A 144,179-nucleotide genomic window follows, 5' to 3' on the forward strand; every position below is an offset into this window, starting at 1 on the left:
AGAAGGCAGTTTATTCTCTCTCTCTCTCTCTCTCTCTCTCTCTCTCTCTCTCTACCTCCCTCCACCTCCCTCTCTCTTTACCTATCTATCTCTCTCCCCCCTTTAAACATAATCGAAACGAAACACAATTTGTTCGAAACCGTGAACAGCTTACTGTGGCTTTTCTAACAGTAAATGTGATTAATCCCGATCAGTATCAATTAGTTACTAACTAATCATCAAAAGGCAAGTGAAAAATGGCTCTGAGCACTATGGGACTCAACTGCTGTGGTCATCAGTCCCCTAGAACTTAGAACTACTTAAACCTAACCAACCTAAGGACATCACACACATCCATGCCCGAGGCAGGATTCGAACCTGCGACCGTAGCAGTCGCACGGTTCCGGACTGCGTGCCTAGAACCGCGAGACCACCGCGGCCGGCGGCAAGTGCAGGACCTGAAGTTCTTAGTTTAGTTGGATTAGTCAAAACGGGTTCATTCATGCACAGCTGCTTCCAGCCCTTTTACAAGTATGGAACAGTTGCGAGCCACAGAAATCAGCATAGACATTCCGGGAATAATTAAGTAAAATGCTTGGATAATCACCATTAAAGGGTATACACCATAAAATGATCTCGTGGTATAACAATGTGGCCTGCATCCGATGGTTTAAAGTTTAATGAAGTGTTTATTCAGAGTACCATACAAATATATTCAAATGGTAGCCTCACACCGATTTTTAATACATTAATTCAAGATACTGATTCTTAGTGGAAGCAGAGAATTCGTAGCTAGTACCATTCATGGACGAAATGCTTGGAGCCAAGCAAAAGAAATCACTAAAACCCGCAATGAAATCTCAAATTTCAACAGAAATTGGCTCTGTGGCGGCGTTATACCCTCAAGACACCTTACCAATCCCACTGCACCGACAAAAGATGTGTGATTTGCGCGCCTGTTTAAAACCTTTGTCACGTGAGCACTACGTTAGTCAGCATAGTGTCTTTCGACCTGACCACCATTAGTGAAATCAGACGTATCATAACGTTGACACAGATTTAATAACACGTATTTTTTTTTTATTTAGTCGTATGGCTAGGGCCCCCCGTCGGGCAGACTGTTCGCCGAGTGCCGGTCTTTCAATTTGACGCCACGTCTGCGACCTGCAGTCGATGAGGATGATAGGACGATGATGAGGACAGCACAACACCCAGTCCCTGGGCGGAGAAAATTCCCCGACCCAGCCGGGAATCGAACCCCGGCCCAGAGGATTGACAATCCGTCACGCTGACCATTCAACTCCCGGGGTCGGACATAATACGTATTAGGTATTCCTTATTTCCTTATCTCTCTATACTTTCAATTAAAAATTTATTTTTTTCACCGTATTCGGAGCTGCAGTTACAGCCACTCAGTGTAATATCTTTACACTCTGCTGCTCTACTTTAGTGAAATGATAATATTACACAAGTAAATTTATCGAGAAACCACTTTAAATACATGTGGATTGACGGGTTAGCAGGAGGGGTCGACATGCTGGTGATAGCCAGCTGTGTGCGTCTGGAGAACTTTTGGTTTAGGCACCCTGTTTCATGTGATTCAATAAACAATTTAGAGTTTTATTCTAATTTGTTTAAGAATAATTGAGACTTGGTATATATGCATATATCGTGTGTGTGCATCAGTAGTAAAAGATTTTATAAACAATTTTTGTTTCAAATGCTAATTACTTTGTTAATATCATTTTTATAAACATGCAAATAATATTAATGAGCTTGTCTCAGTATCGTCAATCAGAGGCGGTCTTAAGATTTTACATAGTATGTGAGAAAGGATGCTGCGTGACGAAATTTCGCTCAAATGTGCCTACAACTTTTCTCTGAAATGGTGCAAAAGTGTGGCGCCGTGCTACGCCACCCTCGGACTGTGTGCCGCTTCAAACAACAAGTTGTCGACATTTACGAAAAGAAGCCAGAGTTGAGAATTTCATGTGAGATGTAAGGCGAGTTAATGATATCACATTGGCACCAAATGGTTCAAGAAACGATGGAAAAGCCCTCTTACCCACAACTTCTTTTAACAGCTCTGCGACGGAAGTCAGAACCGTGAAGTCCAGCGTTGAAATACCGCAGTTTTCTTATAGGTGTGCAAGGGAAACATTGCACACGCACCGCCTCTCACACCCGACACAAAAAGGGCTCAGGGGGTGGCATACAAGGCGTCAGTGACACTACCCATTCTCCAGGGGCGTTCATTTACTCCCATTTCGCGTTCGAAAAAAGCAGTTTTCAGTGCGATGTGCTGCAGAACGACGTTTTTAACAATTTTTGACACTGCTGACGCCCCCGCTCAGTCTCTCGCCATAGGGTTTAAGCGACTTGCTTAAGAAATGCCTTACGATTCCGTCCAGAGATAACTTGAACCAGCAGTCGGCTACATGATTAAGGATCTTTGAGGCGTCCATGTCTTTACTGATATAGGTACATGGCATGAAAGGTGTCAGCAGACGACTTTCAACGGGAATAAATAATGACCAGTGTAAATGCGCAAGATCGATAACATATGTCAGCGTATATTTTCTCAATTGGCGTGTTTACTGCCCGCAGTCTAGGGCGGCAGCCGGCGCAACGTCCACCTTAGCGGATCGGTCGAGGTGACCGGGGCAGTGGCGAGCTGCAGTGAGTTGCGACATTGTCACCCGTGCTGCGCTACGCGTGATATATTGCCATATTACTTGTAGCCGAGTGAGATCATCTAAATCTTATTGTCAGTGAGCACAGTTTATCGATGTTTGCTACGGCTTATTTTCCTCTGGATCGGCTTCTAACCCTCTCTAACGTTTTTAACTTACTACTTCAATTAGCGATCTTTGATAACCATTTCTCTTTCCTTAAGTTACTATGACAGTGCATGGAGTGTCAAAGGAGGATATAGTTTCAGCGGCACGTAACCACAACTACATATTCTGCTGTAATCTTTAAATGTCTTCAGGGTGTATGTGAAATATTAATGGCACTGGTGTTACTTGACACCTGTTTGTTTAACCTTTAAATCCAAAGGGGGTAGAAGGGCTAACACAATAAAGTCAACATTTCAGTACCAATGGTTTTATTAGCTACCCAAAACAATCACATAAAATTTCATTTCAGTTCCAATGGTTTTATTAGCTACTCAAAACAATCACATAAAATTTCACAGGAGCCACTCGGCAGGATTATTTAAGAGACTTACAATACATAAAAGCATAAGCAAGTTAATAAATCATTAGCCAAACATTGAGAACCGCCACTCAGGCAAAATACACTGTTCGACATGGCTTCTATTTCTGATATTGAAGTATGTGCTTCTAGACCATTTTACCGTGGGAATTTCAAATATGTAAACAAAATATCGTTGTCAGGGATACTTTTCATGTAATATGTATATATATGTATATTCACAATTCATGGTTAACGCAGAGACATTATAGAGAAATACGGGTATGTTGCCGCATCCAGTAGTGATAGAACGTGATAATTTCTTGTGCAACAGCAGGTGGGAAGAATCAGACATCATTAAGTTATCCCCCGCCACACCTATGTCATTAAGACCACCTGAAACATCTCGTTAACTCGAACGGCGACAGCCGGTCGCTGCCACGGCAGTAAAGCTTCACGCCTCCTAGGGGCAGGTGCATCGAGTTTACAACAGTGGTGTTAGCCGCAATTTGTGTCAGTCTTAACGAGTGGGTGTTTTAGCTGACAAGTAACTGTCTGTCATATTTCCGAGCACGGTTGAATTTTTTAGTTCCTGTGTGTAAACTGATAGAGCCTGGTGCTGAAGGTAAAACGACTGCTTGTTTTTACACATCAGCGTTCCTCTAGTTCCCTACTATTAATTTAATACAGGTGTATTACCAAAGTGGTATTTTTAAATTTGCAGAAACGCCACGTCGTCGTGGATGTCGATATAAGCCGGACAACTTCTGCTACATCTGTGGGAAGTTCACTTTTGCCAGAAATAGGAAGAAAATTTCTTCAGTCATAAAGAAAGGATACAAACGTTACTTTGGAGTAGAGGTAGGAGACCAAGATAAAGAATAGGCACCACATTTCTGTTGTGCTACGTGTTACTGCAAACTAATTCAGTGGTGGAAAGGTAAAGAGAATGTGGCGTTGTTTGCTGTTCCCATGGTGTGGAGGGAGCCTAAGGACCATGTTACTGATTGTTATTTCTGTCTAACAAAAATTCAGGGTTTTACAAGCAAAAAGGCGAAGAGGCACATTGTTTACCCAGATCTGCCTTTAGCGAGAATGCCAGTTCAGCATCCCGACAACCTTCCAGTACCTTCAAGAGCTCGAGGTCAAATTCCGAGTGACAGTGAAATAAGTAGTACTGAAGAAATCACAGATGATGATTCTTTATATCACTGCACAAGTGAGTCATCGCCACATTTGTTAACACGGGCAGATTTAAATGATTTAGTACGTCATCTAGGACTAAGTAAACAAAAGGCGCAGCTGCTTGGTTCAAGATTACAAGAGTATAATCTACTGCACCAAAGTACTAAAATCAGTGTGTTCAGGCACAGAGAACATGCCTGTATTTCTTATTTTTCAACTGACCAAGCACTGACATTTTGCAATGACGTTGCTGGCCTGATGAAAGTGTTGAACTTCACTTATATTTCACAGGAGTGGAGACATTTCATAGATGCATCGAAAACAAGTCTGAAGGGTGTTTTGCTCCATAACGGAAATAAAATACCCTCTGTTCCAGTAGCTTACGCTAGTTTGACAAAAGAGAATTACGAATTCGTACAAAGGATGCTAAATTCATTAAAATACAATGAACGCAAATGGAAAATATGTGCAGATTTCAAGGTAATTGCTATGGTACTGGGAATGCAACAAGGCTACACAAGGTATGCCTGTTTTCTTTGCGAGTGGGTTAGTGGAGACCGAAATTCTCACTACGTGAAAAAGAAATGGCCTAGGCGAAGATGGAAAGTTGGCGAAAAGAATGTACAACGTGAAAGTCTGGTAGCTCCTGAATATATACTACTTCCACCGCTTCACATCAAACTTGGCCTGATGAAACAATTCGTGAAGGCCATGGATCCAACAGGCTGCGGGTTTGCATATCTAGCTACCAAATTCCCCCGTCTTTCAGCTGCAAAAATAAAGGAAGGTGTATTTGTGGGCCCACAAATCAGGGAGCTGCAGAAAGATGCAAATTTTGAAGCATGTTTAACTGATAAAGAAAAAACCGCATGGGACTGTTTCAAGATGGTGTCGGAAAACTTCCTCGAAAGAAGAAGAGCTACTAACTACAAAGCAATGGTGAAGGATATGATCAAAGCATATCAGGATTTTGTGTGCAATATGTCTTTGAAGGTACATATGATGGACTCTCATCTGGACTACTTCACAGAGAGTTGTAGTGACGTATCGGATGAACATGGGGAAAGATTCCATAAAGACATTTCTACCATAGAAAGACGTTATGAAGGGAAGTGGGTACCTTTGCTGGAATATCATTCGAGAGCAGAAAGATTCACAATACAAGAGAAAAAAGTGATGTGCATTACAAGGCAGTGGCTCATTGTTTGTCAATTTTCTGTAATTTCTCATGTCAAATAAATGCTTCAAAGTGTATACACAAAGGTTACTGTGTTATATGTTAGATCCCACCCTCCATTAATGTGATGAACTTATACCATCATAAAGATGTGCATTTGTTTGTCGAATTTCACCTCACGTTTGCTGCACTATATCAGAAACTGTATAGAGAAATAAAATTGCGATTACTCATAAACTATCCCTGACAGAAAAAAACCAAAAACAGTTTTCAATTCAGCACTCAAAATACAACTAGGATCACAATATTTTTTATCAGAAATAGAAAAAAAGGTTTTTTTTGTAGAACAGTGATATTTACGAAATTTTCATTACATAAAATCATAAGTTAATAAATCATTAGCTAGACATTAAGAAAAGACACTTAGGCAGAATATGACCATAACTTTAACAAAGCAACTCTAGTTAAGATACAACAGAAAATGTGTGCCAACCGAAGCAAGGCTCAAGCTTGTAAGGCCGAAATTTAACCACGAACGGTGGAACCGACTGAGAGAAATAATACTTAACTTCGAACCAAGACGTGGCTCCGTTTGCAACCTCACGTCGAGTAGGCCACCAAAATGTGAACCAAGCAAACGCTACCGAAGAGGAACACACGAGCTCAGGCGAAGTCCACCGCCCGTAAGCCAAACTTGTAATCCAGAGGGAAGCTCTACGCTTCGGTTGACCGGTGCCTCAGCTCACTGAAACACATACCACACTCGACAACAGGAGGCAGGAAACTTTTCTTAACTTTAACGGCCGGCCGGAGTGGCCGAGCGGTTCTAGGCGCTACAGTCTGGAACCGCGCGACCGCTGCGGTCGCAGGTTCGAATCCTGCCTCGGGCATGGATGTGTGTGATGTCCTTAGGTTAGTTAGGTTTAAGTAGTTCTAAGTTCTAGGGGACTGATGACCTCAGAAGTTAAGTCCCATAGTGCTCAGAGTCATCATTTAACTTTAACGTCTAAGATAGACCAGTAAATTAACTCTATAAAATCAAGGCTAAACAACAACTAATTTCACTCGCAAGTACTTAAAGTGAAACAGTACTTGATAAACAAATGCTAAGAGTGGGAAATGAACTGGCTCACGAGAACCGACACTGACTAGAACTTAAGGACACACATCTGCAAATACGTCTATATTATGCGCAAGCAGAGCACACGCTTAGTAAGAGGCCTCAAATGCAATCAAACGAACATAATATCACGCGTCTTGCAACGTCTTACTGTACCGAGAGCGATCACAATGACAGTTAACTAAGCGCTCTTAGTAAATAGCGTACTTAAAAAAATTGCTCTGAGCACTACGGGACTTAACATCTGAGGTCATCAGTCCCCTAGAACTTAGAACTGCTGAAACCTAACTAACCTAAGGATATCACACACATCCATGCCCGAAGCAGGATTCGAACCTGCGACCGTAGCGGTTCGCGGTTCCGGACTGAAGCGCCTAGAACCGCTCGGCCACACCGGCCGGCAATAGCGTACTTAACTTGGTGGCTTGATGGTGGGGCGATTTTGCGAAGATGTCAAACCATCGTCTCATATGACCATAACAGCGTGTCCCTCCACGGAAGCGGGCACATCCTCGGTTCACGAGGTTGCCGGAGAATGCACAGCGCCGGCCAACTCCGTCCGACTCCAATACAACCACGTGACAACCGCCGCCCGGCCTCAGGCACGCCGTCTTGCGCCAGTCCCGCCACGGCTCAAGTTATTTGTAGTTTAACCACGTATAAGTGGCATCTCTCCGGTTTTCACAACCAATTTTCTCTCTCTCTCTATTATAGCTCTGGATAATTTTTTTTCCTGACTAATGTCAGGATCGCTCTTAACATTCCGAGGCTTCAGTTGGAGTCTTAATAAGCAATGTATTATCATGCTGCCTGGTTCAGTGCTTATGTCAATGCCTGTGAACCTAATTATTTCAGAGATACATCTATTTTATTCAAGTGTTAACGGAATTATATTTCTTTAATTGTGCTCATGAGATAATTATTTAAATAATTCAATTAGTCATTCGGAACCATACAATGCTTATTAATTTCGCAAATAATGTCCAACGAATGAACTTAGCAAATGTGCCATTCATTTAGTAAATGCCGCGATTTGCTATCAAGGAAAACTTTGTTTCAACAAATTTTGTACAGGGTCTTGCAGTAATAATCAAAACGTCATGGATGCCGCTTCGAACCTAGCCACTGCTTGAATTTCATTGCTAATGGTCGTTGAATACTTCCAGCAAAAGTAGTCACCCTAGTTTTGCCAACAGTCTGTCAAAGAGGTTGGAGGAGCGGACAGCATTTCAGGGCCACCTCTTGCTCTTGGGGTGGCAAACTGCCCCTATGAGGCAGATGAATCAGCAATGATCAACGGGATGAGGAGGCAAAAGGCAATGGAAACCATTGCATGAAAGGTAAACAATCTCTGGCCTGTAACTGAAAAAGTGTCATGATGATCTCTCCATTGGCTAATGATTCCGGACAAGTCTCCCATTCGGAGCTTCGAATGGGAACTGCCAAAGGAAAGGTAGTTATGAGAAAAAGTTTGATTAACCGACGAAATAATAACGTTCTATTAGTCGGGGCGTCGAATATAAGGCGTCTGATCGTGGTAGTGGAATTAGAAAACCTGAAAACGGAAATGCTAATGCCCAATCTAGACATAGTGGGGTCAGTAAGGGTAAATGAAGAAAAGACAAGAATTTCTGATTCGACTAGTATAGGGTAATATCAACAACAGTAGAAAATACTATAACGGGAGTATGATTCGTTATGAATAGTACGGTAGGGAAGACAGTAAGTTACTGTGGACAGTTCAATGGCAGGGTTGTTCCCATCACAATCGACAGCAAACCAACTTCGACAACAATAGTTCAAAAAAATGTGTGTGAAATCTTATGGGACTTAACTGCTAAGGTCATCACTCCCTAAGCTTACACACTACTTAACCTAAATTATCCTAAGGAAAAACATACACCCATGCCCGAGGGAGGACTCGAACCTCCGCCGGGACCAGCGGCACAGTCCATGACTGCAGGCTTTAGACCGCTTATTTTTTTTTTAATTCATTTTGTTCGATATAGTTCGTTGCGTTTGGTCTGGGCGGACGTCACAAGACATCCGTTCAAACTGATCGTTGGTTCCTTGACTCAGTTTTTTTATTACAGAGAGCACGCAGCCCTATGACCGAACACGCTGAGCTACCGTGCCGGCTAATTAAAGTTTTCACTCTACGGTAGACTTGAACCTAGGACCTTTCGTTCCGCAGCTGCTCACGTTACCACGAGACCACGGCGCTCCTGCATCCGCTCGGCTAATCCCGCGTGGCGACAACAATAATTCACGTACACATGTTGACGTTGCAAACTGAAGATGAAAGGGTAAAGAAAGTATATGAGGATACTGAACTGGTAATTTATTACGTAAAGGGAATGAAACGTCATGGGGGACTGGAATATGGTTGCAGGGGAAGGCGTAGAACAAAGGGTTATGGGAGAATATAGGCTTGGTAGTAGCCTTGGAAAAGAGTGGGAGATACGGGAAGATTCCAGTTACATCATGGTCAGGCAGAGATTCGGGAATCAAATACCGGATTGTAAAGCGTACCGAGGACCAGATATAGATCCAGATCACAATTCATTAATGATGAAGAGTAAGCTGAAGTTTAAGTACTAGTTAGAAAGAATCAATGCCAACGAAGTGTGATGCTAAAGTACTAAAGAATTAAGAGATTTGTTTCAAGTTCTCTGAGGCTGTAGAGACTGCGATAACGAATAGCGCAGAAGGTAGTTCAGTTGAAGAGCAATGAACATCTCCAGTAAGAGCAGTTACAGAATTTGGAAAGAAAACCACAAATATAGGGAAGGTAACTGCAAAGAAACCATGGGTAGCAGAAGAAATGCGTCAGTTGATCAATGAAAGAATGAAGTAGAAAAATGTACAAGCAAATTCAGTAACACAGTAAAACAAGTCACTTAGGAATAAAATAAGCAGGAAGTACAGGGAAGCTAAGGCGAAGTGGTTGTACGAAAAATGTGAAGAAATAGAAAATGATTGTCGGGAGGATTGACTGATCTCACAGACAAATCAAAACAACTTCCGGTGAAATTAAAACCAAGGGGCAGAAACATTAAAAGTGGAGTGGGAATTCCACTGTTAAATGGAGAGGAGACAGCGGATAGCTTGAAACAGTACACTGAAGGACACTGTGCTGGGGAGGACTCGTCTGATGACGTAACAGCGATATACCTTCAAACTTTCACAAAAGCATCATCGACACAATTCCGAAGATGGCAAGAATCGACAAGTAGAAGAATATCTCGCAATAATTTCAACAGCACATTCATCCCAGTTAGTGAAAGAATAATATACAGAAGAATGAAAAAGAAAATAGACGACCTGTTAGATGACGATCAGTTTGAATTTAGAAAAGGTAATGGGACCAGAGAACCAGTTCTGACGTTGTGGGTGACAGTGGAAGCAAGACTGAAGAAAATCAGGGCACGTTCATAGAATTTGTGGGCCTGGAAAAAGTGTTCGATAATGTAAAATGGTGCAACATTTTCGAAATTTTGAGAAAACTAAGGGTAAGCTATCGGGAAAGACTGGTAATATTGATACACAACGTGTACAAGAATCAACAGGGAACATTAAGACTGGAAGACCAAGAACGAAGTGTTCGGATTAAAAAAGATGTGAGACAGGAATTTAGTATCTCGCTGTTACTGTTCAATCTAAACATTGAAGAAGAAACGACGGAAATAAAAGACAGGTTTAAGAGTGGCGTTAAAATTCAGGTTGACAGGTTATCGATGATAAGACTCACTTATAACATTGGTAACCTCAGTCAAAAACAGACCTTGAAGACCTAATGGTACCGACCGGCCGCCGTGTCATCCTGACTCTTTGGATTCATTAGATGCGTATGCGGACGTGCATGTGGTCAGCACACCGCTCTCTTGGCCGTTGTCAGTTTCCGTGACCAGTGTTGCTACTTCTCAGTCTGCTTTTTATTTTTCCAGTCTTCGATCACAATATAAATTCTTTAGACGATGACCGGAATCAGTCCGTAATGACCATCCTCAGATCTTTTTTACACCTTGTCCTAAAGTGATAAGGCCATAATGGCATCGTCATGGCCTTATCACTTTAGGACAAAGTGTAAAAAAGATCTGAGGATGGTCATTAAGGACTGAAACCGGTCATCGTCTAAAGAATTGATACTGTGATCAAAGACTGGAAAAATGAAAAACATTTGGCAGTATTGGATCACTGTTTGTATACGCGGCCATATCGCAGTTGGTGAAAGGAGCTCCTCAATTGGCCTCACAAGGGCTGAGTGCACCCAGCTTGCCAACAGCACTCGACAGACCCGGTCGGTAAACCATCCAGCCTGACAGCGCTTAACTTCAGTGACCTGACGGGAGCCGGTGGTATGCCTACTCCGAGGCTGTTCGCATATACTCAAAGTGTTGAAGAATTACAGGACCTCTTGAATGGAATGAACAGTCTAATGAATACAGAATATGGATTGAGAATAAATCGAAAAAAGAAGAAAGTAATGAGAAGTAGCAGAAATGAGAACAGCAGGAAAATATCATAACTGGTGATCACAAAGTAGATTAGGTTAAGGAGCTCTGTTATTTAGGCAGCAAAATAACCCATGTGGACAGAGCAAGAATGTAAAATGCAAAATAGCACTGGCGAAAAGGCCATTCCTGGCCAGGAGAAGTCCACTAGTACGAAACATAGGCCTTAATTTGAGGGAGTCTGACCCCAGTAGCTGAGTGGTCAGTGTGAAAGACTGTCAGTGCTAAGGGCCCGGGTTCGATTCCCGGCTGGGTCGGAGATTTTCTCCGCTCAGGGACTCGGTGTTATGTTGTCCTAATCATCATCATTTCATTCCCATCGACGCGCAAGTCGCCGAAGTGGCATCAAATCGAAAGACTTGCACCCGGCTAACGGTCTACCCGACGCGAGGCCCTAGTCACACGACATTTGAGGGAGACATTTGTGAGAATCTACGTTTGGAGCTTAGCTTTGTATTGTAGTGAAACAAGGTCTGTAGGAAAATTTGAGCAGAAGAGAATCAAAGTATATGAGATGTGGTGCTACAGAAGACTGTTGGAAATTAGGTGGAGTGATGAGGTAAGAAATGAGGAGGTGCTGCAGAGAACCGGAGAAGAAGGAATATATGGAAAACATTGACAAGAAGAAGGGTTTGTAGGTAAGACATCAGAGAATATCTTCCAGGTTACTAGATGGAGCTGTAGAGGGAGTAAGCTTTAGAGCAAAACAGAGATTGTAATACATCGAGCAAATAATTGAGGACATAGGTTGCAAGTGCTACACAGAGATGAATTCATGGCACAGTAGATGAGTTGATGGCAATCTGCTAGAAGACTAATGACCCAAAAAAAAAGTAAATAAACAGGTTAAGAATTGCGCTTATGCATGGTCTGTCACCTCACCATTCGTAAGTAATTGCCTGCACCGCTTCAATAGAATATTGGAAACAAAACTGACATACGACTGCCACAAATAAACTATTCTACTTTTCCTCAGTGTGGTTATCTTGCTGTAGTGGATGGACAGGCGCCTTGCAGACGCTGATGGGAGTGGTCTGTGCCCCAGTTCTTCGCCTGCTTCCGTTTTATCGACGCGACGCGCAGCCGACGAATACACTGGCCGCTGCCGTTGTATTTCTGCACTGCGACAGGACTCGTACACTGCGACGCCTCCCGTGCAGCGCTACCTCTGCCAGCCGCCCACACAGTCAAATGGTTCAAATGGCTCTGAGCACTATGGGACTTAACAGCTGAGGTCATCAGTCCCCTAGAACTTAGAACTACTTAAACCTAACTAACCTAAGGACATCACACACATCCATGCCCGAGGCAGGATTCGAACCTACGACAGTAGCGGGCGCGTAGTTCCAGACTTTAGTGCCTAGAACCGCTCAGTCACTCCGGCCGGCCCAATACAGTCACTTACGCTACATAGTCGAAGCTTTAGGTATTCGGCCGACCGCCTTCAGTCGCGTGAAGCCCCAGAGATGTGGGTTAACGGCATTCGATACTAGACTACAAGCAAAACAAAGGAAAGTTCTGCATTCACTGGTCCTTATGGGCCAATCTTGGCCGGCCAACTACCATCTCATCCTCTGTCGACGACGTCACCAGACGCTTTATGCAGGGGCGCAGGGCCAGCACTCCGCTCTCCCGACCGCTAACGGCCGGGGTGGCCGAGCGGTTCTAGGCGCCACAGTCTGGAACCGCGCGACCGCTACGGTCGCAGGTTCGAATCCTGCCTCAGGCATGGATGTGTGTGATGTCCTTAGGTTAGTTAGGTTTAATTAGTTCTAAGTTCTAGGGGACTGATGACCTTAGAAGTTAAGTCCCATAGTGCTCAGAGCCATTTGAACCCGACCGCTGACGGCTTCATTGACCTGGAAAACGCCACTTCGCATTCAAGTTCAGGGTGATCCGTTTGAGATGGCTCAAAAGTAAAACACTCTATGCAAGAAACTAAGCAAATTTATTGCTCGTAACGGTACATACATGTGTAGGAGAGTCTGGAATTTGTGTCTTAAATTTGTGTCGCAGGATATTACCGCTCAACATGTCAGCCATTGCGAATGCGAAAGATATCATATCTCGCATACATGTTCCGCGACCTGGCGCGCACCACATTTCTGGACCAATCTGGCGAAAAGCCGCTGTAAGCTACGTCCGTGAGTCGACCAGGTTCTGTGGGCTCTGTGCGTGCACTTTTCACTTGACGCAGCCGTACGCAAAAAAAAAGTCCTGTAAGAGTTAGGTCTGCCTGTTAGAAATCTATGGGATAGATCCACCACGGTCACACCAGCGACCGTTGAATATCTGGTTTAATTGTTCCCGCACTGAGGTCACGTGGTGGAGCGCCGTCCTATTTATTTATTTATTTAACCTCGCAAGATTAGGGCCATCAGGCCCTCTCTTACATCTAACCAGGCATTCTACTTATTTTACATTCATATGTTTTAGTGAGCATGTTAAACTACATCTAGTACAAAAAGTGAAATAAACAATTAGAAAGGTACACCTGGAAAAATACATACATATAGAGTTTATATTCGTAGATCATAAGTACTGTTATAATTAGACATTATTGAAGAGACAGATTTTAGATAGGAGTGCTGGCAGCAGGGAGTATGAGGGAGACTCATAGTGAAGGGAGGAGAAGAATAGAGAGACATGATGAAACATAATTAAGGAAATATAAAGGAAAAGAAGATTGCGTGGCTAATAGAGATAGATGAAAAGGAAGGCATCTCAGGAGCAAAATGAGAGACGCTAGCTTTGCTATTTGACAGATGAGAGGATTGGGCTTGTACATTAATTTTGTGGAGAACTTTATGAGGATGATAGTAGGAAATGCTTCAACTTCTTCTTAAAAGCAGCAGGAGATTGAATTTTGCGCAAGGTCAGGGGCAGTTTGTTCCAGAGGCGGACAGCGGCAACTGAGAAGGAGTTTGCAAAAGCTTTTGTTTTGTGAGTGGGCACAGTTAGGATACCAAATAAGAGTGACCTCGTGTTTCGATTATGATGGTATGACAGGTTTTTAATCTCTGAAGCAAGGTACTGGGGTGCTTGCGCGACGAGGATTCGGTGAAGTAGACATAGAGTGTGGTAGTCACGCAATTTGTCCGGCCGCAGCCACCCTAGCGCGGAGTATGAAGCACTAACATGATCATATCGGCGAATGTTGCAGGTGTAACGCACACAGGCATTCATGGTTAGCTCTAGCCGTCTTTTGTTTTCACTACTCATGCCTTGTTGAATCACATCACAATAGTGGGGGTTCGGTAGAACGAGTGCTTGCACGAGCTGGCGTTTCAAGTCCTGTGGAAATATGTTCCGAAACTTTTTGAGAGCATAGAGACAAGCAGACGTCTTTCGGCACACTGCGACTGTATTCTCCGCCCAGTTGAGATGCTCATCCAAAGTTACACCCAAGTTCTTCACTGTTTTCTGATATGGTATTGGAGTACCGTCGAGCAGAATAGGAGGTAGCCGTTCGCGGAAATCTGAACTTATTAATTTCTGATGGGCAATTAAGATTACTTGCGTCTTTTTTGCATTTAGTTTAAGCCCCAGGTTTTTCGCCCATGTCACTACTGAAGACAGATCATCATTCATCTGAGCGATTGCAGTGTTTACATCTTCAGGTCTGACGCTTAGGTAGACCTGGAGGTCGTCGGCATAGAAATGATATTTACAGGACAGAACCGACGAAATATCGTTGACATATAAAGAAAACAAAAGTGGTCCTAAGACTGATCCTTGTGGCACTCCCGAGGAAACATGTTTCCAGGAAGATTTTTCATTTACGCAGACAAGACATTGCTGTCTGTCTTTTAAGTAGCTTTCAAACCATCTCATTGCACTATCAGAGAAATTAAGCTGTTGCATTTTTCTGAGCAATATGTCAAAGTTAACAGTGTCAAAAGCTTTGCTGAAGTCCAGTAGCGTCAATATTGTTGCCTTGCGATTGTCGATGGCATATTTCAGGTCATCAGTTACTTTAATTAGAGCAGTGTTTGTGCTGTGATGTTTGCGGAAACCGTACCTATTGGTACACTACTGGCCATTAAAATTGCTACAATACGAAGATGACGTGCTGCAGACGCGAAATTTAACAGACAGGAAGAAGATGCTGTGATATGCAAATGTTTCGCTTTTTAGAGCATTCACACAAGGTTGGCGAGGGTGGCGACACCTACAACGTGCTTACATGAGTTCCCGCGCCCGGGTTCCCGGGTTCGATTCCCGGCGGGGTCAGGGATTTTCTCTGCCTCGTAATGGCTGGGTGTTGTGTGATGTCCTTAGGTTTGTTAGGTTTAAGTAGTTCTAAGTTCTAGGGGACTGATGACCATAGATGTTAAGTCCCATAGTGCTCAGAGCCATTTGAACCATTTGTGCTTACATGAGGAAAGTTTCAAACCGATTTCTCATACACAAACAGCAGTTGACCGGCGTTGCCTGTTGGAACGTTGTTGTGATGCCTCGTGTAAGGTGGAGAAATGCGTACCATCACGTCTCCGACTTTGATAAACGTCGGATTGTAGCCCATCGCGATTGCGGTCTATCATGTTGCGAAGTTGCTGCTCGCGTTGGTCGAGATCCAATGACTGTTAGCAGAATATGTAATCGGTGGGTTCAGGACGGTAATACGGAACGCCGTGCTGGATCCCAACGGTCTCGTATCACTAGTAGTCGAGATGACAGGCATCTTATCCGCATGGCTGTAACGGATCGTGCGGCCACGTCTCGATCCCTGAGTCAACAGATGGGGACCATGGCTGCAGCTACCCTTGACGCTGCGTCACAGACAGGAGCGCCTGCGGTGGTGTACTCAATGACGAACCAGGGTGCACGAATGGCAAAACATCATTTTTTTAATGAATCCAGGTTCTGTTTACAGCATCATGATGGTCGCGTCCTTGTTTGGCGACGTCGCGGTGAACGCACATTGGAAGCGTGTACTTGCGTATCACCCGGCGTGGTGATATGGGGTGCCACTGGTTACGCCTCTCGGTCACCTCTCGTTCGCACTGACGGCACTCTGAACGGTGTACGTTACATTTCAGATGTGTTACGACCCGTGGCTCCACCCTTCATTCGATCCCTGCGAAACCCTACATTTCAGCAGGATAATGCACGACCGCATGTTGCAGGTCCTGTACGGGACTTTCTGGATACAGAAAAGGTTCGACTGCTGCCCTGGCCAGCACATTCTCCAGATCTCTCACCAATTGAAAACGTCTGGTCAATGTTGGCCGAGCAACTGGCTCGTCACAATACGCCGGTCACTACTCTTGATGAACTGTGGTATCGTGTTGGAGCTGCATGGGTAGCTGTACCTACACACGCCATCCAAGCTCTATTTGACTCAATGCCCAGGCGTATCAAGGCCGTTATTATGGTCAGAGGTGGTTGTTCTGGGCACTGATTTCTCAGGATCTATGCACCCAAATTGCGTGAAAATGTAATCACTTGTCAGTTCTAGTGTAATATATTTGTCTAATGAATACCCGTGTATCATCTGCATTTCTTCTTGGTGTAGCAATTTTAATGGCCAGTAGTGTAGTTGGTCCCAACTTACTGCTTTCCAGGGACCGCATAGTGCTCGATCATTTCAAGGTAACTGACAGCACTAACAGACTGCTCTACAAAAATTAAGAGCCGAAGACTTTCTATGGGGCACTCCGCACCACACATTCACTTCAGGAGTGGCTGTTTCCAGTTCGTAAGAGACCCCTGGATTCTCTGTTCGCCAAGTGACGCAGTTACGCGTTTAACAATCCACTGACATGTTGTGTACGGTGTATTCAGTTCTGCTGCTAAGTGGTAGTGTGACTTCCGTGGACTCTGAGCTACAGCTGGTCAGAGTACCTACCTCGTTGTTTCTATGACGCTGCCTTCCACCTACGTGAAGCATCCAGGGACATGTTGTACTATGTAACAATGGCTTGATGTGGCGGGACGTATCTAACGTTGCATTGACGTCTGCAAGTTAGCTGTATCTCTATGACACTCGAAAATTTTGCATGCCATACGACACACTGAGCGTGTTGTTGTGGCGTAAAGGCCACTTTCACTTCACAATCGAGACACAGTAAGCGTGCTAACTTGGGTCACCTGCGTACAGTATGTTTCTGACATCTGCTGTTTGCGCTGTGAACTATGCGCTGCTGGCTTGCCTTTCGGAACATGGTCACCTATTGTTAATTCCCGTAGTTTTCACGTACATCACAGAAGGTTTTTTTTTTTTTTAGTTCTCAGAGTAGCAACTATATCTATGTCCTCAATTGTTTGCTGGCTGTATTCCAGTCTGTGTCTTCCTATACAGTTATTACCCTCTACATCTTTGTCTGGTACCATGGAAGATATCCCTTGGTGCTGTAACAGATGTCCTACCATCTTGTCCCTTCATCTTGTCAGTGTTTTCCATATATCCCTTTCCTCGCCGATTCTGCAAAGAACCTCCTCATTCCCTTCCCTATTAGTCCACCGAATTTTCAACATTCTTCTGTAGCACCACATATCAAAGGCTTCGATTCCTTTCTGTTCAGATTTTCACAAAGTCTTTGTCTCACTACCATGCAATAGTGTGCTACATTCTCAGACATTTATATCTCAAGTGAAGGCCTATTTTGATACTAGTAGACTTCTCTTCGACAGGAATGCATTTTGCGAGCGGCAGTCTGCTTTTGTACGTCCCCCTTCCTCCGTCCGTCATGGGTTAGTTTGCTGGCTACGTAGCAGAATTCGTTAACTTCGCTTACTACATCATCCCCGATCGTAATGTAAAATTTCCCGCTGCCCTCACTTGTGCTACTTCTCGCTACTTTGGCCTTTCTTCGATTTCATCTTAATCTATATTCCTTACTAATTAGACTGTTGATTCCATTCAACAGATTCTGCAAGACTTATTCACACTGAATGTAGCAATGTCATCAGCGAATCTTATCGTTGATATCCTTTCACCCTGAACTTTAATCCCACTCTTGAACCTTCCTTTTACATACATCATCGCTTCTTCAAATGGTTCAAATGGCTCTGAGAACTATGGGACTAAACTTCTGAGGTCCTCAGTCCCCTAGAACTTAGAACTACTTAAACCTAACTAACTTAAAGACATCACACACATCCATGCCCGAGGCAGGATTCGAACCTGCGACCGTAGCGGTCGCGCGGTTCCAGACTGTAGCGCCTAGAACCGCTCGGCCACCCCGGCCGGCCATCGCTTCTTCGATGTACAGACTGAACAGTGGGGGCGAAAGACTATGTCCCTGTCTTACACACTTTTTAATTTTGGTCTTCCATTCTTATGATCCCTTTTTGGTTGTTGTACAATTGCATGGTATCCACCCTTCCCTATAGCTTACCCCCAATTGCCCAGAATTTTGAACGTCTTCCATCATTGCCGGCCGCTGGTGGCCGAGCGGTTCTGGCGCTACAGTCTGGAACCGCGCGACCGCTACGGTCGCAGGTTCGAATCCTGCCTCGGGCATGGATGTGTGTGTTGTCCTTAGGTTAGTTAGGTTTAAGTAGTTCTAAGTTCTAGGGGACTTATGACCTCAGCAGTTGAGTCCCATAGTGCTCAGAGCCATTTGAACCATTTTTTTCTTCCATCATTTTACCTTGTCGAACGCTTTTTCCAGGTCGACAAATACTAAGAGCGTGTCTCTAGTTTTCTTCAGTATTGTTGCATTATCAACCGCAATGTCAGAACTGCCTCTCTGGCGCCATTACCTAGCGTAAAGCCACACTGATGGTCATCTAACACTCGACTCGATAAATGAATCTTGTACTTTTCTGACATCTCAAACGGAAAGTTCTGTAGCTCTTCAGTTGGCTTCACGAGGCTGAGTGCACCCCGGTCCAGTTCTTCAAAAACCGAAAAATCCCTGAGAGCATCGGCAATGGAACGGCCGACCTTCTAACAGCAGGCATATGCGCTGACCACAGAGCTCCGGAGACGGATTTGGATTACAACGCCATTCTAAAAGTAGAGGAAGTTTTGACATGACGAGTCGCGTGACTGGCCAAATAACCTCTTGTGCCTTCCTAATTATTGGCGCTAGCATGACGCTGATAGCGAGCAAGAACATTCGTTTACTGTTCATTTGTACTATTTCAAACTATGTCACAAAACTAACGATGTCGCCAAGTGTAATACGGTGTTTAGATTTTTTTAAAAAAGAAAACCGAGTCCGCCCCAAGAAAATTTATAGACAGATAACCAAAATCTGTGAAAGTGTGATGAATGAAGCTTCAGTTCGAAAATGGCACATCATGCGACTCAAGCTTCTCCCGGAGAATGCAATGCTCAAATAACTTACTGGGATGCGCCTGTATGACTTCGTCGACAGCCGCCGAGATTTCTACAGGACTTTTTAAGTTCCCTTGCCCAGCGCTTACTTACTGCGGTTTTGCGTTGAATATGGCAGGGTGTGCTCATCTCGCAAAATTGGGTGTTGTCGAGGACGTCTCCTGGCTACATTCCCTTAAGTTATTTGTTTCATCGCAGACGATCGAATGTTCATGATGAAGAACAGTCACTCCATTTTCAGTTGTGACTGACGAATTCAAATCCAGGAATGACGAAAAATTCGGCAGGAGAGGCGGTTCACTATTGACCAACTTCTCATGGTTGGTGTTCACTGTCATATAGTGTTTAGAAAGACAAACAGTTTTGTCAGTGACACCAGAAATTACTTATTTTGAGAATTGCAGTTACGGCCTTGAGGCCATTATCAAGCGCCTTCCTGCCAAAGACTGCATTTCGGCATATGTCAAACTTTAAAAACCCTCCTACATGTACACACGCCATCCTTATATCTGAGCCGTTTTAACTGTTAGTATACAGCACCAATACACGAGCGCGATTTTGCGTACATTCGAAACTGATATAAATTACATAAATAAATATCAATATTGACATTCTTAACACAAGTACCGAAAAACCATAAATCTTGTACGCCGTTTACATATGAAATGAGGCACTTCACATGTATTTCTTACAGATTCCTTGGTCCAGAAAGTGTTTTAAGTTATCTAATTACGTGAGAACTGCCTACAATTTCAGTGTAGACAACACGACTGTTGAAGACAGTTTATTACTTTCAAAGGAGACTTCCAGTCACAGAAATAAATTATTGGAAGTTTTTATGATTTGTAACGTACATGAAAAGCAACAGACAAAATCTGTTCTCATACATTTCTTTTGTGCTTTAAGCGAACTACGTTTTGAAGTATAACGGTTGCTGCACGGAGTCATTTCTCAAACTCAGCAGTAGGTTTCATCATGTTTAAATGTTTATCAAGCATATTTTGAAAGAATTTTTCGCATTCTCTTTTTTTCTGGACGTTTATCATGTTGATGTCGCCGTTGAGTTGAACTGAATATCCTGATTTAACGACTACAAAGTAGAATTTACCGAAATCCACTTATTTAAAAAAGCTAATTAAAGGTTCCTTCAGTGGCATACGCCAAGTGGATCTGAATGTGACACATCTGTCAGCTACAGAAACGATTAATTTCGCTTGTGACTTATGAAAAGAGTAATCACCCGTGCTAGAAAAAGCCGAGCTTCGGAGTTCAAAATTGGGGACACGGTGAGTACGTTAATTCCAGCGAGTGAGACAGGTGTCGTCAAAGTGAATCGAATTGATTACTCAGTTTCAACATATCAGCGTGTGGGCTTCGCTCACCGATTGCCGTCGTCTATAATACCTATGTTTCCATCGGCATACTGTTCACTGCGTAGCGGTGGGTGTATTACGCATTAAATACATTAAGCCCACGTTATTTTGTCACTGTGGTCAATACGCGAGAGCATATATATATGTTGTTGTTGTGGTCTTCAGTCCTGAGACTGGTTTGATGCAGCTCTCCATGCTACTCTATCCTGTGCAAGCTTCTTCATCTCCCAGTACCTACTGCAACCTACATCCTTCTGAATCTGCTTAGTGTATTGATCTCTTGGTCTCCCTCTACGATTTTTACCCTCCACGCTGCCCTCCAATGCTAAATTTGTGATCCCTTGATGCCTCAAAACATGTCCTACCAACCGATCCCTTCTTCTAGTCAAGTTGTGCCACAAACTTCTCTTCTCCCCAATCCTATTCAGTACCTCCTCATTAGTTACGTGATCTACCCACCTTATCTTCAGCATTCTTCTGTAGCACCACATTTCGAAAGCTTCTATTCTCTTCTTGTCCAAACTGGTTATCGTCCATGTTTCACTTCCATACATGGCTACACTCCATACAAATACTTTCAGAAACGACTTCCTGACACTTAAATCTATACTCGATGTTAACAAATTTCTCTTCTTCAGAAACGATTTCCTTGCCATTGCCAGTCTACATTTTATATCCTCTCTACTTCGACCATCATCAATTATTTTACTCCCTAAATAGCAAAACTCCTTTACTACTTTAAGTGTCTCATTTCCTAATCTAATCCCCTCTGCATCACCCGATTTAATTTGAATACATTCCATTATCCTCGTTTTGCTTTTGTTGATGTTCATCTCATATCCTCCTTTCAAGACACTGTCCATTCCGTTCAACTGCTCTTCCAAGTCCTTTGCTGTCTCTGACAGAATTACAATGTCATCGGCGAACCTCAAAGTTTTTACTTCTTCTCCATGAATTTTAATACCTACTCCGAATTTTTCTTTTGTTTCCTTTACTGCTTGCTCAATATACAGATTGAATAACATCGGGGAGAGGCTACAACCCTGTCTCACTCCTTTCCCAACCACTGCTTCCCTTTCATGCCCCTCGACTCTTATAACTGCCATCTGGTTTCTGTACAAATTGTAAATAGCCTTTCGCTCCCTGTATTTTACCCCTGCCACCTTCAGAATTTGAAAGAGAGTATTCCAGTTAAAGTTGTCAAAAGCTTTCTCTAAGTCTACAAATGCTAGAAACGTAGGTTTGCCTTTTCTTAATCTTTCTTCTAAGATAAGTCGTAAGGTTAGCATTGCCTCACGTGTTCCAACATTTCTACGGAATCCAAACTGATCTTCCCCGAGGTCCGCTTCTACCAGTTTTTCCATTCGTCTGTAAAGAATTCGCGTTAGTATTTTGCAGCTATGACTTATTAAACTGATAGTTCGGTAATTTTCACATCTGTCAACACCTGCTTTCTTTGGTATTGGAATTATTATATTCTTCTTGAAGTCTGTGGGTATTTCACCTGTCTCATACATCTTGCTCACCAGATGGTAGAGTTTTGTCATGACTGGCTCTCCCAAGGCCATCAGTAGTTCTAATGGAATGTTGTCTACTCCCGGGGCCTTGTTTCGACTCAGGTCTTTCAGTGCTCTGTCAAACTCTTCACGCAGTATCTTATCTCCCATTTCATCTTCATCTACATCCTCTTCCATTTCCATAATACTGTCCTCAAGTACATCGCCCTTGTATAAACCCTCTATATACTCCTTCCACCTTTCTGCCTTCCCTTCTTTGCTTAGAACTGGGTTGCCATCAGAGCTCTTGATATTCATACAAGTGGTTCTCTTCTCTCCAAAGGTCTCTTTAATTTTCCTGTAGGCAGTATCTATCTTACCCCTAGTGAGACAAGCCTCTACATCCTTACATTTGTCCTCTAGCCATCCCTGCTTAGCCATTTTGCACTTCCTGTCGATCTCATTTTTGAGACGTTTGTATTCCCTTTTGCCTGCTTCATTTACTGCATTTTTATATTTTCTCCTTTCATCAATTAAATTCAATATTTCTTTTGTTACCCAAGGATTTCTGCTAGTCCTCGTCTTTTTACCTACTTGATCCTCTGCTGCCTTCACTACTTCATCCCTCAGAGCTACCCACTCTTCTTCTACTGTATTTCTTTCCCCCATTCCTGTCAATTGTTCCCTTATGCTCTCCCTGAAACATTCTACAACCTCTGGTTCTTTCAGTTTATCCAGGTCCCATTTCCTTAAATTCCCACCTTTTTGCAGTTTCTTCAGTTTCAATCTGCAGTTCATAACCAATAGATTGTGGTCAGAATCCACATCTGCCCCTGGAAATGTCTTACAATTTAAAACCTGGTTCCTAAATCTCTGTCTTACCATTATATAATCTAGCTGATACCTATTAGTATCTCCAGGATTCTTCCAGGTATACAACCTTCTTTTATGATTCTTGAACCAAGTGTTAGCTATGATTAAGTTATGCTCTGTGCAAAATTCTACAAGGCGGCTTCTTCTTTCATTTCTTCCCCCCAATCCATATTCACCTACTATGTTTCCTTCTCTCCCTTTTCCTACTGACGAATTCCAGTCACCCATGACTATTAAATTTTCGTTTCCCTTCACTACCCGAATAATTTCTTTTATCTCGTCATACATTTCATCAATTTCTTCATCATCTGCAGAGCTAGTTGGCATATAAACTTGTACTACTGTAGTAGGGATGGGCTTTGTGTCTGTCTTGGCCACAATAATGCGTTCACTATGCTGTTTGTAGTAGCTAACCCGCACTCCTATTTTTTTATTCATTATTAAACCTACTCCTGCATTACCCCTATTTGATTTTGTATTTATAACCCTGTAATCGTGTGACCAAAAGTCTTGTTCCTCCTGCCACCGAACTTCACTAATTCCCACTATATCTAACTTTAACCTATCCATTTCCCTTTTTAAATTTTCTAACCTACCTGCCCGATTAAGGGATCTGACATTCCACGCTCCGATCCGTAGAATGCCAGTTTTCTTTCTCCTGATAACGACGTCCTCTTGAGTAGTCCCCGCCCGGAGATCCGAATGGGGGACTATTTTACCTCCGGAATATTTTACCCAAGAGGACGCCATCATCATTTAATCATACAGTAAAGCTGCATGTCCTCGGGAAAAATTACGGCTGTAGTTTCCCCTTGCTTTCAGCCGTTCGCAGTACCAGCACAGCAAGGCCGTTTTGGTTAATGTTACAAGGCCAGATCAGTCAATCATCCAGACCGTTGCCCCTGCAACTACTGAAGAGGCTGCTGCCCCTCTTCAGGAACCACATGTTTGTCTGGCCTCTCAACAGATACCCCTCCGTTGTGGTTGCACCTACGGTACGGCCATCTGTATCGCTGAGGCACGCAAGCCTCCCCACCAACGGCAAGGTCCATGGTTCATGTGTATGTGTGTGTGTGTGTGTGTGTGTGTGTGTGTGTGTGTAACATATTCCTGAATTCATCTTGGATTATCCGCTTACGTAATTTTAGGAATAACATCCCGTGATCCTCAAGACTAATCTTGTAGCGCATTTCTGGGACACTCCTGCGGTATCTACTCGAACACCTGACTATACATCTCCTTCATTTCCAGTTAATAAGTGGCTCAGGCTCATAAGCAACACTCAAGAATAGATTTTCTTTGGCGATGGAAGTCAAATAAGTCTGATGATGGCCTTGTAAACCGAAAAAGGTTAATTCAAAAAATTAATCCCGTACAATTTAAGCAATATAGTGCTTTTTATTTATTGTAATGTTGTTCTGCCAATAACCCACGGAAGGATCAGTTAACATTACTGCACAAGGATTAAATCACGAAATAAGATATAAACTAATGTAGTGTCATTTCTTAATATACGCTTTACAAACTATGACACAACTTTTGCGTTTGTCTTTCTTGAAGATCGAGCTGAAGCATTTTGTGAACAGAATTTCTATTGACGTCAATTGTACAGGAAGTTTTCGCTCATAACCTTACTCTTGTTACTTACAACCAAAGACGGTTTGTTGCTGAGACTTTCACATTAACAGAGTCACAGCGTAGCGTTCCTGTCATTTTACTTCTATAAACATACACTCCTGGAAATTGAAATAAGAACACCGTGAATTCATTGTCCCAGGAAGGGGAAACTTTATTGACACATTCCTGGGGTCAGATACATCACATGATCACACTGACAGAACCACAGGCACATAGACACAGGCAACAGAGCATGCACAATGTCGGCACTAGTACAGTGTATATCCACCTTTCGCAGCAATGCAGGCTGCTATTCTCCCATGGAGACGATCGTAGAGATGCTGGATGTAGTCCTGTGGAACGGCTTGCCATGCCATTTCCACCTGGCGCCTCAGTTGGACCAGCGTTCGTGCTGGACGTGCAGACCGCGTGAGACGACGCTTCATCCAGTCCCAAACATGCTCAATGGGGGACAGATCCGGAGATCTTGCTGGCCAGGGTAGTTGACTTACACCTTCTTGAGCACGTTGGGTGGCACGGGATACATGCGGACGTGCATTGTCCTGTTGGAACAGCAAGTTCCCTTGCCGGTCTAGGAATGGTAGAATGATGGGTTCGATGACGGTTTGGATGTACCGTGCACTATTCAGTGTCCCCTCGACGATCACCAGTGGTGTACGGCCAGTGTAGGAGATCGCTCCCCACACCATGATGCCGGGTGTTGGCCCTGTGTGCCTCGGTCGTATGCAGTCCTGATTGTGGCGCTCACCTGCACGGCGCCAAACACGCATACGACCATCATTGGCACCAAGGCAGAAGCGACTCTCATCGCTGAAGACGACACGTCTCCATTCGTCCCTCCATTCACGCCTGTCGCGACACCACTGGAGGCGGGCTGCACGATGTTGGGGCGTGAGCGGAAGACGGCCTAACGGTGTGCGGGACCGTAGCCCAGCTTCATGGAGACGGTTGCGAATGGTCCTCGCCGATACCCCAGGAGCAACAGTGTCCCTAATTTGCTGGGAAGTGGCGGTGCGGTCCCCTACGGCACTGCGTAGGATCCTACGGTCTTGGCGTGCATCCGTGCGTCGCTGCGGTCCGGTCCCAGGTCGACGGGCACGTGCTCCTTCCGCCGACCACTGGCGACAACATCGATGTACTGTGGAGACCTCACGCCCCACGTGTTGAGCAATTCGGCGGTACGTCCACCCGGCCTCCCGCATGCCCACTATACGCCCTCGCTCAAAGTCCGTCAACTGCACATACGGTTGACGTCCACGCTGTCGCGGCATGCTACCAGTGTTAAAGACGGCGATGGAGCTCCGTACGCCACGGCAAACTGGCTGACACTGACGGCGGCGGTGCACAAATGCTGCGCAGCTAGCGCCATTCGACGGCCAACACCGCGGTTCCTGGTGTGTCCGCTGTGCCGTGCGTGTGATCATTGCTTGTACAGCCCTCTCGCAGTGTCCGGAGCAAGTATGGTGGGTCTGACACACCGGTGTCAATGTGTTCTTTTTTCCATTTCCAGGAGTGTATATCCGAAAATATAGATGACCAGACATACTTTACAAATAGTGGTGCTGGTTCGCTTTCACATCTTACAAACTTGAAACTACGTCTTGGGTGGAGTCATTGACTGAAACTACGCGTAATACTTTTTTTTCCTTAATAATTTTTAGATCTTCCATTTGTCTCCCCATGTCGATGTCATGTAACACAAAATTTGTTGCATCAGAATTAAAAATTGAGACATTACCTATTTATATTTGCAACTTTCACAGATAAATGACATTCACATTAATATTTTTTTGGAAAATTTTAACCAAAATAACCTCATTGGCTTATTGTGCTTTCTACGTTCAATAAGATCCGCTATTATATAAATTTATACATCCGTCTGTCTTTTCCTTACTTACACCGAGACACAGCCAGCGTTGCCGGATAATAATCTACATCTATATTCACATATATTCACCGCCAGCTACTTGACATTGCGTGGTGCAGGGTAGTTCATACCAATATTAGTAATTTGAAGTCTTATTGTATCTAGGTATTGACCAATGTAGAAATGCCTACGTAAGCGCCACACTTCGTCTTATCTTATTTTCATGATCCCTACGCCAGGTATACAGGGCGGCTATAATTAAAACTTGAGCCACTGTAGACAGGAAACTACCTATCATACCCGACTTTATAGAAATGACGATCAGAATATGCGCGGCAGGATTTGCGGTGATAGTAGTGTTAGTGTTATAAATTACTGTTAGCCACAGGTGCTGCTACGGCAAGTAAGTATGAAACATAAGAATCAGTGTGCATCGCAGCTGCCGACGGTCAACACGGCTCTGGACAAGATGAGCAGGGCTTTACTCGTAAAGCTGTTTGGTCAAAACAGCAGTAACACTGTCGCTGCTCTTCGCGTGTAACGACGCATTAAAGGAATACGGAGAGGTCCTCTTTCCGTACTGGGGTTGAAGGACATGATTCGGAAGTTCGAATGAAGTGGCGATTTGAGAATTGCTCCTGGAAGAAACCGACGGCCACTTGAATCACAAATTGTTGAAAACGTTACTGTTGTCTTAGCTGAGAATGCTGGAAGCAATATAGATCTTCATGTGTGACGACAGCTGCACCTTCCGTGGTTTACCTTTCGAAAAATGCTGCGAACGAATGTTGTATGATATATTTAGCGTGGTTCCAGGGTGTTGTGTATCGAGATGGTCGTTTGATTGAGCAACTTTTCTAACCTGGAACGTAAAAATGGTAAGGTATTAACAAATGTTACCCTCTCATGTGGAAATTAATTTTTTTTATTTGTTTATTATTTCTCTTTCGTATGTCCTTACAAATGTTTCCAGACACTTTCATTGTTCTGCGAACTTCGTTTTTCAAGGGAGCACTCTCAACTGGAGGAAGTCTAATTATAACCACCCTGGATGAGGGCGGGAGCCTACTATCTTCCTCTAACAGCGGTTGTCTAAACTGACACAATATATTTTCTCAATAATAATGTAGTCTTACTTTCAAAGATTCAAACTGACGTTATCTGAGCATATAAGTTACACTTCCGTAAGGACTATACAACGATAACTGTCATTCAAAGTCGATAATGACTCCAAATGTTGGGGCAGTACTCTAGAATTTTTTGCACTGTCGGTTTTCCTTGTAGACTGTCTAAGTTTTCTATTCGCCCACCTACAACATATTAGTGCCGATACATATAGTATTTATAGTATCAACAAGAAGTATAGTGATATGAATATATTGATATGCATAGTAGAACACGGCATGCTGGAATGGAAGGACTGAACCCAAGCAAATGAAACAGCAAAAATATAATTTTTATTTTTGGCAGAATTTTCCAAACAACACGTACCGATAGCATGCATAGAACAACTAAGTGAAAAACGTTCTACAGAAGAAGTTGAGTAACCTGAATCACTAGTAGCTGACAAAACCATTAGGCTTTTGTTTTAAAAATAAAAACCTAGGCAGGTTCTAAGTGAAACCAAAATCCACTGGACCTAAATTCTAAAATACTTAAAATTTTTTGTTGCAATAAAACTTAAAGAAGAAACTAGGCACTTAAAATGTACTTGCTCATAATAATAATAACTTCTACTAATAAAACATGGCCTTCGCCCACTTTTTTTACTAAATCTTGCGGCACAATGCGCTTCAGATATCCATAAATTACTTATTTAATGATTTAAACCTTGGCGCCCCAGAAACAACGCATGACATTCCCATCAGGCGTTAACCTTCTTAACGGATCTAGACACGCGACGCCACGTGGAACAACTTCCAGCAGTATTTCACACACTCAAACGAGACGGAGCGGCACCACAAATGTCTCAACAAGAGTACACGGCAGCTCACACGGACTCAACAGCGAAGGCAGATCCTTGACGTAGACCTCACGTTGCCAAGACGAAACCCAGCTCCGGCATATGACCCACTGCTCCTTTATTGTGCTCCAGCAGCCATTGAGTGCTCCAAGCGACGGCTACAGGCCCAAAACTCCACCTGCTCCATACGCGGCCATTTCTTGCGCAGCCGAGCCTGCCCTCTGTGAACTGCCTCCCAACTTTGCCTGTCTGCTTCCGCTCCCGCTCCAGACTCACTTCCAATATCCATGATGGCTCCCTCTTAGACCAGCCAGACAACAGAGCCGAATGAAAATGTACACAGCCACGCCAGCCGCTTTGGCCGAGCGGTTCTAGGCGCTCCAGTCCGGAACCGCGCGACTGCTACGGTCGCCGGTTCGAATCCTGCCCCGGGCGTGGATGCTTGTGATGTCATTAGGTTAGTTATGTTCAAGTAATTCTAAATTCTAGGTGACTGATGACCTCAGATGCTAAGTCCCATGGTACTCACAGCCTACACAGCCTCGGAGCAAACTCTTTGACAAAACGATTCTTTGGCAAACCTATTCGGGCGTCCAAAAACACGGAACGCATGTATCATTACCGTCACTAATTATGTAAGCGGTTGTTAAGTGGTTCCATCTCTTTATTTTGCATTTACGCTCATTTTAAGATAGGATTTTATCCTTGTTTTTCTGCATTTCCGTTCATACTTTGTTGTGGGCGACAGCCGCGTCAGTGAACAATCTGATAGTGCTACTGGCCCTATCTAAAAATCGTTTATATACTGTAAAGCGCGGGCGTCAGCAAGCGGTCGTCACCATAGTCACATCACTTGCCGTCGGTCCGTTGGCACAACATCTTGGTCAGTACCGCGCGGTGCAGCCGTGCGGTCTGAGGCGTCTTGTCACGGTTCGCGCAGCTGCCCCTGACGGAGGTTCGAGTCCTCCCTCGGGCATGGGTGTGTGTTGTCCTTAACGTAGTTAATTTAAGTTAGATTAGGTATTGCGTAAGCCTAGGGACCGATGACCTCAGCAATTTGGTCCCATAGTCCTTACCACAAATTTATAAAATTTTCTTGGTCAGTGACCAATGGTATTGACAAGTCCTGGGACACCTTGGCGGCATTGCACTTGAACATACTGGCCGTCAAGCTGGCAAGTGCCAATGAATCTGTGACCGTTGTAGAGTGGGCTACACCACCGTGAGGACGTCGTCGCTTACCCACCATCCGCTGGGAACAGCTATCTCCGTGTGCCATCCTATGGGACCCCCAACGTCTCTCCGATTACTCATACCATTCTGAGGACTGTGGGTTTAATGTCCACCCCAATTCTGCCGGACGTGAGCGCGAAGTTCCCATGATTAACTATTGAAAATAAATACGTGTACCAACTGTCTCAGAGCTGTGCGTGAGTGGAACTGCCCACGCATACCCACTAAACAACTCGCCACCGTATAGCGTACTGAGAAGGTTAGAGGTCCTACTGTGTGCTACGTTCGTAGTAGGTAAAAGCCTGTCCTGTCACTTCAATGTAGGCCATACTGCCGGCCGTTGTGGCCGAGCGGTTCTAGGTGCTACAGTCTGGAACCGCGCGACCGCTACTGTCGCAGGTTCGAATCCTGCCTCGGGCATGGATCTGTGTGATGTCCTTAGGTTGGTTAGGTTTAACTAGTTCTAAGTTCTAGGGGACTGATGACCTCAGATGTTAAGTCCCATAGTGCTCAGAGCCATTTGAACATTTGTGAGGCCATACTGAGGCCGCAGTAAACCTTGCTCTGGTGTCGAGCCGCATAGGGAGCCACTGTTGGGATAAACTAGTTACTTGTACTAAACCTTCTGCTGGTGTTGGTCTGGTCTTAGCGACATATGGACCATTCAGTTTTTGCAGTCTAGAGTGATAAAAACTTAACACATGAATCGCTATTTGTTCGAAGCAGCTAGATATCGTGTTCTCCCGAAGAAAAATACCTATGCAAAACTGGCCTTCATTCGTCTATGCAGACCAAAGAAATGTTTACACCTCGATAACCTAACGACACGTCTTTATAAATCTTGTACTATTAAGATAACGAAAAACACAATTACCGCTGGAAATTTTTAAAGAGGCTACAAATGATGCCTTTGTATAACAACGTGTTGGAATAGCCTATTACTGTCTCTCAGCTGGAGGTTTATGAACCACTATCAAATTTTATAACGCGATAAAACTTTCGAAGTGCACAAAATGCCAGCGTGCTGTGACGGGAACCGTCAAACTACACTGACGATAAAAGCGAAGCACCAGAAAACGTGGTCGAATGTGAATATAATTTCGTACATGAACGAGCCATCGGCGACTATGTAAATGATTGCTATTCTGTTTGACAGGTAGAACTGCCACCTGTATACATTATTGTTGTTCGTTCATTGATTGATTGGTTGGTTGGTTTGTGGGGAGGGGACCAAACAGCGAGGTTATCGGTCCGACCGGTTAGGGAAGGGTCGGCCAGGAAGTCGGCCGTGCCCTTTCAAAGGAACCATCCCGTCATTTGAGTGAAGTGATTTAGTAAAATCAGGAGAACCTAAATCACGTTGGCCGGACGCCGGTTTGAACCATCGTGTTCCCAAATGCGAGTCCAGTGTTCTAACCACTACGGCATCTCTTTCGATAGTGTTGTTCTTGTTTAACGTTGTTACCAAGTCTCGCACGCTATATAAGGAGCGTGATCAGCATCAGATGTTGTGTAATCGCTAAGACATGGGGATACCACGTACTCGCGTGAAGTATCAACACTTGAAACAGTTTAAAAGGGACCTCATTGTTGGTCTACATTTGGCCAGCTGGGCGAATCGTGCAATATGCAGATTTGTTGGTCGTTCAGATGTGACACTGGCCCGAGGTTGAACTGCATGGGAGCGTGAGGACAGACGTAATCGTCACACTCCTGGTTCAACACGTCTAACCACCAGAATGAATGATCTCTGTATTGTGCACCAAAAACATATAATCTCTTGACATCGGGCCTACCATTCGTGAACAAGCAATGAAATCCCTACATTTCGTGTCATCACGAACCATTAGCAGAGCCTGCCAGAAAGTGGACTAGAGGTTACCACACCATGTGCAGGTAACCGTTAACGCCACAAACGGTATTTTTAGAGTGGTTCATTGACCGCGAAGTATGAGCTGCTGATGAATTGCGTTAACCGTGTTCAGTGATGAATCGCAGTTCTCAGTAACTCGGATGTCCATCGTAGGTGAGTATGGGGGCGACCTGAGCAGAGGTCTCATTCACCGAACGTTTTAGAGAGGCATAGCGATGTTAGTCCTGGCTTCATGATACGGGATGTATGTTTTCAGGTCGCTGCTCGTAGTGATTGAGGGAACTCTAATGGAACAACTGTACGGCCCGGACATCCTGCGTCCTGATGTGTTACCTCTAATGCGAACAATATTTAGCTGCCATTTTTCAACAGATCAATGTTCGTCCACACAGTATGCGTGTCTCTATGAGCTGTCTACGTACTCCTAGCGCCAGCAAGATCTCCAGATCTGTCCCAGAAACAACTTTTGGCGCACTACTTCGAAGCCAGTTCCGTCCCAGTGCCAATATCGGAGATATTGAGGACCAATTACTACAGTTTCGGGCGAGATTACCTCTACAGAATTAGAGTTATATATTAACACCGTCAGCTGCTGACGGGAGTTGATGCACATCAAGGGGGACAAGTGAAAATCTGTGCCCCGACCGGGACTCGAACCCGGGATCTCCTGCTTACGTGGCAGACGCTCTATTCATCTGAGCCACCGAGGGAACAGAGGATAGTGCGACTGCTGGGACTATATCGCTCACGCCTCCCGCGAGATCCACATTCTCACTGTAGATGTCCACACACTACTTGCGTAGTGCCCCTACCCAACATACACATTACTCGTGGAAGGCATTCTTACCAAGATCGGTAAAGGTTCGGGTAATACGTGTGCATCCGCACAGAAGAAGAATGTCACTGCCGGTATTGCCAGAACTATGTACGTATATGGATATGGTGTCTGTTCTTTTGGACATGTCCGAAAGAACAGACACCATATCCATATAAGTATATACCTCGTCAGAGGATGCAACAGCTTTAAGAAGCCCTTCTCAACTATGCATCGCCGGCTGGTGTGGCCAAGCGGTTCTAAGCGCTTCAGTCTGGAACCGCGCGACCGCTACGGTCGCAGTTTCGAATCCTGCCTCGGGCATGGGTGTGTGTGATGTCCTTAGGTTAGTTAGGTTTAAGTAGTTCTAAGTTCTAGGGGACTGATGACCTCAGAAGTTAAGTCCCATAGTGCTCAGAGCCAATTGAACCATTTTGAACTATGCATCCTGGCCGTGCGCATCGTCATAATGACAAGTGGACTTAAAACTGCTAAGTTCTTCATCAAATTGTCTCGATTTGGCAGTCACTTTAATAACAACAGATATCCTGTCAACACGTGATGTTTCATTTCATTTCCTCTTCCCCACCTGGGTGCTACATTTTTTTGTCCAGCAATTTATTACGCTTTCTTCAGCTGTGTCTCCCAATACGATTTACTGCATACCATTTGTAATAAGTAATCGAGGATACTGCACATCCGTGAAAATTCTCCATACAGTTGGATCTTGATTATTAATCATTAGTAAGAGAGAGTCATTCTAAAAGTAAAGAAAGTGTCTTTCTCTAGAAATTTTTATGCAAAATAATCAGCGTTCACTTTACAAAGTAGTTTGATATCACATGAAACTATACGGTTCGAGAGACATTTTATGTCTCACATCTGTGATGTATATATGCAAACTGAAGCGGCGAATGAGGAGGGACGTGTGCTAGGGAAGTCCATGCAGTTGTACAAAGCCACTATACCAAGGTGATTTAGTAGTTAGCATCAGGAGACCCAGGTTGAATCTCGGACTTAGTACAACTTTTCATTCGTTGCTTCAGTCTGCACATATGCATCATAGATATCAGAGACTTTGAAAGCTCTCTGGAACCATATGAATGGCTTATTTCAATAGAGGTACAAGTCCATTACCCACACTTTTCTGTCTACAATGCTTCTGAAATTAATGATACAAACAAACAGAAAGAAAGGTTCATCTCTAGCAAGAAGCCATATGCTCGAATATCAACTGCATATTTTTCAGCGCTCATTTAATTTTAGGACTTTGTATCTCAAAATGAACAAAAATGGACTTGTACCACTATTTAAATAAGCCTTTCATATAGTTTCAACTGATTAAGGCGCCAATGCCTGCGTTTCAGGCAGCAACCCCCATTTCGTTCGATGTTGAGGTGCTACTCCAACGCAGTTGGAGACCCTCTATAATGCTTCTCAGCTTTAGGGGTAATACCAGATGGGCTGAGGCGTGAATTGGAATTTGGATTGAGGAAGGAGGCGTGATAGGATAATCCATGTGCCAGGGTTGTGTAGTGGTTAGCGCATATGCCTGCTGAGCAGGAGACCCAGGTTCGAACCCCGACCTCGGTACAAATTTTCATTCTTCGTTTTAGTTTGCATATATCGTGATACATGTTTGACACTTGAAGAGGTCTCTCGAACCATATAGTTTCATTTGATTAAAGCTCCTATGCTTAGGGTCCAGGCAGAATCTCCCGTTTCATTCGATGCTGGTGTGCTGTTCCAATACAGCTGGAGAGCCTCTGCAAGCTACACTCCTGGAAATTGAAATAAGAACACCGTGAATTCATTGTCCCAGGAAGGGGAAACTTTATTGACACATTCCTGGGGTCAGATACATCACATGCTCACACTGACAGAACCACAGGCACATAGACACAGGCAACAGAGCATGCACAATGTCGGCACTAGTACAGTGTATATCCACCTTTCGCAGCAATGCAGGCTGCTATTCTCCCATGGAGACGATCGTAGAGATGCTGGATGTAGTCCTGTGGAACGGCTTGCCATGCCATTTCCACCTGGCGCCTCAGTTGGACCAGCGTTCGTGCTGGACGTGCAGACCGCGTGAGACGACGCTTCATCCAGTCCCAAACATGCTCAATGGGGGACAGATCCGGAGATCTTGCTGGCCAGGGTAGTTGACTTACACCTTCTAGAGCACGTTGGGTGGCACGGGATACATGCGGACGTGCATTGTCCTGTTGGAACAGCACGTTCCCTTGCCGGTCTAGGAATGGTAGAACGATGGGTTCGATGACGGTTTGGATGTACCGTGCACTATTCAGTGTCCCCTCGACGATCACCAGTGGTGTACGGCCAGTGTAGGTGATCGCTCCCCACACCATGATGCCGGGTGTTGGCCCTGTGTGCCTCGGTCGTATGCAGTCCTGATTGTGGCGCTCACCTGCACGGCGCCAAACACGCATACGACCATCATTGGCACCAAGGCAGAAGCGACTCTCATCGCTGAAGACGACACGTCTCCATTCGTCCCTCCATTCACGCCTGTCGCGACACCACTGGAGGCGGGCTGCACGATGTTGGGGCGTGAGCGGAAGACGGCCTAACGGTGTGCGGGACCGTAGCCCAGCTTCATGGAGACGGTTGCGAATGGTCCTCGCCGATACCCCAGGAGCAACAGTGTCCCTAATTTGCTGGGAAGTGGCGGTGCGGTCCCCTACGGCACTGCGTAGGATCCTACGGTCTTGGCGTGCATCCGTGCGTCGCTGCGGTCCGGTCCCAGGTTGACGGGCACGTGCACCTTCCGCCGACCACTGGCGACAACATCGATGTACTGTGGAGACCTCACGCCCCACGTGTTGAGCAATTCGGCGGTACGTCCACCCGGCCTCCCGCATGCCCACTATACGCCCTCGCTCAAAGTCCGTCAACTGTATATACGGTTCACGTCCACGCTGTCGCGGCATGCTACCAGTGTTAAAGACTGCGATGGAGCTCCTTATGCCACGGCAAACTGGCTGACACTGACGGCGGCGGTGCACAAATGCTGCGCAGCTAGCGCCATTCGACGGCCAACACCGCGGTTCCTGGTGTGTCCGCTGTGCCGTGCGTGTGATCATTGCTTGTACAGCCCTCTCGCAGTGTCCGGAGCAAGTATGGTGGGTCTGACACACCGGTGTCAATGTGTTCTTTTTTCCATTTCCGGTAGTGTATTAGAGTTTAGAGATAACTGCAAGTGGGCTGAGACCTAAATGGGAATTCGCATTGAGGAGGAAGGTATGCTAGGGCAGGATGTGCAGGTGCGTCCATCTACTATGCTAGGTAGGCGTACCGATTACGACATCCACCTAGTAATCAGGACCTGGGTCGAATCCCAGCCTTGGTATAAATTTTGCACTCGTCGCTTCAGTATTCTGATAGCCATTTTTCTATGTAGCCTCCGTTGAAAATTAAACGATTGTCAGCCGTGGAAAGCTGTCCTTTGCTTTTTGCATAATGACTTGACGCAAAAGAAACTTTTCAACCACTCATTAACGTTCTCTGTCGGTTCTTTGTTATTTAAATAGTGCATTCCACCCAAAAAATCATTCAATTTGGGAATAAGATGGTAATCACTTGGGACCCACTCCTGGGTATAAGTGGGATGTTCTGAAACTTCTCACTTAAATTATCGAAGCAAAACCTTCAGCGCAGCAGAATGGAGGGCGAAAGTTGTCGTGAAGAGGCACAATTCTGCTGGCCAACAGTCCACGCCGCTTGTTTTAAACGGCGCGGCGTAGCTGTAAAGAATCTCATGGAAGGCTGCTACATTTTTGGTCTCTTCTACAGGAGTAAATTCGGTTAGTAGGAAGCGCTTTTGATCCCAAAATACAGTAGCCTTTATAGTGCTCAGAAGATGTTCGGCTATTTTAACGCTCTTTGTTCCTTTTCTTCTGATCAGTAAAAATGCGGTTCAAAAACTTTTCGCCGCCCTTGCAGTACTGTGTGAGAAAATTGAGAGCATCTCCTGTTCGTGGTTTTTTGAATATATCTGTCGAAAGTTTACGATTCTACCTGTCTCACATTTTTCTATAGTCCAAATCACGATTAACAATTTAGTAAATACCTAATCGTGAAATTGCAGGTAAGTACAAATTCAGTTCTTCAATAGTGAAGCCTTTTCGAAAATACACTATTTCATCAAGAGTACCCAGACAACTATTAGTGAATGTTAATATGGAATGTGTACCCACTTCCCCATTATGACAGCACGAACTCTGCCGGTGACACTTTAATGAGGTGTTTGAATGGCAGGCCATTCTTCATGAAGAGCCGAAACCAGGGAAGATAGTGATGTTGATGTTTAACGCTGGGGTCTGGAGTGCAACGTACGTTATAATTCGTCTCATGGGCATTTTGTTGGTTTCAGGTAGAGCCAACGGCCAGGTAGTCCATTTATGGAATGTTATTGTCGACAAACCATTGGCTCAAAGATGCAGTTTTGTGACAGGGTGTATTGTAATGCTTGTACAGACAGTCGTCGTACCAGAACTGATCCTCTACTACATGCCGTACGCAGGGCTTTAAAAGGTGTTCACAAACTTCTGCATTTAGCATTTTGTAACCACAACAACCCTAACCACGAAAAACACGCTCACACTTTGGCTCCATCTTCTCTGTATTTCGCTGTTGGTGACATTCTCCTGGTATTCACGAAACCCAAACCCTTCCATCTTATTGCCATAGGGTACAGCGTAGTTCATCATTCCAAATTACTCGTTCCCACTCATCCACTATCCAGTGTCGCTGCTCCTTACACCGCCTTAGCATTTACAACAAAAATTTACGGCTGATGAGGACCATTGTACCTCATAGTTTTTAACTCCATGCACAGTCATTGTGCTGGATGGACTGCTGGTAGCTCTTTGGAACTCATGAGCGATTCCTTCCGCTGATTTCATGTTATTTTTCAGTCACCTTCCCCGTTGCTCGTCAGTCCCTGTCCGTCAGTAGATGAGGTCTGCCTGATCTTGATTTACTTTTCGTTGTGCCTTCGCGTTTCTACTTTCAGTCACATCACCAGCAGCAAGCGAAGCTTTAGAAGCGTTGAAATGTTCCTGAAGAATCCTATACTCAGGTGATATCCAACAACTGGTCCACATTCGAAGTCAGTGACTTTTCCTGACCAATCCATTCTACTGTTTCTCTATTCACAACACCGTCCTCACCAGCTCCTTTTACATAGTCTGTTGCGCGTCATATGATATCTAGTGGTCAACTTCGATTTATCTAAGTGTGTCCGAATACTTTGATAACAAATGGTTCAAATGGCTCTGAGCACTATGGGACTCAACTGCTGTGGTTATCAGTCCCCTAGAACTTAGAACTACTTAAACCTAACTAACCTAAGGACATCACACACACCCATGCCCGAGGCAGGATTCGAACCTGCGACCGTAGCAGCAGCGCGGCTCCGGACTGGAGCGCCTAGAACCGCACGGCCACCACGGCCGGCTTTGATAACACGGTGTGTTTAAAATTCGCCGAGAGGAAAATACAACATTCTTACATAATACCAGTATTATGAGTAAGAATCTATCGACTACAGTATATCTGAATGCAGTATATTTATAAGATAGTAAAACCTATTTATTTTTCCAACCAAATTTTGCTATTCGTGGTCTGGAGAACTGTTCATTTCTCTGAGCCACGCCTCGCATATTTCCTATTCTATAACAAGCATGCTACACTGTCTGAATAAAATTGATGTAAAGTCTGGAAGATTATTGACCTATACATATTTGTAGGAAGGTAGCCTCTGCTGTGACTAAAATATTTGAATCTTATATCTAATTCAATTCATTTCACAAATATATCCTTAAAAATGAAGTTTCGTGCTCTTTCTTTCATGCTGCACTTGAGTTTTGAAATATGCACTCCAAAAAATACTTTATTACATACAGACGTAGATATCAGTCATAATTATTGCAAAAATTTATATTGAGAATCCTTTCTGTTGCAGGTAATATCCACTAGCAAGCTGACTGAAATACAGGCAGAAGGGTCAAGCCGTTCAGAGGCTGCAGTAGTTGAACGTAAGTAGCAAACCTGTGCAGTAAGTGATGATGGAACATCGGGCATGCAGTGGGATGTGTTTAGCTCCTCGTATTGATATTTTAACTGCGTATCTACCAACGAATTTCTGAGTATGATGAAATATTAGAACCAGAGAACACTACCAAGCCGAATGTCTGACATGTCGTCACCCTCTTACGACGCTGCTGAAACGTGAAAATTCATGTCAGACTTGCACGTTGGTTACTGAAAGTCTGCTCTGGATATGAAGTTATTCATTTCTTATTGTTCTATTTTTAATTTTGTGTGTCATATTCTTATTTAATTTCCTGTCAAAGTCTTGTCTTGCATTTATTATATATTTCAGTGACAGCGCCTGACCCGTACGCCGCATGTATCGCCACCAAAATGTCATTTTTCTCTTATTTCTAAGTACTGAACACTTCTTCATCACTTGAGCACACCATCAAACATGCTGAGCATCGACGACCGCTGTTATTATTTACCATATCTTATTCAAAGAGAAGATGCTCCACACTCCTCTCAGCTAAATAAGTCTGGAAAACTTTAGCCAGAAGTCATTATGTGAAAGTATTATGACTGCTAACAACAGGCTACAATAAAAAGGTTTTCTTTTGCTTTGGAGAGTCTGAAGACATCCGGGAGCTCTTAAGTACATTTCGACATTTCTATCGGCGTCGTTGGTAGCCGAGTGCAAGTCCGCCTCCGTAGCGCAGCGGTAGCGTTACCTACTACCACGCAAGGAGGCCCGGGTTCGATTCGCGGCAGGGGACTGGGTGTTGTGTGTTCTTCATAATCATCATTCTCGCTGGCACGGTAGCTCAGCGAGTTCGGCCAGAGTGTTAGCTACCCTCTGCAATCGAAAAAATCTGAGTGAATGGATCAACGAGGAACCTAAACGTGTGTCATCGGACATCTGCCCCGAACAAATTCAACGAACAATATACAACAAATAGAGACCAACAAAAAAAGTGCGTAACGTAGAAATGACTTAATTGTGAGATCCCTGGTTCGAGTCTCGTCAGAAGTATTTTATATTTTGCTTTTGTTTTATTTATATATTTATTATCAAATGTAAATATTAACTAACAAATATGCAGTCATTATTTTAGTAAAAAAATATTTTTTATTTATTTTTATCATTAATCGCATGAAACAGTAAGTATTCGGAATAAATTAAAATTTGTTACAGAAAAGCGAAAAACAAAAAAAGTAGAAAAAATATTCTTTTTATTTCTAGAGATAATCAATATTAATGACATATGTTTATTCATTTAAAAATTCGGCTTTCTATGTGACCGTATCAAAACTGAATGTATTTTAATGTGACATAATTAAGAATAAAAAATACACCGCTTGACAAAAGAAACAAGTGAAGCACTCTGTAGGAGAGCAGAATGGTTGAGAGAGTGTTTGAGTACATATCAGTGATTACAATATTGATTAAAATTCACAAAGATGTTGGCAGTGTGAATCCACTAATCAGATTAATGTTGCACACCCTCTGTGCTGGAGGCATCCACCGATTCGGTTGGGAAGGGTGTCACAGAGCCTATGTGTCCCCTCCTGAGCCAAGCTGGCCAGCAACATTAGCACAGTCCTTGCTAACCTGGATAATGCGCTATGACGGAATTGACGACAGAACAGGCTCCTCAGATGTTTTATCGGGGACAGATCTGGAGATATCTCAGGCAGCGGAAGTACCTCAACACGAGACAGATGGTTTATCGAGAGGTGCAAAATGTGGACGAGCGTTGTCCAGTTGAAATGTGGCACCACGGTACTGTGGCTCGAGAGGTAACATAAGAGGGCGCAGAATGTCAGTAACGTACACTTGTTCCGCGAGTGTTCCCTCAATCACTACCAGCACTCATTTGAAGTGATGCCCGATGACTTCCCACACCGTGACACCTGTAGTAACAACTCTGGACCTTTCCATAGCGCTGGGAGAATGGGATCTCTTTCCAGGTAGCCTCCATACTCTCGACGATGATTATTCGGGGCAGTGCAGAACGACCATACGTCGTTGAACACAGTGGTTTCACAAGCAGTCCATGCTTCCCGGTCAGGTACCAATTCAAACTCAGCCGACTGTGCTGTGATGTTTACGGCTTCCTACGCATATGACGGTAATTCTCTGCCTCGGCTGCTGCCAGTCCTCAAGCAACGGTGCGAGATGGCAGAGAATGTTGCAGAGACCATCGCTTGATCTCGGATGGCAGGCGCAGGCGCAAACTTATTACGGCGTACTTGGTACACAATTGGGTGATCCTCCCTTGTGGCAGTCAGTCATGATCGACCAGGAACTTCACGACGAATATACCTGCCCTCACATTCCCAAACAAAACGTCGACCTCTCGATGAGCCGTTTTTCAAACTCTGTCATGTGATGATAACGCTGCCTCATACGGTACATGATATCTCTATCACTTAGAGTCTGATTACGTCTATACACCTATGCAACCTGGTAACAACGCTAAACACTAATATTAATCATGCACTCTGGTGATCGTGTTACCATTGAGAATAGCAGTTCTAACCATTTATATACCCACCACTGGCAACGTCTGATCATGTCTTCTGTGTGTTTCACTTTTCTGCCAGACAGTGTATGTTGTTTTCATTAGGAAATATGATTCAGTAAGTGTTAATTAACATTTCCATCTGAAAACCAAAGTAGAGTTTAAATAAAAGCAAAACAATATTGTTACTAGCCAGAAGAGCATAAGTGAGTTTGCATCTGTATCACTTACATGCTACGCTTTCACCTACCGGAGAATCCTGTAAATTGATGGAAATCTTTTTAGTTTCAGTACTCAGAAATCTGATTTTCGAAATCGATTTTTTCGAGATTTAGGTCGAGATCTTTAGGAATTTAATGACTGGATGCTGAACTTCTTTATGTATAAAGTACACCGTAACAGACCAGTCCCTTGTGAGCACCAGAACCCACTGGCACGGCACAGCACCGTTCTCTGGGCAAAATCTAACACAAGCCCATTCTCAAATCAGTGCGGTGCTACCAGAGACCCTTCTGTCTGGTACAAGGCGAACTTTTGTTAGGTGGTTCACACACTGGTTTGGCGCAAGGACTGACGACCACTGTCGCAGCCGATACTGTACTGCAAATGCCCGAGTCTGTAACCGTTGTTCACCTTTGACACAGCCCAGAAAATCCTTACTTTGTATTCTACACTTGTTTGTTTTATCTTCTTTTGCTCAACTCGAAATTAGTAGAAGTAATGTCATCCTACTCAGTGACACAGTAACGAAAATTTTGCAGCAATCTAGCGTAAGTTAAATTATGTCTACATGGTGCTCTACCGACAGATTTTAGGAGATTGCTGAGGGATAACTTTTGAGTATTCTGGTATAAACAACTCGTAAACTCAAACAGCTGTTTACTGAGTAATAATATAACTGTGGTTTTTTCGATTTATTACCCAGTTATCTTTACTTTTGTGAAAATAACTTCTCACCAGTCTAAATGTATGTAATATGCAACTGACAAAACGTATGACACAAAACAGAGTAATGCATCAACTTTCAGATGAAAAATTAGCAAAAGTAGTGTGAATGGTTATCGTCGCGATCGGAGCAGATCAGCGTAACGTCGTTGCGCCACTCTACAGCTGTGTTCAGTGAAACCACACAGAAAATGTATATAGGCCAAATATTCACGAGTAAATTTATCCATACTGATCACTATTAACGTACAATTAACAATGCCGGAAAAAACAAACCCAACGGGGAATCGGGAACAAATGAATTCAAACTTCAGGGTGAAAAGTAAAGAGGGCATTATTGTCAACAGCAAGTATTATTAGGTGAGGCGATGGAACCTATTTCTTTCCAAAAGAGACAAAAAGCGTAAGCCTATGACACCTAGACTGTTGTTCAGATATTTTCAGAACAACGCAGATACAAAGATTGATAGGGGTCAGTGTTGTGACTGCATCTCGCAGCTCCAGTAGGTACGACTTCCTTCCGAGAAAGGAGTTTTGGCAGGAGAGCCTACGCGCCAGGCGGAGCGAATCCGCCAACAAATTCTAGAGGCCTACTACAGTGACAATTAAATCAAGACCCTAAGCTGTCGACAGCCGTTGATATACAACTGGGACAGTTGAAAATGTGTGACCCGACTGGGACTCGAACCCGGGATCTCTTACTTACATGGCAGACGCTCTATCCATGTGAGCCACCGAGGGCACAGAGGATAGTGCGACTGCAGGGATTTATGCTCTGCATTCTCCCCGTGAGACCCACATTCCCAACTTAATGTCCACACACTACATTCACAGTGCCCCTGCCCAATACTCTCATTACTCACGGCAGACAATCTTAGCGAGTCCCGAAAGAGCTCGGGCAATTCGTGTGCATCCCGCACAGAAGAAGAAAGTCAATGCCCGGTTAGCCTTAACTATATGAAGATGGTATCTGTTCTTTCGGACGTGTCCGAAAGAACAGATACAATCTTCATATACTACAGTAACCATTAACAGAGCGGGAGCTATGTTTTACGTCTAAGGTAGAAAGGAACGAGTAATGTAGAGCTTAATCTCATTTTTTACTATGACATAAGCTATGTTTCGCAGTTTAACCGACAGAGTTCCTGAGAGCGTCAGGCGTCAGTCGGTGTTTCAGTGCCTTCGTCCAATAGCGAGTCGCGGTTAATGCTCCATTTCATCTACATCTATATCTACATCTACATTTATACTCCGCAAGCCACCCAACGGTGTGTGGCGGAGGGCACTTTACGTGCCACTGTCATTACCTCCCTTTCCTGTTCCAGTCGCGTATGGTTCGCGGGAAGAACGACTGTCTGAAAGCCTCCGTGCGCGCTCTAATCTCTCTAATTTTACATTCGTGATCTCCTCGGGAGGTATAAGTAGGGGGAAGCAATATATTCGATACCTCATCCAGAAACGCACCCTCTCGAAACCTGGCGAGCAAGCTACACCACGATGCAGAGCCCCTCTCTTGCAGAGTCTGCCACTTGAGTTTGTAACACATCTCCGTAACGCTATCACGGTTACCAAATAACCCTGTGACGAAACGCGCCGCTCTTCTTTGGATCTTCTCTATCTCCTCCGTCAACCCGATCTGGTACGGATCCCACACTGATGAGCAATACTCAAGTATAGGTCGAACGAGTGTTTTGTAAGCCACCTCCTTTGTTGATGGACTACATTTTCTAAGCACTCTCCCAATGAATCTCAACCTGGTACCCGCCTTACCAACAATTAATTTTATACGATCATTCCACTTCAAATCGTTCCGCACGCATACTCCCAGATATTTTACAGAAGTAACTGCTACCAGTGTTTGTTCTGCTATCATATAATCATACAATAAAGGATCCTTCTTTCTCTGTATTTGCAATACATTACATTTGTCTATGTTAAGGGACAGTTGCCACTCCCTGCACCAAGTGCCTATCCGCTGCAGATCTTCCTGCATTTCGCTACAATTTTCTAATGCTGCAACTTCTCTGTATACTACAGCATCATCCGCGAAAAGCCGCATGGAACTTCCGACACTATCTACTACGTCATTTATATATATTGTGAAAAGCAATGGTCCCATAACACTCCTCTGTGGTACGCCAGAGGTTACTTTGTCTGTAGACGTCTCTCCATTGATAACAACATGCTGTGTTCTGTTTGCTAAAAACTCTTCAAGCCAGCCACACAGCTGGTCTAATATTCCGTAGGCTCTTACTTTGTTTATCAGGCGACAGTGCGGAACTGTATCGAACGCCTTCCGGAAGTCAAGAAAAATAGCATCTACCTTGGGACCTGTATCTAATATTTTCTGGGTCTCATGAACAAATAAAGCGAGTTGGGTCTCACACGATCGCTGTTTCCGGAATCCATGTTGATTCCTACAGAGTAGATTCTGGGTTTCCAAAAACGACATGATACTCGAGCAAAAAACATGTTCTAAAATTCTACAACAGATCGACGTCAGAGATATAGGTCTATAGTTTTGCGCATCTGCTCGACGACCCTTCTTGAAGACTGGGACTACCTGTGCTCTTTTCCAATCATTTGGAACCCTCCGTTCCTCTAGAGACTTGCGGTACACGGCTGTTAGAAGGGGGGCAGGTTCTTTCGCGTACTCTGTGTAGAATCGAATTGGTATCCCGTCAGGTCCAGTGGACTTTCCTCTGTTGAGTGATTCCAGTTGCTTTTCTATCCCTTGGACACTTATTTCGATGTCAGCCATTTTTTCGTTTGTGCGAGGATTTAGAGAATGAACTGCAGCGCGGTCTTCCTCTGTGAAACAGCTTTGGAAAAAGGTGTTTAGTATTTCAGCTTTACGCGTGTCATCCTCTGTTTCAATGCCATCATCATCCCGGAGTGTCTGGATATGCTGTTTCGAGCCACTTACTGATTTAACGTAAGACCAGAACTTCCTAGGATTTTCTGTCAAGTTGGTACATAGCATTTTACTTTCGAATTCACTGAACGCTTCACGCATAGCCCTCCTTACACTAACTTTGACATCGTTTAGCTTCTGTTTGTCTGAGAGGTTTTGGCTGCGTTTAAACTTGGAGTGAAGCTCTCTTTGCTTTCGCAGTAGTTGTTGTTGTATCACGGTGGGTTTTCCCGTCCCTCACAGTTTTACTCGGCACGTACCTGTCTAAAACGCATTTTACGATTGTCTTGAACATTTTCCATAAACACTCAACATTGTCAGTGTCGGAACAGAAATTTTCGTTTTGATCTGTTAGGTAGTCTGAAATCTGCCTTCTATTACTCTTGCTAAACAGATAAACCTTCCTCCCTTTTTTTATATTCCTATTACCTTCCATATTCAGGGATGCTGCAACGGCCTTATGAATACTGATTCCCTGTTCTGCACATACAGAGTCGAAAAGTTCGGGTCTGTTTGTTATCAGTAGGTCCAAGATGTTATCTCCACGAGTCGGTTCTCTGTTTAATTGCTCGAGGTAATTTTCGGATAGTGCACTCAGTATAATGTCACTCGATGCTCTGTCCCTACCACCCGGCCGGCCGAAGTGGCCGTGCGGTTAAAGGCGCTGCAGTCTGGAACCGCAAGACCGCTACGGTCGCAGGTTCGAATCCTGCCTCGGGCATGGATGTTTGTGATGTCCTTAGGTTAGTTAGGTTTAACTAGTTCTAAGTTCTAGGGGACTAATGACCTCAGCAGTTGAGTCCCATAGTGCTCAGAGCCATTTGAACCTACCACCCGTCCTAAACATCTGAGTGTCCCAGTCTATATCTGGTAAATTGAAATCTCCACCTAAGACTATACCATGCTGAGAAAAATTATGTGAAATGTATTCCAAATTTTCTCTCAGTTGTTCTGCCACTAATGCTGCTGAGTCGGGAGGTCGGTAAATGGAGCCAATTATTAACCTAGCTAGGTTGTTGAGTGTAAATGGTTCAAATGGCTCTGAGCACTATGGGACTCAACATCTTAGGTCATAAGTCCCCTAGAACGTAGAACCACTTAAACCTAACTAACCCAAGGACATCACACACACCCATGCCCGAGGCAGGACTCGAACCCGCGACCGTAGTGTTGAGTGTAACCTCCACCCATAATATTTCACAGGAACTATCCACTTCTACTACACTACAGGATAAACTACTACTAACAGCGACAAACACGCCACCACCAGTTGCATGCAATCTATCCTTTCTAAACACCGTCTGTGCCTTTGTAAAAATTTCGGCTGAATTTATCTCTGGCTTCAGCCAGCCTTCTGTACCTATAACGATTTCAGCTTCGGTGCTTTCTATCAGCGCTTGAAGTTCCGGTACTTTACCAATGCAGCTTCGACAGTTTACAATTACAGTACCGATTGCTGCTTGGTCCCCGCATGTCCTGACTTTGCCCCACACCCTTTGAGGCTGTTGCCCTTTCTGTACTTGCCCGAGGCCATCTAACCTAAAAAAACCGCCCAGTCCACGCCACACAACCCCTGCTACCCGTGTAGCCGCTTGCTGCGTGTAGTGGACTCCTGACCTATCCAGCGGAACCCGAAACCCCACCACCCTATGGCGCAAGTCGAGGAATCTGCAGCCCACACGGTCGCAGAACCGTCTCAGCCTCTGATTCAGACCCTCCACTCGGCTCTGTACCAAAGGTCCGCAGTCAGTCCTGTCGACGATGCTGCAGATGGTGAGCTCTGCTTTCATCCCGCTAGCGAGACTGGCAGTCTTCACCAAATCAGATAGCCGCCGGAAGCCAGAGAGGATTTCCTCCGATCCATAGCGACACACATCATTGATGCCGACATGAGCGACCACCTGCAGATGGGTGCACCCTGTACCCTTCATGGCATCCGGAAGGACCCTTTCTACATCTGGAATGACTCCCTCCGGTATGCACACGGAGTGCACATTGGTTTTCTTCCCCTCTCTTGCTGCCATTTCCCTAAGGGGCCCCATTACGCGTATGACGTTGGAGCTCCCAGCTACCAGTAAGCCCCCCCCCCCCCCCTCTGCGACCGCCCGGATCTTGCAGACTGAGGGGCAACCTCTGGAACAGGACAAGCAGCCATGTCAGGCCGAAGATCAGTATCAGCCTGAGACAGAGCCTGAAACCGGTTCGTCAGACAAACTGGAGAGGCCTTCCGTTCAGCCTCCGGAATGTCTTTCGCCCCCTGACACACCTTGACGACCTCCCACTCTACCACAGGTGAGGGATCAGGCTCAATGCGGGCAGTATCCCGGGCAACCACAGTCCGATCGGGGGATGCGTGGGACGAACTGGCCGTCCCCGACAAACCCCCATCCGGACCCCCACAGTGATGCCCATTGGCAACAGCCTCAAGCTGTGTGACCGAAGCCAACACTGCCTGAAGCTGGGCGCGAAGGGATGCCAACTCAGCCTGCATCTGAACACAGCAGTTGCAGTCCCTATCCATGCTAAAAACTGTTGCAAAGAACATCTGAACTAATCTACAGAGAGCGCAAACAAATCGACAAAATTTAAACGGTTATTAAAATACAAGATTGCCTAGTAAATGCAGTAATGCTGCTACTTGCGCACTGCTGACACACTGCTCGGTGGCGGAAGGAGACTACGCGATTTTACACTATTCAGGTACTAAAACGCGCTGCTACAACTCTCAAATACTATAATACGCCAGAAATTTATTAATTAAACAAAGCAAGTACCAAAAACACGCAAAGAAATTAAGAATTAAACTATGTAACAAATGAGTGAGCTAGGAGTATACGACTTGCTGCTGCAGCTGCTTATCCAACGGCGGCAGGGAGCACACAGCGGTCCGAAGAGAGATCTACCGCTCAATAACAACAAACGACACCGCCACGGCTACGTCTAAACAAGAAAGACGACAGAAGTGTTCGCCGATTGGACCTGGTCTCAAATGAGGACTGTTTCAGTCTAAAATATCTTGAAGCTGAGATTTTATTGTATCGAATAACATTGTGCGTAGCAGTTTTAGCAGTCGTGGTTAACACGTACGTGTGATGCTGGTCGGAGTAACGGCCCTGTTTTCATTGGCATGACAGTGGTACCTCAGGGTCTGTTGTTAACATATGACAGGCGTTTAGTAAGAAAAACAACACTTTGTTTTTTCTTGAAGCAGGTTAGTCTCATTCATGATTTCAGTACACCTTATTATTCCCCACTCCTTTCGGCTACAAAACTCTATTTTTCAACACAATCTCCGTTCAATTCGGAGGCATTACACCATCTCAATGGATGGCCTGTACGCCCTCATAGCGCCACACTCTGCTGGTCAACATCTGAACCTCCGCATCATCGACGTACTAGTACTCGCGGAATGCATCGTTCATTGGGCCAAACGGATGAATGTCGGAGGGTGCGAATCCGAGGTGTAGGGTCGATGAGGAGCAACAAGCTAACGAGGTTTCGTGATCTCCTCTAGGCTGCGCCGACTTGTGAGAGGCCTTGCGTTGTCATGGAGAAGGAGAAATTCGTTTGCATTTTTGTGGCGACGAACATGTTGAAGTCGTTTCTTCAGATTCCTCAGCGTAGCGCAACACACTTTAGGGTTGAGGGTTCCACCGTCAGGGAGAACACCAAACAGAATAGCCTCCTCAGAGTTCCAGGAGACCGTCGCCATGACTTTTCCGGCTGAAGATGCGGCTTCGAAGTTTTTCTTCGGAAGAGAGGCGGTGTGGCGCCGCTCCATGGATTGCCGTTTTGTTTCCGGTTCGAAGGAATAAACCCTTGTTTCATCTCTTTCATTCTGCGTGGTTTCTGTTTGTTCTAAGTCATGTCTCCCTACCACTTTCGCGGAACGACGCTCTGAGCGTGTTTTTTTGTGAATTGACTAGTTTGAATCTGCGACCTGTTGCTGGTAAGGAGACGCCATACCACACATGACATGTATAGTTCAGAAGAGTTCAGTGAGACTAGCGATGATATAACCAAATACTTAATGATTTCAGCCTCAGCTCCACTGAACTCCCTGTAAAAGAATCTTAATACTAACTAAATTTAGTGCAAGGGGTTCAAGGCTTTCCTATTTTTAGTTAGCTGGCAAAATAACGTCGAAAAAGCAGTTTAGTTTACAATTGGAAATTTTACTCTACTCACAAAACATTGTTTATAAATTGCACTATTGATAAAAGGAAATGTTTTAATACAGGATGATAAAAACCAACTGCGTTCAACAAAAATGTGAACTAATATTCCCTGAATGGGTTTCCATGTTCTACAATGGATCGAAGGATGACATATGCCATATCACATCTATAATCTAGGTTTAAATTAAGTTTCACAAAAGAGAAAACTATCAAAATGGTCTACAGTGACCCTCAACTATCTTTAATTACTTATCTAACTTGTCGTAAATTACAGTGGCTGATGTGGCTTCTCAATAATTATATAACAAAATAATCATCGCGTTTCAGATTTTAACTTACGTAGCAAATTCGAATACCATGAGCTTCAATTGACGATCGACACTAGCATTACGTAAAAAGGGATGTAACAGATGAGACTTCTGCAGTTCTGAGTGAAGCCTTATGCGCTCAAAAATGCGGCATCGCGTGCGTTCATTACCTTGTCGGTGTTCGTCAGGGGTGGCGGGCAGCACAGCTCCGCTCACCTCGCCGTCTCGGAAGCAACTCCTTTTCTAACTTCTCCTTACTACAATTTACTGAAGTTGGTTTAAAAAAAAAAAGCTATCTGGCTGTGTTTTCATCTGACCAATTAGGGTCTCAATGTTAATCTTAAGCTCCGCCTACAAAAATTCTGTCTATCCAATGAGAAACGTTATACTTTTCGTGGTGGGGCAATGTTTTTAAGGTTTGCAACGTAACAGAGACGCGAAAAAGTCTCACGCTAAAACTTGGGGCTGGTGTGGCCCTTTTAGTGTTATCGTAAGATCTATACTGTTCTTCTGGAGGGCTCTAGCTTTTAACATGGGCTCGGGGGTGGTCCTGTCGGTTAGCTGGCGACGTGGGTGTCCGTCCCTTATCGTAGGGCCTTCTAGCTTAACACGGTTCTGCTCTCGGCTTCTGTTCTCGTTTCTCCCCTCGGAACTGCATCTGTCTCACGGTGGGAAGGTATGACATGCATTTAGGCATTCTTCTGTTAGTCTGCGGTATTCCATTTGCTCACTTGTTACTCGTATTACTTTGCTTAATTTAATGTTACGATTTATTCGGAGCTATGTGACATACTACTGGATTTGCTTACCATGTCAGGGTTTGCATGGAAGGTGTTGGATTTGCCTGACACCTTACACATCGCCCGGGACAATTTTCGACGTAAAATTATCACCATTAGTCACGTAACGTGCAATCCATTCCGCACAGCGAGCACACACGTTTGAGTATCCCAACTGTTGGACGAGTGTGTCAGCACTACCAACACAGTTATCCAGTTTAGGAGCGACATGTTTGATTATGATTCGTCCATCACCTAGAATGAGAGTGTCCGCACGTTCCAACACTGCAGGACTCACAGCCGTGTGCGCCCGGCTGGCACGCAGGATATCGGACAGGCACGACCTTATTACGATTATTGTGGACACCTCGCCCAACGACTCGCCGCGCTTTTGTTCAAAGCAAGAGCTCCGTAATCATTCCGTAAGCGCCTATAAATATCGGGGATGTTCTGGTGTCCTACCAAAAGAGACACAGTGACAGCTCTCTGCTTGGAACACAACTACGTTACAGATGCCATTTTAAATGTTACGTTAGCGCCTCCACTAACTGAAACTTCACGAACGTACTGCGGCTGAAGCCGAAATGTCCCACCATGTCCGACAACAAATGCCGCATTTTTTCAATATAGGCTTGAAGAGGAAGAAATTGTTGCATTAGTTACTAACTGCTCCTCGTACAAGTGAAGATGCAACAGTAACAAGTCAAACCAAGTGCAGCTCCACGTAAAGAGCCATCGGATATCAAGGATCCCATAAGCAAAATAGTCGTAAAACATCGCAGGAAAACCTCCGAAACTAGGCCCATGGAGTTTGTGTTCACCCTATAAGCCCATATTTACAAAATATTCTTAATATTTGCAAGTCATATACTCTGCCAGCGGTTAAATAAATTCTAATCTCTTGGGTTCTGTGCGTTGGGGTTATGCTGGACAGAACCAATGCCGCAATTAGCTAGCGAAGCTGCGTGCAGATGAAAGACACCACAGATTCTAGGAAATGAAACGCAGGAAACTGGCGCAGGTTGGTTTTCGCGAGCAGTATGGACACCTTACAGTCGTACCAGGGTGTGGATGACTGTGGATGCCGCAAGATACGGTCTCAGCAAATCACATAATAAAGGTAATTAGTGTAATACAACATTAATTAATACTGGCGTTTAGAATATAGAAATAGTAGCTTGCGATAGAGAAAAGTCTGAGTCACACAGTACAACCAGAATTAAATATAAGGAAATATTAAAAAGTAATTGCAGAAGTAGAGAAAGTGGGGTAGCAGTTGCCAGCCATGTTGTTGACTGGCGCTTCTTAAGTGGTGCTGACCTAAAGGAAAGTGACGTTCACCCAAGATTCTTTCTCACTTGCCGGGAAAGTGACGTAAAGTTACTTCACTTTCGTTTTTGACGTAGGGTTGCTGGACTGATGACACAGTGGTACACTGAGACACGCTAAACAAAGCTCGTCCGTCCTCTGCACGGTATGCGATCTTTACCAGACTAGATTGAGGGAGGGTACCGAAGTTCTTCAAAGAAGGGCTGCATAGTGTATATTATCGCAAAATATGGGAGAGAGTGTGGTGGTAACTACTATTTACAAAGCCGTTTTCGCTGCGGCGAGATGTTTTCACAAAACGTCAATCAATAAATTTCTCGTCTGAATATTTTATTGACACCTGCCTACAAAGAGAGAAATGGCCATCGTTATAAAATAAGAGAAATGAGAAATCCCACTGAACGGTTTAAGTGCTCTATTTTCCCGAGAGCTGTTCAGGAGGGGAATGATAGAGAAACACTCCGAAGTTGTCAATGGCGGTTAAAGACAGGTCGAGCCTGCCGGACTGGCCGAGCGGTTCTAGGTGTTACAGTCTGGAGCCGCGCGACCGCTACGGTCGCAGGTTCGAATCCTGCCTCCGGCATGGATGTGTGTGATGTCCTTAGGTTCGTTAGGTTTAAGTAGTTCTAAGTTCTAGGGGACTGGTGATCTCAGAAGTCGCAGAGTGCTCAGAGCCATTTGAACCATTTTTTTGAATTCCAAGGTATTTCCTGTCAGTACTGTAACGAAAGACATCCATGAGAGTATTTAAGATTATCGGCCGGTAACCGAAACAGAACAGCATTTTCTCTATCGTTATTAAGCTTTATGAGAAGTGTCTTTTCTTCAGCAATAACATTCCGATTTTAAATAGGCTAGGAGCCAACGTTTGAACAGGGAAACAATTTTTGCTGTTGTAATCAACTCTAAGGAAAAAGTGGTGGTGGTGCTAAATTTTTAATTTTATATAGACAAGATGTGTTTCGAGATAATAAGATTTTTGACATTCTCGTGGAGCTTACGCTTATTTAAGTCGTATCCAAAAAATCAGTAAAAGGCTAAGGAGATAAAAAAAGGAGAGAAAAGTGGAAGCAAAACAAATTGAATCTTCTTTTTATTTCTTTCTGTGTAAACAGCGAATTACATATTTACAGTGGATAAACACCTAAAAAAATTTGTTACAAGAAGTGTTAATAATCATAATTGACATATTTTAAGCAGTAATTCAAGAAGAATAGGTTTTAGTAATTAGTTATCGAACAGTCAGCTCCCGTTAGCTAACTGATTTGGAACTAAGTGATCTCAGAAATATTAATACTGCTTTGAGAGGAAGTGAGAAGTGAATGTACAGTTCCAGTACTCATTCATAAATTCTAACCAAAAAGAAAAGAGCAGCTTAAAGGTCATTAAAATTTAATGATTAATAACTTTTAGTTCTACAGAATATTGACAATTCATATCTTTCTAAATAACTTAATTTTGAAAAGAGAGAGTATTAATGCATTTGTGTCGCCTCAGTGCACAGTGAGAGATTAGCGAACTTTCGTAATATCTCTGGAATAGCTGTTGCGTGATAGTTGCCTATATTGTTTTCAGGAGTTTTCGAATAACGAAAGGTAGTCACTTTATGTACCAGTGCGATTTAATTATCAAAAACGCAGAAGTGGAAACCTGAAACTTACTCGTATGTTAAAGAAAATATTAGCTTTCTATCGTCACTAATTACGGGATTAGACATTAATTATTTCAATAGTAAGTGTATAGCTCTTCAGAGATACAGTGATTGAGTCTTTTGCCTCTGCACTTAATTAGATTTACGTGGGCGTAAGTTTGAGAAATAGCTCCTACTGGGAAAAGAAGAAACTACACCTTAACTCATAGTTAATTTTGGATATGGACTAAAAAAGATTATAGATTACTAATTAATTTAATTTTTGTCATGAATTCAAAGAAGACAGGGTCATGATAAAAACTGAGCTCTATAAGATTATACATAGATTCCTATACAGCATTACAGATTTCCCAAGTGAGTTGCTGTCTTTTTGTCCTAGACAAGCTAAATTTTCAAGTCGTAGAACTGAAAATAATTAACGGAACTATCTGTTTAAGTACTTACAAGGATGTCCAGTGCGCAATTATCAGACGATGTGTACCAGTTGCAATTATTATAAAGCCACTTACACCTTACACATAACTGTGAGCTGCTCTGAAGAATGGGTATTAGCTGTTATAGAAAATTTTGAGTACCGAACTTTGGGAGTCTTTTGAGCTGTTCTTTATGACGTCAATACAGTGATGCTCACAACTCATTTTCTGTAACAAACGGAACAAACAGAAAATAGTCTGCAGCAGCGTCAAGAAGGGTAGTGTATATGGTTTACAACTGACAGATTGTGATCAACTCTTTTGAGCACAGTTGTGTGACTTGGTGGATGAATCAGAAATTATCCTGTGTTAGACACGTTACTGGAGATTTTAAAATTCTGTCAGCGTGCATACTACGAATTCGTGATTTGCACCATTACAAACCGCTCGGAGATTACGTCGAGAAGTGACAAGTTTCACAGTTTTCGTGTGTTTAGGTTGACAGTAAAAAATCTGAAGTTTCATAACATTAAAGCAGCTCGTATTAAGAATAATGACTCAGCATAGAGAATACCAGTCAGATATCAACTAGATTTTCGTATTGCAGCAGGTGACAGTCATTTCTGCCAAATCGCGAGTCTATTCCTGTCGTGATCTGTAGATTTTTCGTAGCTGTTTTTGCTAACGCAGATTTTAATTTTAACGCTGCTACCGTTACTAAAATGACTGCACCCTTTAATAATGTTGTAGTATCGTAGCCAATTTTACAAATCAGATTTTCTTGATATGATTCGTAATCAAAATTGCTCCATCCCTTCTACATGAAACAATCAATGAAAACTATAAAAATAAAGCCAATCTTCTCTTCACTACTCTATTTTTACTGAGAGATAACTGGCTGAGGAAATAGGCTTGCTACCCATATACACGTTCACTTACACTAATACCACCTTCAGATAACAATGGTCAAAGAAGTCATCGGTAAAAGTTATCACACAGAGTGGATCACTGTTGGTTCTATATTGTTTACATTGTGAGAGCTGTAAGTCAAAGCATCCAGTGGAATATGAAATTAAGTTTTACTTTCGATTTATTAGGGTTGTGCCAGTTTCTGCTCCGACGAAAAGGTGAAGTCGATTGTCAATAATCTGCGCCCAACACCGGTTGGTAGACACGCAAAAAAGAAATTAACTTACCTGCTTTCTACGGCACGCTACGCTTAGCTGATATCCGCTTCCTGTTTCTACCTCTTTGTCCACAAAAGATCATTTGGTGCAAACATACACTTAAGAGTTTCTCTTGTACTACGTAACAAGTGAGAAACGAGCCCCCTGTCATCGGAGTAAGTGGCAATACAATTGTTTTCAGCAAACAGAAAAAGATAACATTCCCGCATTTTGTGGTTGCGTTTTTCAGACTTTCACTACATAATTACCTATACTGACTTATAGAAATACTACCATATTGAACACAGATTACTCTTAAACATCTGCAATTTTTACACGGTATCGGATATGTAAAGATAATATTAATACTTAAAAGGCTAGATTATGTTGTAATCTTTTTTCAGTGCTACTTGAGATACACTCTGACAGCTGTTGCATTACTCCAGAATAAGTCGTTTTAGCGTCATGAAAACAGTTTCCGTAGCACCAGGCTGGCGCTTTTCCAAATTGTTCCTACAAATCTTAATCTTCCAAACGCTTTACATGATACTTATTTCTCATGCAGTTTCCAATTCATATTGCACTTCAGTTTTAGCCCTAGATATTCAGACGGTACGTCTTGTTTCAGAAATTCCCCACTAATGCTGAAATCACACTGTCACGCTCTTTCATTTGTTTATCTTATTCATTTATTTTATTTATCCGCATTCAAAGAGAGCTACCATTCTGTACCCTACATGCAGGTACAGCTTAATTCTTGTAAAAGAATTTTTTGTCGTAACTTTTGTGCTATACGTATGTGTAGCTTGTATGTCTGTCCGTATTGACGTATTTTCTCTCTCTGTAGTCTACTATCTTATCGCAAGTTTCCACTGTGCTGAGTTTCGAACGTTTACGTATGTTTCCGCAATTCGCTCTGGAAACGCAACCGTACCTGTCAATCATATCATTTCATACGCTGTAGATTTTTGTATCCGCAACAGATTATTTTGTCCTGTAGTCGACGGCGTGGCTGGCGGGCCGACGAGTTATAGATATGTACTGCTGAGGTCTCCACACAGCATGTGATCTATGTGGCTAACTAGTACGTATGATCGTCTGGTAAGTTTTCTAGTAATTAACTGAGACGCCATCATACATTGACTGGAGTATACCACCCTTTCAAAACTGCTACATGCACATCTACACTCCGAGAAAAGACCTGGAAATATTCAAACAGCTGTAGCTGGAAGACGGTTTTATTTTTAACGAACAATTGCAGTTGCGTAACAAAAACTTCTTTCAAGGTTTAGAGCCGTTACTTAGAACTGCTTGATTTTTGGAATTTTTCCTCGCAGTATCGTCGGGGATGTGGGTTTCCCTTATTCAACTGTCACTGTCAGTCTTCAACTTCATTTAAAACTACCTGTAAAAAGGCTGATTTACTATTTTTGACCTCTCATATTTCCTATTATCTGCATACTATATGTTGCTAATGTATACTTACAGCTATGTAATTTTGCTCTTATCGCAAAATCTTCTACGTTTGCCGTTTTGTTGCTAGATGGCACCACTAATCCTCGTGTCCATCTCATGGCAGTGTCGGCATGCATGCGGTTGAGTCTGATGCCTCTTCCGCTGTGTATGTGCCGGTCTTGGCCGGATACAGAAGTTAACTTATGCCACCGCTTGAAACTATGATGGCATTACTCTTTGATAACTGTCTGTCTCTTTTATTATAACCTATATTCTTGACTCATGGAAAAAAAAACCATGTCATATAAGGACAGCACTGTTGCTGAACACTTAAAAGTTGTCATTTGAGTTCACGTAAGTACAATTTTCAGGTTTTTATTTAACAATTTTCACACATATATGTTACCTGTACCTTATATATTTTTCTAGGTAACTTTTACTATTATGGTGTAGATAGTCTTGGAGCTATCTAAGCTTGGTTAATATGTTTTTTTAAAAAGTTACGTGCAACCGATTAGCTGACTGTTAAATTTTCTATATTTGCTGTACGGCTGCTGAGCGCGCAGCCAAAAAACACCTAAGATAAAAAAAAGAACGACGCACAGTCAAGGAATTATCCGAACGACATGGAAATCAGTAGATGTGACGTACACTTACAAAGAAACAAATAGTTACAATTTCAGGAGAACTGGATGATTTATTGAAGGGAAAGAGATTCACTAATTATAAGTGAAAAAGAGGTTGGCCCACCTCTGGCTATTATACAAGCAGTTATTCGGCTTGCACATTGATTGATAGAGTTGTTGGATGTCCTGAGGAATATCGTGCCAGATTCTGCACAACTAGCGCAATAGATCGTCAAAATACCAATCTGGTTGGAGGGTCTTGCCAATAATGCTCCAAATTTTGCCGCAGTTTACAATCAAAGGGGTGCTGCTATGAAAAGAGATCGCACCACAGACAATCACTACTGGTTGTCGGGCCATATGTCGGGCGACATTCAGTCTGGTAAACCATCGCTGTCTAGGATGTCTCCAGACAAGTCTCCGATGGCCGTTAGCGCTCTGTTCGAAGTGGGACTCATCACTGAAGACAAACCTACTCCAGTTAATGACACACGAGTCCTTGGACGCGTCTGGAGACATTCTGGGGAAAGGTGATACCAACCTGGCTGCTGCCCGCCATACGGCCTGAAAACAAGGGTGATGCTCTGGAGTGCGATTCCTTTTCACAGCAGGTCCCCTCAGATTGTCAACCGCGGGAACGGTTGGAGTATTGTTGGCAGGGCCCTCCAACCAGCTTGGCATTTTGACGATCTGTCACGCCAATTGGACAGAATTTGGCACGATATCCCTCAGGAGAACGTCCAAACACTCTGTATCAATCAACAGCAAACCGAACAACTGCCTGCGTAAGGGTCACAGGTGAACCAACGCGTTTTTCACTTGCTCAATTTGTGAGGCTCTTTGTCATGGATAAATCATCTAATTGTTTTGAAAACTGTTATCATCTGATTATAATCAGAGTACATCACATTTACCGATTTCGGTCCCATTCGGATAACTCCTTCCTTCTTTTCTTAAAAAAAGAAAAAGAGTGTGTATCCAGCACTGTTTGAGAAATCATAATTCTGTATTTAAGTACGCGTATTGTGATAAAGACTCTCTAAACGACGTATAGTCTCCTTTCGTAGCTATATTAAATACCAAAAACCGGTGTAAAGACGCCATTTTCAAAAGCATAGCTTTTACGGGTAGTACCGTACCAGTAAAAGCCACAAATCCAATTGCGTTTCTCTCTTCAAAATCCCATCACTAGTTTCGGAGTAGGTACACTATTTAGAATTAAGCCTTTAGCTGCTTGTAACTTGACACCTATTGCTGGCTTAAGCGTAAGTTCGTGATTTCATACACAAATAAAGAAGTACGTCACGTAAATAAAGCTCAAACAGAATATTGCACGGTCGCTGTATTCGTATAAACGGTACACAAAGTAAACGTAGCTCTTGTTGTGTCTGTGTCGTGCAGGTGCATCGAGTGCCGTGAATTAGGAAATAATAAATGTCTCTCACATACCAAGAGAAATCACATCTGCTACTTCTTTACAGTGAGCACGACGAAAGCGAAATAAGCAACTGGATTGCACGCACAATGATATCCCAACAGACGGTGCCCAACATGAATGAAAATGCAGCGAATGAGCATAAAGCTTTTATTTGAGTGTCACAGGAATGCTTTGCAGAGGGTAAGCATCGAGCTGAGCGAACGACACAGATGTTCTGCTCACAATGCAAACGCTAACTCCAGAGAAACAGCGACTCTAGAATAAGTCAGCCCAACGTTGCTGGCATTCTGCGTGTAGACCGCTTACATCCATATCTTGTGTCAGTTCACAAACAGGTTACTCTGCAAGACTGCAGAAGACGAACGAAATAGTGCCGCTCTGTGTTGATGTTACATCAGGACTATATCTTCTTTCTTCAAAGAATTCTTTTTACCAATGAATTTCTCTTTACAAATCATGGAAAGCTGAATGTATGAAAAGAGTATTATTTGACAGCTGAAAAAACGCACTGACTGATGTGGGTTGAACATCAGAGATAGTGTTATATGGACGTTACGTGCAACTTACTGGGAACTACGTGAGTGATCCTTACTTCACTGAGGAGATTGAAACAGGCGGAAGATACAGTTTCTTATCGGAATGCTACCTGCTTTCCGAGAGGAAGTATCACAAGTACGTATATGCATGTGTGTGTCAGGTTCACATCTTGCTTGCGGCTAGGGAAGCGCTCAAGTAACTCTCTCCGGTCGCTGGATAGACCATGAATGCGGTATCATTTGACCTGCACGTTCGCAGTTGGTTTCATTCTATGCATAAACCCAAATCTGAAGTCTATGTTCCGACGACCCTAGTGGATAAGAAAACGTCGCATTGTCGCAGCGTGTGGAATGACGCCGAAAGGATCTCATCAGTCTGTCAAGAAGAAAGAATGCTACAGATATACGACATCAAGTGCGTTTTTCGGCTACCAGCAAAGTTGAGGAATATGATGTATTCGGACAGAGATGATCTTGGCCTTAGCAAACGCGGCGTGTATGCACGCCATTGTGGAAAATTTTGTATTCGGAAGACATGCCTAGTCATGAAAAAGCATTGTGTTGAACACCAACGTCATACACGCCAGGGGCAACCTGATAAATCAGCGGTAACGGAGCATCATTTGGACACTGGTTATCACATGTTGTACGAGAAGACTGAAGTTTTATCTTCAGTGTGATCTTTCTGGGACCCTGTTCTTAAGGAGGACATATACATACGTTCGGCGGACAATCTTATCAACAAGGATGCAGATTTTCAATTAAGTGCCATCTGGAATCCAGCACTTGCTTCCATTAAATTAAAATTGTAGGAACAATGCCTTCCGAGTCATGACTCGACGCAGCGCACTGCTGAGATTTAGCTTTCACTCACGGGAGCGCTTGGTAGCACAATCGTTGCGCACAGCACACGCTCGGAAGGCGTTTCGTGGTTCGCGCCAGAAGACATTATGAGCATCGTTTTCCCCCAACTACGAGTGTCTTCACGCCCACGCCTATTGCCCGCTCCTGGCCTGACAAATTTCGACACCGCCACGCGATTATCGTTAGTCGCATCTTGCAGTAGTGACAACAACTATCACCAACTGAAAATGTCGAACACATGTGTCGACGAAATATTGTTGGATTTGCACAATATGATCCGGCGGCAAAGACGAGAAGTGTATTTGCAGCCCATCCGTTGGGATAAGTTCCACATAAGTCATGCTCTAAATATTGTATTTTCTCAGAAACTATTAGCCGGATTTTGCCGGGTGACGACACTAGCAGCAGAAATTACTATACACTATAGGATCAAAAGTATCTTGACAGCTGTTACTGGACATTAATACCGGGTGTGTCCATCCTTCGGCTTTATAACGGCTTGAACTCCTCTGTGGATACTGAGATGTCTGACTGTCTTGTCGTGGAATGGCTGACTGAAGACTTTCTAACTCAGCCCAAAGGTCTACCACTGGGTTCAGGTAGGGACTCTGAGCAGGCCAGCCCGTTTCAGGACTGTCAGTGTTCACAAGCCTTACTCATGCTGCTTTATAACACCACCATGCTGATACAGTCATCGACTCCGACTTTACTGTACACAGGACATGATTCTGTAAAATGTGTTCATTTGTATCCGCATTTAGCGTTTTCTTAAGTGTAATAAACGGACCAAAGCCTAACTTCGAAAAAAACTTCCATACCATAGCAAAACCTGCACACTTCACTTTTGGCACTGTACATAATGGCACATGACGTTCTCCAGGCTTTGGCCAAAACCAAACAATCCTATCGGATTGCCGCAGAGTATGAGTGATGTGTCACTCCAGATCAGTCGTTTCCAGTCACCCACTTTCCAGAGGATACCACCTCAAGTGTTGCTTACCATTGACTCCCAACGCACAGTCATTGTCGCAGTGGGCTGCTGGTACCACTTTGATTAGTGAGTTAGTTAGTTATATGTTTCACATGTCATCAGGATTTCTCTTTTATTGAAATGATGTGGAACGAATCAGTTTACAGGGTATGTATGTATGACTAGTGTTAACAGTAACGAACACATCATTCTGCCCTACTCATGCAACATCGTCTAGAAACAAGCTTTATTCTGTTTTCCAGTTTTTAAGTAGAAATTCTTCAGTGTGATTGAAGGAGCTGCTCAGGATAAAAGATGTTAAATTAGATTTAAAACTTGTTCTGTTTCTTTCAGACATTTTATGTTTTTGGGAAAATAATCAAAAAGTTTTGTTGCTGCTTATTGAATTCCTTTCTGAGCGACTGACACCTTTAATAAAGGGTAATAAAAGGTCATATTTCCCTCTACTGTTGCAGGTATGGCCATCATTGTTCTTCCGAAACTATAATGGATTATTCATGACGAATTTCATTAGTGAATATATGTTTTGGAGAGGCGCAGTTAATGTGCCTAGCTCCTTCAAGAGGTACCTACATGGCGTCCGTGGATGAACACAACATATTATTCACACTGGTCGTTTTCGTGCAATCACTACTTTCTAAGTGATGAGTTATGCCACAAAAGTATTCCATAACACCTTACTGAGCGAAAATATGTCGTGAGGTTATTTAGCAATCGTGCTAAGAGAAAAAGGAGCTTAACTTAATCGTATGTGAAGGTCAGTAATATGCATCTTACATTTCAAGTTTTCATCAATATGTACAATCAAAAATGTGGGGAATTCTACTCCATTTACAGATTCATGTTATTGTGCGACACCAATTGTTGGTACGACTCCATTAGTTGTATAGAATTGAACATAGAGTGATTTTTTCTTCAAAATTTAGGGAGAGTCCATTTTCAGAAAATCGCTTCATTATTCTTTCGAAAATGTCATTTACCACCTCGCCGGTTGTTTTCTCTCTAACGAGATTTTATTAAACACTAGTATCGTCTGTAAAAGGTTCCAATTCTGATTTTTGAGTGTAAAGTGGAAGTTAGTCACATAAATCACAAATTGTAGTGCTCACAGAATTTGACCTTGTTGGAATTACATTGTGCTTTTTTCCCCTAGTGAGTAAAATTTTATGCCCTTCTGACACTGTTTCAAGTATTCAGCACAATCTTTCGCATTCTGTTTGTTATTTATGATTAAAAAGTATCACTAAAAATACCAAATCGCCTTGTGTTATTTAAGGCTAGTACTATTTGATTTGTGAATGTATGAACAGCATTTTCGGTCGAGGAACCCATCTGGAATCCAAAGTGTGATACCCTAAGTTTATTATAATAATCGTGAGTATATTACTTTCTCGAATGTTTTGGCAAAAGATGTGAGTAAGGAAACTGGAGAGTAATTGCTTACAGATTGCTACCTTCCTTATGAAGAGGTTTAACAGTGGCATATTTTACCTTGTCTGTAAAAATTCGCTGTGTCTGTTTTGTTTGCATATACCACTAAGGACATTACTTATTAAGTTCGAACAACTTCACAGAATTCTGTTTGAAATTCCATACAAATATACACATCACATGAGATTTTTTTTTAGAATTTTTATAATTGTATTAATTTCAGTGAAGGATGCTGGATGGGATGACGTTATTAATATAGTCTCTTCCACCACTTAATCCTATTTATGCTGCTACATTTGAAAGCGATTGTTAAAAGTCCGTCCAGCTTGTGAATTATGAGCCATAACAGTGTCATTTTGTTTAACAGTTATGGTATCTTGGACACTGAATGGGTGTCCTGTCTCCCATTTGACAAAATCCCTTAAACTATTGACCTTATTACCAGCATTATTTTTTTCTGTCAGGACATGCATGGTTCTAGCAATATTAGTGATTTTCCTTAGTACACTACAGTATTTTTTGTAGTATGCAAGTAACATCGGATTTTGACTTACTCTGACCTTTACATAAATTCCCTCTTCCTCTTACATGAAATTTTGATTCCTTTCGTTGCCCGCAGCTTAATTGTATTTTTAATAGACCTTCTGGATAACTTTTTAGGAAAGCGTCTTCCAAATATTGACACAAATTTAATATGGAATGAACTGAATTTGGCATTACCATCTCTCTATATATATATAGAGGGTTCGATTCCCGGCGGGGTCAGGGATTTTCTCTGCGTCGTGATGACTGGGTGTTGTGTGATGTCCTTAGGTTAGTTAGGTTTAAGTAGTTCTAAGTTCTAGGGGACTGATGACCATAGATGTTAAGTCCCATAGTGCTCAGAGCCATTTGAACCATTTTGTAAAATAGTCCCCCATTCGGATCTCCGGGTGGGGACTACTCAAGAGGACGTCGTCATCAGGAGAAAGAAAACTGGCGTTCTACGGATCGGAGCGTGGAATGTCAGATCCCTTAATCGGGCAGGTAGGTTAGAAAATTTAAAAAGGGAAATGGATAGGTTAAAGTTAGATATAGTGGGAATTAGTGAGGTTCGGTGGCAGGAGGAACAAGACTTTTGGTCAGGTGAATACAGGGTTATAAATACAAAATCAAATAGGGGTAATGCAGGAGTAAGGTTTAATAATGAATAAAAAAAATAGGAGTGCGGGTTAGCTACTACAAACAGCATAGTGAACGCATTGTTGTGGCCAAGATAGACACAAAGCCCATGCCTACTACAGTACTACAAGTTTATATGCCAACTAGCTCTGCAGATGATGAAGAAATTGATGAAATGTATGACGAGATAAAAGAAATTATTCAGGTAGTGAAGGGAGACGAAAATTTAATAGTCATGGGTGGCTGGAATTCGTCAGTAGGAAAAGGGAGAGAAGGAAACATAGTAGCTGAATATGGATTAGGGGGAAGAAATGAAAGAGGAAGCCGCCTTGTAGAATTTTGCACAGAGCATAACTTAATCATAGCTAACACTTGGTTCAAGAATCATAAAAGAAGGTTGTATACCTGGAAGAATCCTGGAGATACTAATAGGTATCAGATAGATTATATAATGGTAAGACAGAGATTTAGGAACCAGGTTTTAAATTGTAAGACATTTCCAGGGCAGATGTGGATTCTGACCATAATCTATTGGTTATGAACTGCAGATTGAAACTGAAGAAACTGCATAAAGGTGTGAATTTAAGGAGTTGGGACCTGGATAAACTGAAAGAACCAGAGGTTGTAGAGAGTTTCAGGGAGAGCATAAGGGAACAATTGACAGGAATGGGGGAAAGAAATACTGTAGAAGATGAATGGGTAGCTCTGAGGGATGAAGTAGTGAAGGCAGCAGACGATCAAGTAGGTAAAAAGACGAGGGCTAATAGAAATCCTTGGGTAACAGAAGAAATATTAAATTTCATTGATGAAAGGAGAAAATATAAAAATGCAGTAAATGAAGCAGGCAAAAAGGAATACAAACGTCTCAAAAATGAGATCGACAGGAAGTGCAAAATGGCTAAGCAGGGATAGCTAGAGGACAAATGTAAGGATGTAGAGGCTTGTCTCACTAGGGGTAAGATAGATACTGCCTACAGGAAAATTAAAGAGACCTTTGGAGAGAAGAGAACCACTTGTATGAATATCAAGAACTCAGATGGAAACCCAGTTCTAAGCAAAGAAGGGAAGGCAGAAAGGTGGAAGGAGTATATAGAGGGTTTATACAAGGGCGACGTACTTGTGGACAGTATTATGGAAATGGAAGAGGATGTAGATGAAAATGAAACGGGAGATAAGATACTGCGTGAAGATTTTGACAGAGAACTGAAAGACCTGAGTCGAAACAAGGCCCCGGGAGTAGACAACATTCCATTCGAACTACTGATGGCCTTGGGACAGCCAGTCATGACAAAACTCTACCATCTGGTGAGCAAGTTGTATGAGACAGGCGAAATACCCTCAGACTTCAAGAAGAATATAATAATTCCAATCCCAAAGAAAGCAGGTGTTGACAAATGTGAAAATTACCGAACTATCAGTTTAATACGTCACAGCTGCAAAATACTAACGCGAATTCTTTACAGACGAATGGAAAAACTGGTAGAAACGGACCTCGGGGAAGATCAGTTTGGATTCTGCAGAAATGTTGGAACACGTGAGGCAATACTAACCTTACGACTTATCTTAGAAGAAAGGTTAAGGAAAGGCAAACCTACGTTTCTAGAATTTGTAGACTTAGAGAAAGCTTTTGACAATGTTAACTGGAATACTCTCTTTCAAATTCTGAAGGTGGCAGGGGTAAAACACAGGGAGCGAAAGGCTATTTACAATTTGTACAGAAACCAGATGGCAGTTATAAGAGTCGAGGGGCATGAAAGGGAAGCAGTGGTTGGGAAAGGAGTGAGACAGGGTTGTAGCCTCTCCCCGATTCTATTCAATCTGCATATTGAGCAAGCAGTAAAGGAAGCAAAAGAAAAATTCGGAGTAGGTATTAAAATTCATGGAGAAGAAGTAAAAACTTTGAGGTTCGCCGATGACATTGTAATTCTGTCAGAGACAGCAAAGGACTTGGAAGAGCAGTTGAACGGAATGGACAGTGTCTTGAAAGGAGGATATAAGATGAACATCAACAAAAGCAAAACGAGGATAATGGAATGTAGTCAAATTAAATCGGGTGATGCTGAGGGAATTAGATTATGAAATGAGACACTTAAAGTAGTAAAGGAGTTTTGCTATTTGGGGAGTAAAATAACTGATGATGGTCGAAGTAGAGAGGATATAAAATGTAGACTGGCAATGGCAAGGAAATCGTTTCTGAAGAAGAGAAATTTGTTAACGTCGAGTATAGACTTAAGTGTCAGGAAGTCGTTTCTGAAAGTATTTGTATGGAGTGTAGCCATGTATGGAAGTGAAACATGGACGATAACTAGTTTGGATAAGAAGAGAATAGAAGCTTTCGAAATAAGGTGCTACAGAAGAATGCTGAAGATTAGATAGGTAGATCACATAACTAATGAGGAGGTGTTGAATAGGATTGGGGAGATGAGAAGTTTGTGGCACAACTTGACTAGAAGAAGGGATCGGTTGGTAGGACATGTTTTGAGGCATCAAGGGATCACAAATTTAGCATTGGAGGGCAGCGTGGAGGGTAAAAATCGTAGAGGGAGACCAAGAGATCAATACACTAAGCAGATTCAGAAGGATGTAGTTTGCAGTAGGTACTGGGATATGAAGAAGCTTGCACAGGATAGAGTAGCATGGAGAGTTGCATCAAACCAGTCTCAGGACTGAAGACCACAACAACAACATATATATATATATATATATATATATATATATATATATATATATATATATATATATATATATATACATCCCATACCGTCTACTTTAACTTGTTGTTAAAACTTTGTATCCTGTTCTCATTGTTAAGCCTTGCTACTTTGTATGAACCTGTCTCGGGGATGTAAGGTGCCATACTTTTTCTTTCCATATTCTTTCTTTCTTAACTGTACATCATGATTAGTTAGTCCATTAACAGTTGGATGAACATTAATTGTTTCAGGCTGGGCGCTGTCTATGGAAACGTTATAAATAAGTGTCCTGCTGTCTTACTGCCACACAACGTGGACTGACTACTAGACTGATACACCCAAATAATGATTCTAGTTCATTTTTTCGTGTCCTTACCTTTAAAGACGCCAACATAGAAATCTCCACAAAATACTATCCGTTTCTTCTGGAGTGATAGGTACCCAATAATGCCTCTACAGTTCTCTTAAATAGGGGATGTGAAGATTGTTACAATTGTCGGGGAATTATTCTCCAGTAACAACTCACAAGCACATGCGTATAGGTTCTGTTCAACACAAAAACTATTTGTTTCAATATTTTTAAGTTTTTGTCCAACTTATACATTTGTTGGCACTCTTCTGTTTGGACCTCACGGGTTATCCCTTCCGATGGTTTCACGCGATTTTGCACCAACACCTCCTACAGTGCTCCGTCAGTACTTGACAGCCACCTGATCTCGGTTTAGATGTTGATGTTCTTTCGTGTTACCAGCTCACAGTAACATCATCAAGAGTCAGTCGATTTGGGCAGATTTAGAATGGCTAAAATTTATCCCTGTTTGATTTTTTACACAGGCGACGTGCAACGACCAGTCCATGTTCGAAGTCACTGAGCTCTCCAGAACAAACTATCCAGCAGTTACCGCTCTCTACTGACAATACAACACCCCGTTGTTCCCTACATATTGGTGGATCCACTTCTCGTGACAGACAATGATCAACTGCGCATTGCATAGGGCTCCCCGGATACTTTTTATCAGACTACGTATTTCCATCTGAAACGGTGAAATCGATACCAGTATCACTGTAAACAATATAGCTATGGAAAGAGAGTATACGTCGTGAAATTGATACCGATAACTCTGTAATTACTGTAGGTATGAAAAGAGATTGTACGCCATATAACGAGTACTTTTTCAGAATTATTTCAGTTTTAAACTTAATTATGATATTGTAACCGGTTCAGGAAATATTAGAGATGAGCAGCTTAGCTGAATCATTATAAAGCTACATAGATTGTATCGATACCTTGTTGCTCAAAGTCTGTCGGCAGTTGTTTTGTTGAATCTGAGATAAAAGGTACATTTGAAATATAAATGTCACTTTTTGAGAATTGTTTCAACCCGCTGATATTGTATAAATAATTTAGCTAATTCCTTTTCGTCCATCTATCACCAGTTGTTTTAACATCATTATTTCCTTAAGCCTTTTTTGTCTTCATACCTTGAATTTCCTTAGGTAACGTATAAGGTATTACTTTCACAGTATCATTATCTGTGGGTGTTTTTATCCAATTCTTGAATTGCAAACCATTTTTGGGAGGTCTTCAGAGGCTCATGCAATTTCCTCTGTGTCCCAATTACTTGTATCTAATCGAAGAAGGACGTCTATCCAACAGAAGCATCTCGGTTTCTGTTTTGTCTTCTTTGTATTATCATAGTTTTCAGTTGTATTTCTAATGACAGTTTTACATCCTCTCAGAAATGCGTACGTTCAGGTCAATTTGCTATGCATATGATTTCATCTTCCTTTTGTCTTTTCCTTGATATGTGCAACGTCCAGATCTTTTATAATACCACAAGAAACGTTGTCTATCGTTTTCCTATTTTCACATTAAGGTTTCCCAAAATCACTGTATAGTATCATTTCCAGTTATTTATCTGCATCTACATATAGCTTTTTGTAGAGAGCTTTCACAACATAATGAGAGGGCCAGCGCGCTGGATCATAGACTGAACGATTCCCGCTGAATATTTGTTTATCCTTCTTTTTTACTTTTACCATTCTTCACCTGCTTCTGTAATATTGCTTTTAATTTTCTTTTTTACAGTAAAATACCTACAGACATGTATTGGCTCCTCGCTTATTCCTGTGTCTCAACTTGATGTTTGATTTTCAATCCTATTTGATCTTCGTTTATTAACTGCACGCCGCGCAGGGTAGCCGAACGGTCTAGGGGCGCCTCGTAACTGTTCTCGCGGCTCCCCCCGGAGGAGGTTCGAGTCCTCCCTCGGGCTTGGGTGTGTGTGTTGTCCTTAGCGTAAGTTAGTTTAAGTTAGGTTAAGTAGTGTGTTAGTCTAGGAACCGATGAAATGTGTGTTTGAATTCCTAAGGGACCAAACTGCTGAGGTCATCGGTCCCTAGACTTAAACACTGCTAAACTAACTGATGCTACGAACAACACACACACCCAAGCCCGAGGGAGGACTCGAACGTCCGGTGGGAGGGGCCGCGCAGTCTGTGACATGACGCCTCAAATATTAGATCTTACTTTATTCCTCTTCCAACTTAACCAATCTTCCGAACCAAGGGTTCTATAACTAACAGGAACAGCTGTGTTTCTAATGCAGCACCAAAAATTTAAGGTAAAGACTTGATACTACCATGTGTCACTCCCTCACACATTTCAATGTGAACTTCATTATCACAGAATATGGTATACTGAAATAATCAGCAGGAAGTAGTTAGATAAAAAAATATATTAACGTGTGAGGCGTGCTAACTTACTTAAACTTGACAATATAACACTTTAAGAACTCCAGAAATTAATTACCTACCATGATTTCTTTTGTTTCAAATTTCGACTTAATAATAAAACTCTGTACATAATTATCAAATTATCACCTCACTGTATATTAACGTGTGAGGCGTGCTAACTTACTTAAACTTGACAATATAGCACTTTAAGAACTCCAGAAATTAATTACCTACCATGATTTCTTTTGTTTCAAATTTCGACTTAATAATAAAACTCTGTACATAATTATCAAATTATCACCTCACTGTAACAGACATAACTGGAATGCAATACAGTAATTATTCTCAATGTTTATGAGGGTTATGAATTGGTATCTAGATTATTCTTCCATTTCTTCAGAAATTTACCTCATTTTGTAAAAGCATGATGGTTTGCCTTTGTAGCACCGTCTATCGTTGAATTTTTGTTAGAAATATGATCAATACCAGCCAACAAACAAATCGAGCTACCTGCCTTTGAATCGAACACCATTGCACGAACCTACACTAGTTTTCGAGCACACGGAGGCCGGCTGATGTCATTCACCAACCCCACTTTCCTGATAATGTCTGGTTAATCTCATGCAAGGACTAACTCATTCATATCGACCGGCTCGTGCATCCATTCCAAGTAAACGTTCGTTACAAACTATTCACAGGAGACTTCTTTTGCCATCTGCAACAATTTGCTTACAACACTATTAGATTTTTCCGTACAGAATTATTCCGTAAAACTAAGGCACAGAACTCGTATTTAGGTGGGGCTCACTTCAAATCGCCATCCGGTCTCACAGATTTAGGTTTCCTTAAACCATTTAAAGGAGGTACCAGATCGCTTCCTTTGAGAGGGGTACGGACTGTTTCCATCCCCAGTTCGAGCTGGGACTCCATCTGCAGTTATGCAGTAAATTCGCCGTTGACAGAACGTTAGACCTCAATTGCAGTACCACACTTTAACTGCCTGCCTCAGGGCTCGTAATCCGAGCCGACGTAAGTGCAAAAGGAACTGGCCGCAGATTGCGGGCAAGGTAAATATTAAAAGGCTGCCAGGATTTCAGGTTGATTTCCGCTCCAGTAGCCGGTGGGAGGCAGCGACTACGTTCCTACTAGCAAGGAGCCCCTGATTTGTTTGGACACTGGGGAAAGATCGTAGTAATTCGCAACACTAATAACAAAAGTATTTAGAATTAACAAAAACAGAGAGAGCCTGTACACTTAAGTGACGTAAGTCATGGGGTAGCGAGATTCACATATACAGATGACGGCACTATCGCATACACGAGATACAAAAAGGCAGTGCTTTGGCGGAGTTGTCATTTCTACTCAGATGATTTATGTGAAAACGTTTCCGACGCGATTATGGCCTAACAAAGCAGCTTAAATCACTTAATAAAGGCAAGGCCTCCGGTCCAGATTATATACCAGTCAGGTTCCTCTCAGAGTATGCTGATAAAATAGCTCCATATTTAGCAAGTACATACAACCACTCGCTCACGGAAAGATCCGTACCTAAAGACTGGAAAATTGCTGAGGTCACACCAGTACCCAAAAATGGTAGTAGGGGTAATCCGCTGAATTACAGGCCTATATCACTAACGTCGATTTGCAGTAGGGTTTTAGAACATATACTGTATTCGAACATTATGAAGTACCTCGAAGGAAATGATTTATTGACATATAGTCAGCACGGATTCAAAAAATATCGTTCTTGTGAAACACAATTAGCTCTTTATACTCGTGAAGTAATAAGTGCTATCGACAGGGGATGTGAAATTGATTCCATATTTTTAGATTTCGAGAAGGCTTTCGATGCCGTTCCTCACAAGCGTCTTCTAAACAAACTGCGTGCGTACAGGGTATCGCCTCAGTTGTACGACTGGATTCGTGATTTCCTGTCAGAAAGGCCACAGTTCGTAGTAATAGACGGAAAGTCATCGAGTAAAACAGCAGTAATATCCGTCGTTCCGCAAGTAAGTGTTATAGGCCCTCTATTGTTCCTGATCTATATTAACGACATAGGAGACAATCTGAGTAGCCGTCTTAGATTGTTTGCAGATGATGCTGTCATTTACCGTCTTGTAAAGTCATCAGATGATCAAAACGACTTGCAAAATGATTTAGATAAGGTGTCTGTATTCTGCGAAAAGTGGCAATTGACCCTGAATAATGAAAAGTGTGAAGTTATTCACATGAGTACCAAAAGAAATGGCCGGCCGAAGTGGCCGTGCGGTTAAAGGCGCTGCAGTCTGGAACCGCAAGACCGCTACGGTCGCAGGTTCGACTCCTGCCTCGGGCATGGATGTTTGTAATGTCCTTAGGTTAGTTAGGTTTAACTAGTTCTAAGTTCTAGGGGACTAATAACCTCAGCAGTTGAGTCCCATAGTGCTCAGAGCCATTTGAACCAAAAGAAATCAGCTAAATTTTGATTACGCGATAAGTCACACAAATCTGTGGGCTGTAAATTCAACTAAATACTTAGGGATTACAATTACAAATAACCTAAACCTAAATTGGAACGATCACATTGGTAATATTGTGGGTACACCAAACCAAAGACTGCGACTCACTGGCAGAACACTTATAAGGTGCAACAGGTCTACCAAAGAGACTCCTTACACTACGCTTGTCCGCCTATTCTGGGGTATTGCTGTGGAGTGTGGGATCCGCATCAGGTGGGACTGACTGATGACATCGAAAAAGTACAAAGAAGGACAGCTCGTTTTGTATTATCACGAAATAGGGGAGATAGTGTCACAGACATGATACGTGAATTGGAGTGGTAATCATTAAAAGAATGGCGTTTTTCGTTCAACGGGATCTTCTCATGAAATTTCAATCGCCAGTTTTCTCCTCGGATTGCGAAAACATTCTGTTGGCACCCACCTACATAGGAAGAAATGATCATCACGATAAAATAAGAGAAATCAGGGCTCGCACAGAAAAATTTAAGTGCTCGTTTTTCCCGCGTGCCGTTCGAGAGTGGATCGGTAGAGAGACAGCACGAAGGTGGTTCATTGAACCCTCTGCCAGGCCTTTATTGTGAATAGCAGAGTAATCACGTAGATGTAGATGTAGATGAAACGGCGGGAATTAATAGACTTTGAAAGCGGAATGGTAGTTGGAGCTAGACACATGGGTCATTCCATTTCGGAATTCATTAGGGAGTTCAATAATCCGAGTTTCACAGTATCAAGAGTGTGCCGAGATTACCAAAGTTTAAGACTTTACCACACATCACGGCCTCCGCTTAACGACTGTGAGAAGCGGCGTTTCCATAGAGATAACTGAGAAGCAACACGGCGTGATATAAACGCAGAAATCAATGTGGGACGTACGACAAACCCAGGACAGGGTGGCGAAATTGGCGCCGATGCGCTCTGGCAGCACACGAACGATACGAACGATACGAACGATACGAACGCCTTTGCTAACAGCACGACATCGCCTGCAGCGCCACTGCTGGGCTCTTGATCATATCGGTTGGGCCGTAAACGATTGGAAAACAGTGGCCTGGTCAGATGAGTCCCAATTTCAGTTGGTTAGAGCGTACGGTATTGTCAGATTTTGACGCCGACCCAATGAAGCCGTGGACCCAAGTTGTCAACAAGATACTGCGCAAGTAGATGGTGGCTCCATAATGGTGTGGGCTGTGTTGACATGGAATAGAGTGGGTCCTCGGGTTCAGTTGAAGCGATCATTGGCTGGAAATAATTATGTTCGGTTGCTTGGAAACCATGTCCAGCCATTCATGGGCTTCATGTTCCCAAACAACGATGGAATTTTTATGGATGATAAAGCGCCAAGTCACCAGGCCACAATTGTTCACGATTTGTTTTGATAACATTCTGGACATTTCGAGCGAATTATTTAGCCAGATCGCCCGACATAAATCCTATCGAAGATTAATGGGACATAATCCAGAGGTCAACTCGCACACAAAATCCTGCACCGGGAACACTTTCACGGTCATAGACGGTTATACAGGCAGCATGGCTCGGTATTTCTACAGGGGACTTCCAACAACTTGTTGAGTTCATAGTTCATGCCACGCCGAGCTGCTGCACTGGGCCGGTCAAAGGGAGATCCGACACGTTACTGGGAGGTACTCCATGACTTTTATCACCTCTGATTCCTGCTACAATTTCTTCCATTGTCCCAGACAATAACGAAAAATGTATTTGGTTGAAACTTCCTGGCAGATTAAAACTGTGTGCCCGACCGAGACTCGAACTCGGGACCTTTGCCTTTCGCGGGCAAGTGCTCTACCAACTGAGCTACCGAAGCACGACTCACGCCCGGTACTCACACCTTTACTTCTGCCAGTACCTCGTCTCCTACCTCGCCAGGAAGTTTCATATCAGCGCACACTCCGCTGCAGAGTGAAAATCTCATTCTGGAAACATCCTCCAGGCTGTGGCTAAGCCATGTCTCCACAATATCCTTTCTTTCAGGAGTGCTAGTTCTGCAAGGTTCGCAGGAGAGCTTTTGTAAAGTTTGCAAGGTAGTAATACAGAAGTAAAGCTGTGAGTACCGGGCGTGAGTCGTGCTTCGGTAGCTCAGTTGGTAGAGCACTTGCCCGCGAAAGGCAAAGGTCCCGAGTTCGAGTCTCGGTCGGGCACACAGTTTTAATCTGCCAGAAGTTTCATATCAGCGCACACTCCGCTGCAGAGTGAAAATCTCATTCTGGAATGTATTTGGTTTTTTTTCATCTTTCACTCTCTAATCATCAGATCGAAGAAACCTGTTACAGAACGTGTTTTTCAGCATAGTTTCCCAGCAGGCTGCGATTGAGACATTGTGGAGTCCAAACGGAAATATTTACGAGGGCATTTCCTGTTCTGCCTTTCGCCTAACAATCAAGGGAAACTTTCCAAAATCATTGGTCAAAATTAGGGGATTCGAAATTTTGAAAACTTGCGATAATTTTGAATAAGGCTTACGTAAAAATTGAAGATTTTAAACTTGATATACGAGGGCTATTCGGAAAGTAAGGAACGATAGGTCGCGAAATGGGAACCACAGTCAAAATCAAAACTGCTTTATTTGCATCAGTTAGCTACACCTTCCAGCTACTTCTCTACACAATCGCCGGTCAGACTTGGACCTATCGTAGCTTTGTACCAACTTTTCAATTCCCTCGTTATAGAAGGCAGCCGCCACTGCTTTTCGACAATTTTCTACTCTGGACTGCAGCTTGCTGTCTGTGTCAAAAAATTGTCTTCATAGCCAGCGGTTCATTTGAGCAGAGATGAATCTCAGGGGTAGCCATTTTGGGTGATCAAACACTTCCCATAGAAAACGCCGCAGGAGCACCATCATTACCCCTGCAGAGTGCGGCCGAGAATTGTCGTGTAGAACGAACCGCACGACAGTTATGTTATGTTGATTGCATAGCTTCAGGTGAAATGTTTCGCCAGGCCCTCATACTTGGCGGGAGACGCTAATTTCTAGCCATCTTTACGTTCTCACTGTGAGCTCAGAACCGAATAGAGCGGCATGATGCGATCGACGGGAGTACCAGACACAGTGTCCAATGCATCTGTGCAAAAGCTTCATCAGATTTTCACTACATTTTCCATTTCGCGACCGATCATCTCTTACTTTTCGAATCACCCTCATATAATCAAATGATCATGTGGCATCTTTGGCCGGGAGGCCCCATCCGGGGAAGTTCGGCCGACGAGTGCAAGTCTTATTTCAGTCGAAGCTACATTGGGCGACTTGCATGCCGGTGATGAGGATGAAATGATGATGAGGACAACACAACACCCAGTCCACGAGCGGAGAAAAATCTCCGACCCAGCCAGGAATCGACCCTGGGCCTGTTGCATGGGAGGCCAGCACGTTATCACTCAGCTAAGCAGGCTAACTGGTATACAGCACTTGTGGATCTTACCCTCCCACACATCACTATTAAAATTCTCTGTCTCTGCACAAGTTTTGAAACCTTCGAGAGGTGTAAGATATACAAAAGAGAAACTTTCTACTTATCTTCAGTTTCTCTTCTTGTTGTTGGCTCCAATAGTTGCGTATAGCGGTACATTCTTGAGGCTGAAATTCTGACTTATAACTTTTGCGGGTTCTTGGTGACTAAATAATTGATGAAGATTTGGCTGTATTATTCTTGAATTTTATTCTTTGTCACAGTTTTCAATATCACACCGTCTTACAATTTCCGCTTAATATTCCAAATTACGTTGTTAGCGTCGACCATAAAAAATAATTCCTTCTCCATCAGAGACATGACCACTACTACCCACATTCTGCGGTACTCAATATTGCAAAGAGTTTACAAAGCAAAAGAATTCACAAATTTACTTACAAGAGAAGGATCTTCGCTAAAATGTATCATTATTTTATAAATGAATCCATAAATAAATTTAGTAATCAACGTTATATTGTCCAATTAATAATATGAATTCCAATTATGCCAGATATTTTGTAATTTCTGACATTTCCGAAAGAAGAGCAATTCTACTTGTACGTACAGAGTACTAACAAATCAATTTCTTTTTATACATTTTAGCCTGAAATACAATACATCGTATACAAAATCAAACGAAATTCCTTCAGTGAAACAGCCGAGGAGTGTTCACCTATACCAGAGTCGGGATTAATCCTGGTATCGGCTACTTCTACAAAAAAAAAAAAAAAAAATGGTGATGCTAGAGGAGGGAGTCCCATTACACACTCCATCTGTCTATTCATTACTACATGTACAGAACTCTCGCGCCAACAGGACGTAATTTCCAGACATTTTCAACTCTGTTATAAGCTGAAAAGGTTGGATTTGTGTCAATAATTTTTGTTGCTTGGTTTTTCCTCGTGAAAATAGCTTACTTCAGAAAGTAAGTTCCTATTATTGTGGCAGGCCAAGTAACTTTGGCTCAATATTGTACTACACTTCAAAGTGTCGTAGATACAAGCCACTGTTTTCCAACATAGTAGCCAAGTCTCTTTAAACAATTGTTGAAGCAACCTACCAATCGTTCGAATCCTTGAACGTAGGAATACGAGCACTGGTAAGGGAATCATTCAAGAACCCACTGTGTGAACGTCTCATCGTCGGAAAATCTGCGACTGCTTCGAATCAATTCCTCTGTTGTCTGGCCGGTGTCGTCTGTGTTCGATGTCGATGGCCTTCCTTCCAGAACAACAGTACCGACGACTGTGGGCCTTCGTCAAACTGTTGCAACATATCACTATGAGCGGACGTGAAATTTTATTTGGTCCACATGCCACTAGAAAAAAATTGGGAAATTTGTGGTATGATCTTATGGGACCAAACTGCTGAGGCTATCGGTCCCTAAACTTACACACTACTTAGTCTAACTTAAACTAACCTACGCTAAGGACAACACACACCCCCATGCTCGACGGAGGACTCGAACCTCCGACGGGAGGAGCCGCGCGAACCGTGACAGGACGCCCAAGACGGCGCGACTACCCCGCGATGTTCTAGAATTTCATGGTGTATTTGTATGTAATTATAGACATTTTGTTGACAACAACTGTACTGTCCCACGTATTTCACCTCCGGAGTACGTCTCCAGTCGCCGTGCTAGTGCACCCCCACAGTGTGATGAACCTGGCATTCAGTGCCGGTGCGGATCTGTTTCTGCAGGAAACACGGAATATCTATCTTGTTCTGACAGAGCCCCACTCTTGTTGTGCAATGGTCTTGGCGTGAGAGACATGTGTAACTTATTTTTGAAGTACGATAATACTATTTTATTTTGTACTTCCTATGTTTTCGTTTGTGGGTTTACTATGGAGCAGAAATTAATCTGTGGTGGAAATTTCATTTACTGGGGTAACAGATGTAATGTACGTCGCCTTTGGGCCTGCCTCACGCCATAGGCACACGAGTGTTAATTAGAGGATGTCAGGCAGCAGTGGTCTCTCTGTTTGCCGCATTCTGGCGCGTATGAGCGCCTGTGTGGGCGGGAAATTACTCCCACGCTCCAGCAGGAGCGTTCATCAGAGAACATCTGTGGCTGGTGACGTGCCCTGCTCGCTGTGACGGCGCGAACTCGTGGCAGCACAAGCCTTCTCAGCGGTTCAGCGTAACGTAAGCGTTGAGTGTCAGAGGTAACTTCGCTGTAAGTAAATATTGAAAGATCATTTCTCCGGGTCTCGCTCTGTGATGTGTGGAACAATCTTTAATGCTTTAGTGCTTGTCCGCAAACATCATTAATGTTATGAAATTCTTGTTGGTATTCTGACAGGCCGCCTACATCAAGTGAGTCTGTACTTAACAATGTATCGTACTGATGCAGATACCTATGAATACTGATATTGCTAAACGCCAACGCAAGGTAATAACTAGGAGTAGGGGGGAAAATAGTTAAAGTATTAAAGATATGTAGTAGAAAGGAACGAAGTAAAAAAAAAAAAAGAAAAAAAAGAGCTGTGGCGTACACAAACGACGACCTCGGTTCATAGCAAAAGATTTGTTTACTGCACAATAAAAACAGTAACACGAAGATAGTACAACGTATACGTGTGGCACAGTTCTGCAATTTTTGGACCAAATCAGAAGTACAGTTAAAGTTCCTCACAGGATAATTTTATACAGACCTCTATCAAAAAAAATTCGGACGTTGTTAATTAATGTTTCTAAGTATTTTTGAATTATGGACCCTTCATCTCCGATGTGACGTTAGGGAGTAATAGTGTAAGTGCTATTTATTGGTTTATTGGCTGAGTTACGTTTGTTACTGTGAAAATACCTTCAAAACAGTAATAAAGTCTGTAAAAAGTGGTTTCCAAAATGTATAACACAGTATATATCGAATTCCAATTTTTTTTTTTTTTTTTTTTTTTTTTTACTTCCTCACCGTCGTTCTTCCGTGGCTTACCTTTATTTCAGCGGCAAAATTCATGCAAACACCCATCACTGGACAATCGTAAATTCAACAAAACATGACAGTTTCTGTTAACGAAAACTGCATGCCGTTAATTAGTTTGTAACTCGTTCCAACATATTTTCCTTTTAACGTACCGATAACTACAAGGTATTGTCCAAGTTATCAACTATGACTATTTTTTTTCAATGTTTGAGCAGCAAAGCTGAAGATAGCCGAAGTAGAGAGAATATTAAATGCAGACTGGCAATAGGTAGACAAACGTTTCTCAAAAAGAGGAATCTGATAGTTTGTAACTTCGATTTAAGAGTCCGCAGTTACGACAAGAGGAGAATAGAAGGAGTGTTAAAGATTAGATAGATGGATCTCATAATAGTTGAGAGGATATTGAATCGGACGGGAGGAGGGGGAAACTCACGGCTTAGCCTCACTAAACGAAACTGATCGATCGGCGGAGTGCATCCTGAGGCATCGAGGTACTGTCAGTTTGGCGGCCGGGGTTAGACTGAGCGTGGGGTGTGTGGTGGTACTTCAGCCCAGTGAATCCGTTAGGGTAGATGCGGGTCGCAAGAAGCCACTGGGATGGTAAGCTAAAAATCAATATTACCAAAACATCACCTAACGAAATAAATGTATAAATTGTTCATTAACTTATGCCTGTGAGTTTGATTGTACATAAATGATTTGGTTTTCCCGCATAAGAGAAAGAAATCTTTGAGCTACACACTTCCTGGGTAAGAGCAGCTGTACATATATTAGTGGACATTAATATGAGGTGCATCCACCCATCGCCTTTACGACGGCTTGGACTTTGCTGGAGAGTCTTTCAGCGAGGTGTCTGACTGCCTGTGGAGGATTGTCTACCCACCCCTCCTCGAGAGCAAAGGCCAGAGAAGGTAGTGAGGTCTGACGATAGGATGTGGACGCTGTAGCTCATCCAGAAGGTGTTCCATTTTGTTCTGGTCGGGAATGTTGATAAGGCCAGTCCATTCCAGGAATCGTCCACAAACCATCGCTGACAGATACTGTATTGTGATAGGGTACACAGTCATCCTGATACGAACAGACTGAGAACTGTTCCTGTGTCGTACGCAGTGCACAATGCTGTAAAATTCGTTCATATCCTTACGCATTTAATGTTTTCTTAAGCGAAAAAATGGACCATACCTTAATCACGAATCGTCCCCCGTACCGTAACACCGCCTCCTCCACACTTAACTGTTGGCACTGCATTTGATGACAGGTAACGTGCTCTAGGCATTCGTCAAACCCAAACGCTTCCATCGGGTTGCCACACCATGCATGGTTGATCACTCAAAATCATTGGATTGTGTCCCATTCTTTTTAACTCCCTACGCACAGTCATCGTGCTAGCTGGAGTGCTGTTAGCAATTCGGAAATCAGGAGTGATTCCTTCCACCGATTTCATGCGATTCTTTGCAGAATATTCCTGTCGAATTTGTTACTCAGTTGATCTCCGATGGCTAGTCCACATTCGAAGTCACTGTGCCCTTGTGACCAATAAGTTCTGCTTTTACTGGTTTTCTATTCACAAAGAAAAAGAAATCTCTCCGCCTCCTTTTATACTGGCGAATCCGCTTCTCGTGACCTCTAGTGATCGATTATGCATTACATGGGGATGCCCAAATACTTGGGGCCAGGTAGTGAATGTTAGTTCTTTCAGTGTATACGTGACTTTAATTTGTTCATTTTTGCAGTCAGAGTTTATCAATACACAGTGGTATATGCAAAGAAACCTCTCCTAGCCGATGATGTATGTGGATGGCGGCTGATACTACAATCTCTTATTTTGCTGCCTTTGCTAATACGGTTAAGTTTTCGCAAATGTACAGAAAATTAATTTTTGACTCATTTAGACGACAAATTATCTTGAATCAAACAGTTTCTCGGTAAACTAGCAATAAATTTAGTGTTTGAGGAAATATTGAGATGGAACTAATATTTTCAATTTACTCATAATCGCCGTTTTTCACTTATAACATTCGATTTGTAATTGTGGTGGTGCGACCATTTATTAAACAGGAGAGGCACTTTAATTAGCTACATGTGTTATTCCCCCACTACATTCCTACTTAGCAACTAATCACTGTACCGTATTGTTTTCTGGCATCAACTGTCGGCGAGTGCTGGTCACTGTTCCGAAAAACTGCACAAGTTTCCCAGTTTGCAGGGGATGGGAACTGTTCTCTCATTTGGGTATAAGTGTCCGACCTTGGCTTACTTCGACTAAATCCACCCATTCACAGGCTGACTAGTCGGCCTACCCCCTGTCAAAGCAGCTCTGCCCTGACGCGTTTGCCTTTCTTTGGGCGATTATATCGTGGTCGGGTTCTTGGTCCCCGTGTGTCGGCTCCACAGTTGCATCTCTGCTTGCTCGCCTCGACCGCTACCTACCACCCCACACTCCGCCCTTTTCCCTCCTGTTTTGGCACAGTGAAAGATCCCACATGACTGCGTGCTGGTAAGGTCTACCACACAGCCAGATGGTTGGCAACCCACCCATGGGGGGTTGGCCAACTGGTCGGCCTGTGAATGGATGGTGGTCTGGCCCGATTGTGCACCTTTCACAGACGAGAATTTCCCACGGGATGGTTGGTGTTTTCTGATACCCTCTGTGAAATAAACTCCTGAAAGTGTCATCACATTTCCACGAACCTTAACAGGGATGGCCAACTGAGGTGCTTACTTGCTGCTCTGGAGGCTAACTGAAGACATGCGTGGAAAAACGGGCTAACCCTCGAATCTAAAAGCTTAGAGATGTTTCCTTCTGTTGCTGGGTACGGGAGCTATCAGAATTGACATTGATCTCACCCCTAAGTGATATTTAGGGGCGAGGCCAGTGTCATTCTCCATAGTTCCCACACTCAGCAACAGATGACAACTGTTATCTACAAGTTTTTACATTTGTAGGTTAGCCTCTTTTTCCGCGCATCTCTTCAATTGGCCCAAAGACCTGATTGTTACTTTGGTGGAGCAGATGAGCGTCGGTGAAGTGGAGGAGTTGATCGGCGGCTGTGGTGGGTACAGGAGACGAATTTTGAACCCTCAGAGGCAGAAGTGACATGGAAGTTTATTTTGGAAGTCTTTATTCAGGAATCAGTACAGCCGTTCTTTCTGCAAGGCACAGAAAGTTTCCGGAAGTGCATTCTCCTGTGCTGTCGTGAGGACCGTCTTAGTGTATTGCCTGTTTGCAAGGCAGATGTTGTTTAAAGATGGTGCACACACAACACACATGTTAACAAGATGTGCCTCAGTATCTATTTGTAACAAAGAAACTGTACACATGGCGCTTGTGGTTGGACATGTGCCAATCCGACACACCTTCTGGACGACTCTTACCTGGTATCTGGTAGAGAGGCCCCTCGCAGCAAATGTTAGCAACAAGTGACGATCTTGTTGAGATGTCGTAGCACTCTTAAGTTAAAGCTATAGAAAGTCGAGGAGATAATCTGCGTTGTAGAGCACATCATGTAGCCTGTACTACGGAACACCTTGTTTTACTATGGTCTGTAAGTCCTGCCACAGCACAGTATCCAAACAAAAATATGGGCCCTCTAACTACGGTCACACGTCTCACTTCCTACATTATCCAATAATGCCTGACCACACTTTACAGTGATGAGATCGTTTTTGGCGATACTTTAATCGAAACTTAGTCTGCACAGCAGCGATTTTGGCTGTCATATTCGCGTCCGATTACGACACTTTTACTAACGTAGTTTTCCATAAAAATTAGCTGTTGCCATCACCATTGTGAGCGTTTACTTTCTTCATCGCTCTAATATTCTCTTTAATAAATAATTAATTCTATTTTACAACTGTCGAGAACCATCATAGATACGATTGTCGTCACTATCAGACTCTTAATAAACTATATTTTCTGTCAATGTCACAAATTTCCAGCCAACCGGTTGCAAATAGAATTAAAATTCTTTAACTAGTTTTCGACACCAACTAGGGACGCCTTCTTCAGAAGAAACTGTTACCTTACCTAACAGTCCCACAGGAAGGTACATTAATAGCAGATAGGCTAGAACAAACACTTAATTTTTACAAACTAAATTGCATAAAAATACTCACATGTGGTTAAAAGGAAATTTGAGCTCCTCTGATATTGTTAGGTAAGGTGACAGTTTCTTCTGAAGAAAGCGTCCCTAGTTGGTGTTGAAAACAAGTTAAAATATTTTAATTCTATTTGCAACCGGTTGGCTGGAAATTTGTGACATTGTAATTAATTACAGTTGCTGATCACAGCCATGTTCAAAACACTAATATATTTTCTGTGATAATTCTCAACTGGTGAGAACCACCGACGATCTGACCTCTTGTCATGGAGCCCGCTCCCAGATTGACACCACCAGTGCCATCACAAGAAAGATTCTGTGTCGTGTGTTTTAAGTAATCAGAGCAAAGTGAATTTCGTGATAGTGCATGAAGTAGAGCCTTGTATGTTAACCAGGGGGCTAGAAACGGCGGAGAGGCTCCGTCCCCGCCGGAGCCTCAGTGGTCCAACCCCACGACGACTACCGCAGTCCACTTCACCCCTCCGCCACCCCACACCGAGCCACTCTTTCAGGGTTATTGTGCTGTTCGGCCCCGGTGGACCTCCCCCCCCCCTCCCCCCCCCAAGGAACAACTCACACCAGACGAGTTTAACCCCTATGTTTGCGTGGTAGAATAATGGTGGTGTACACGTACTTGGAGAACTTGTTTGCGCAGCAGTCGTCGACATAGTGTAGCTGAGGCGGAATAAGGGGAACCAGCCGGCATTCACCGAGGCAGATGGAAAACCGCCTAAAACCCACCACAGTTCTTGTGGCAGCACGTTCTATTCTTCCACTAACGTGGTTGACGACTGCCGGATGGTCGTTGGCGCAATACAACTCCAACATGTCCCACACGTGCTCGATGGAAATTAAGTCGAGGTAAACGGCAGGCCATTTCATTTGCCAAGCGTCCGCTCATTCCAGGAGCTCCTGCACCTGCGCTGTTCGATGCAATAGCGCGTTGCCATCCACAAAAATGAACTGACGGCTAAATGCACCATTGAGTAGATGCACATAGGATAGGAGTACAGAGCCACAGTGACGCTGACTGGTGCCTCTAGCGTGGTCAACGGTATGAAGGTCATTACGATCTTCCCTTAACATGCCTCCCGACACCATAACACCTGGACCACCAAAACGAGCATGCTCGACAACAATAAAGGGTTCATTACGTCTTTCCACATCTCACTATACGGCGATACCTTCCAGCTACCTTCTGTACTACACTAAATCAGTTCTTTCTGTGTGCCGTCAAGGTCTATCGAATTATGTCGCTTGGTAGTGACACTAGAACAAACCTGCTTCCTTCTGCATAAGACTCTTTTGTTCTTCTCGGTAGCTGCGCTGGCTGGAAAACTGGCTGAAAAATGTTGTTTCTGCTAGTACTCTATAGCAACATTGTGGTCGAGACCAGACACTTTTATTAGACTCTTTGTATGAAGTATTCACTAATGTGGCCAGTTTAGGGTCCCACAAATAGTTCGATTGAGACCTACTACACTAATTCATAGATTGTTAAATTCTCCTAGTGGAGTTATCACACAACATAATAGAGTGGCTCAAAACGATTCACATGTGACAAAAATTTAACGTACCGCAAATTTCTGTTTCAGTTTTAGATAATCAATAATCAATAAGTTTTAGATAATCAGTAAGTCCGTCAATACTGCCCTGCCAGCCAGTCATTGTTCGTAGGAGTCAACAATCACCGTGTTCCTTTAACAAGTTCTCATTCGGAATTAATTAGTTGTTACCGTCAGAGAGTCATGTATTAAACCCACGAGAGAAGAAAACCAACTGTACGCAATATATGCAGGTATTACAGAATGTTAGTTCCTGGACTACAGCACACTGATCCTGACAAAGTGTTGCTCACTTTACTCTCAGCCGCAGACTGCCTGACCTCAGATGCGCTAGGTTTGTGTATAGTTTCACCTATGAACAATGGATTTTACACTACTGATTATTGAAGGCATCCATATTAAATAAAATATTTTATGAGAATCAAAATATTGAACTTTATAATTAGTGAGTTAATTAAAAATGCTACTCATTTCACGTGCTTAAAAAATTGTATGAACAAAATTGTGATGCCAGATTTCACAATCTAATAGTAAATTTGACATAATTTGTGATTGAAGTTAGCAGTGGTCCAAAGCTTTAATGTTAATTAGTTCCAATGACAGTTTTTGATATCTTAGAGAAAAGTCAGCATGCCTTATTTCAAATTATATGCATTAATATGCCGAAACTGTGTTTCTTGCCACTCACTAAATATGTAAGGTCGTATTGTATGACTCTTTTCAGTTAACAACATTTCATAATTAACAGAGTTTCTGAGTTAACTAACTACATCACTGCAATTTATCAGGAAACAGTATGTCATAAGCAATGAAATTCAGTGGGACTAAGCTTATTTATGAATCTGAAATTACAATGCACTCACTGGGTACTACGTACACTATCATATTGTCATTATCACAGTTTAGGAAAAAACTTACAAAATCTTGGGAGGTCGAGAAACATTGCAGATGAGATTGGATACTGAACTTACCTCATCTCACGCGTCATACGAAAGTTACTTTCCTCCTTAGTCACCAATGTAGTCTTTTTTCAGTAAAAAACTTAAAATAAAAATTTAAAATACACTGAGTCCATAGATGTGAATCCACCGTTCCAAAACTAAAATATAAATTTCAATTTAGTTATAAGGTGAGTGACAGGGGAAAAACTTGCTATATTATGTTACCCCAAGTGGACCATTTTGGAACTTGCATACATGAAACTTGTAATTTTCAAATTGAAAGCGGGCCGTGTTACATTAGATGAGAAACACTGTGTTGCATTTCGTCTGAGCATATCGGCATTCATTCTCGACTTACGACTGAATTTTTTTTCGTTACAGTTGACGTGATAGCCGATAATGTAAAAAGAAGCCGAAGGCACTGAGATCGTCTTGATATCAGGAGAGACGAGCACCCGTGTCTTCCCAGAAGGTTTCAAGTGACGCCAGCCAGACAGACTGCCCGTTAGCTACAGTGCAGTGGTGAAACCACTCTAAAAATTCTGTGGTACTGTCTCTTTCGCAGACAAACCGAAAACTGGACAATCTAACGGGGCTGCGGATGAAGCAATATGAACCCCTGCTCCAGCATCTTTCACTAAGCGTCCAGAGCGCAGTGCTGGGCGCTCCTCGTAAGAATCTGGCATCAGTCGTACACCAATAACGAGAATGTCGGCAACACAGAAATGGCATCATTACCAAATGCAAACGTTAAATATCTCACAGAGGGTGATGCATGTCGTCACGCTCTGTTTGCAGACTGAACAACACGCAAACCGGAAAAAAACTCGTCGTTTCCTCTACGACGTGCTGTTTACGACGAAGATAATTATTGTGTGAATGGAGAGAAGTTACCAGAACTACAGGAACTGATCAGATTTCAACCCTCACTGGATGGATCCACTGAAGGAAGCTGGCGCATCGAAAGTTGTGCTTTGATGTGGAATATAAAGTTGCAGTATCCTTAGGACCTTCATCATTCAGAGTACACCAACAACAATTCCTTACCTGCGCTTGTCAGACGAAGATGCTCTGCTCTCTGAAGTTGGGATGTCTGACCTTTCTTTCAACATTACGGTGCCCCACCGCTTTACGAACTAGCTGTTTTGGGATACCTGGATATCCACCTTCCCCGGAGATGGATGTGTTGTAAAAGTCCAGCGAAATGACTGTCACTTTCAACGTATTCAAGTCAATTATATTTCTGACTGCGGGGACATGTAAGGGCAAATGTGTATGCACAGAGCTAGAAATAAAATCACAAACCTTCTTAACTAGTGATTTTCGTTGCGTTTGTTCATCCACGTCCAGGTGGTGCAAGTTCGTTTTCGTGTTTTGAAAGAGATGGTAGATACGAAACGTTATGTGCGAGGCAGGAGTCGTTAATACGTAAATATTGTTTCAATTCTTCCTGATTTATACTTATTCGTCATTTTTTCATTTTATTAAGATGTTGATCCTGGATTGTCTACGTACTGAGTTTAACGACTAAGTTTGTTTTCGATAGTGTAACAAATGCAAATTTTAGTAATACTTTGTAGCAGTGACAATTTCTGTAATTATCTGTCATTCATTGAGAACCACAAATGCTCTGACTTCGAATGTGCAAAAGACTAGTATTTTGGGTGTGATACAATATACATTGGCTATCGCTGAAACTTAGTTTCCCATAGCGTCAAAACGTGGTGCACTGCCCATGTACCCGACTGTGCGCGTGCGAAGAAGGTAGGAAGTTACTGCCGTGGGAGACTCGAAAATTGCCGAAACTTACAGTATCTCACTTAGCGGCTACAAATGGAGGATACTCCGGAAATCTGTGGAGATTAGGTCTGTGGTAACATTCCAGAGCCAACAAGACGACGGATTGAGCGAAGTTAGTCACTTCTGCCTGGTGTATGTGTCAGACGTCACAGGCAATCAGTTGAAGCGTTATTGGTATTTCTTAGTTAATTTAATTAAACGTTCTGTAAAGCATTTGTATGGTTATTACTGAAATTAAGTGCAAGGAGTAAATATATGCTATGCACATAATAATTTGTTTGAGTGGATGACTACATGCATCTCATTTACAGATTACTGTTCCGCACAGTGGCTTAATTGTAAATATAAATCTAAATTTAATAAGGAAGCAATTACTCTTTCCTATCATATTAGATATACCGCCAATGATAAATAACATAGTCGCTCTTTGAAAAGAAAGACTGACTAGAATAAGTGGCTTTAGATTGAAACTGAATTTACTTTTCTACCAGCCAGATTTTGTATTCCTTGGAAATAATTAAAGATTTTTTGATAGCATTGTTTACTCCTTTGTGAGTTACTAACACTTTTAGTAATGAGTGACAAACGTTTTCTTCCTTCTAGTGCCTTACTTGGGGACAATACTATTCTTGTAAGATTGGATAATTTATAACGAGTTTAATTAGTGAATCAATGTATTGTAGTACTGTAGTTAGAGTATAAGAGGAGCAAAAATAGTGACTACGGTGACTGGGGAGAAGCATCACACATTATTCTCAATGTTCACTTCTATACAATATTCGTTATTAAATAAAAATAAGTTGAGGAGAGAGTACGTTCGAACAAGGCCGTCAAATCATCACTGAACAAGTTACCAATAAGATGTAGCGAGTCAAATAAAGGCACTTTGGTAAAAAGTGAGACCACATCGAAGCTAACTAGTAAATACGAGCTACTCAGCTTAGACTTCAAACAGTTGATGAAATCCTTGGAATTACGTATATAGTGGCAGCACTTACCCACATGCGGCTTGAGTAAGGAGGCCAGATGTTTTGCAGTCGAATAAGTAGAAGCACCAATATTACTCACCATCAACCGTAGTGGAACTCCATCTGTGTGAATCTTGGGCAGTGATGATTTGACGGCCTTGGTTGAAAATACTCTCTGCTCAACTTATTTTAATAACGAATTTTTTGAACAAACTGATGGTGTCGCCGTGGGGAGTCCCTTATCACCTGTGGTGGCCAATCTTTTTATGGAAGACTTTGAGTCTGCCGTCACCTCGTAATGCATGCGCCGTAAACCGCCAGTACGATTCGCATGCGCGGAATTCGCAATAAATACCGTGACTGCATCAGGTTTCTTCAGTAGTTCGTCTACTCACCTGAGGATGACCGGACGTCTCTGGGCTGAAATATCGTGGCAGAATGTTGATGGGATCCGGCTGCAAACCCGAAAATTAGTGGAAGAAAAACGTATGTTGCCTCCAAATGTCCGTGATACACTGCGAAATGCAGTAGTGAATTTCTCCGTGTGATGCTATGGGTGACAGCTATCCTGAAATACCCCGTCAAAGACACGTGTGAATTTGAGATGGTACATGAAAACATGTGATTGATCACTTGTATGCTCACGACAGCCTGCTGTATATAACCGCCAGCCTTCAGAATAGTATTTTATTTATGACATTTTTTCAGTTCCACGATGGTCACAGAACCTTAAACTAAACTCTAATAAGTCATTGGTGATCCTACCATTGTATCGAAAAGTTATCAAGGACATTTTCATGAAGCAATTTCTCTCACATTCCTTCGTGATGTACAGCTACCCTGGCAAAAAACAGTGATACATCGCGGCGTCCTGTTGGATATATATCAAAACTGGGAAGAACAAACTGTCACAGCATGCTGGAAATCTCTCTTCCCTACACTCAATTTGATAATTTAGGAAGTTATTGCCATGCAACCTAAAACAAAGACCTAGTCCAGTTACTCGCCGTACCCAATCTTTACTACCGTGAGATAGTTCAATATGCCAAAAATAGTAAAACCTCGAGACAAGTCAAACTTGCCATGAAGCTTGCTTAAAGCGCTGCCAGAAGATTCGGTGTGGTACATACGTATGAAGTAAGCAGGCAACCATGTCACGGAGACTCAATCGTACTTCCTACAGCCCGGTTTGACATAGGTCAAATTGCGGTCCTCAGAGTGTCGGAATGGTCATTTTCACGAACTGCCACGCAAGTTGGATGTGCTACGTCAGCTGTGCAGCGATGCTGATGTAAGAGGTGCATTCAAGTTCTAAGGCCTCCGATTTTTTTTCTCCGGACTGGAAAGAGATAGAAACATGTGCATTGTTTTAAAATCAGGCCGCGTTCATTGTCAATACGTCCCAGAGATGGCAGCACCGTACGGCAGATGGAATTTTACCGTCAGCGGCGAGAATGAGAACTGTTTTAAATACTTAAAATGGCGACGTTTTCCTTACTTGAACAGCGTGCAATCATTCGTTTTCTGAATTTGCGTGGTGCGAAACCAATTGAAATTTATCGACAGTTAAAGGAGACATGTGGTGATGGAGTTATGGATGTGTCTAAAGTGCGTTCGTGGGTGCGACAGTTTAATGAAGGCAGAACATCGTGTGACAACAAACCGAAACAACCTCGGTCTCGCACAAGCCGGTCTGACGACACGATCGAGAAAATGGAGAGAATTGTTTTGGGGGATCGCCGAATGACTGTTGAACAGATCGCCATCAGAGTTGGCATTTCTGTGGGTTCTGTGCACACAATCCTGCATGACGACCTGAAAATGCGAAAAGTGTCATCCAGGTGGGCGCCACGAATGCTGACGGACGACCACACGGCTGCCCGTGTGGCATTTTGCCAAGTAATGTTGACGCGCAATGACAACATGAATGGGACTTTCTTTTCGTCGGTTGTGACAATGGATTAGACGTGGATGTCATTTTTCAATCCAGAAACAAAGCGCCAGTCAGCTCAATGGAAGCACACAGATTCACCGCCACCAAAAAAATTTCGGGTAACCGCCAGTGCTGAAAAAATGATGGTGTCCATGTTCTGGGACAGCGAGGGTGTAATCCTTACCCATTGCGTTCCAAATGGCACTACGGTAACAGGTTCATCCTACGAAAATGTTTTGAAGAACAAATTCCCTCCTGCACTGCAACAAAAACGTCTGGGAAGGGCTGCGCGTGTGCTGTTTCACCAATACAACGCACCCGCACATCGAGTTAACGTTACGCAATAGTTTCTTCGTGATAACAACTTTGAAGTGATTCCTCATGCTCCCTAATCACCTGACCTGGCTTCTAGTGACTTTTGGCTTTTTCCAACAATGAAAGACACTCTCCGTGGCCGCACATTCACCAGCCGTACTGCTATTGCCTCAGAGATTTTCCAGTGGTCAAAACAGACTCCTAAAGAAGCCTTCGCCGCTGACATGGAATCATGGCGTTAGCGTTGTGAAAAATGTGTACGACTGCAGGGCGATTACGTCGAGAAGTAACGCCAGTTTCATCGATTTCGGGTGAGTAGTTAATTAGAAAAAAAAATCGGAGGCCTTAGAACTTGAATGCACCTCGTACGTGGTCACGTGAACATTCTCACACCTGTAGACGAGGTTGTGGACGTTCACGCAGTTCAGACGCCCGCCAGGATCGTCGTGATTTAATGGCAGTAGTGATAGATCGTACAGCCACTACAGCACAGAGAAGAGGGCTTGTGATCCCAGAAGTGTCAACACGAACTGTTGCGAACTGGTTATTAGCAGTGGGACTACAGGCACTAACACGTCTAGCCTATCTTCCACTCACACCGCAGCATTGACGTCCACGACTCAACTGGGACCATCAGAGGATCACTTGGAATAGCGCGGTATGATCTTCAGTGATGAAAGCAGATTCTGTTTGCACGCTAATGACGGTCGTTTGCATGCAACCTATGACATAGGCCTGTTCGCATAGAGCGGATTCGTCCAAGACTCAGTGGCTCCACCCATGTCTTATGGTCTGGGGTGCGATAAGCTACAACTCTCGTACATCTTTGGCATGTCTGGAAGTGACGCTAGTCGCCTGCCGGGGTGGCCAAGCAGTCCTAGGCACTGCAGTCTGGAACCGCGCGACCGCTACAGTCCCAGGTTCGAATCCTGCCTCGGGCGTGGATGTGCGTGTTGCCCTTAGGTTAGTTACATTTAAGTAGTTCTAAGTTTTAGGGGACCGATGACCTCAGAAGTTAAGTCCCATAGTGCTCAGAGCCATTTGAACCATAACTACCTAAACAGGTCGAGTAGGCGTGGCATAACATATCTCAGAATAGTATTTACCGAATAGTATTTACCATCTGTACGATCGACTGGATGCAAGAGTCGGCGCATCCATTGCTACCCGTTGAGGCTACACTACGTACTGGAAATTGGGAATTTGTGGTAATGTCTTATGGGACCAAACTGCTGAGGTCATCGGTCCCTAAGCTTACACTTACGCTCAGGACTGCACACAGACACCACTGCCCGTGTACTAATACGGGTGTTTCAGTATGGTTCGAGATCTGGCACCTCAGAACCGATTGTGCTACTGATCTCATCATTTAATGTACTCCATATGCAATGTTGCAACAAAAAATCTTGCGTGAATTGGAAACTTGTTTGAGGTTGCACTAATTTATTTCCCGCAGTCGATATTGTGTAGCATTGGATTATTTGATCACGCCAGGCTTTCGCATGCGCAGATACAGTGGATGAGATCCCATCGGCGATATCAGTTGCACAAGAACTCTAGGCTTCTTGTCTCGGACCGCGCTACCACTACGGTCGCAAGTTCGAATCCTGCCTCGGGCATGAATGTATGTTATGTCCTTAGCTTAGTTAGATTTAAGTAGTTCTAAGTTCTAGGAGACTGATGACCTCAGATGTTACGTCCCATAGTGCTCAGAGCCATTTGAACCAGCGCCCGATCCAATGCCACACCTTATTTAGGAGCAGATCAAAGCTAGTCTGCTATCACCAGCGGAGCTTCCGTTTTGGACATCGCAGCTGCCTCTCTTGTGTACAGCAGCGATCCAGTATTTCATGACGCTTCTTACCGAAAATCGTAATGAAACGTAGCACATTTAGTCCGTCCGTAATAGCACGTGATACTTCAACCCCATTAATACATACTGAGGTGGAAAACTTTGGGGCGAATGTAATTTCCGAATGATGTGTAGTTGCCAAGTGACGTATCTCAAGGAAACTTAGGTCATACATACACTACTGGCCATTAAAATTGCTACACTACGAAGATGACGTGCTACAGACTCGAAGTTTAACCGACAGGAAAAAGATGCTGTGATATGCAAATGATTAGCTTTTCAGAGCATGCACACAAGATTGGCGCCAGTGGCGACACCTACAACGTGCTGGCTTGAGGAAAGTTTCCAACCGATTTCTCATACACAAACAGCAGTTGACCGGCGTTGCCTGGTGAAACGTTGTTGTGATGTCTCGTGTAAGGAGGAGAAATGCGTACCATCACGTTTCCGACTTTGATAAAGGTCGGATTGTAAGCTATCGCGATTGCGGTTTATCGTATCACGACATTGCTGCTCGCGTTGGTCGAGATCTAATGACTGTTGCAGAATATGGAATCGGTGGGTTCAGGAGGGTAATACCGAACGCCGTGGTAGATCCCAACGGCCCCGTATCACTAGCAGTCGAGATGACAGGCATCTTATCCGCATGGCTGCAACGGATCGTGTAGCCACGTCTCCATCCCTGAGTCAACAGATGGGGACGTTTGCAAGACAACAACCATCTGCACGAACAGTTCGACGACGTTTGCAGCAGCATGGACTATCAGATCGGAGACCGTGGCTGCTGTTACCCTTGACGCTGCATCATAGACGGGAGCGCCTGCGATGGTGTACTCAACGACGAACCTGGATGCACGAATGGCAAAACGTCATTTTTTCGGATGAATCCAGGTTCTGTTTACAGCATCATGATGGTCGCATCCGTGTTTGGCGACATCGCGGTGAACGCACATTGGAAGCGTGTATTCGTCATCGCCATACTTGCGTATCACCCGGCGTGATGGTATGGGGTGCCATTGGTTTCACATCTCGGTCACCTCTTGTTCGCACTGACGGCACTTTGAACAGCGGACGTTACATTTCAGATGTGTTACGACCCGTGGCTCTACCCTTCATTCGATCCCTGCAAAACCCTACATTTCAGCAGGAAAATGAACGACCGCATGTTGCAGGTCCTGTAGGGGCCTTTCTGGATACAGAAAATGTGCGACTGCTGCCCTGGCCAGCACATTTTCCAGACCTCTCACCAATTGAAAACGTCTGGTCAATGGTGGCCGAGCAATTGGCTCAATCACAATACGCCAGTCACTACTCTTGATGAAATATGGTATCGTGTTGAAGATGAATGGGAAGCTGTACCTGTACACGCCATCCAATCTCAGTTTGACTCAATGGCCAGGCGTATCAAGGCCGTTATTACAGCCAGAGGTGGTTGTTCTGGGTACTGATTTCTCAGGATCTATGCACCCAAACTGCGTGAAAATGTAATCACGTGTCAGTTCTAGTATAATATATTTGTCCAATGAATACCCGTTTATCATCTGCATTTCTTCTTGGTGTAGCAATTTTAATGGCCAGTAGTGTAAGAAGAACTGCTGTAGTGCAGTAGGTAACTAAAAGAAATACCCAATGAGATCCATGGAAATGTCACTTTTATTCAATATCCTCTGGATATAGAAAACGGCAGACCCGGGTTGTTAAAAGGATATGTGGTCGCTATGGACAGCAGTGAACGCTCTGCAACGCGCTCCCACGCTGGCCACAAGGTTGGTAACGGGGTCCTCCTTGTAGGCTGTTCCATTCTTCCACGAGCTGAAGCGACAACTGCTGGATGGTCGTTGGTGCATGTGGACGCGCTGCAGTATGTCTTCCCGAGGCATCCCACTCGTGCTCTGTGGGATTTAAGTCGGGGTATCAGGCAGGCTAATCCATTCGCCGAATATCCTCTCCTTTCAAGAGCTCATCTACCGCCGCTGTTCGATGCAGTCGCGAATTGTCATTCATAAAAACGAAGTCAGGGCTGAATGCAGCCCTGAACACACGCGTATGGGGAAGGCGTACAGTGTCACAATAACGCTAGCTGGTGAATGTAGCGTGCCACAGATTTGGAGGTCAGTACGTCCGTGCAACATTATGCCTACTCGCTCCATAAAACCTGAACCAACAAAACGATCATTTTCGAAAGGAAGGAAGATTGGGTTTAACGTCCCGTAGAAAGGAAGGAAGATTAGGTTTAACGTCCCGTCAACGTCGAGGCCATTAGAGACGGGATCTTATTGAACAACGTTCCTGGGCGTATTACATGTTTCCAGCTCTCGCCATATGGGGGCACGCCCAGAAGCCACTACTCTGACTGAATGTACTCTCATACGAGAAGAGCATGCGACCTTCCTCCTCGTTGGCCCAATCCCTGTGCTCTTGGTACCATCCTTAATGATGCTGCCAATGCGCGGGTGTCAACGGAACACAACGTATTGCTAGTCGGGTACAGAGACCACAACCGTTCAGCCGCCGTGCCACAGTGGAGAGTGATATCGCTTACCTTGCAGTCCTGTTAAACTTGGAGGCAACTGCGGATCCCTTCTTGCCTGTTGTACAATGTTCTGTAGTTTATGCTGGTAGATCACCTCCTCTCCTTTGGGCAGCAGTGTCTTCGGTTTGGGACAATCCCCATGCACAATGCTGTGAGCAGTAACAAACTCCTGGGCTACACTCGTCACATGTCCTAATTCTAGTATAGGGCTGATTCTCCCCTGTGTGTTGTCATTAAATACAGGGTTATTACAAATGATTGAAGCGATTTCACAGCTCTACAATAACTTTATTATTTGAGATATTTTCACAATGCTTTGCACACACATACAAAAACTGAAAAAGTTTTTTTAGGCATTCACAAATGTTCGATATGTGCCCCTTTAGTGATTTGGCAGACATCAAGCCGATAATCAAGTTCCTCCCACACTCGGCGCAGCATGTCCCCATCAATGAGTTCGAAAGCGTCGTTGATGCGAGCTCGCAGTTCTGGCACGTTTCTTGGTAGAGGAGGTTTAAACCCTGAATCTTTCACATAACCACACAGAAATAAATCACTTGGGGTAAAGTCGGGAGAGCGTGGAGGCCATGACATGAATTGCTGATCATGATCTCCACCACGACCGATCCATCGGTTTTCCAATCTCCTGTTTAAGAAATGCCGAACATCATGATGGAAGTGCGGTGGAGCACCATCCTGTTGAAAGATGAAGTCGGCGCTGCCGGTCTCCAGTTGTGGCATGAGCCAATTTTCCAGCATGTCCAGATACACGTGTCCTGTAACGTTTTTTTTCGCAGAAGAAAAAGGGACTGTAAACTTTAAACCGTGAGATTGCACAAAACACGTTAACTTTTGGTGAATTGCGAATTTACTGCACGAATGCGTGAGTATTCTCTACCGACCAGATTCGCACATTGTGTCTGTTCACTTCACCATTTAGAAAAAATGTTGCTTCATCACTGAAAACAAGTTTCGCACTGGACTCTACCTCTTCCATGAGCTGTTGCAGCCACGCCGAAAATTCAAAGCGTTTGACTTTGTCATCGGGTGTCAGGGCTTGTAGCAATTGTAAACGGTAAGGCTTGTGCTTTAGCCTTTTCCGTAAGATTTTCCAAACAGTCGGCTGTGGTACGTTTAGCTCCCTGCTTGCTTTATTTTTCGACTTCCGCGGGCTACGCGTGAAACTTGCCCGCACGCGTTCAACCGTTTCTTCGCTCACTGCAGGCCGACCCGTTGATTTCCCCTTACAGAGGCATCCAGAAGCTTTAAACGGCGCATACCATCGCCGAATGGAGTTAGCAGTTGGTGGATCTTTGTTGAACTTCGTCCTGAAGTGTCGTTGCACTGTTATGACTGACTGATGTGAGTGGATTTCAAGCACGACATACGCTTTCTCGGCTCCTGTCGCCATTTTGTCTCACTGCGCTCTCGAGCGCTCTGGCAGCAGAAACCTGAAGTGCAGCTTCAGCCGAACAAAACTTTATGAGTTTTTCTACGTATCTGTAGCGTGTCGTGACCATATGTCAATGAATGGAGCTTCAGTGAATTGATGAAATCGCTTCAATCATTTGTAATAGCTCTCCCTGCGTGATGATATAATGAAGAATACCACGACAATCCCCGTAATGTCTCGCTGACTGACAGACTGTCTTTTCCAGTCCCTTCAACTGTCTCTCGTTGCGCAGCCAGCTCCATTTGGCACTCCAGTTACCCTCACCTCATGCCGTGTGACGTTCAGTTTTCTGTGCACTGCCGGGAAACCTCTGGCATAATGCTCCCGTACATTCATTTCCTCGTAGTGTATGCTAAAAGCTCTTGCAACCGTCTTCGTTGTGAGCGAAAACAATGACTGTCAGCTTGAGTTGTTCCCAATATCCAGTATCCAGTCCAGCCACTGTCTCCACTGTTCATACAGGAAATGTGTCGAATTCCATGCACGGCCATTCACCATCTGGTAACGAAATTCACTAGTGCGGGGAAGTAAACATCTGGCTGCTAATATTTCGCTGCTTAACAGCAGCAATGTAGTCAGGGAAAGTAACAATGTCAGAATTACATATAGTGCCACATTATTTCTTTTTATATTGTGTGCTGGACAGGTGTTATTAGTTGTAGAATAAGTTTTGTAGATGGCAGCTGGAATCAGTTTGGCTGTGATGCAGAGGACGATAAATTTTGTTTAAACAGAAGAAAATGTGATTTAAACGATTGAGTAGTCACTGGTTGTACTGCTCGTTCGAAAAGTCAGGCGCATCCTGCTGCCGGCCTAGTAAAACAAGGTTAGCACGGGGGAACGTCAAAGATTATTCGGTTTAAGGCAGGCCAGTGTACGCCATAGTCCGTCCCAAAGTGGCAAGATGCATACTGGACCAAGAGAGCGCTCAATCAAAGACGCCGAGAACACCATTGGTACAGTCGACCAGGGCATCTTAAAAAGTCGGCTGCCGCAAATCATTGTTTATCTGAGACTATGGCGGTGGAATACAAATGCACAAAGATTTTAGAACAAACGTTGAAGTACTGGGACAGTACCCATAACAACACCAGACACGATCTCATTACCTGTAACTACGGCTTTAGTCCCAGCAACGCTTGGGAACCAGACCTGTATTTAATTAAGGAGAAGGTACTCAGCAAACATAATGAGCATGCGTCAAATGTGAACGGAATTGCTACATATATGGTGGGCGCCGTCGGTCACTGTCGCCAACAAAGGACGCCGGTGTACTGTACGGTCAACTAATACGCTCGGAGAAATTGAAAAGTCACAGAACGTGACTGATACATTTTTGTTCACAGCAATGGTATCAATACGTGCGACTGCCAGTGGCCAGTTTATCAAACACGGTTCACGTCTGTAGGCGTATGTCATTTAATCCGCTGCTGGTATCGTTTCATGATGACTTACTAGTGATTGGTAACTACACCATTGTGACTTCAGGCTGAAATGTGTAACAAAAAAGTTGGTTTACAACATGGCCTGTGTTATGCTAAGACAGTATGATTAGTGTGTGTAAATATGAAGTATTTTAGTTACTTTAGTACAAAAATGGTTCAAATCGCTCTCAGCACTATGGGACTCAACTGCTGTGGTCATCATTCCCCTAGAACTTAGAACTACTTAAACCAAACTAACCTAAGGACATCACACACATCCATGCCCGAGGCAGGATTCGAACCTGCGACCGTAGCAGTCGCACGGTTCCGGACTGCGCGCCTAGAACCGCGAGACCACCGCGGCCGGCACTTCAGTACACCTGGCGCAAATACTCAATTTATTTGGTAGTGAATGCCACATTGAAGTGCAAAGTTTTTGGTGACAACTGCAATTAACAAGTACTAACTGCAAATAAAAAGTGAAGCACCTTGAAGAGAAGTCATTGTAACTTCCTACAAGGACCCACCATCGTCGAGTGTGTAAAGGATTAGAGTTGCAATTCTATGTGACAGGTAGAACATCCACTAGGGCACTTAAATTTTGTTTGTGTTGTTACTTGGCCCTGTAGGCTGCAGAAGAGACATGAACAGCATCACATGTTAAGTGACCACTGTGAACCACACGAAGATACGGCCTAGCATGTGAGATAGCTTTATCAGCTCCCGACAGCATTTGAAAGGGGCTCTGTGGATCTCCATTTGTCCGTCTGATCGTATCATGCGATGTGAGGATGTCACAGTGTCGCAATGATCGATTGCATGGGAACGTGTGGTCTGGCATACTCGTCATCAAGCTGTTGGTCGACCAGGTCTGACACCTGACATCTACGCCTGTCGTCTGAAAACCAGTAATGGACTCCCTGCTAGATTTTGCGTCATGTTGCACCACTGGTCTGAGATATTATGCAAACTGGAGAAGGAGGGGGAGAAAGGAAACAAAATGGAAGGGATTGTTGATATCAGCTGCATCAGGACTTTGTGCGGCATCAAGGCGACGACTGAAAATGTGTGCTATACTGTGATTCGAACCTGGGATCTGCTGCTTACTAGGCAGTTGCATTAACCGTCGCCCCATCCGGACACAGTGTTTATTGCAAGCCTCTCGGCCGACCCATATTCACAGCTAGCGCCGCCCTACCCACAGTCCGTGTCCGTGTCATCAACGCTCACTTCTTAGAGATTCCCGCAGAAGGTCGAATGTAACTGTGCATCCACACTGAATGTGGTGGACCCACTGCCCATCAAGATGAATCAGTTATATGAATGCATGGTGTCTGTTCTCTCGGACATGTCCGAAAGAATAGGCACCACCTAGAATCAGCAGCTTTGAAACGTATTACAAACATCAGAAAAAGTTTTGCATCACCTCGGTTCCGGAGCCTGTACAGAAAATTGGAATAGAAATCAACATAGCCGGCCGAAGTGGCCGTGCGGTTAAAGGCGCTGCAGTCTGGAACCGCAAGACCGCTACGGTCGCAGGTTCGAATCCTGCCTCGGGCATGGATGTTTGTGATGTCCTTAGGTTAGTTAGGTTTAACTAGTTCTAAGTTTAGGGGACTAATGACCTCAGAAGTTGAGTCCCATAGTGCTCAGAGCCATTTGAACCAAATCAACATAAACATCATCTCAGACCGTTTTATTGCTCATGAAAACCACACTTTGCATGTTGTACCACCATACAGCGAGACCTTCAAAGGTGGTAGTCCAAATTGCTGTATACAAGGGTACCTCTAACACCCAGCAGCACGTCCTCTTGCATTGATGCATGCCTGTATTCGTCGTGGCATACTATCCACAAGTTCATCAAGGCACTGTTGGTCCAGATTGTCCCACTCATCATTCACAAGATGTACACGATGGGGGTGCGAATTGTCGTCCATGAAGACGAATGCCTCGCCAATATGCTGCCGATGTGGTTGCACTATCGGTCGGAGGATGGCATTCACGTATCGTACAGCCGTTATGGCGCCTTCCATGACCACCAGGGGCGTACGTCGGATCTACATAATGCCACGCCCCCCCCCCCCCCCCCCAAAAAAAAAACTGCAGGGATCCTCCATCTTGCTGCACTCGCTGGACACTGTGTCTAAGGCGTTCAGCCTGACCGGTTTGCCTACCAACACGTCTCCGACCATTGTCTGGTCGAAGGCATATGCGACACTCATCAGTGAAGAGAACGTGATGCCAATGCCGAACGGTCCATTCGGCATATTGTTGGGCCCATCTGTACCGCTCTGCATGGTGTCGTGGTCGCAAAGATGGACCTGGTCATGGACGTCGGGAGAGAAGTTGCGCATCATGCAGCCTATTGCGCACAGTTCGAGTAACAGTAACACAACGTTCCTGTGACTGCACGAAAAGCATTATTCAACATGGTAGCGTTGCTGTTAGGGTTCCTCCGAACCATAATCCGTAGGTAGCGGTCATCCACTGCAGGCCTGAGCGAGACGTGTCATTAAAAGTTCCTGTTTCTCTGTATCTCCTCCATGTCCGAACAACATCGCTTTGGTTTACTCCGAGTCGCCTGGACACTTCCCTTGTTGAGAGCCCTTCCTGGCACAAAGTAATAATGCAGACGCGCTCGAACAGAGGTATTGACCGTCTAGGCATGGTTTAACTACTACAGACAACACGAGTCTTGTACCTCCTTCCTGGTGGAATTACTGGAACTGATCGGTTGTCGGATCCTCTCCGTCTAATAGGCGCTACTCATGCATGGTTGTTTACATCTTTTGGTGGGTTTAGTGACATCTCCCCCCCCATGAACCATGGACCTTGCCGTTGGTGGGGAGGCTTGCGTGCCTCAGCGATACAGATGGCCGTACCGTAGGTGCAACCACAACGGAGGGGTATCTGTTGAGAGGCCAGACAAACATGTGGTTCCTGAAGAGGGGCAGCAGCCTTTTCAGTAGTTGCAGGGGCAACAGTCTGGATGATTGACTGATCTGGCCTTGTAACATTAACCAAAACGGCCTTGCTGTGCTGGTACTGCGAACGGCTGAAAGCAAGGGGAAACTACAGCCGTAATTTTTCCCGAGGACATGCAGCTCTACTGTATGATTAAATGATGATGGCGTCCTCTTGGGTAAAATATTCCGGAGGTAAAATAGTCCCCCATTCGGATCTCCGGGCGGGGACTACTCAAGAGGACGTCGTTATCAGGAGAAAGAAAACTGGCGTTCTGCGGATCGGAGCGTGGAATGTCAGATCACTTAATCGGGCAGGTAGGTTAGAAAATTTGAAAAGGGAAATGGATAGGTTAAAGTTAGATATAGTGGGAATTAGTGAAGTTCGGTGGCAGGAGGAACAAGACTTTTGGTCAGGTGATTACAGGGTTATAAATACAAAATCAAATAGGGGTAATGCAGGAGTAGGTTTAATAATGAATAAAAAAATAGGAGTGCGGGTTAGCTACTACAAACAGCATAGTGAACGCATTATTGTGGCCAAGATAGACACAAAGCCCATGCCTACTACAGTAGTACAAGTTTATATGCCAACTAGCTCTGCAGATGATGAAGAAATAGATGAAATGTATGACGAGATAAAAGAAATTATTCAGGTAGTGAAGGGAGACGAAAATTTAATAGTCATGGGTGACTGGAATTCATCAGTAGGAAAAGGGAGAGAAGGAAACATAGTAGGTGAATATGGATTGGGGGGAAGGAATGAAAGAGGAAGCCGCCTTGTAGAATTTTGCACAGAGCATAGCTTAATCATAGCTAACACTTGGTTCAAGAATCATCAAAGGAGGCTGTATACATGGAAGAAGCCTGGAGATACTGACAGGTTTCAGATAGATTATATAATGGTAAGACAGAGATTTAGGAACCAGGTTTTAAATTGTAAGACATTTCCTGGGGCAGATGTGGATTCTGACCACAATCTATTGGTTATGAACTGCAGATTGAAACTGAAGAAACTGCAAAAAGGTGGGAATTTAAGGAGATGGGACCTGGATAAACTGAAAGAACCAGAGGTTGTACAGAGTTTCAGGGAGAGCATAAGGGAACAATTGACAGGAATGGGGGAAAGAAATACAGTAGAAGAAGAATGGGTAGCTTTGAGGGATGAAGTAGTGAAGGCAGCAGAGGATCAAGTAGGTAAAAAGACGAGGGCTAATAGAAATCCTTGGTTAACAGAAGAAATATTGAATTTAATTGATGAAAGGAGAAAATATAAAAATGCAGTAAATGAAGCAGGCAAAAAGGAATACAAACGTCTCAAAAATGAAATCGACAGGAAGTGCAAAATGGCTAAGCAGGGATGGCTAGAGGACAAATGTAAGGATGTAGAGGCTTGTCTCACTAGGGGTAAGATAGATACTGCCTACAGGAAAATTAAAGAGACATTTGGAGAGAAGAGAACCACTTGTATGAATATCAAGAGCTCAGATGGCAACCCAGTTCTAAGCAAAGAAGGGAAGGCAGAAAGGTGGAAGGAGTATATAGAGGGTTTATACAAGGGCGATGTACTTGAGGACAATATTATGGAAATGGAAGAGGATGTAGATGAAGACGAAATGGGAGATAAGATACTGCGTGAAGAGTTTGACAGAGCACTGAAAGACCTGAGTCTAAACAAGGCCCCGGGAGTAGACAACATTCCATTAGAACTACTGATAGCCTCGGGAGAGCCAGTCATGACAAAACTCTACCATCTGGTGAGCACGATGTATGAGACAGGCGAAATACCCTCAGACTTCAAGAAGAATATAATAATTCCAATCCCAAAGAAAGCAGGTGTTGACAGATGTGAAAATTACCGAACTATCAGTTTAATAAGTCACAGCTGCAAAATACTAACGCGAATTCTTTACAGACGAATGGAAAAACTGGTAGAAGCCGACCTCGGGGAAGATCAGTTTGGATTCCGTAGAAATGTTGGAACACGTGAGGCAATACTGACCTTACGACTTATCTTGGAAGAAAGATTAAGAAAAGGCAAACCTACGTTTCTAGCATTTGTAGACTTAGAGAAAGCTTTTGACAATGTCGACTGGAATACTCTCTTTCAAATTCTGAAGGTGGCAGGGGTAAAATACAGGGAGCGAAAGGCTATTTACAATTTGTACAGAAACCAGATGGCAGTTATAAGAGTCGAAGGACATGAAAGGGAAGCAGTGATTGGGAAAGGAGTGAGACAGGGTTGTAGCCTCTCCCCGATGTTATTCAATCTGTATATTGAGCAAGCAGTAAAGGAAACAAAAGAAAAATTCGGAGTAGGTATTAAAATTCATGGAGAAGAAGTAAAAACTTTGAGGTTCGCCGATGACATTGTAATTCTGTCAGAGACAGCAAAGGACTTGGAAGAGCAGTTGAACGGAATGGACAGTGTCTTGAAAGGAGGATATAAGATGAACATCAACAAAAGCAAAACAAGGATAATGGAATGTGGTCGAATTAAGTCGGGTGATGCTGAGGGAATTAGATTAGGAAATGAGACACTTAAAGTAGTAAAGGAGTTTTGCTATTTAGGGAGTAAAATAACCGACGATGGTCGAAGTAGAGAGGATATAAAATGTAGACTGGCAATGGCAAGGAAAGCGTTTCTGAAGAAGAGAAATTTGTTAACATCGAGTATAGATTTAGGTGTCAGGAAGTCGTTTCTGAAAGTATTTGTATGGAGTGTAGCCATGTATGGAAGTGAGACATGGACGATAACTAGTTTGGACAAGAAGAGAATAGAAGCTTTCGAAATGTGGTGCTACAGAAGAATGCTGAAGATAAGGTGGGTAGATCACGTAACTAATGAGGAGGTATTGAATAGGATTGGGGAGAAGAGAAGTTTGTGGCACAACTTGACTAGAAGAAGGGATCGGTTGGTAGGACATGTTTTGAGGCATCAAGGCATCACAAATTTAGCATTGGAGGGCAGCGTGGAGGGTAAAAATCGTAGAGGGAGACCAAGAGATCAATACACTAAGCAGATTCAGAAGGATGTAGGTTGCAGTAGGTACTGGGAGATGAAGAAGCTTGCACAGGATAGAGTAGCATGGAGAGCTGCATCAAACCAGTCTCAGGACTGAAGACCACAACAACAACAGTGACATCTCTGAACAGTCAAAGGAACTGTGCCTGTGATACAATATCCACAGTCAACGTCTATCTTCAGGAGTTCTGGAAACCGGGGTGATGCAAAGCTTTTTTTGGTGTGTGCATGTAAATTGAAGGAGGAGGGAGGAGAAATAAAAGGAAGAGAATGAGTTATTGATGCTAGCTGCATCAGCGGTGACGCTCGAAAAGGTCTACCATGCTGTATCCTAGTAAAAAGGAAATCGCGGGTTCGAATCCCACATTCCACTAGTCGCTGCTGATACTACACAAAGCCCTGACGCGGCTGGTATCTGTAACCCCTTTCCTTTCCTTTCCTTTCCTTTCTCCTCCTTCAGCTTAAACAACCTGTTTCACTGTTGTGGATTCCATGTGGTCAGAGACTAGCAGCTACCGGACTACGGAATTCCCGTCCCATCCGTAGACTGCCATTAGCACCACAATAAAAACGGCCGTGTTTGGCGTAACACAGTGAACGGGAAGCAGGGACAGCTGGTGAAATGTGCCGCACTTAGCTCATAGATGATTCTGCACTACCTCGGGTCATCGTCTTCGGCAACTACTGTGGCGGCCTGGGAAGAGGTCCCCTTCCTCCAAAGTTCTGGAAGACATAGCAGCGTTACTCTTGCCGTGAGGGCGTGGGGAGCCATCGAATATGACTTCAGGTGACGGTCAGTGGCGACTGAGGGAGTTCCGACGGCGTTCCGTACTAGTCAAGGAAATCCCGTGTCTTCATGCGTTACCTCTCATGCGAAAATATCGTGGTGCTATTTTTCAACGGGACAATGCTCACCTACACGTGGCACGTTTCTCTATAAATTTTCTGCGTGATGTTGAGGTACTCCTATGGCTGACAAGGTCTCCAGATCCGTCCCTGATAGAACATGTGTGGGACCTGCTTGGACGTCACCTCCGTCCCAATACCAGTATCACTTGTTTGCTATCTTGTCTCAGGAAGGAATACAGCAGCTTTGTTACACCCTTCTTTACCGAATCAGTGCATGCATTAATGCCACAAGTGTTGTAACTTCTTACTGACATACTAAGAAGTACTTTGCCAGTTTGTCACTACAGTAACGTCACTCAGCACGGTTGTCCGAGAATTTTAATTTCTTTTCCTCCTCCTCTTCTGAATTCTTCAGTTTCTTAAGCAACGTAAATCAGCTTTACAAACTGGATAGTGTAATAAATCCATCAGTTCCTCATTAGCTGCTGAAAGTGGCTTACTTAGTATACCAATACACATTATGCTACCGAACGTCACTAGGAAACTGATCACCTCAAGTGTCAGCCAACAGGTCAGGAGTAGGTGAACGAGTGCCAGAAAAACGGTAACTAAGTCTGAACCCTACTGAATATCAATATTTTGGCTTATTCACTGCGAATGAGATTTTAGGCTGCGGAAACGGCGCAGAACTGTTTTCAGATAATTCCGTGGTCTGCTGCGTAGAGAATGACCTTAAGCTCCAAGATAAGGATGGTGTGGCGAAAACAAAGGATGCCAAAATAACGAAGGCACTTTGAAAAGGTGAGCCGGAGGAAGGAGACACTCGAGATGAGAAGCTTGTTTGCGGCATAGCAGCGAAAAGGCGAGCCACGCGCCTAACAAGGTTCTTGCGGCAGCGGGCGAAGCCGTAGATGCGGAGAAACTTGCGTGGAGAATGCTGAGATTTTAAATGCAAAGTTGGCTGCAAGTGGTGAATCTCATTTTTAAAGTCCCTCTGTTGCGGAGTGGAAACACGTTTATTCTTCGTAATTAGAACTGTTGAATATTTCGTGACGAAACTTTCGGCCAACCTCGAAGCCGAACTTCTTGCTTTTTGTAAATGTCAACCATTGGTCTGTCTGAACAAGCCTCCAGTGTCTACTCAAATTTCCACTACTACTAACATTATTAGTAAGAGATTTAATAATGAAATTTTGTTATCTATCTGGCATGATCCGCTGGGAACCAATTAAAAGTGGTGTCCTACAAGACTACATCTTAGAGCAATTACTTTTTAATGTGTATGTCAATGACCTTTCATCTTTAACATTAGTAGAGGACAAATTTCTTTTATTTGAAGATGAAACAAACATTACAGGAAATAGTAAATAAAATGTAGTCTTAGAAATATCGGCTAGTGAAAGTTTCATAGACAATAGTAAATGGCTACCAGCAAATCCTTTGTCACCAAAATTTGAGAAAAAAAATTATATAGAGCCTGGAACTCGTAAAACGCTTGTCGCATTTGTATGCCTAAAATATGACAACAAATATGAAGGGCGTTTGGAAAGTCCGTGCAAAGTCAGAGAGATGGCACCACCGGCGCTTATCGAGGTCATGTTTAGTTAGTAGCATCTTTGGAAAGAACGCACACCAAGTTTCAGCCATATTGGTCTATTTCTTTGTGTTTGGCATTCGTGTGAATCAGGAAAGACGAGTAATTGTCAAAAAGTGGACGAAAAAGAATTTCGTGTGGTGATTAAACATTACTTTATGAAAGGCCGCAGGAGACTAAAGAGATAAACATTTCGATGACTCTGCACCTTCGATTAGAATAGTTTATTAGTGGTTTCAAAATTTTCGCAGTGGCCATATGGGGACAAGTGATGCTGAACGTTCTGGACGCCCTGTGGAGGTTACGACTCAAGAAATCATTGATAAAATCCATGATATGGTGATGGATGAAAGAAGAGTTAAGGTGCATCAGATTGCTAGTACTGTGGGCATCTCGAATGAACGGGAACATAATATTTTGCATAAACATTTGGACATGAGAAAGCTATCCGCAAGATGGGTTCCGCGATTGCTCACGCCTGACCAAAAACGGAATCGTGTGAAATGTTGTAAGGATGGTTTGCAGCTGTTCAGGAAGAAACTGCAGGACTTAAGGCGTCGTTTCGTCACTGTGGATGAAACATGGATACATTACTATACTCCTGAGACCAAACAACAATCTAAACAATGGGTTACCAATGGAGAATCTGCAACAAAAAAGGCGAAGACCATTCCTTCGGACGGAAAGGTTATGGCGACTGTCTTTTGGGATATGCAAGGGATAATCCTCATCGACTATCTGGAAAAGGGTAAAACTATTACAGGTGCATATTATTCATCGTTATTGGACCGTTGGAAAACCGAGCTGCAAGAAAATCGCTACGCGATTGGACCGCAAAAGAGTCCTTTTCCATCACGACAATCCACCAGCACACACCTCAGCAGTTGTGGTCACAAAATTAATGGAAATAGGATTCCAACTCGTTTCACATCACCCCTATTCTCCAGACGTGGCTCCCTCGGACTACTATTTGTTCCCCTATTTGAAGAAATGGCTGGCTGGGCAAAGATTTTATTCAAACGAGGAGGTGATTGCAGGAACTAATAGTTATTTTGCAGACTCGGACAATTCCTATTACTCGGAAGGGATCAACAAATTAGAACAGCGTTGGGCGAAGTTTATAAGTCTAAAAGGAGACTATGTCGAAAAATAATAAAGGTTTACCCCAAACACGTAAGTAGTTTTTATTTTTGTACGAACTTTTAAAGCGCCCGTCGTAGAAGGAGCTGACACTGCTACATCCTGGGGATTGCAGCTTGATAATAGATTCAGCTGGGAGAAGCATACCACAGAACTGCTGAAGTGTCAAAACAAATGTCTTTGCAATGCGAATGTTGTCAGACGTAGATGAAATAAAAATAAAATACCTAGCATTCTGTGCATTTTTCATTCCATAATGTCATATAGGATTTTTTTTTTTAGTGTAACTTATCAAGGCAAGCTAAAGTTTTCCAGGCCTAGAACCGTGTAATAGATTTATTTTCGTGTGAAACCAAGACCATCGTGCAGTGGCCTGTTTACTAAGCTGGAGATACTAACTACTGTTTTCCACTATATCTATTCCTTAATGAAATCTGTCATTAAAAATCTATCACTTTTTCAAACCAACAACTCATTCAGGGAATCAATACTAGAAATAAAAGTCATCTCTACAAAGATTTAAAGCTATTTATGTTGCTCCAGCACGATGCCCATTATTCAGGAACACACATTTTCAATAATTTTTCCGCTACCATGAAAAACCACTTGGGCTACTGATGTGTAAATGTAATCATTTTATATGCTCTATATGTCCCTTTGCTGCGATATGTCTTGAGTGAACTGGTAAGCTCTAAAGCGGTGTACTAATTTTTTTTCACCAGTGTATTAATATTTCCATAAAAGGCATGAAAACAAGACGGTCACAGAACCTCGTATATGAAATTAGGTACTTTTATCATTTTACAGCTGATTACGATGTGACGAAATCACATTCCTCGCAGAAACAGGGGAATTAGTAATTTCGCCGGCCTCTTGCACGCGTTATAAAAGTCGCATTGTTAAAATTACATGGGTTCTATAGTTTCTGTAGCAAAACAAACTTGGTTTACATTCATAAAGGTTTCGCTCTCATCACACAGTTTGACAACAAACCACTCATAACGCATCATTTCGGCAATTACTGGTGTGGCGTGCTGTTAGGATTGCGGTATTTTACAAATCATGGGCAGAACTACAACAAAACCAATTACTTATTATTAGCCTAACATGAGGTTTCATTTAATCGCTGCCTCTCCCGGCTAAAATAGTTACGGTGTTAAAGAAATTTCCACCTCGGAACGTGTACCAGTGTTGCCTGTTAAGCAGTGTAAATGGCACTAAATTTTTCCCAAGAATGTCACACAATTTAGCGAACTATTATTCAAAGTGACAACATTTTTCTTGAATACTGTTCTGAATAAAATATAGTCGTGGATATTACACTGGTGAGGACAGCTGGAGATGTAGAATGGAATGTATTTTGACGCAGTCTTCTCGATGAGATAAGAAGTTTAGAAGCCTTGCCATCAAATATTTTACCTGAGACATCGCATTCTGAGGGTGAGCCACTTCATTACTGCACCATTGTAATCCTTCTTAATCGTGAAAAATTGTGTCATATAACTGTGGATTTTTTTGTCTCCACCACGAGTCAGTTAACAGAAGAAAATTGTTCTCCTGTATGTAGGGCTTTATCACATTAGTAAAATAAGTTTTACGTCAGAAAATTCTAATTTCGCCAGATCTGACGAAGTAATGACGACATCGCCATTTTTTCCGCGTACTCATTCATCATTTTTCTGTATCCTCGGTCCAGTAGAGCCTGTACTCCCTTCTAAGCGACAGGCAACAATTTTCCAGAAAGGGTTTTATCATATTGCGCTGTCTAAGTGTTGGTTACTTGGTTCATATTTCGGTGAATTTCCAGTATAAGTAAAGTAAAATTAAAAAACTAACCACACAACCCTCGGATTACCGGTCTGTGCTCTTTCCTCTATGATAACCGCTGCGAGGAAAGTTGGTAACATAAATAGCTCGTGTCTCATCCGACTCGTGTCAAAAATGCTATTTTTTTTGCTTAACCCTATGCCATTTTTGGCTTCCACTAAACTCAGTTTCTTTTCTGCCCAAGCCCTGCTTATAGCACAACTTTGGATGAAACTAGTACTGACGAATAGGTGCAGTCTCTTTGTCAATATGGATTGCTGCACCGTTGCTTTCCTTGAGAACAATTTATTACACGATGCTCCTCTTTAGCGACGGGCTACGGTACTGCGGCGCTAGGATTTCAGTGTGTACCAGGACCGCAGATGTGCACCTACAAACCAACAAAAATTAATTACGTCACTTTATTTTTTGATTCATAGTCAAAACTTTGTCAAACCCTCTTAGATGCAACAGGGAAAAAACCGATTCCGTACCTACAACCATATATTCTTCCAATAATAGCACCAGAAATTATCTCGTATTTCACATTTTATATCACTATTTGAGGAGATAAAGGTTAGCTGCCCGGCCTTTCAGTACCAGCATTGAAGATACTCAGCTGGATTTCCTGGACAGTGTACCATCATGAACCCTATCGAACGTAAAATCGTTAAAAATTCCAACAACGACAAATTCAGCCCCCTAGCTTATCATAACCTGATGGGAACTTTTCCCCGAAGATTAAATGGTGTAGCAGTAATCAAAGATTTGCTCACTCATCAAAAGCTTAGCTTCATTGAAACCACTGTCAGTCGATGATTAAGAGGTCCGTAGCTACTTTAATATCCCTCCACTGTGTTATGTTCACATGCTCGGACACTTTGTTGTACTGTATTTGCTACTCTTGCAGTTGCGAAAAGTACCTCACAGTTAGTTCCGAAGATAAATCGCTATCACTATGATGTAATAATTCGGTGAGAATCTTGGAAGTATTACTTGTTAATAACTCAAACCATTTTTAACATCATCAATCGATGCACTTTAACAAATACACTTGACATATTTCGTGTAACAGAATATTTTACAATTCTTATTACAGGCTTCTAGGAGTTATAGAGGGGCTTAATTGATGAAACAAATCATTTGATATGAGGGGCAACCGCAGTTGTGATGAAGTTCGAGGATCGGATCACCTTTAAATCCACCGCTTCGCGATATGCACACAGCGGAAACAGTGGTCTCTGATCCGTGTACTCTACAGGAATCCATGGCAATGGCAATGTTCAGAGTTTTTAAAATTTTATTTCCGTATGAATCCACAGCTTCAGTATGTTTCGAGAATCAAAACATGATCCTAGTAGGCTGTAATCAACATCTGTGAAATTAGCCAAATTAAACTGTGGATCATTTTCAAGCATATTTTTAAATGAGCATAAATATGTGCTTACATATGTGCTGTTGAATTTCGCTAATTGAATAGATAATGAACATGTTACAGCGTTCTTGGACCATGTTTTAATTCTTAAAATGTTTAGTGTACTCATAGACGGTTTCTCTTGTTCGTAGAAGGAAGTCCTTTGCAAAGTCGAGAGTGCGGCGGGTCTGTGGAGAACAATGGCCAACACTCCTAGTTGTGGATATACCTGTTTCTCAGAGACGTTCTTGTAATCGTACGAACCATGTCATAATTACAACACGGGCTGGTGACGGTGTGCTCAGTTTGTGTGCATACAGTGAAGCAAGGTATCTGGGAGTGATCCGATCTTTAAACTTCTTTCAAAGCGCAATTGTACATTGCCGAACATGGGGTCCTTGTAGGTACGGGTTGCATCTACACCCACTATAAACCTGTAACACAAACTGTGAAAAAATGTTCAGCTTACACACATCACGTATGCGCCTTAATAAATGCTCTGCACCTACATTACTGGCCATTAAAATTGCTACACCATGAAGATGACGTGCTACAGACGCGAAATTTAACTGACAAGAAGAAGATGCTGTGATATGCAAATGATTAGCTTTTCAGAGCATTCACACAAGGTTAGCGCCGGTGGCGACACATACAACGTGCTGACATGAGGAAAGTTTCCAACCGATTTCTCATACACAAACAGCAGTTGACCGGCGTTGCCTGATGAAATGTTGTTGTGATGACTCGTCTAAGGGGGAGAAATGGATACCATCACGTTTCCGACTTTGATAAAGGTCGGATTGTAGCCTATCGCGATTGCGGTTTATCGTATCACGACATTGCTGCTCGCGTTGCTTGAGATCCAATGACTGTTAGCAGAATATGGAATCGGTGGGTTCAGGAGGGTAATACGGAACACCGTGCTGGATCCCAACGGCCACGTATCACTAGCAGTCGAGATGGCAGGCATCTTAGCCACATGGCTGTAACGGATCGTGCAGGCACGTCTCGATCCCTGGGTCAACAGATGGGGACGCTTGCAAGACAACAACCATCTGCACGGACAGTTCGACGACGTTTGCAGCAGCATGGACTACCAGCTCGAAGACCATGGCTGCGGTTACCCTTAACGCTGCATCACAGACAGGAGCGCCGCCGCTGGTGTAGTCAACGACGAACCTGGGTGCACGAATGGCAAAACGTCATTTTTTGGGATGAATCCAGGTTCTGTTTACAGCATCATGATGGTCGCATCCGTGTTTGGCGACATCGAGGTGAACGCACATTGGAAGCGTGTATTCGTCATCGCCATACTGGCGTATCACCCGGCATGATGGTATGGGGTGCCATTGGTTACACGTCTCGGTCACCTCTTGTTCGCATTGACGGCACTTTGAACAGTGGACGTTACATTTCAGATGTGTTACGACCCGTGGCTCTACCCTTCATTCGATCCCTACGAAACCCTACATTTCAGCAGGATAATGCACGACTGCATGTTGTAGGTTCAGGACGGGCCTTTCTGGATACATAAAATGTTCGACTGCTGCCGTGGCCAGCACCTTCTCCAGATCTCTCACCAATTGAAAACGTCTGGTCAATGGTGGCCGAGCATCAATACGCCAGTCACTACTCTTGATGAACTGTGGTATCGTGTTGAAGCTGCATGTGCAGCTGTACCTGTACACGTCATCCAAGCTCTGTTTCAGTCAATGCCCAGACTTATCAAGGCCGTTATTACGGCCAGAGGTGGTTGTTCTGGGTACTGCTTTCTTAGAATCTACGCACCCAAATTGCGTGAAAATGTAATCACATGTCAGTTTTAGTATATTTGTCCAATGAATACCCATTTATCATCTGCATTTCTTCTTGGTGTAGCAATTTTAATGGCCAGAAGTGTAGATTAAATAATTTTTGCCGCAGCTGTCCTTGATAAAAAGTATACACAATATAAGGAAAGCAGCGTGCTTTCTTCCTACCCAGTCCTTATTATGAATCATGTTTTATGCTAATCAGTTAGCTATTAGCATGTACACCGTGAAACGTCTGTAAGCAAACACCCAAGTGTCGGGAGGGTTCAGACCGCAGGAATTCCTTGGGCCATCTCGTCATTATGGAAGACACAATGGATCAACACAAGTATGCATCTGTCCTAAAGGACCGTGGCTACCCCTACATGAAGCTTCTTTTTCCTCAACACGGTGCAATCTACTGGCACGATAATGGAACGTGACACACAGCTCGCAGTGAATGTGAGTAATTTGAAGAGCCGTAGGATCAGTTAACCGTGCTCCCCTGGCCACCAAACTACGTAGATTTGATCCCAATGTGGGACCCCCTCTAACGGGGCGTTCGTGCCATGGATCCTCAACCGAGAAACGTATTGCATCTGGCCACGGCACTGCAGTCGCCTTGGCTCCACGCCCGTCGTGGTACCACCCTGTACCTCAGACTCTCTACCCACTGGCCTCGTAGTGGTTCGCGCTCCAAAACGTGTTTATTGGGCTTCCGACATTAATTTTACTAGAAAGTGTATGTTATTCGTGACGTTGTAAACATAATAGAGTTTAATAGATAAAAATTCACAGAAAACTCGATGAATATAAGTCTCGAACGCAGCTCTATAAATTTAGCACCTCACATGTATCCGTGTGTTTCTTCGGTTTAATGTAAGATTCTGTAAATACCCTCAAAAATGAGCCTCGTAGTCTTTTCACGGCTCCACTCTCATGCTGTACGAAACAAAAGGACCACTTTTTCAAACAAAGTTCATGTGTGCGTGTGTGTGTGTGTGTGTGTGTGTGTGTGTGTGTGTGTGTGTGTTTTTGTGCAAAAAAAGGAAGCTAACTTTCACTATCGAGTTTGTAATACGGCTATAATTAACTTGCTGATCCGCTTTGCGTGTAATCCAGATGTCGCACAACCAAACGCTTTTATCCTGATGTTGTAAAGTTTCGCCTGCCATTATTTCACTGTGTTTCGATATATTTTCATAAGCAACGTACTTTTCAGAGTGGACTTCGAATAATCCGAAAGAAGCGGAAGGTCATGGGGAGCAGCAGAAATTAAACAAGTGACAAAATTGGGGACCTCGAAGTAGACGAAGTGAAGGAACTCTGCTGCCCGTGGACTTAGCAAGGAGAAAGTAAAAAGCAAACTACTATAGACAAAGAGGGCATTCCTTGCGTGAAATAAGCCTACTAGTTTCAAACATTGGCCTTAATTTGAGGAAGAAATTTCGGATAATTAATAAGTCTGGAGCACAGCATTGTTCGGCAATGAACCGTAGACAGTGGGGAGAAAAAGAAAAGAACAGAATCGAAGCATCTGCGATCTAGTGTATAGAAATATGCTAAAATAAGACGCACTTGTAAGATAAGAAATTAAGAGATCGGCAATGGTAGAAATATGTGAAAAACACCGACGAGAAGAAGGGACAGGATAAGACATGCGTTAGATATGAGGATTTAACTTCGATAGTAGTAGAGTCAACTGTAGAAGAAAAACCTCTAAGGGAAGGCCGAGATTAGGTAATATCCAACAAATATTTGAGGACGTAGGTTGCAAGTGCTACTGTGAGATGAAAAGATTGGCACAGGAGAGCAAATCGTGACTAATCGCATCAAACCATTCACACGACTGGTGACCCAAAAAAACAAAATCCTGATGTCTCTCCTGCGTAAGTAAACGTCATGAGCGACCTCACACAATGTTCCTGTGCTTTACTGGCACTGCTTCGTCACACCACATCAAGAACAACTGCATATTCGTACTTGACTTGCGTGGAGACGCTACATCAAAGTGTACTATCAACCATCATATGCTGGCAGTGCGATATGGCTTCACATGGGATGGTAGTCCCACGGATATTCATGCTTTTTACGGTGAAATTTCTTTTGTTATAATTCTGCTATAAAATGTGTAAAGTATATGTAGTGGACTGACAAGGCAGCCAGTCCACAGTGAAGTAGCCGAAAGGGCACGCGTCAACTCACACCGTCTGGCGTTAAGTCTGGAACAGGATTCGTAATGAATGTGATAAAGAAAAGAACGTAGCTACTAGAACACTTAACTTTTATATCGTCCTTTGGTATACAGCATTCTTGATGATACAAGTGAGACTATCTTGAGATACATGCAATGGTACAATTGGCGCCTTGCTAGGTCGTAGCCATTAACTTAGCTGAAGGCTATTCTAACTGTCTCTCGGCAAATGAGAGAAAGGCTTCGTCAATGTAGTCGCTAGCAACGTCGTCGTACAACTGGGGCGAGTGCTCGTACGTCTCTCGAGACCTGCCTTGTGGTGGCGCTCGGTCTGCGATCCTGACAGTGGCGACACGCGGGTCCGACATGTACTAATGGACCGCGGCCGATTTAAGCTACCACCTAGCAAGTGTGGTGTCTGGCGGTGACACCACAGTATACCCACTGACTATAACATAATTATGGCTGTTCGTAGGGCCATTAGTACGGTACTTGGAGTAAATTATACTCTACGACAAAAAAAGACAGTAAAACGACGCACTACCACGAAGCAGTTATGCAAATTGGTCACAAATTGATATTCATACAGGGATCGACAGAAATGCAAAATTATAAATTTTGGCGTCCAATAAATGAATGTGTGACGCTGCAGCGCTATTTCACCGCACAGCTGGTAAGAATAGTAAACACGGGATATGTCAATATCTGACAGAAAGTCTTTGTTAATACGATTCCGTATAGTCAGCTGGACAGTAACTATGCCTTGCAGACAGGCTGGTGAACAACACACGGGGAATGAGAACACAATATTTTGAATAGGAACCCATGTCCGGAAACGTACTGTTTCCGTCGTACGACGGTTTCAATTCAGATGTGTAGCACGTCCACGTCTGCTGATGGAAAGAGAAAAGTATCAGAATTGCTTTCCTGGTATGCAATAGGGTAGACTGGGTGACGTGTATCATGTAGGACGGTCACATGATGTCACACAGCGCCTGCCTTGCGAAGTTTAATTTGCGAGACTCCTGCAGAGACAGAGGAAGATCCGCTGGCTGGAAGTTGTGGCTGCTGCACTAGAACCTGGGGAGACATTAGAGCATTCTTTGTGGGGGCAATTTCTGCAAAAAAGTTGGTGGTCGCCACATTGGGCGGCTGTTGTAATGCATCAGTACTCTTCTGTACATACGGTAGATTTGGTTCTTTTGTTTTGGGAGAATGTAAACACGTAATGTTTAAGGGGAGTAGGACGTCAAACGGGCCGACTTGGAGCAGGAGAGGCACCACAGGACATTTTAATTTCCACTGTCTATACTTTTACAAATAAATTCATAAAACTTTGTCAGCATGACCAAGAAGGATTCAGGATTCACACTGGTAGCAGCGGAAGTTCAGAAAGATAACAAAATAATTTTTTTACATGTGAAATTTCATCATTTTTTCACTTACCATTGGCTGCATTTGTTGCTATAGGTACACTTTTCTTCATAAGTAAGAGAGACTGTTCGATGAATGTTGCACAGCATACAAACCATACTTACAGGTGTCTGGAACTCTAGAATATATTTAATTTATGAAAAAGTGAATGAGCTGTTACGTTTTAAACTTTATGTTTAGAAAAAATCAAATTTTGTAGGTAATTATCTCAATTTTTACCACATTTTTTAATAGATTTGGAAAATTCTAGAGTTTCACACACCTGTAAGTATGATTTGTATGCTGTGCAAAATTCATCACAGAATCTCTCTTACTTGTGGAGAAAAATGTACCTATAGCAACAAATACAGCCAACAGTAAGTGAAAAAATGATGAAATTTCATATCTAAAAAAAAATATTTTGTTATGTTTTTGCACTTCCACTGCTATGAGTGTGAATCCTGATGCTTCCTGGCCATGCTGACAAAGTTTTATGGACTTATTTGTAAAAGTATAGACAATAGAAAATAAAATGTCCTGTGGTGCCTCTCCTGCTCCAAGTCGGCCCGTTTGACATCCTACCCCCCTTAAGTGTTAACGCAAACAAATGTGCTTAAGTCTTAAATGGATATTTCTTTGTGTTTCCTTTCGAATTGTTACATAATAATCTAACGAGTCACGCCTGATTCCGGTTCTAGGCGCTACAGTCTGGAACCGCGTGGCCGCTACGGTCGCAGGTTCGAATCCTGCCTCGGGCATGGATGTTTGTGATGTCGTTCGGTTAGTTAGGTTTAAGTAGTTCTAAGTTCTAGGGGACTGATGATCTCAGAAGTTAAGTCCCATAGTGCTCAGAGCCACGCCTGATTCAATTTCTCAAGCACAAGACGATGAGTTAAACGTCTGAATTGAAACCGTCGTAGAACGGAAACAGTACGCTTCCGGACATGGGTTCCTATTCAAAATATTATGAACTCACTGCTCTCTAAAAGCCCTACAAATTTGTAACGGGCGTTTCTGAACACTCTCTGTATGTCAGTATTCGAGACAGGACGTGTAGTTGGCCTCAGAGAAGCCTGTTGGAGCAATCAGTGATTTGCTCGACATTTGGACAGGAGCGATGCCAATACTTGTCGATGTTGGGAGGAATGCTTGAACCATGGCCGAAGACAGCCTCAAGTTGGAAGCAGCCGACGTAGAGAGGTGGCAGAACGAGAGGACGGGGCAATCGTCATGGAGGCACTCAAAACCACGGATTCATCATTGTCATAAACCAGACATGTAACTAGTCCTTCACTGACCACGAGGGCCATAAATGGGCGGTTCGTGGAAGGGGCGCTGGCCTCACGGCGCCTCTTGCGGCGACTACGGTTCGCCTCTGTACAAGCCTGTTTGCAGTAGAGTGCATATTCGCTAAGGAATTTCACAGAATGGAGTAGAATTGTTCCATAAAAACACGGGACAACTGCCTGATATAAGTAACGTCCTGCCACGATATTTCGGCGCAGAGTCTTCTGGCCATCTTCTGGTGAGTGCCACTGTAGTAGTACTGGCGAGTACGCGCTGAGCTCCGCTATTTAAAGCCGTACTGAGGTGACATTGCGCATGCGCTGTTCAGCGTGCGCGTTCATAACGGCTCCGTGCGCTGCGCCTCACGCCCTCCACTGTGGAAAGCCTGGCGTATCGGTACAGGTCGATTTCCATCTTTATGCAGATAACTACGTCGACTACGAAGTTTCTCTATAACAGAATTCGAAGCAGAGTTTAGCTGATAACCGTTATCTCGATTGATGAGGGTCTCGTTGTCAGACAATCTCATTTCCACAGATTCATTGATAATCGAGCTCCAAAAGTTTGACGTATGGGCCAAAATTTTTGTGTCGTTGTAATTCATGGAATGGTCTGTGGTAATACAATGTTCGACGATTGCGGACTTGGTGTGTTGGAGAAGGCGAGTATGCCGTTGGTGTTCCACGATGCGTTCCTGCACAGTTCGTGTTGTTTGCCCTATATATGATTTGCCGCATTCACACGGAATTTTGTAAACACCTGATTTACGCAGGCCCAGGTCGTCTTTACGGGATCCCACCAGTGATGAAATTTTGGAAGGAGGGCGAAAGATGATTCTCACTTGATACTTTCTCAATATTCTGCCTATCTGTGAGGAAATATTCCTAATAAATGGTAGATAAGCAGTCGACGCCTATTGTTTGTGCTGGATGGTGGGGTGGAGTAGTATTGTCTTCAGTGAGGAGTCCCACTTCGAATTGAACCCCAATGACCAGCGTAGGCGCGCCTTCAGGAATCCCAGGTCGTCTTTAGGGGATCCCACCAGTGATGAAATTTTGGAAGGAGGGCGAAAGATGACTCTCACTTGATACTTTCTCAATATTCTGCCTATCTGTGAGGAAATATTCCCAATAAATGGTAGATAAGCAGTCGACGCCTATTGTTTGTGCTGGATGGTGGGGTGGAGTAGTATTGTCTTCAATGAGGAGTCCCACTTCGAATTGAACCCCAATGACCAGCGTAGGCGCACCTTCAGGAATCCCAGGTCGTTTTTAGGGGATCCCACCAGTGATGAAATTTTGGAAGGAGGGCGAAAGATGACTCTCACTTGATACTTTCTCAATATTCTGCCTATCTGTGAGGAAATATTCCCAATAAATGGTAGATAAGCAGTCGACGCCTATTGTTTGTGCTGGATGGTGGGGTGGAGTAGTATTGTCTTCAATGAGGAGTCCCACTTCGAATTGAACCCCAATGACCAGCGTAGGCGCACCTTCAGGAATCCCAGGTCGTTTTTAGGGGATCCCACCAGTGATGAAATTTTGGAAGGAGGGCGAAAGATGACTCTCACTTGATACTTTCTCAATATTCTGCCTATCTGTGAGGAAATATTCCCAATAAATGGTAGATAAGCAGTCGACGCCTATTGTTTGTGCTGGATGGTGGGGTGGAGTAGTATTGTCTTCAATGAGGAGTCCCACTTCGAATTGAACCCCAATGACCAGCGTAGGCGCACCTTCAGGAATCCCAGGTCGTTTTTAGGGGATCCCACCAGTGATGAAATTTTGGAAGGAGGGCGAAAGATGACTCTCACTTGATACTTTCTCAATATTCTGCCTATCTGTGAGGAAATATTCCCAATAAATGGTAGATAAGCAGTCGACGCCTATTGTTTGTGCTGGATGGTGGGGTGGAGTAGTATTGTCTTCAGTAAGGAGTCCCACTTCGAATTGAACCCCAATGACCAGCGTAGGCGCACCTTCAGGAATCCCAGGTCGTTTTTAGGGGATCCCACCAGTGATGAAATTTTGGAAGGAGGGCGAAAGATGACTCTCACTTGATACTTTCTCAATATTCTGCCTATCTGTGAGGAAATATTCCCAATAAATGGTAGATAAGCAGTCGACGCCTATTGTTTGTGCTGGATGGTGGGGTGGAGTAGTATTGTCTTCAGTAAGGAGTCCCACTTCGAATTGAACCCCAATGACCAGCGTAGGCGCACCTTCAGGAATCCCAGGTCGTTTTTAGGGGATCCCACCAGTGATGAAATTTTGGAAGGAGGGCGAAAGATGACTCTCACTTGATACTTTCTCAATATTCTGCCTATCTGTGAGGAAATATTCCCAATAAATGGTAGATAAGCAGTCGACGCCTATTGTTTGTGCTGGATGGTGGGGTGGAGTAGTATTGTCTTCAATGAGGAGTCCCACTTCGAATTGAACCCCAATGACCAGCGTAGGCGCACCTTCAGGAATCCCAGGTCGTTTTTAGGGGATCCCACCAGTGATGAAATTTTGGAAGGAGGGCGAAAGATGACTCTCACTTGATACTTTCTCAATATTCTGCCTATCTGTGAGGAAATATTCCCAATAAATGGTAGATAAGCAGTCGACGCCTATTGTTTGTGCTGGATGGTGGGGTGGAGTAGTATTGTCTTCAATGAGGAGTCCCACTTCGAATTGAACCCCAATGACCAGCGTAGGCGCACCTTCAGGAATCCCAGGTCGTTTTTAGGGGATCCCACCAGTGATGAAATTTTGGAAGGAGGGCGAAAGATGACTCTCACTTGATACTTTCTCAATATTCTGCCTATCTGTGAGGAAATATTCCCAATAAATGGTAGATAAGCAGTCGACGCCTATTGTTTGTGCTGGATGGTGGGGTGGAGTAGTATTGTCTTCAGTAAGGAGTCCCACTTCGAATTGAACCCCAATGACCAGCGTAGGCGCACCTTCAGGAATCCCAGGTCGTTTTTAGGGGATCCCACCAGTGATGAAATTTTGGAAGGAGGGCGAAAGATGACTCTCACTTGATACTTTCTCAATATTCTGCCTATCTGTGAGGAAATATTCCCAATAAATGGTAGATAAGCAGTCGACGCCTATTGTTTGTGCTGGATGGTGGGGTGGAGTAGTATTGTCTTCAGTAAGGAGTCCCACTTCGAATTGAACCCCAATGACCAGCGTAGGCGCACCTTCAGGAATCCCAGGTCGTTTTTAGGGGATCCCACCAGTGATGAAATTTTGGAAGGAGGGCGAAAGATGACTCTCACTTGATACTTTCTCAATATTCTGCCTATCTGTGAGGAAATATTCCCAATAAATGGTAGATAAGCAGTCGACGCCTATTGTTTGTGCTGGATGGTGGGGTGGAGTAGTATTGTCTTCAATGAGGAGTCCCACTTCGAATTGAACCCCAATGACCAGCGTAGGCGCGCCTTCAGGAATCCCAGGTCGTTTTTAGGGGATCCCACCAGTGATGAAATTTTGGAAGGAGGGCGAAAGATGACTCTCACTTGATACTTTCTCAATATTCTGCCTATCTGTGAGGAAATATTCCCAATAAATGGTAGATAAGCAGTCGACGCCTATTGTTTGTGCTGGATGGTGGGGTGGAGTAGTATTGTCTTCAATGAGGAGTCCCACTTCGAATTGAACCCCAATGACCAGCGTAGGCGCACCTTCAGGAATCCCAGGTCGTTTTTAGGGGATCCCACCAGTGATGAAATTTTGGAAGGAGGGCGAAAGATGACTCTCACTTGATACTTTCTCAATATTCTGCCTATCTGTGAGGAAATATTCCCAATAAATGGTAGATAAGCAGTCGACGCCTATTGTTTGTGCTGGATGGTGGGGTGGAGTAGTATTGTCTTCAATGAGGAGTCCCACTTCGAATTGAACCCCAATGACCAGCGTAGGCGCGCCTTCAGGAATCCCAGGTCGTTTTTAGGGGATCCCACCAGTGATGAAATTTTGGAAGGAGGGCGAAAGATGACTCTCACTTGATACTTTCTCAATATTCTGCCTATCTGTGAGGAAATATTCCCAATAAATGGTAGATAAGCAGTCGACGCCTATTGTTTGTGCTGGATGGTGGGGTGGAGTAGTATTGTCTTCAATGAGGAGTCCCACTTCGAATTGAACCCCAATGACCAGCGTAGGCGCACCTTCAGGAATCCCAGGTCGTTTTTAGGGGATCCCACCAGTGATGAAATTTTGGAAGGAGGGCGAAAGATGACTCTCACTTGATACTTTCTCAATATTCTGCCTATCTGTGAGGAAATATTCCCAATAAATGGTAGATAAGCAGTCGACGCCTATTGTTTGTGCTGGATGGTGGGGTGGAGTAGTATTGTCTTCAATGAGGAGTCCCACTTCGAATTGAACCCCAATGACCAGCGTAGGCGCACCTTCAGGAATCCCAGGTCGTTTTTAGGGGATCCCACCAGTGATGAAATTTTGGAAGGAGGGCGAAAGATGACTCTCACTTGATACTTTCTCAATATTCTGCCTATCTGTGAGGAAATATTCCCAATAAATGGTAGATAAGCAGTCGACGCCTATTGTTTGTGCTGGATGGTGGGGTGGAGTAGTATTGTCTTCAATGAGGAGTCCCACTTCGAATTGAACCCCAATGACCAGCGTAGGCGCACCTTCAGGAATCCCAGGTCGTTTTTAGGGGATCCCACCAGTGATGAAATTTTGGAAGGAGGGCGAAAGATGACTCTCACTTGATACTTTCTCAATATTCTGCCTATCTGTGAGGAAATATTCCCAATAAATGGTAGATAAGCAGTCGACGCCTATTGTTTGTGCTGGATGGTGGGGTGGAGTAGTATTGTCTTCAATGAGGAGTCCCACTTCGAATTGAACCCCAATGACCAACGTAGGCGCACCTTCAGGAATCCCAGGTCGTTTTTAGGGGATCCCACCAGTGATGAAATTTTGGAAGGAGGGCGAAAGATGACTCTCACTTGATACTTTCTCAATATTCTGCCTATCTGTGAGGAAATATTCCCAATAAATGGTAGATAAGCAGTCGACGCCTATTGTTTGTGCTGGATGGTGGGGTGGAGTAGTATTGTCTTCAGTAAGGAGTCCCACTTCGAATTGAACCCCAATGACCAGCGTAGGCGCACCTTCAGGAATCCCAGGTCGTTTTTAGGGGATCCCACCAGTGATGAAATTTTGGAAGGAGGGCGAAAGATGACTCTCACTTGATACTTTCTCAATATTCTGCCTATCTGTGAGGAAATATTCCCAATAAATGGTAGATAAGCAGTCGACGCCTATTGTTTGTGCTGGATGGTGGGGTGGAGTAGTATTGTCTTCAATGAGGAGTCCCACTTCGAATTGAACCCCAATGACCAGCGTAGGCGCACCTTCAGGAATCCCAGGTCGTTTTTAGGGGATCCCACCAGTGATGAAATTTTGGAAGGAGGGCGAAAGATGACTCTCACTTGATACTTTCTCAATATTCTGCCTATCTGTGAGGAAATATTCCCAATAAATGGTAGATAAGCAGTCGACGCCTATTGTTTGTGCTGGATGGTGGGGTGGAGTAGTATTGTCTTCAATGAGGAGTCCCACTTCGAATTGAACCCCAATGACCAGCGTAGGCGCACCTTCAGGAATCCCAGGTCGTTTTTAGGGGATCCCACCAGTGATGAAATTTTGGAAGGAGGGCGAAAGATGACTCTCACTTGATACTTTCTCAATATTCTGCCTATCTGTGAGGAAATATTCCCAATAAATGGTAGATAAGCAGTCGACGCCTATTGTTTGTGCTGGATGGTGGGGTGGAGTAGTATTGTCTTCAATGAGGAGTCCCACTTCGAATTGAACCCCAATGACCAGCGTAGGCGCACCTTCAGGAATCCCAGGTCGTTTTTAGGGGATCCCACCAGTGATGAAATTTTGGAAGGAGGGCGAAAGATGACTCTCACTTGATACTTTCTCAATATTCTGCCTATCTGTGAGGAAATATTCCCAATAAATGGTAGATAAGCAGTCGACGCCTATTGTTTGTGCTGGATGGTGGGGTGGAGTAGTATTGTCTTCAATGAGGAGTCCCACTTCGAATTGAACCCCAATGACCAGCGTAGGCGCACCTTCAGGAATCCCAGGTCGTTTTTAGGGGATCCCACCAGTGATGAAATTTTGGAAGGAGGGCGAAAGATGACTCTCACTTGATACTTTCTCAATATTCTGCCTATCTGTGAGGAAATATTCCCAATAAATGGTAGATAAGCAGTCGACGCCTATTGTTTGTGCTGGATGGTGGGGTGGAGTAGTATTGTCTTCAGTAAGGAGTCCCACTTCGAATTGAACCCCAATGACCAGCGTAGGCGCACCTTCAGGAATCCCAGGTCGTTTTTAGGGGATCCCACCAGTGATGAAATTTTGGAAGGAGGGCGAAAGATGACTCTCACTTGATACTTTCTCAATATTCTGCCTATCTGTGAGGAAATATTCCCAATAAATGGTAGATAAGCAGTCGACGCCTATTGTTTGTGCTGGATGGTGGGGTGGAGTAGTATTGTCTTCAATGAGGAGTCCCACTTCGAATTGAACCCCAATGACCAGCGTAGGCGCACCTTCAGGAATCCCAGGTCGTTTTTAGGGGATCCCACCAGTGATGAAATTTTGGAAGGAGGGCGAAAGATGACTCTCACTTGATACTTTCTCAATATTCTGCCTATCTGTGAGGAAATATTCCCAATAAATGGTAGATAAGCAGTCGACGCCTATTGTTTGTGCTGGATGGTGGGGTGGAGTAGTATTGTCTTCAATGAGGAGTCCCACTTCGAATTGAACCCCAATGACCAGCGTAGGCGCACCTTCAGGAATCCCAGGTCGTTTTTAGGGGATCCCACCAGTGATGAAATTTTGGAAGGAGGGCGAAAGATGACTCTCACTTGATACTTTCTCAATATTCTGCCTATCTGTGAGGAAATATTCCCAATAAATGGTAGATAAGCAGTCGACGCCTATTGTTTGTGCTGGATGGTGGGGTGGAGTAGTATTGTCTTCAATGAGGAGTCCCACTTCGAATTGAACCCCAATGACCAGCGTAGGCGCACCTTCAGGAATCCCAGGTCGTTTTTAGGGGATCCCACCAGTGATGAAATTTTGGAAGGAGGGCGAAAGATGACTCTCACTTGATACTTTCTCAATATTCTGCCTATCTGTGAGGAAATATTCCCAATAAATGGTAGATAAGCAGTCGACGCCTATTGTTTGTGCTGGATGGTGGGGTGGAGTAGTATTGTCTTCAGTAAGGAGTCCCACTTCGAATTGAACCCCAATGACCAGCGTAGGCGCACCTTCAAGAATCCCAGGTCGTTTTTAGGGGATCCCACCAGTGATGAAATTTTGGAAGGAGGGCGAAAGATGACTCTCACTTGATACTTTCTCAATATTCTGCCTATCTGTGAGGAAATATTCCCAATAAATGGTAGATAAGCAGTCGACGCCTATTGTTTGTGCTGGATGGTGGGGTGGAGTAGTATTGTCTTCAATGAGGAGTCCCACTTCGAATTGAACCCCAATGACCAGCGTAGGCGCACCTTCAGGAATCCCAGGTCGTTTTTAGGGGATCCCACCAGTGATGAAATTTTGGAAGGAGGGCGAAAGATGACTCTCACTTGATACTTTCTCAATATTCTGCCTATCTGTGAGGAAATATTCCCAATAAATGGTAGATAAGCAGTCGACGCCTATTGTTTGTGCTGGATGGTGGGGTGGAGTAGTATTGTCTTCAATGAGGAGTCCCACTTCGAATTGAACCCCAATGACCAGCGTAGGCGCACCTTCAGGAATCCCAGGTCGTTTTTAGGGGATCCCACCAGTGATGAAATTTTGGAAGGAGGGCGAAAGATGACTCTCACTTGATACTTTCTCAATATTCTGCCTATCTGTGAGGAAATATTCCCAATAAATGGTAGATAAGCAGTCGACGCCTATTGTTTGTGCTGGATGGTGGGGTGGAGTAGTATTGTCTTCAATGAGGAGTCCCACTTCGAATTGAACCCCAATGACCAGCGTAGGCGCACCTTCAGGAATCCCAGGTCGTTTTTAGGGGATCCCACCAGTGATGAAATTTTGGAAGGAGGGCGAAAGATGACTCTCACTTGATACTTTCTCAATATTCTGCCTATCTGTGAGGAAATATTCCCAATAAATGGTAGATAAGCAGTCGACGCCTATTGTTTGTGCTGGATGGTGGGGTGGAGTAGTATTGTCTTCAATGAGGAGTCCCACTTCGAATTGAACCCCAATGACCAGCGTAGGCGCACCTTCAGGAATCCCAGGTCGTTTTTAGGGGATCCCACCAGTGATGAAATTTTGGAAGGAGGGCGAAAGATGACTCTCACTTGATACTTTCTCAATATTCTGCCTATCTGTGAGGAAATATTCCCAATAAATGGTAGATAAGCAGTCGACGCCTATTGTTTGTGCTGGATGGTGGGGTGGAGTAGTATTGTCTTCAATGAGGAGTCCCACTTCGAATTGAACCCCAATGACCAGCGTAGGCGCACCTTCAGGAATCCCAGGTCGTTTTTAGGGGATCCCACCAGTGATGAAATTTTGGAAGGAGGGCGAAAGATGACTCTCACTTGATACTTTCTCAATATTCTGCCTATCTGTGAGGAAATATTCCCAATAAATGGTAGATAAGCAGTCGACGCCTATTGTTTGTGCTGGATGGTGGGGTGGAGTAGTATTGTCTTCAATGAGGAGTCCCACTTCGAATTGAACCCCAATGACCAGCGTAGGCGCACCTTCAGGAATCCCAGGTCGTTTTTAGGGGATCCCACCAGTGATGAAATTTTGGAAGGAGGGCGAAAGATGACTCTCACTTGATACTTTCTCAATATTCTGCCTATCTGTGAGGAAATATTCCCAATAAATGGTAGATAAGCAGTCGACGCCTATTGTTTGTGCTGGATGGTGGGGTGGAGTAGTATTGTCTTCAATGAGGAGTCCCACTTCGAATTGAACCCCAATGACCAGCGTAGGCGCACCTTCAGGAATCCCAGGTCGTTTTTAGGGGATCCCACCAGTGATGAAATTTTGGAAGGAGGGTGAAAGATGACTCTCACTTGATACTTTCTCAATATTCTGCCTATCTGTGAGGAAATATTCCCAATAAATGGTAGATAAGCAGTCGACGCCTATTGTTTGTGCTGGATGGTGGGGTGGAGTAGTATTGTCTTCAATGAGGAGTCCCACTTCGAATTGAACCCCAATGACCAGCGTAGGCGCACCTTCAGGAATCCCAGGTCGTTTTTAGGGGATCCCACCAGTGATGAAATTTTGGAAGGAGGGCGAAAGATGACTCTCACTTGATACTTTCTCAATATTCTGCCTATCTGTGAGGAAATATTCCCAATAAATGGTAGATAAGCAGTCGACGCCTATTGTTTGTGCTGGATGGTGGGGTGGAGTAGTATTGTCTTCAGTAAGGAGTCCCACTTCGAATTGAACCCCAATGACCAGCGTAGGCGCACCTTCAGGAATCCCAGGTCGTTTTTAGGGGATCCCACCAGTGATGAAATTTTGGAAGGAGGGAGAAAGATGACTCTCACTTGATACTTTCTCAATATTCTGCCTATCTGTGAGGAAATATTCCCAATAAATGGTAGATAAGCAGTCGACGCCTATTGTTTGTGCTGGATGGTGGGGTGGAGTAGTATTGTCTTCAATGAGGAGTCCCACTTCGAATTGAACCCCAATGACCAGCGTAGGCGCACCTTCAGGAATCCCAGGTCGTTTTTAGGGGATCCCACCAGTGATGAAATTTTGGAAGGAGGGCGAAAGATGACTCTCACTTGATACTTTCTCAATATTCTCCCTATCTGTGAGGAAATATTCCCAATAAATGGTAGATAAGCAGTCGACGCCTATTGTTTGTGCTGGATGGTGGGGTGGAGTAGTATTGTCTTCAATGAGGAGTCCCACTTCGAATTGAACCCCAATGACCAGCGTAGGCGCACCTTCAGGAATCCCAGGTCGTTTTTAGGGGATCCCACCAGTGATGAAATTTTGGAAGGAGGGCGAAAGATGACTCTCACTTGATACTTTCTCAATATTCTGCCTATCTGTGAGGAAATATTCCCAATAAATGGTAGATAAGCAGTCGACGCCTATTGTTTGTGCTGGATGGTGGGGTGGAGTAGTATTGTCTTCAATGAGGAGTCCCACTTCGAATTGAACCCCAATGACCAGCGTAGGCGCACCTTCAGGAATCCCAGGTCGTTTTTAGGGGATCCCACCAGTGATGAAATTTTGGAAGGAGGGCGAAAGATGACTCTCACTTGATACTTTCTCAATATTCTGCCTATCTGTGAGGAAATATTCCCAATAAATGGTAGATAAGCAGTCGACGCCTATTGTTTGTGCTGGATGGTGGGGTGGAGTAGTATTGTCTTCAATGAGGAGTCCCACTTCGAATTGAACCCCAATGACCAGCGTAGGCGCACCTTCAGGAATCCCAGGTCGTTTTTAGGGGATCCCACCAGTGATGAAATTTTGGAAGGAGGGCGAAAGATGACTCTCACTTGATACTTTCTCAATATTCTGCCTATCTGTGAGGAAATATTCCCAATAAATGGTAGATAAGCAGTCGACGCCTATTGTTTGTGCTGGATGGTGGGGTGGAGTAGTATTGTCTTCAATGAGGAGTCCCACTTCGAATTGAACCCCAATGACCAGTGTAGGCGCACCTTCAGGAATCCCAGGTCGTTTTTAGGGGATCCCACCAGTGATGAAATTTTGGAAGGAGGGCGAAAGATGACTCTCACTTGATACTTTCTCAATATTCTGCCTATCTGTGAGGAAATATTCCCAATAAATGGTAGATAAGCAGTCGACGCCTATTGTTTGTGCTGGATGGTGGGGTGGAGTAGTATTGTCTTCAATGAGGAGTCCCACTTCGAATTGAACCCCAATGACCAGCGTAGGCGCACCTTCAGGAATCCCAGGTCGTTTTTAGGGGATCCCACCAGTGATGAAATTTTGGAAGGAGGGCGAAAGATGACTCTCACTTGATACTTTCTCAATATTCTGCCTATCTGTGAGGAAATATTCCCAATAAATGGTAGATAAGCAGTCGACGCCTATTGTTTGTGCTGGATGGTGGGGTGGAGTAGTATTGTCTTCAGTAAGGAGTCCCACTTCGAATTGAACCCCAATGACCAGCGTAGGCGCACCTTCAGGAATCCCAGGTCGTTTTTAGGGGATCCCACCAGTGATGAAATTTTGGAAGGAGGGCGAAAGATGACTCTCACTTGATACTTTCTCAATATTCTGCCTATCTGTGAGGAAATATTCCCAATAAATGGTAGATAAGCAGTCGACGCCTATTGTTTGTGCTGGATGGTGGGGTGGAGTAGTATTGTCTTCAATGAGGAGTCCCACTTCGAATTGAACCCCAATGACAAGCGTAGGCGCACCTTCAGGAATCCCAGGTCGTTTTTAGGGGATCCCACCAGTGATGAAATTTTGGAAGGAGGGCGAAAGATGACTCTCACTTGATACTTTCTCAATATTCTGCCTATCTGTGAGGAAATATTCCCAATAAATGGTAGATAAGCAGTCGACGCCTATTGTTTGTGCTGGATGGTGGGGTGGAGTAGTATTGTCTTCAATGAGGAGTCCCACTTCGAATTGAACCCCAATGACCAGCGTAGGCGCACCTTCAGGAATCCCAGGTCGTTTTTAGGGGATCCCACCAGTGATGAAATTTTGGAAGGAGGGCGAAAGATGACTCTCACTTGATACTTTCTCAATATTCTGCCTATCTGTGAGGAAATATTCCCAATAAATGGTAGATAAGCAGTCGACGCCTATTGTTTGTGCTGGATGGTGGGGTGGAGTAGTATTGTCTTCAATGAGGAGTCCCACTTCGAATTGAACCCCAATGACAAGCGTAGGCGCACCTTCAGGAATCCCAGGTCGTTTTTAGGGGATCCCACCAGTGATGAAATTTTGGAAGGAGGGCGAAAGATGACTCTCACTTGATACTTTCTCAATATTCTGCCTATCTGTGAGGAAATATTCCCAATAAATGGTAGATAAGCAGTCGACGCCTATTGTTTGTGCTGGATGGTGGGGTGGAGTAGTATTGTCTTCAATGAGGAGTCCCACTTCGAATTGAACCCCAATGACCAGCGTAGGCGCACCTTCAGGAATCCCAGGTCGTCTTTAGGGGATCCCACCAGTGATGAAATTTTGGAAGGAGGGCGAAAGATGACTCTCACTTGATACTTTCTCAATATTCTGCCTATCTGTGAGGAAATATTCCCAATAAATGGTAGATAAGCAGTCGACGCCTATTGTTTGTGCTGGATGGTGGGGTGGAGTAGTATTGTCTTCAGTAAGGAGTCCCACTTCGAATTGAACCCCAATGACCAGCGTAGGCGCACCTTCAGGAATCCCAGGTCGTTTTTAGGGGATCCCACCAGTGATGAAATTTTGGAAGGAGGGCGAAAGATGACTCTCACTTGATACTTTCTCAATATTCTGCCTATCTGTGAGGAAATATTCCCAATAAATGGTAGATAAGCAGTCGACGCCTATTGTTTGTGCTGGATGGTGGGGTGGAGTAGTATTGTCTTCAATGAGGAGTCCCACTTCGAATTGAACCCCAATGACCAGCGTAGGCGCACCTTCAGGAATCCCAGGTCGTTTTTAGGGGATCCCACCAGTGATGAAATTTTGGAAGGAGGGCGAAAGATGACTCTCACTTGATACTTTCTCAATATTCTGCCTATCTGTGAGGAAATATTCCCAATAAATGGTAGATAAGCAGTCGACGCCTATTGTTTGTGCTGGATGGTGGGGTGGAGTAGTATTGTCTTCAATGAGGAGTCCCACTTCGAATTGAACCCCAATGACCAGCGTAGGCGCACCTTCAGGGATCCCAGGTCGTTTTTAGGGGATCCCACCAGTGATGAAATTTTGGAAGGAGGGCGAAAGATGACTCTCACTTGATACTTTCTCAATATTCTGCCTATCTGTGAGGAAATATTCCCAATAAATGGTAGATAAGCAGTCGACGCCTATTGTTTGTGCTGGATGGTGGGGTGGAGTAGTATTGTCTTCAATGAGGAGTCCCACTTCGAATTGAACCCCAATGACCAGCGTAGGCGCACCTTCAGGAATCCCAGGTCGTTTTTAGGGGATCCCACCAGTGATGAAATTTTGGAAGGAGGGCGAAAGATGACTCTCACTTGATACTTTCTCAATATTCTGCCTATCTGTGAGGAAATATTCCCAATAAATGGTAGATAAGCAGTCGACGCCTATTGTTTGTGCTGGATGGTGGGGTGGAGTAGTATTGTCTTCAATGAGGAGTCCCACTTCGAATTGAACCCCAATGACCAGCGTAGGCGCACCTTCAGGAATCCCAGGTCGTTTTTAGGGGATCCCACCAGTGATGAAATTTTGGAAGGAGGGCGAAAGATGACTCTCACTTGATACTTTCTCAATATTCTGCCTATCTGTGAGGAAATATTCCCAATAAATGGTAGATAAGCAGTCGACGCCTATTGTTTGTGCTGGATGGTGGGGTGGAGTAGTATTGTCTTCAATGAGGAGTCCCACTTCGAATTGAACCCCAATGACCAGCGTAGGCGCACCTTCAGGAATCCCAGGTCGTTTTTAGGGGATCCCACCAGTGATGAAATTTTGGAAGGAGGGCGAAAGATGACTCTCACTTGATACTTTCTCAATATTCTGCCTATCTGTGAGGAAATATTCCCAATAAATGGTAGATAAGCAGTCGACGCCTATTGTTTGTGCTGGATGGTGGGGTGGAGTAGTATTGTCTTCAATGAGGAGTCCCACTTCGAATTGAACCCCAATGACCAGCGTAGGCGCACCTTCAGGAATCCCAGGTCGTTTTTAGGGGATCCCACCAGTGATGAAATTTTGGAAGGAGGGCGAAAGATGACTCTCACTTGATACTTTCTCAATATTCTGCCTATCTGTGAGGAAATATTCCCAATAAATGGTAGATAAGCAGTCGACGCCTATTGTTTGTGCTGGATGGTGGGGTGGAGTAGTATTGTCTTCAGTAAGGAGTCCCACTTCGAATTGAACCCCAATGACCAGCGTAGGCGCACCTTCAGGAATCCCAGGTCGTTTTTAGGGGATCCCACCAGTGATGAAATTTTGGAAGGAGGGCGAAAGATGACTCTCACTTGATACTTTCTCAATATTCTGCCTATCTGTGAGGAAATATTCCCAATAAATGGTAGATAAGCAGTCGACGCCTATTGTTTGTGCTGGATGGTGGGGTGGAGTAGTATTGTCTTCAATGAGGAGTCCCACTTCGAATTGAACCCCAATGACAAGCGTAGGCGCACCTTCAGGAATCCCAGGTCGTTTTTAGGGGATCCCACCAGTGATGAAATTTTGGAAGGAGGGCGAAAGATGACTCTCACTTGATACTTTCTCAATATTCTGCCTATCTGTGAGGAAATATTCCCAATAAATGGTAGATAAGCAGTCGACGCCTATTGTTTGTGCTGGATGGTGGGGTGGAGTAGTATTGTCTTCAATGAGGAGTCCCACTTCGAATTGAACCCCAATGACCAGCGTAGGCGCACCTTCAGGAATCCCAGGTCGTTTTTAGGGGATCCCACCAGTGATGAAATTTTGGAAGGAGGGCGAAAGATGACTCTCACTTGATACTTTCTCAATATTCTGCCTATCTGTGAGGAAATATTCCCAATTAATGGTAGATAAGCAGTCGACGCCTATTGTTTGTGCTGGATGGTGGGGTGGAGTAGCATTGTCTTCAATGAGGAGTCCCACTTCGAATTGAACCCCAATGACAAGCGTAGGCGCACCTTCAGGAATCCCAGGTCGTTTTTAGGGGATCCCACCAGTGATGAAATTTTGGAAGGAGGGCGAAAGATGACTCTCACTTGATACTTTCTCAATATTCTGCCTATCTGTGAGGAAATATTCCCAATAAATGGTAGATAAGCAGTCGACGCCTATTGTTTGTGCTGGATGGTGGGGTGGAGTAGTATTGTCTTCAATGAGGAGTCCCACTTCGAATTGAACCCCAATGACCAGCGTAGGCGCACCTTCAGGAATCCCAGGTCGTTTTTAGGGGATCCCACCAGTGATGAAATTTTGGAAGGAGGGCGAAAGATGACTCTCACTTGATACTTTCTCAATATTCTGCCTATCTGTGAGGAAATATTCCCAATAAATGGTAGATAAGCAGTCGACGCCTATTGTTTGTGCTGGATGGTGGGGTGGAGTAGCATTGTCTTCAATGAGGAGTCCCACTTCGAATTGAACCCCAATGACAAGCGTAGGCGCACCTTCAGGAATCCCAGGTCGTTTTTAGGGGATCCCACCAGTGATGAAATTTTGGAAGGAGGGCGAAAGATGACTCTCACTTGATACTTTCTCAATATTCTGCCTATCTGTGAGGAAATATTCCCAATAAATGGTAGATAAGCAGTCGACGCCTATTGTTTGTGCTGGATGGTGGGGTGGAGTAGTATTGTCTTCAATGAGGAGTCCCACTTCGAATTGAACCCCAATGACCAGCGTAGGCGCACCTTCAGGAATCCCAGGTCGTTTTTAGGGGATCCCACCATTGATGAAATTTTGGAAGGAGGGCGAAAGATGACTCTCACTTGATACTTTCTCAATATTCTGCCTATCTGTGAGGAAATATTCCCAATAAATGGTAGATAAGCAGTCGACGCCTATTGTTTGTGCTGGATGGTGGGGTGGAGTAGCATTGTCTTCAATGAGGAGTCCCACTTCGAATTGAACCCCAATGACAAGCGTAGGCGCACCTTCAGGAATCCCAGGTCGTTTTTAGGGGATCCCACCAGTGATGAAATTTTGGAAGGAGGGCGAAAGATGACTCTCACTTGATACTTTCTCAATATTCTGCCTATCTGTGAGGAAATATTCCCAATAAATGGTAGATAAGCAGTCGACGCCTATTGTTTGTGCTGGATGGTGGGGTGGAGTAGCATTGTCTTCAATGAGGAGTCCCACTTCGAATTGAACCCCAATGACAAGCGTAGGCGCACCTTCAGGAATCCCAGGTCGTTTTTAGGGGATCCCACCAGTGATGAAATTTTGGAAGGAGGGCGAAAGATGACTCTCACTTGTTACTTTCTCAATATTCTGCCTATCTGTGAGGAAATATTCCCAATAAATGGTAGATAAGCAGTCGACGCCTATTGTTTGTGCTGGATGGTGGGGTGGAGTAGCATTGTCTTCAATGAGGAGTCCCACTTCGAATTGAACCCCAATGACAAGCGTAGGCGCACCTTCAGGAATCCCAGGTCGTTTTTAGGGGATCCCACCAGTGATGAAATTTTGGAAGGAGGGCGAAAGATGACTCTCACTTGATACTTTCTCAATATTCTGCCTATCTGTGAGGAAATATTCCCAATAAATGGTAGATAAGCAGTCGACGCCTATTGTTTGTGCTGGATGGTGGGGTGGAGTAGCATTGTCTTCAATGAGGAGTCCCACTTCGAATTGAACCCCAATGACAAGCGTAGGCGCACCTTCAGGAATCCCAGGTCGTTTTTAGGGGATCCCACCAGTGATGAAATTTTGGAAGGAGGGCGAAAGATGACTCTCACTTGATACTTTCTCAATATTCTGCCTATCTGTGAGGAAATATTCCCAATAAATGGTAGATAAGCAGTCGACGCCTATTGTTTGTGCTGGATGGTGGGGTGGAGTAGTATTGTCTTCAATGAGGAGTCCCACTTCGAATTGAACCCCAATGACCAGCGTAGGCGCACCTTCAGGAATCCCAGGTCGTTTTTAGGGGATCCCACCATTGATGAAATTTTGGAAGGAGGGCGAAAGATGACTCTCACTTGATACTTTCTCAATATTCTGCCTATCTGTGAGGAAATATTCCCAATTAATGGTAGATAAGCAGTCGACGCCTATTGTTTGTGCTGGATGGTGGGGTGGAGTAGCATTGTCTTCAGTGAGGAGTCCCACTTCGAATTGAACCCCAATGACCAGCGTAGGCGCGCCTTCAGGAATCCCAGGTCGTCTTTAGGGGATCCCACCAGTGATGAAATTTTGGAAGGAGGGCGAAAGATGACTCTCACTTGATACTTTCTCAATATTCTGCCTATCTGTGAGGAAATATTCCCAATAAATGGTAGATAAGCAGTCGACGCCTATTGTTTGTGCTGGATGGTGGGGTGGAGTAGTATTGTCTTCAGTAAGGAGTCCCACTTCGAATTGAACCCCAATGACCAGCGTAGGCGCACCTTCAGGAATCCCAGGTCGTTTTTAGGGGATCCCACCAGTGATGAAATTTTGGAAGGAGGGCGAAAGATGACTCTCACTTGATACTTTCTCAATATTCTGCCTATCTGTGAGGAAATATTCCCAATAAATGGTAGATAAGCAGTCGACGCCTATTGTTTGTGCTGGATGGTGGGGTGGAGTAGTATTGTCTTCAGTAAGGAGTCCCACTTCGAATTGAACCCCAATGACCAGCGTAGGCGCACCTTCAGGAATCCCAGGTCGTTTTTAGGGGATCCCACCAGTGATGAAATTTTGGAAGGAGGGCGAAAGATGACTCTCACTTGATACTTTCTCAATATTCTGCCTATCTGTGAGGAAATATTCCCAATAAATGGTAGATAAGCAGTCGACGCCTATTGTTTGTGCTGGATGGTGGGGTGGAGTAGTATTGTCTTCAGTAAGGAGTCCCACTTCGAATTGAACCCCAATGACCAGCGTAGGCGCACCTTCAGGAATCCCAGGTCGTTTTTAGGGGATCCCACCAGTGATGAAATTTTGGAAGGAGGGCGAAAGATGACTCTCACTTGATACTTTCTCAATATTCTGCCTATCTGTGAGGAAATATTCCCAATAAATGGTAGATAAGCAGTCGACGCCTATTGTTTGTGCTGGATGGTGGGGTGGAGTAGTATTGTCTTCAGTAAGGAGTCCCACTTCGAATTGAACCCCAATGACCAGCGTAGGCGCACCTTCAGGAATCCCAGGTCGTTTTTAGGGGATCCCACCAGTGATGAAATTTTGGAAGGAGGGCGAAAGATGACTCTCACTTGATACTTTCTCAATATTCTGCCTATCTGTGAGGAAATATTCCCAATAAATGGTAGATAAGCAGTCGACGCCTATTGTTTGTGCTGGATGGTGGGGTGGAGTAGTATTGTCTTCAGTAAGGAGTCCCACTTCGAATTGAACCCCAATGACCAGCGTAGGCGCACCTTCAGGAATCCCAGGTCGTTTTTAGGGGATCCCACCAGTGATGAAATTTTGGAAGGAGGGCGAAAGATGACTCTCACTTGATACTTTCTCAATATTCTGCCTATCTGTGAGGAAATATTCCCAATAAATGGTAGATAAGCAGTCGACGCCTATTGTTTGTGCTGGATGGTGGGGTGGAGTAGTATTGTCTTCAGTAAGGAGTCCCACTTCGAATTGAACCCCAATGACCAGCGTAGGCGCACCTTCAGGAATCCCAGGTCGTTTTTAGGGGATCCCACCAGTGATGAAATTTTGGAAGGAGGGCGAAAGATGACTCTCACTTGATACTTTCTCAATATTCTGCCTATCTGTGAGGAAATATTCCCAATAAATGGTAGATAAGCAGTCGACGCCTATTGTTTGTGCTGGATGGTGGGGTGGAGTAGTATTGTCTTCAGTAAGGAGTCCCACTTCGAATTGAACCCCAATGACCAGCGTAGGCGCACCTTCAGGAATCCCAGGTCGTTTTTAGGGGATCCCACCAGTGATGAAATTTTGGAAGGAGGGCGAAAGATGACTCTCACTTGATACTTTCTCAATATTCTGCCTATCTGTGAGGAAATATTCCCAATAAATGGTAGATAAGCAGTCGACGCCTATTGTTTGTGCTGGATGGTGGGGTGGAGTAGTATTGTCTTCAGTAAGGAGTCCCACTTCGAATTGAACCCCAATGACCAGCGTAGGCGCACCTTCAGGAATCCCAGGTCGTTTTTAGGGGATCCCACCAGTGATGAAATTTTGGAAGGAGGGCGAAAGATGACTCTCACTTGATACTTTCTCAATATTCTGCCTATCTGTGAGGAAATATTCCCAATAAATGGTAGATAAGCAGTCGACGCCTATTGTTTGTGCTGGATGGTGGGGTGGAGTAGTATTGTCTTCAGTAAGGAGTCCCACTTCGAATTGAACCCCAATGACCAGCGTAGGCGCACCTTCAGGAATCCCAGGTCGTTTTTAGGGGATCCCACCAGTGATGAAATTTTGGAAGGAGGGCGAAAGATGACTCTCACTTGATACTTTCTCAATATTCTGCCTATCTGTGAGGAAATATTCCCAATAAATGGTAGATAAGCAGTCGACGCCTATTGTTTGTGCTGGATGGTGGGGTGGAGTAGTATTGTCTTCAGTAAGGAGTCCCACTTCGAATTGAACCCCAATGACCAGCGTAGGCGCACCTTCAGGAATCCCAGGTCGTTTTTAGGGGATCCCACCAGTGATGAAATTTTGGAAGGAGGGCGAAAGATGACTCTCACTTGATACTTTCTCAATATTCTGCCTATCTGTGAGGAAATATTCCCAATAAATGGTAGATAAGCAGTCGACGCCTATTGTTTGTGCTGGATGGTGGGGTGGAGTAGTATTGTCTTCAGTAAGGAGTCCCACTTCGAATTGAACCCCAATGACCAGCGTAGGCGCACCTTCAGGAATCCCAGGTCGTTTTTAGGGGATCCCACCAGTGATGAAATTTTGGAAGGAGGGCGAAAGATGACTCTCACTTGATACTTTCTCAATATTCTGCCTATCTGTGAGGAAATATTCCCAATAAATGGTAGATAAGCAGTCGACGCCTATTGTTTGTGCTGGATGGTGGGGTGGAGTAGTATTGTCTTCAGTAAGGAGTCCCACTTCGAATTGAACCCCAATGACCAGCGTAGGCGCACCTTCAGGAATCCCAGGTCGTTTTTAGGGGATCCCACCAGTGATGAAATTTTGGAAGGAGGGCGAAAGATGACTCTCACTTGATACTTTCTCAATATTCTGCCTATCTGTGAGGAAATATTCCCAATAAATGGTAGATAAGCAGTCGACGCCTATTGTTTGTGCTGGATGGTGGGGTGGAGTAGTATTGTCTTCAGTAAGGAGTCCCACTTCGAATTGAACCCCAATGACCAGCGTAGGCGCACCTTCAGGAATCCCAGGTCGTTTTTAGGGGATCCCAACAGTGATGAAATTTTGGAAGGAGGGCGAAAGATGACTCTCACTTGATACTTTCTCAATATTCTGCCTATCTGTGAGGAAATATTCCCAATAAATGGTAGATAAGCAGTCGACGCCTATTGTTTGTGCTGGATGGTGGGGTGGAGTAGTATTGTCTTCAGTAAGGAGTCCCACTTCGAATTGAACCCCAATGACCAGCGTAGGCGCACCTTCAGGAATCCCAGGTCGTTTTTAGGGGATCCCACCAGTGATGAAATTTTGGAAGGAGGGCGAAAGATGACTCTCACTTGATACTTTCTCAATATTCTGCCTATCTGTGAGGAAATATTCCCAATAAATGGTAGATAAGCAGTCGACGCCTATTGTTTGTGCTGGATGGTGGGGTGGAGTAGTATTGTCTTCAGTAAGGAGTCCCACTTCGAATTGAACCCCAATGACCAGCGTAGGCGCACCTTCAGGAATCCCAGGTCGTTTTTAGGGGATCCCAACAGTGATGAAATTTTGGAAGGAGGGCGAAAGATGACTCTCACTTGATACTTTCTCAATATTCTGCCTATCTGTGAGGAAATATTCCCAATAAATGGTAGATAAGCAGTCGACGCCTATTGTTTGTGCTGGATGGTGGGGTGGAGTAGTATTGTCTTCAATGAGGAGTCCCACTTCGAATTGAACCCCAATGACAAGCGTAGGCGCGCCTTCAGGAATCCCAGGTCGTTTTTAGGGGATCCCACCAGTGATGAAATTTTGGAAGGAGGGCGAAAGATGACTCTCACTTGATACTTTCTCAATATTCTGCCTATCTGTGAGGAAATATTCCTAATAAATGGTAGATAAGCAGTCGACGCCTATTGTTTGTGCTGGATGGTGGGGTGGAGTAGTATTGTCTTCAGTGAGGAGTCCCACTTCGAATTGAACCCCAATGACCAGCGTAGGCGCACCTTCAGGAATCCCAGGTCGTTTTTAGGGGATCCCACCAGTGATGAAATTTTGGAAGGAGGGCGAAAGATGACTCTCACTTGATACTTTCTCAATATTCTGCCTATCTGTGAGGAAATATTCCCAATAAATGGTAGATAAGCAGTCGACGCCTATTGTTTGTGCTGGATGGTGGGGTGGAGTAGTATTGTCTTCAGTGAGGAGTCCCACTTCGAATTGAACCCCAATGACCAGCGTAGGCGCGCCTTCAGGAATCCCAGGTCGTCTTTAGGGGATCCCACCAGTGATGAAATTTTGGAAGGAGGGCGAAAGATGACTCTCACTTGATACTTTCTCAATATTCTGCCTATCTGTGAGGAAATATTCCCAATAAATGGTAGATAAGCAGTCGATGCCTATTGTTTGTGCTGGATGGTGGGGTGGAGTAGTATTGTCTTCAGTGAGGAGTCCCACTTCGAATTGAACCCCAATGACCAGCGTAGGCGCACCTTCAGGAATCCCAGGTCGTTTTTAGGGGATCCCACCAGTGATGAAATTTTGGAAGGAGGGCGAAAGATGACTCTCACTTGATACTTTCTCAATATTCTGCCTATCTGTGAGGAAATATTCCCAATAAATGGTAGATAAGCAGTCGACGCCTATTGTTTGTGCTGGATGGTGGGGTGGAGTAGTATTGTCTTCAGTGAGGAGTCCCACTTCGAATTGAACCCCAATGACCAGCGTAGGCGCGCCTTCAGGAATCCCAGGTCGTCTTTAGGGGATCCCACCAGTGATGAAATTTTGGAAGGAGGGCGAAAGATGACTCTCACTTGATACTTTCTCAATATTCTGCCTATCTGTGAGGAAATATTCCCAATAAATGGTAGATAAGCAGTCGATGCCTATTGTTTGTGCTGGATGGTGGGGTGGAGTAGTATTGTCTTCAGTGAGGAGTCCCACTTCGAATTGAACCCCAATGACCAGCGTAGGCGCACCTTCAGGAATCCCAGGTCGTTTTTAGGGGATCCCACCAGTGATGAAATTTTGGAAGGAGGGCGAAAGATGACTCTCACTTGATACTTTCTCAATATTCTGCCTATCTGTGAGGAAATATTCCCAATAAATGGTAGATAAGCAGTCGATGCCTATTGTTTGTGCTGGATGGTGGGGTGGAGTAGTATTGTCTTCAGTGAGGAGTCCCACTTCGAATTGAACCCCAAAACCCCAATGACCACCGTAGGCGCACCTTCAGGAATCCCAGCTAATAGTGGGATACTGTAGTTTAATAAATATATAATGTACTGAATCGATTGTGAGAAAGCTAAGTGGCAAAGACGTTATCTGAGAGACTTTATGACAATTATATCGTTGATTCGGAATATTACTCTCTCTGTGGTTTACTCGTAACTAAGGGTAACTATAGTTTTCTCTTCACTTCTTTTGATGCTATGTGGAGAATTGTACAAGAGACACAATAAACCGTTATTATTTCATAAGAACAAAGGTGAGCGTCACGACCTTTATTAGTATTTTTGGAAGTATTGAAATAGCAGAATTGTTTCAGATTGAATGCGACGTGTACGGGAAGAGACGTGGACAACAGAACTCGAATCTGCAATATCACGTATGAATAGTTGCTAAAAATATCCAGCCGTCTCTCCCAAGACTCTTCATACGCGCAACAAACAGTAATTCTTTTAACAGCACTATCAAAGACAATTTTATCACGTTGTTACGACCTTTTACTGCGAGCATAATACATCGACAACAGACAATCAAAAAATAGAGAAAAACATAAAAGAATCTACCACAATACCAACCTGGCTGTCGCCCGCCATATGGCCCAACAGCCAGCAGTGATTGTCTTGGCTAACATTTCTTTCCGTAGCAGGACTCTTTGGTTGTCATCAGCGGCACACTTACAGCACATCGGTACGCCGACGATATTGTACTCCCGGTTCTGTTGGCCGTCATGCAAAGCCATCCAAACTTACACTTCAGCAAGTCAATGCTCGCCTACACTGCAAGAGTTTCCACTACTTGTTTGCGTGCTTCTCAAACGCTACCTTGGCCAGAAATGTCGACGAATCCCTCCCCAACTAAGGAGGATTGGAGCAATACGGGCAGGAGCCTCCAGCCAGCTCGGGATTTTGAAGATCTAATTCGCCAGTTGAGCAGGACTGGGGCCGATATCCTTCAGGAAGACATCCAACAACTCTCTCAACCCATGCAAAGCCGAATAGCTGCTCGCATAAGGACCAGAAGTAGATCATCGCGTTACTGACTTGCTAAATTTCTGAAGCTCTTTCTCTTGAACAAATCATCCAAATTTTTTGAAATTGTAATCGTTTGTTCACCTGCGCGTATAAATCACATATGCCGCGCGGCATTAGCCGAGCGGTCTGGGGCGCTGCAGCCATGGACTGTGTGGCTGGTCCTGTCGGAGGTTCGAGTCCTCCCTCGGGCATGGGTGTGTGTACAAAATTGTTAAGGCTTTCGTGGCCACTTGTTGACAAACAACCTACTGGCTTCTGTCTCGGGTTCTTCGGCCGACGTTCATCTAATGATTTTTCTGACGTTTCGCCAGCACGAGTGGCTGGCATTGTCAAAGCTTCACCCTCCATTGCCGGTGGTGAACTGGAGCCGAGCTCGCGGCCGCAGACTATATGTACCTGGCGCACCCACGTCCGACGGCTTCTCCGCGGTCATTTCCGGTGCGGTTCTCCTCTTGCTACCTGCGACGGTCGTTCGCTGCAGTACGGGAAGCCAGGATCCGTTTACCTTAAGGCTTTCCTCTTTCTTGTTCAAACTGTTAGCGTGTTTTTGTATTTCTACACCTTCTCTGAACAAGGGCGTGTGATAGTGCTTCTCTACAGCCAGAACTTCCGTGTCGGCGAATTTTATTACGTGGTCGGTCTCATTCAGTGCGTGCATAATAAAATTCGCCAACACGGAAGTTCTGGCTGCAGAGAAGCACTATCACACGCGCATGTTTAGAGAAGCTGTAGAAATACAAAAACACGCGAACAGTTTGAACAAGAAAGAGAAAAGCCTTAAGGTAAACGGATCATGGCTTCCCGTACTGCAGGGAACGACCGTCGCAGGTAGCAAGAGGAGAACCGCACCGGAAATGACCGCGGAGAAGCCCTCGGACGTTGGCGCGCCAGGTACATATAGTCTGCGGCCGCGAGCTCGGCTCCAGTTCACCACCGGCAATGGAGGGTGAAGCTTTGACAATGCCAGCCACTCGTGCTGGCGAAACGTCAAAAAAATCATTAGATGAACGTCGGCCGAAGAACCCGAGTCAGAAGCCAGTAGGCAGTTTGTCAACAAGTGGCCACGAAAGCCTTAACAATTTTATATTACGCCTCTACGGGGAGGAGATTTGCAGATTGTACCGACGCCTTGACCAACGACGGAAGAAGAAAGAGCGACTGATGTCCTCTCTTGCCTTTCTGTCACGGTGCCGAGATGAATCTGCTACACCGAAGTTCTTGAGATGTAAGCGCCTATTCACCACCGCCTAAGCACATCGTATCTACGACAGAATGGAACGAGCTTTCCTTCGTGAGCGAATACATACAACACGGAGAGACTTGGCAAGAACGGATCAGGAACTTCTGGACAGTTTCTACAAACTAAGTAGCAGAATGCATCGAGACGACTGGACAAGATCGACAGCATCACTCAAAGGAGCATCCACAACGAACTCGAGGGCTGCACCCAGCGACAGAAGAAAAAGTTTGAAAGATGCCGGAAGCAGACCGACAAGGCGATTCCCGACATGTCACACATAGTGGTCAACCTCACTGAACGACCATTGACCGAAGAGGAAGTGTCTGTTCTTCAAAAAGGAGGGGATTTCGCTATCATCCCGAGAACTATACCTATGGAGGACATCATTGCCAACACCGAAGCAGCCATTCGGACCCTTCCTTGTGAAAGGGCAGAGGAAATACGCACTGAAACAGCCAGGATACTGCGTCGAGCAAAACCACCAGCTTGCAACCTGAAGAAAGAAGAGGTACAAGCCATTAAGAATCTCAACGCCGACAAGAGTATATTGACATTGCCTGCCGATAAGGGGAATGCGACCGTCGTAATGAAGACCGAAGATTATGAGCAAAAGATCCGAGACCTATTAGAGCCGACGACTTACCGAAAACTAAGCGCAGATCCGACGCAGCGTATCACACGGAATACGGATCGATTAATCAAGGCGTCTTCTCTGCCGGGGGACATACAGAGAAACCTGCGCAACACAGAAGCCCTACCACTTCGGCTGTATGGATTACCCAAGATCCATAAGAACAACGTTCCACTGAGACAGATCTTAGCGCTCCTGGCTCACCGACATATAAACTGGCAAAACACTTGGCCTCTCTGCTCCAGCCACATGTGGAGAAGACCGACACATACATAAAGGACTTAGGACGTTTCATTGAGAAGCTGAAGAAACTGAAACTTGCACCAAACGACATCCTGGTCAGCTTTGATGTTGTTTCGTTATTTACGAAAGTGCCACTCAATGACGCTCTGGAGCACATCGGTTCCATTTTCCCGCAAGACATCAGAAAGCTCTTCCATGCATGTCTCACCACGAGCTATTTCACGTGGAATGGCGATTTCTACGAATAGCTGGAAGGCGTCATCATGGGTAGTCCTCTCAGTCCAGTGGTGGCCAACTACTTCATGGAACAATTCGAAGCACAGGCACTGGACTCAGCTACTTGCAGACCTAAGATGTGGTACAGGTACGTCGAAGATACTTTCGTGGTGTGGAGCCATGGTGAAGAACAGCTCGGTGACTTCCTAAGACACTTGAACAACCTCCATGCCAACATAACATTTACCACGGAAGTAGAAAAGGACAAGAAACTGCCATTTCTAGATGTGCTGGTCACAAGGGACGGCGAAAACCTGGGACACAGCGTGTATCGAAAACCGACACACACGGACCGATACCTGCACAAATTGTCAAACCACCACCCGAGCCAGAAAAGAGGCATGATTAGTACGCTCGTAACGAGAGCAGGACGAATATGTGAGCCGCAACACCTCAAACGAGAAATGCAGCACCTGGAAACTGTCCTGAGGAGCAATGGGTATTCCACAAATTATATTAGAAGTGTAACAGAGCCAAACACTAGGCGAAGTAAGGAATCAGAAAAAGAAATGTCGGGTACGGCCTTTCTGTCATACATTCCCAGAGTGACAGACAGGATCGGCCGTATATTGCGCAAACATGGCTTAAAGACGATTTTCAAACCGACAAGGAAGATCAAAGAGTGCCTTAGATCGGCGAAGGAGAAAAGAGACCCACTTGCAATGTCGGGAATATACCATATACCATGCATATGCGGAAAAGTTTATGTCGGAATGACTGGACGATCCATTAACACCAGGATCAAAGAGCATAAGCGACATTGCAGGTTGGGGCACGTGGAGAAATCGGCCGTGGCAGAGCACGCACTGAATGAGACCGACCACGTAATAAAATTCGCCGACACGGAAGTTCTGGCTGTAGAGAAGCACTATCACACGCGCTTGTTCATAGAAGGTGTAGAAATACAAAAACACGCGAACAGTTTGAACAAGAAAGAGGAAAGCCTTAAGGTAAACGGATCCTGGCTTCCCGTACTGCAGGGAACGACCGTCGCAGGTAGCAAGAGGAGAACCGCACCGAAAATGACCGCGGAGAAGCCCTCGGACGTTGGCGCGCCAGGTACATATAGTCTGCGGCCGCGAGCTCGGCTCCAGTTCACCACCGGCAATGGAGGGTGAAGCTTTGACAATGCCAGCCACTCGCGCTGGCGAAACGTCAGAAAAATCATTAGATGAACGTCGGCCGAAAAACCCGAGACAGAAGCCAGTAGGCAGTTTGTCATGGGTGTGTGTGTTTGTCCTTAGGATAATTTAGGTTAAGTAGTGTGTAAGCTTAGGGACTGATGACCTTAGCAGTTAAGTCCCATAAGATTTCCCACACATTTGAACATTTTTGAAATCACATATATCGACTTCCGTCCAGTTCGGGTAATTCCTTCGTGGTGCTTCGTTTTTTTTTCCTGTTTTATTTATTTATTGGTTCTTGTCGTAGAGTATACTCGAAACTCCGGTACACGCATCTGAATTCAGGAAGTATGTGCTCGCACTTGTGTGTGTGTGTGTGTGTGTGTGTGTGTGTGTGTGTGTGTGTGTGTGTGTGAGTGAGTGAGCATGTAAGCGTGCGTCTGCCCGTGTGTCTGTAATGCAGTGACACTGCCCCGATTCATTTTCTCTTTGGTGTACTGTGTAAGTATTCAGAGACGCCGTGTCGTTATTATGCCGTTGTGTTGACCTCTGTCGGGTGATTATGAAATGATATTCGGTCGTTCCTAGCGAAAAGAAGCTGATTAAGTTCTACGGAGCTATTTAGGTTTCCCCAGCTCATGTACTGGTAGAGATATGGCTTCCAGCGAAGGATTTGACCTTCCAAAATAACAAAACCTTCCCTCACACCGTTGGAAATGTAAAAGAATTGACAGTCATAACGTTGGAAAAACGCATGTGTACTATCACCACTGTTTGTGTACTGCAAGTAACATCTCCCTATTTATAATTTTTCAAATTTCCTCACCCATCTGTGAAAAAAAATGGGGCCTAGACGTACCAGTATAAATTATATGGAAGGACAGGGTCATGATTCGGGTAAACGCCGTTCACCATTTGTGAAACATTTACTATGAAAGATTATGACTTGTAAACATCCAACATTACAATAGGCAAACTATCTGAACACACCCAACGGCTACTGCTGCTTAATGACTTCATAAGAGACTGAATCCAAAAAAAATTCTTCAAACATTTAAGACCTATCCCACAGGGAAGTAAAACTTCAAGAAAATATAACGGAATTTACTCTAATTTTGGGCTTACTCACTTGGAAAAATTGGAAGAAATCAGTGCCAGCATGCGGCTTAATTATTCTGTTGAAGATAACTAG

The sequence above is a fragment of the Schistocerca nitens genome, chromosome 9, assembly GCF_023898315.1.
Source record: "Schistocerca nitens isolate TAMUIC-IGC-003100 chromosome 9, iqSchNite1.1, whole genome shotgun sequence".
Classification (NCBI taxonomy): Eukaryota; Metazoa; Arthropoda; class Insecta; order Orthoptera; family Acrididae; genus Schistocerca; species Schistocerca nitens.